General features: G+C 39.2%; 3 protein-coding genes and 1 long non-coding RNA gene across 8 annotated transcripts in view; 3 read left to right on the forward strand and 1 right to left on the reverse strand.

Annotated features, from left to right (window-relative positions):
- Window positions 1-9,986, reverse strand: part of LOC102230409 (carbonic anhydrase-like) — an 11,279-nt gene extending 1,293 nt beyond the window's left edge. Inside the window, exons 1-7 of one of the 3 annotated variants that reach the window (XM_005809214.2) lie at window positions 9,879-9,986; window positions 8,616-8,813; window positions 7,291-7,409; window positions 5,148-5,240; window positions 4,970-5,032; window positions 4,699-4,854; window positions 1-1,024 (exon numbers count right to left, since the gene is read on the reverse strand). The exon at window positions 1-1,024 is cut by the window's left edge and continues 1,293 nt beyond it. In XM_005809214.2, coding sequence (XP_005809271.1) covers window positions 905-1,024; window positions 4,699-4,854; window positions 4,970-5,032; window positions 5,148-5,240; window positions 7,291-7,409; window positions 8,616-8,813; window positions 9,879-9,912 — 783 coding nt within the window. In that variant the 5' untranslated portion in view covers window positions 9,913-9,986 and the 3' untranslated portion in view covers window positions 1-904. Of the gene's footprint in view, window positions 1,025-4,698; window positions 4,855-4,969; window positions 5,033-5,147; window positions 5,241-7,290; window positions 7,410-7,591; window positions 7,748-8,615; window positions 8,814-9,298; window positions 9,419-9,878 lie in introns of those variants that run through there. The other 2 variants (XM_023335676.1, XM_023335677.1) reach the window with 2 other exon arrangements.
- Window positions 9,987-13,146: 3,160 nt separating this feature from the next.
- Window positions 13,147-21,660, forward strand: LOC111608976. Its single transcript, XR_002752942.1, has 3 exons — window positions 13,147-13,400; window positions 21,024-21,358; window positions 21,433-21,660. It is a non-coding gene; the product is annotated as an uncharacterized LOC111608976 (long non-coding RNA).
- Window positions 21,661-23,033: 1,373 nt separating this feature from the next.
- LOC102232746 (disks large-associated protein 1-like) lies at window positions 23,034-118,114 on the forward strand. 3 transcript variants are annotated; one of them, XM_023335520.1, is made up of 16 exons: window positions 23,034-23,226; window positions 39,017-39,105; window positions 54,702-56,217; window positions 66,954-67,168; window positions 69,548-69,743; window positions 71,522-71,804; window positions 74,224-74,348; window positions 77,262-77,387; window positions 80,918-81,076; window positions 81,205-81,287; window positions 86,547-86,592; window positions 87,239-87,520; window positions 88,292-88,424; window positions 93,663-93,754; window positions 95,416-95,568; window positions 113,549-118,114. In XM_023335520.1, exons 3-16 carry the CDS (start codon window positions 54,808-54,810, stop codon window positions 113,774-113,776), a joined length of 3,531 nt encoding a protein of 1,176 aa, XP_023191288.1. In that variant the 5' UTR covers window positions 23,034-23,226; window positions 39,017-39,105; window positions 54,702-54,807; the 3' UTR covers window positions 113,777-118,114. The 3 variants fall into 3 exon arrangements, with proteins under 3 accessions (XP_023191288.1, XP_023191289.1, XP_023191290.1); XM_023335521.1 differs by having other exon boundaries at window positions 54,702-56,070; XM_023335522.1 differs by lacking the exon at window positions 113,549-118,114 and adding an exon at window positions 112,758-113,005.
- A 22,946-nt stretch (window positions 118,115-141,060) lies between these two features.
- Window positions 141,061-142,518, forward strand: ptf1a (pancreas specific transcription factor, 1a). Its single transcript, XM_005796341.2, has 2 exons — window positions 141,061-141,748; window positions 141,845-142,518. Exons 1-2 carry the CDS (start codon window positions 141,145-141,147, stop codon window positions 142,042-142,044), a joined length of 804 nt encoding a protein of 267 aa, XP_005796398.1. The 5' UTR covers window positions 141,061-141,144; the 3' UTR covers window positions 142,045-142,518.
- The last annotated feature ends 1,661 nt before the right edge of the window (window positions 142,519-144,179 follow it).

A 144,179-nucleotide genomic window follows, 5' to 3' on the forward strand; every position in this document is an offset into this window, starting at 1 on the left:
CTCTGTTACTACAATTATAAATTACACACATGGCAAAAAAAAAAAAGACATCATGACGTATTCTGCAGTGGGAGGGAAGCTCGCCTCAATTTGTTTTGTGGATTATAAAAGGTCTTTGCAAAAATGAAAATCTGAAAACCACATGACTGTACATTGTCAGTCCGACTTTGGTCAAACTACGCTGGGCCCTTCAGAAAGATATAGAGTTGGCAAGTAGAATTGTTTCAGAAAACGATAAGCAATGTACTCTGTAGCCATGGCCTGTATGCAGGCTCACCACGCAAAGCTCCATTTCTGGAGTTGAAGCAAGTTTAAGCTCGTTTAATATTTGCTGAACAACATTTGGACAAGCCTGTAAAACACTGGGAGAACACAGACTAGTCAGATAAGAGCAATATTGAACTCTTTGGATGCCATAACAAACACCATATTTAAAGGACAAAATGAACTGCCCCAAAAACACCAGGCAGACAGTGAAGTTGGAGGTGGGAACATCAATATGTGGGTCTGTTTTTCTGCATATGGTACTGGCAGAATTCATGTAATTGATGGAAAGATAAATGGTAAAGTGTACACACATTATAGAGAAAAGTCTGCTGCCAGATGAAAAAAGGGTGGACATTTCAGCAGGACAATGATCCCAAACATAGAAACAAGGAAGCTCTCAACCAGCTGCAGAGACAGAACATAAAACTGCTAGAATAGCCCAATTCGTTTTATATAATTACTCATAATTTAATTTCTGAACTGATTTGTTTTATTTTTTCTATGTATGGATTGCATGGGTTGTTACCAACACCTAGCATTAGTAACACCAGGTGTTCCATGTCAATAGCTAAAATATGTTTACTATGAAAAATTGTGATGTGTTCAATAATTTTCATACCTGCTGTATAACTAAGATTTACTTAAAGGAAGCACGGACTTGACGGCCCTTGAGGAGCTGTGGAGGACGGAAGTTGTCCACCATGCAGCACGCTGCCTCTCCCTCTCCAGTGAACAGGAGGTTTCGAAACTTTGCCATCTAATAGAATACAGGAACACAGAAACAGTTATGACGTTCCTTCGACACAATATATGTTGCTTTATGTCACATCACAATAATTCCCAACAATAACCATTTTCACCCTCCCAGCATGATTCACCTACTTTGAATAATAGTCTCAAGTTCTCATAAATTTTAATAGAAGCAAGTCCTTGCATGTATTGGGCTGATGAACCCATAACATATAATTTTAATAAAACATTATTTAACAGGCTGAGTATTTTGTAATGGTAAAAATTGCTTTATCAAGTCCACAGGACCCCAAAGTGCTTCACACTACATTCAGTCATTCACTGATTCACCATACATTCACACCCTGATGGTGACACACTACTGGATAGCAGCCACAGCTGCCCTGGGCAGTCTGACAAAACCGAAGCTGCCATGCACTGGGCCATCGGCCCTGACCTCCACCAGCAGGCAAGGTGGGTGAAGTGTCTTGCCCAAATACACAACAACAGAGTGGGGATCAAACCAGCAACCCATCAATAAAGTTATGAACTTAAAAAAAATAAAAATAAAAATAAAGTTATGAACTCCTACCACCGTTGATGGCGTGTTAATGTCTTCTTTTGCTACTTAAGCCTTTTTTAAACAACATTAGAAATACATTGTGTTTATTTTGTAAGCCCTTAACTGTCACAGCAAAAACACTTACATGCAGGCCTAATTTGCAATAACAACATTATTATTATAGGGACAATCTATGTGACACTCTCAAAGCGCCACCTGGATGTCGATAAAAACCAACCATAAGTCCAATAATCCAGAGAATCAGGAAGAAAAGTTCTTGGATGAAAGTTAAAGAAAGTTGTCTGCTTTCCCTATAGTAGCAAAGGATGCTAAAAAACAATGACCTTTTCTCTAGTCTGTATACTACAGTTAATGATTGATTACTCAGTTATCGACAGTGATGGTGGAGTTACTTTGAAAAAGTAACTTTAATCAGATCACTGATTACTCCTTGAAAAAGTAACTTAGTTAGATTACTGATTACTTGATTTGGAAAGTAACGAAGTTACATTAAAAGTAACTTTTTCAGTTGCTTTTAGCAGCTGCTAACAACGTTGTGCCGCCTGTGAAAATAACATTGAGCTTTGCCAATACTTAATTGCCAGTTATTTTATAATTGTTGGGTTCTGCAGGGGAGTGGTTTCTCTACATTTACAGGGTGGCAGGCTGACAGGATCCAGCTGGTGCTCATCAAGACCAATCAGCGAAGGCCTTAAATAGGAGCGACTTCCCTGAGGCAGACGCCAGATGATTTTGCTTCAGTAGTGGTACACTCTGGCTCTCTGTTACTGTGTTTAACTGTTCTGATTCCTCTCTCATCTATTCCCTCCTCAGAGAACCAGCTCTGATCACCCCCTGGTGCTCAGACTACCTAATTACCCGATCCTCGCTGCTCCGCTAAACCTAGCTCCAGGATACCTCCACGACCACCAGCCAGCTGCTGCCTGTCCACCCTCAGTCTCATGCTGGAACTCCTCCACCTGGAAATCCCACACTGCACTGACTGCTGGAAAACCCAGGTACTCACCTCTGCTCATCCTAACCCTCAGACAGTAAGCCATCACCAGGTTACACCATCATTCCCTTCATTTGGTTCCCTGTTTAACCATTCACCTTTCCTCAGTTCCTCCTCTGGCCTGGTTCCTCCCTGCTGCTGCAGATCAACGCCTCTCTATTCTCTCCCCATTTGCACTCATTATTCAATAAATCTGTTAAACTGCGCTTGGTGTCCGTAGTTGTTGCTTGCCTTCGAGTCCTGGTAACCTCTCACCATGACAATAATAGTAATGTGAACAATATATCTCCACTTGGGTGTGCTGTGGTGGTGCAGGGGTTGAGCACAACGCACATATAGAGGCCTTAGTCCTCGACGCGGCTGTCGCAGGTTTTATTCCCCTGCCTGGCAACCTTTGCCGCATGTCTTCCCCTTCTCTCATTACCCACTTTCCTGACAATTAACTATCAAATAAAGGCCACTAGAGCCATTATACATATATATATATATATATATACATATATATATATGTTTGATGGTTATAACAGTACAAAAGAAAACTTTTGTAATTTGTCCGTGTTTTTGTGTGTTCCAGTATTGTCTGGAAAACTATAAATAGAATGTTTTACCCCCTCACCCCCCTCATCCAGGTTCTGTATAATGGCCCTGTGTTTGCTGTCAGAGCGCAGCGCACAACTTATATGTCCCGCTAAACAAATTTGTGACATTTATCTTAATATTAAGAATTATAATGACGTTTAATTGCATAACTTTACAGACTCGTTCATTCGTGGCTGTTTTCACGTTTATTGTGCTGTTCATATTAGTCTTCCTACGTAATTCACAGGTAATATATTAAGTTGACATTAACAAAGACACAGCGGAACGGATCATCCGGGAAATGATGGACGAGGACAGTCTGATTAAAACTAACTGGATTTCAGAGAAATTCTGGGGTTTATGTCTGCTTATTTCCAAGCCCAAAAATCGTAACCCGCAACTCATTAAATCTGCAAGCGACTTTAGAAAAAAACAAGCCCAAAGCTGCTTATAATTATTGGACTTGGCGAGCCAAACTCAAAATAGTTCCTGTTTTTCCAGCAACAAAATGCGCATCTTCCTCTTCCCTCCATTGTTTATGTTTCTGTCGCTGCTGATACTGTTGCATAGAAACAGCGGTCACTCCCGAAGACGTCTAGAGGAAATAAAATTAAATTACAAAAGAGAATAGTAACGCACAGTGATTTTGATAAGTAACTGTAGTCTGACTACTGGATTTGAAATAGCAACACGTTAGATTACTTGTTGCTGAAAAAAGTGGTCCGTTATGACATCACTGGTTATCGATTGATCCAGTTAATTGTTTCAGTCCTAGTTTATAGTTTTCTGTTCAATTCCAACATTAATGATCTCAGTAATGTAGTGAACAGTCATTCCTGAATAAGTTTGAAATCCATTCACCCATTATCCCACATGTTTATCCCCAGTGGGGTCATGAGGGAATCAACAGCAGTCAACGGGCGAGAGGCGGGGTCACCCTGTACAGGTCGCCAGTCCATCGCAGGGCAAAACAGAGACAAACAGGACAATCATACACATACACCCACACACACACACCCATGCACACAAACACACCTAAGCAGGTTTTATACAAACTAATTAATCTATCACTCACTTTTCTTGGACTGTGGTAGGAAGCCAGAGTACCCAGAGAGAACCCATGCATGCAGAGGGAAACATGCAAACTCCAGGAAGAAAGACCTTCTTGCTGCCAGGCAACAGTGCTACCAATTGCGCTACAGTGCAGTTTGAAATAAATCCCAGCAAATCCAGTGTTGATTTCACTGACTTGTGGACTATACTTATCCAGTAACAACATCAAGCTGAGAATATAACAGAGACAAACTATATGTTGACCATGCTTTTCCCCACCTGCCAGCCCAGTACATACATAATATAGATGTCTAATAAATGTTACATGAACATCACATGAATGAGAACTTTTTTTCCTCTCAAAAGAGAGCTTCAAAGTTTCAGTTTTAGATCTACAATAAGCATAATTTAAAATTGAAAATAAAAATCACTCTTAAGTGATTATTTTAGCTTTTCTGTCCTTCCAGTGTTTTAAGTGGACCAAGCTACCCACCTGAGCAGGGCTGACACTTATAGGCTCCCTCAGGACAATCCAGGTGACGCTCTCCAAAAGGGGTGGGGTTGTCAAAGATCCATCATAAGTCCAATAATCCAGAGAACCAGGAAGAAGAGTTCTTGCATCAAAGTTAGAGAAAGTTGTCTGCTTCCCCTATATGTTTCACAGAGAAGAGATGGAAATGTAAAGCTGGAAAAACAAAGCTATCAGTATGAGCACATTTGAACAAAGCAAGTTCAGTTCCACGTCAGATGATTTTTGTTTGTACCTTTGTCTTAATAGAGTCCAAAGCATCCAGAACTTTCTGAAGCCGGGGGTTGGCTGCACCAATCTGAATGAAAACATCACCTTTAATGTAGTTTTCTTCAAATACAAAGTTATTGGTAGACATTTTCTCCAACACATCTCTATTGGAGATGCTGGTGGAAAGAGCACTGATTAGTTACTTTGAGGAAGATTCCAACCACAGCCAGTCCATCAGGCTTGTCAGCAGACTCCCCAAAGCTGGGATATTTAGTATTCCAGTGCACCAGGTGAAGCTAACGAGAAAAGACACATGCTGTTATCTGTAGTAGCAGGAACCTTTAAAAGTCAAGTAAACTGTGTCCACTTCATCAAGTTATTGGGTTGACATGCAGTACAACTCCACACACACCTATATATATATATATATATGTATATATATATATACACATACAGTACATACATATATATTACATATATATATAAAATAAATAAAAATAATTAAGATTAATAGGGGTGCCCAAACTTTTTCATATGACTGTATATATATATATATATATATATATATATATATATATATATATATATATCATTTTTATTTCTAAATATTTGGGAGTTTGCAACAGCTATTTCAGTTTGATATATCTAATAACTGATGGACACGGTAATATTTCAGTATTGAATTGAGGTTTATCGTACTAACAGAAAATGTATGCATCAAAACAAAATTTGACAGGTGCAAAAATGTGGGTACCCTTATCATTTTATTGATTTGAATACTCCTAACTACTTTTCACTGACTTACTGAAACACAAAATTGGTTTGGTAACCTCATTAAGCCTTGAACGTCATAGACAAGTGTATCCAATCATGAGAAAATGTACTTAAGGTGGATAGTTGCAAGTTGTTCTCCTATTTGAATCTTCTCTGAAGAGTGGCATCATGGGCACCTCAAAACAACTCTCAAATGATCTTAAAACAAAGATTGTTCAACATAGTTGTTTAGGGGAAGGATACAAAAAGTTGTCTCAGAGATTTAAACTGTCAGTTTCCACTGTGAGGAACATAGTAAGGAAATGAAAAACCACAGGGACAGTTCTTGTTAAGCCCAGAAATGGCAAGACAAGAAAAATATCAGAAAGGCAGAGAAGAAGAATGGTGAGAACAGTCAAGGACAACACACAGACCACCTCCAGAGACCTGCAGCATCATCTTGCTGCAGATGGTGTCACTGTGTATCGTTCAACAATTCAGCGCACTTTGCACAAGGAGAAGCTGTTTGGGAGAGTGATGCGACAGAAGCCTTTTCTGCAAGCATGCCACAAACAGAGTCGCTTGAGGTAAGCAAAAGCACATTTGGAGAAGCCAGCTTCATTTTGGAATAAGGTCCTGTGGACTGATGAAACAAAGATTGAGTTGTTTGGTCATTAAAAAAGGCGTTATGCATGCCAGCAAAAAAACATAGCGTTCCAAGAAAAACACTTGCTACCCACTGTAAAATCTGGTGGAGGTTCCATCATGCTTTGGGGCTGCGTGGCCAATTCTGGCACTGAAAATCTTGTTAAAGTTGAGGGTTGCATGAATTCCAGTCAATATCAACAGATTCTTGAGAATAATGTTCAAGAATCAGCTACAAAGTTGAAGTTATGCCAGGGATGGATATTTCAGCAAGACAATGATCCAAAACACCGCTCCAAATCTACTCAGGCATTCATGCAGAGGAACAATTACAATGTTCTGGAATGGCCATCCCAGTCCCCAGACATGAATATCATTGAACATCTGTGGGATGATTTGAAGCAGGCTGTCCATGCTCGGCGACCATCAAATTTAACTGAACTGGAATTGTTTTGCAAAGAAGAATGGTCAAAAATCCCTTCATCCAGGATCCAGAAACTCATTAAAAGCTACAGGAAACAACTAGAGGCTGTTATTTTTGCAAAATCAGGATTTACTAAATATTAATGCCACTTTTCTGTTGAGGTGCCCATATTTTTGCACCTGTCAAATTTTGTGTTAATGCATACTGCACATTTTCTTTTAGTCCAATAAACCTAATTTCAATACTGAAATATTACTGTGTCTATATGTTATCGGTCGTATCAAACTGAAATAGCTATTGCAAACATGCAAATATTTAGAGATAAAAATAATTAAGATTAATAGAGGTGCCCAAACTTTTTCATATGACTGTATATAGCAACACCTGAGCCTTTAAACTAAGGGGACAAAGTTGCCTTGTATTTGATGTGAGGAGTTTAAGGTTATAGCAAATCTTCATATTATTAGTTTTCTATGCATGTGTTACAATACAAACATAACTCAGCAAGCTGTTGAATTCATTACCTCACAAGGGAACTTGACGCTGTTTATAGTGTGCTCTGAGCCTCTATCATCACTGCCTCCCCAGTGGAAATGAAATTGCTTCAGTCGGTATGTTCCAGAGATGGGACCTCCAGTCAGGGCTGAGAAATACAAACAATAGACTCATTAAGACAGAGAAAAAAACAACAAATAAATCATTTTCCTATTTTCATCAGCCAATGACAAAGCTCTTTCAATAGATCATGCTAAAATGCTCCTGCTAGCTATGACTTTTGTAAGCTACTGTTGATCAGCTTTAAGAGGAAATAGTTGAACAATATACCATGAAAAACTGGAAATGATACATTTAGACTTCCATCCATCACCCTTGTCCCTAGCGGGGTTGGGAGGGGTGCTGTTGCCTATCTCCAGCAAGACATTTTGGGCAAGAGGCGGGATCACCTGGACAGGTCACCAGTCTGTCGCAGGGCAACACAGAGACAGAAAAGGACAAACAACCATGCAAGCACACGCCCCCCACACACACACCTAGGAGAATTTAGAGAGACCAATTAACCTGACAGTCATGTTTTTGGACTGTGGGAGGAAGCCGGAGTACCAGGAGAGAACCAGGTGCACAGGGAAAACATGTCCATGCAGAAAGACCCCAGGCCAGGAATCGAACCCAGGACCTTCTTGTTGCAACACAGCAATGCTACCAACTGCGCCACTGTGCAGTCCAGTTAGACTTTATCTGAGCCAGTGTCATCTGTGTCTACCAGTGTCTCCTTTATAAATAAACTGAAATAAATAGAATTATTAACTACACATTAAGGGTAAATTCTTGGATATTTTTTCATATTTTTCTCATCTGTTTATGTTGATCATTTGATATTTGAAGTTGCCTGCATGTTCAAAACTAAATTTCTTTATGGCTTTTATGACAGATTATAGCTGTTTATCTGTGACAACTACTGGAGCACAGAGTAAAACTGAAGAGTCACGGTGATGGGCTGAACATGCATGTTGACCTTCAGATAAAGAACCAGGGCTGTTAGGAGATAACTGAGCACTTACATCATCAGACATGCTTATCTATGTGTACATACAGCATGGGTGGAGGAAACAAACAGGAGAGATAAAATTCAAAGGTAAAATAATAATATATCTTGCAAGTACTTAAAATAAAAGTCAGAAACCAAGTTTTAGGAGTTTAGGATGTCATGTTTGTTATACCAACAATACGTCTGAGTGATACAGGACTTGAAACAAAACTAAAACCATTTCCAGAATGAGTATAAAATGATGAAGTGTGTTTGTAGTCATTCATAACTTTAGTCTCAAACTTAGAGGTTAGCTTTGCTTACTGGAGCTGTCTGTGTCGTCCACAAAGTCCACCTGGAAGGAGTGTCCATTGTTAAGAATGCCCCTGGCATTGGAGGGGTCATACTGGAGTTTCAGACGCTTCAGAGACGGATCATATTGGGCCTCCTTGGTAACGATGTTGATGGGAGACTGTCTGGGTCCATTAGCAAGCGGGAAGTTTTCTGCCCACTTGTCAGGTCCTGTAAATGTAAAAATGAGGAGCTATTCAAGTCCTTTATTTAAAGGCAAAGTTTTTACAGTGACCATTATGATGTTCTAGTACATCTTGAAGAAAAGCAGCATTGCTCCCATAGAAACAAACAATGGGATCATTCATAATGAATACTTAGAGTAGGTAGTTGCAGAAAGGTTCATTTAACAAGGCATCACTAATTTATTCCTTATGCAACATCTCTATTAAGTTTTGAAAAAATAGAAAGTTATGAGTGAACTAGAAATACAGGTCAAAATGTATTGCCAGCATCAATATGAACAGAACAAAATGTAAAATCTAGTACAAAGTTATGACTTTTATTGTGCTTACTGAGCGCACAATAAGATATTTCAGATATTTCCAACATATTTTTCAGCTGTAAAAGTCAATGCATTCAGAAAACGTAGCTGACAGGAAACAGACTGCGTGAAACGATCAACCATCACTTTAGTTGATCCTCCTCATCATGACCTTCAGTGTCCAGAGTTGGGAACGTCGAGCAGCGCATCATAAAGCTGATGATCTATTTTAACCGCAGTTGTTGCCACAAAGCAGCTGTCCTCAGGCTGTCCTACATTCGTTACTGCAGAAAAGTGTGATAATTGTTTACTTTAAATGACAACAAAGTGACAAGTAAAACAGTTGAATAGATTTTACACCCTTCAACTTTAAGTGAAAACTACTGATTTATTAATTATGTTGGTGTAGCGCAATTCCTGGGGCGGAAGTGTACGGCAATTAAAACCAAAGGTTCCCATTGGGTAGAATTTATTTGATTATTCAATATTGTTTACATTAATGTTAAACTATAATTCAATTCTACTTAATGATTTTAATCTGCTAGTGTTTAGACAGAAATAAGTAAAATGTAATTTAAATCATTTTATAAAAGTGTAATTAAACGCGCACTCATTTTTATTTTCATTTTTTTTAATCAATAGGCTGCTGGTATTTCTTTTGTAAATATTAATGTCACCCAGTCACACTCTTTTCAGTGTAATAAGGAATGAGACTTGCCGGTGGGCAGTGCTGCAGGCTGCAGGGTTCTTACCGTCGCTCGGTCCGTATCCCCATCCGTGAGACATGGCTGCTGCTGAAAGCTGCAACGGCAATGATCAGTCCGAGGCAGCGGCTGCTCGGGTGACCAATATTGGGGCGCTTTATGAAGGACCTGGTATTGCTCGCTGTGAGGGGTTTGGCTTGCATGGTTACGTCATTTCTCCCCTCCTATTTGGTTGTTGAGTGTGCAAAGCTGTGAGTGATGAGATGTGTCGGGAAGACGAACTGCTGGTCCCGATCCGAACAGGTCAGGATCCAAGCCCTTAGCACTGATTTCAACTTTTGAAGGTACTTCCAATTGCCCTGAAGAGTTGATGGCAACATGTTGGTGTGTGTTGCCCAGGGATGAAAGTAGTTTTAAATTATTGCCAGTACTATAACGAAAATAGTCAGGCTCATCGTGAAAACCAAAACAAATAAAAACATAAACATTTTACTGTCCTATAGGCTACCTGTATGGATAACGCAGAAGAACCACTTCAGAATGTGAAAAAATATGTATTTTGGCTCTGCCATATATAAGTTACAATTACATTTATTGCTATAATTACAATTTGTCTAAATTGTCTTTTAAGTTCTTTACAAAACCTGACCTTTCATCTTTCCTTGAATTGTTTTGAATAAAGTTACTCAGTTACATTTGAAATATCCATTTCAAACCAAACACCAGCATAACAGCATTTATCTTTCGACTGTGTTTGTATTAAGATCTCATGGTGTTGCATCAGTTGGAAGACAGAGTAAGAAGAAACTATAAAATTTAGTTCAAGTTAACTTCTGAGAAAAAGAAAACCCCTCACTGAATTGAATGCATCAAGTTAACTGTAAGTATCATACATAGCAACTTTTAATATTTTAACAACAAATGTAAATGTCAGTTTTATCAGGTATTTATATTGACTAAACAGAAAATCAGATGTTTTTGGAGTCATTTATTTAACTATTATATAGGACGGACAAACAGCTGATATAAGATATTGGAAATTATCTTGCCATTAAAAATACACATAATAATTGTTTGTTATTGATAAATGCTCCTTAAAAACAGTTATAGGCCAATGTGTTCTCATTTCCTTTGTGACGAGCAGAACTTTTGCTCATCAAAAGTAACTAAAGTAAAATTGTAATGAGGCTGTTACTTTTAATATCAGTAACTATTTGTATTTAAGTGCGTTTTCATAAATAACTTCGGCATCACTGCCTTTTCTTTTGAACAAATTAGTAATTGTCTTCTGCACTTTTGTCAAATTCTGATTTTGCTTGAATTAATAATTCACTGTCCCGAGGTGTTTTCTCAATTTTTATTTTAAAGTCTATGAATGATAAGTGATTTATTGTTCGTCCTGTTCCAGTGCGAGAGGCATGGATGTTCCAGTCCATAAATCAAACGCAACAATCCGACCGTCTTTTAGAGGAAGACCCGCGTGCCATGCGCTATCGTTTAATACCAGTGAAATCTCCGGTCAGTTATTTTAGAGCAGTGGCTCTAAAGCTCCCCCTGGAGAAGTCATAGCGCCCCCTTAGCACCGCTAGAAAATATTAGATTTAGTTGTTTTTTTCATCTAATTTAACATTTCTTATATTCTTAGCTGTTTGGGCATTTTCATCAAAAGACACAAAATAAAAATAAATTATATACTTAGTTTTAAAAAAATAGGATTTGAACTTTGTCTATGGGTATTATCACTTCTGGGAAACGATTGACATGATGGCGGCTCCGCACCAATGCAGACGTGGAGCAATTCTCCCTCAATCATTCCAGGGCACATGTCAGCAACTGACCAATCGGTGGTCACAATTTGTCAGAAAGTGCATATACCTTATCTAGATGAACTGACTTCAACAATATTGACAGTGTTTATCATAGCAGCTACCAAATGTTAGTCAGTACGAAAGTAACAGGTAGTAAGCACAATATGTTTTATCATACAGACACTTAGTCAAATCAAGCCCTGTAGCAGTTAATTAGGCAATTAAATAAACACAAGTTAATTTATATATATATATATATATATATATATATATATATATATATATATATATATATATATATATATATATATATATATATATATATATATATATCCAAATTGGACCAATGGCTACAACAGATCCCAGGAACAACATCAGACATCTCAGTCCAAAAATGCGCAGTCCTTGGCACAGCCAAGATACTGCGCAGGACCCTCAAGCTCCCAGGCCTCTGGTAGAGGACCCGAGCTCAGAGGATAAGAACCACCCGCGGTGGGTGAGAAGGGAATTTTTTATATACAGTATATATAGCACATGATGTTACTCTCTTCACCACGATGGATGTCAAAACCTATGTGCTCCTATAAAGCCTGTCAAAACACGTACATGTGGTATCCTAATGTCGCTTTTATTTAGTCGATTTCACAGTAAAAATGATCACAAGCATAGGCGCCGGAACAGGGGGTCCAGGGGGCCACTTTACAGCCCTGCCTTGCCCGTCCGCTGGTCCCGCCAGACGTTTACACGTTACACTGACAATCCGTCACTGACATCTCTCTGTGTTTGTATGCAGACAGAGGTACAGAGAAAACCTACATCACTGAGATCTGGACCAAATCTAAGGCTCCAGATCATAACAGTCACCCAACGGTTTATGCTCATGCGGCAGCTTTGGGTCGGGTTGGGATTGTGAACCGGTCTGACATCTGTAAAAAGGCTTTGACTGATCCGGTCCAGGTCTGAACCAATTCTGCCTAAAAATTAAATGAGATTTCTGTATTTGTCACCATTTATAGAACTGTGACGATGTTTTCTTTCTAATGGGGTTGGGATGAAAAAAAAAGAAGACATCGGGCCCATGTCCGTTAACGGGTCCGGACCAAATGCTCACCACACTTTGCCCAGAACAGATCATTTTGGCTCAGGTCGAAAACTAATTGCGTGAATTTTTTTTAATATCCTCTTTGATCTTCCAAAAACCAGTCAGCCATCAGTAGCCATAAATATAAATAGATACTGATGGTTTTCAAGTCTTTGTTGGCTGTTGAAATTCATTTTTGTCTGCTAAATAACAAGCGCATAAAAGTTTATTCATGGTGTTTTTCATTTTGTTTTAATGCAAAAATATTGTCAGCAGTCTGGCTGGTTATGTGTCCCACTCAGACATCTCTTTCCCGCACAATTTGTGGAACATGCAGCAAATATAATCTGCGCCGCCTTTTGGTTTTATACCCACAGCATCCAGATAGCGCTGCTGCTGCTGCGCCGTAACGTTATGATGCGCTGGAACCATTAGGTTGTCCTGCTGCTCTAAATTGGCATTGCTGCAGGATATTTGACATCAATGGAAGTACTTGGTCTCACTTGTGGTTATCCCACGGAGATGGAACTGGGCTTGCACATGCTGGAACCATGGTTCTGGATCGTACTGCCAGAACTCTGGAAGCTTGACAAGGACAGCAAAAACAGTTTGGAGTAACGGCCGCCTGGCAAGAAACTGGGTCCGAAACCACAGCTGGTGGAGAAGCAGCGGCAGCCTCTGGTGAGCTCTTGTTAAAATAGCTACATGTTCAGATGTTCGGGGTCACCAATGTGGAAGTCAGCAGAAAAAGACGTAAAAGTAATTTGAGTCTTGATTTATCCTCAATGTCTTCCAACCAAAGCCAAAAATAGAATGAAGTACAATCGTGAATGCCTTCTCCTCTCACCTTCTCCCCTTCACAATGAAGGTATACATTCGGGTGTGAAATATATACATTGCATCCGCTACAATATATTTGAAATTTTAAACTGACATTTGTGACAAAATGACCAGCAAATATTGCAGTAAGCATATTGTGAGGGAACTCAAAACTTATTGGTAACGCAAAAAGTTTGCAAGGTAAAGCAAAAGAAAAAAAATCCCCATGGCCCTTTGAGGGCTCCATAAGACCTGGCATGTCGCCTACCAAATAGAAATAATTTTGTTAATTCTAACTGACCTAAAGCAATTGAAATTTGGTCCGATTTTACTTCAGACAACAAAAAATGTGTATGCGTCGTTTTTATACAAAGCTGAAGTTGGTTTCCGATTGCAGCTTTCAATTCGGGAAATGGCTAAAGGGCGATTCCACCTAGTTTTTTACTTAAGCATCTTTAATCTACTCTGGTTAAAGAAACTACAACACATAGACTCTTCAAACCTGGACTGGACTATTATCAACTAATAGCAGAATATTTACAACCAAATTTGTGATCTGTGAAACCTTTATCTGATTTGTAAAACTTCAATAAAGGGTGATTTCAGCCATTTTTTGTGTCTGGACCACTTTAGAATTGCTCCAATTCCAAAAATACAACACCTAAACTTTTCAAACCTGGACTAAATTATTCTTCTCTAATAGCAAAATATTTTAAAGCAATTTTGCGATTTGTGAAACCTATATCTGATTTGTGAAACTTGAATAAAGGGCTATTTCAGCTATTTTTTCACTATCTTCAGCATTTTTTATGAAAGAAAACAAAAAGCTACAACGAGATATAACAGCAAAATAATGGAAATTTCAGAAAAGGAGGAGTTCAATACTTATGAAGTCCAGATGCAAAAAGAGACATGAAGTCACCCCTTATTGAGGTTTCACAAATCACATAAAGGTCTCACAAATCCCACATTTGGTTTTAAATATTCGGTTCTTAGAGCAGAATAATCCAGTCCATGTTTTAAGAGTCTAGGTGTTGTAGTTTTGGAATTAGAGCAATTCTATTATGGTCCAGATGCAAAAATGAGCTGAAATCGCCCTTTATTGAAGTTTCACAAATCAGACAAAGGTTTCACAAATCTCAAACTTAGTTTTAGATATTCTGCTATTAATCCAGTCTAGTTTTGAAGAATCTAGGTGTTGTAGTGTTTTAGTAGAGTAGATTAAAGATGCTGACTGTAGTGAAAAACTAGTTGGAATCGCCCTTTAGCCATTTCCAGAAAAAAGCCGCAATCAGAAACCAACTTCAGCTTTGTTCGTTTATTTCAGTGTATGTGGCTTCAAATGTTTCTATGGTTTCAACTCATCTACAAACACTGGTTGTAATTCAAGGTGAAACATGATATTTATTGATTTATTTATTTATTTATTTTACCGTTAACATTAACATTATACTACTAGCATCAAACAACACATTAACTCATTGTGCCTTTTTAAGAAGAAACCAAATAAAGGCACCATTTCTAAGCTTCTTCAGCAGAAAAAAAAATCTGTTACAAAAGTCATTTGCTGCCACCATGTGGCACAATAAGGAATGTGCCCCAAATTACACTTTCTGCATTTATCCATTAAAACATTAGACATATACTTTGATCAGACCACCTTTGCATCATAAAACATATTTTAAGCATATACTCTTTATTAATCTAATTTTATCAACTCTGGGGTTTCCCAGTTAAATCTAGAATAGCTCTTGCTTTATCTTTGCTTTCATTAGAAAAGTAGAACGGGTTGCATAACTTTCTGTTTTCAGGTTCCTCTCCTATGGAACCAGCTCTTAGTTTTCCTGTTGTTAGTCTCACACTTGCCAATATTTAAGACAAGATATAAAAATTTAATTTTTTCATCATGATACTCAGTGTAATTTCAGTATTCTTTGTATGACATGAAAAGTAGTTAACTCAACCACAAGAAATATGATCTCTTTACAATTACCCAAATAACCAGGAATAAAAAGCTACTTTCTGAACAAACTGAGGTGAGAATGTTCCAGCTTCAGTACTATGTGGAGAGGACAGCAGATTTTTTTATTATCTTAGATTGACAAGAAACTAAAAGGATCAGATTGCTTCCCCATCTTAAAAAAGATAACCTGAAAATGTAGCTTCTATCAGAGTTTGATGAACTTATTGAATCTGTTTACTGATTCCGTGGGATTTTTTAGTTTTCCATCCATCCATCCATCCATCCATCCATCCATCCATCCATCCATCCATCCATCCATCCATCCATCCATCCATCCATCCATTTTCTTCCGCTTATCAGGGGTGGAGTCGCGGGGTCAGCAGCTTAAGAAGGGAGGCCCAGACTTCCCTCTCCCCAGTCACTTGTTCCAGCTCTTCCAGGGGAATCCTGAGGCGTTCCTAGGCCAGCCGAAAAACATCGTCCCTCTAGCTTGTCCTGGGTCTTCCCCGGGGCCTCCTCCTGGTGGGACGTGCCTGGAACGCCTCACCAGGGAGGTATCCAGGAGGCATCCTGACCCTAAGATGTCTGAGCCACCTCAACTGGCTCCTCTCTATGTGAGAAGCTCCCGGATGACCGACCTTCTCACCCTATCTCTAAGGGAGAGCCCAGACACCCTACAAAGCAAACCCATTTCGGCCTCTTGTATCCGTGACCTCGATCTTTCGGTCATGACCCAAAACTCATAACTATAGATGAGGGTAGGAATGTAGATCGACCGGTCAATCGAGAGCTTCGCTTTTTGACTCAGCTCTCTCTTCACTACAACTGACCGGCACAGCGCCCGCTTCACTACAGACGCTGTGCCTGTTTGTCTGTCAATCTCCCGCTCCCTTCTTCCCTTATTTGTTAACAAGATTCCAAGATACTTAAACTCCTCCACTTAGGGCAGGACACTCCCCCTGACCCAGAAAAGGCACTTTACCCTTTTCAGGCTCAAGACCATGGACTCAGATTTGGAGGCACTGATCTTCATCCTGGCCGCTGCACACTTTGCTGAAAATCACTCCAGTGAAAGCTGCAGATCACAACCTGATGACGCTAATAAGACCACATCATCCCCAAAAAGCAGAGACATGATCCTAAGGCCACCAAAACGGATCCCCTCAACACTCTAGCTGCACCTAGAAATTCTGTCCATGAAAGTAATGAACGGAATCAGTGACAAAGGGCAGCCCTTGCGGAGTCCAACTCTCACCAGAAATGAGCCCGACTTACTGCAGGCAATGCGGACCAGACTCTGACACCAGTCATACAGGGACCTGACAGCCCGATACCCCATACTCTCGGAGAATCCCCCACTGGGTTCCCCAAGGGACATGGTCAAATGCCTTCTCCAAGTCCACAAAACACATGTAGACCGATTGGGCAAACTCCCCTGCACCCTCCAGGACCCTGCTGAGGGTGTAGAGCTGGTCCAGTGTTCCACAACCAGGACAAAAACCACACTGCTCTTCCTGTTTTTAGCAGTAAAAATAAGTGTTGCCCCTCCCAGACCAAAAGACCTGAACCCCCACGGATCTGCATGAAATGGTTCGTTCCTGATTGGAGCTCTTGAGGGGGACAGTGTTCAGCAGCAGCCAGTAGAAGATACGAACAACTGTGGCAGTTACTATGCTGCTAAAAAAAAAATAAAGTTAGGTTTTAAAAAATTAGAGAGACTGAGAGAGAAAAAGGTAAAAGTGTTAATTTGTTACCCAGTTTTTCTCCGAGAGTTGGGTGAGATTATCAACCTTTCAGCATAGTTAGCTTAGCTACAGACTCTTTACCTCCATTTCACTAACAATTAATGAATGAAGGAAATAAATTACCAACATATTGATATACACTGCTCAAATAAATAAAGGGAACACTCAAATAACACATCCTAGGTCTGAATGAAAGAAATATTCTCATTGAATACTTTGTTCTGTACAAAGTTCCATTTGCACAACACCAGGTGAAATTGATTGTCAATCAGTGTTGCTTCTTAAGTGGACAGTTTGATTTCACAGAAGTTTGATTTACTTGGAGTTATATTGTGTTGTGTTCCCTTAATTTTTTTGAGCAGTATATTTAACTCGTCCCTTGAACCTTTTACCACTTAACAGATGAGTCAGTCAGCAGCAGACTGACCATCCCTCCTGACCAGCCTGTCCTATGTGAAATTAAAGCTGCAGTATGTAACTTTTTATAAAAATATTTTTTTCCATATTTGTTATAACTCTCATTATGTTGTGACAATATAGTATGAGAGTTAATCTGTGAAAAATCTATTTCCTCTGCTTTCTCAAAGTGCTAGAAACAACCAGTCAGTGGCAGGAGAGTTTTAGTGCTGTCAATCACAATCTCATGTGGCTGCTCATCCTTCCTCCCCCTCACTCTGTGCTATGCTGCAGCTAGCATAGCCTGTTGTAAGTGCTCAATCTAGTTAGCATAGCCACCAATGACGGCAGATAAATGGTTTCCTGTAATGATATGTTGTTTCTTCACCATTAGCACATTTAGCAGTGAGTGAATGAGGTTGATTGGCAGCACTAAGAACCTCCTCCTGGTTCTGATTGGTTGTTTTGGCTGGAATGTTGCAATACTTTAGCCAGTAATGGTGATTCAGGGACGAGGTGGAGGAGATTGATTGTTTTCTCAGATTATCTGTCTCATAACAAACTGTCACGACATGGTGACAGCTTTAACAAATATGGAGAAAACATATTTTTTTATTAGTTATATACTGCAGCTTGAATAAAATGCAACTACATAGCATTTTTTGAGAAGTCTGGATTGCTTCATGTACATTTTGCACGTTGCCTATGACTGTTGCTCGTGGGGAGAGACATTTCAGTAAGTGACCTCACCTTTCCTTTATAAATCCTAATTTTCAGGAAATAGAGCGCAGCTGCTGGTCCGCCCTGTCGCCACCCATAAATACATATAAATTAGTATAAATACTCGGAAATCTGCCACCACGTGATACAATAACCCAGTGGTGTCCAAAGTGGGTCCTGGAGGGCCGGCATCCTGCACGTTTTAGTTCTCTCCCTGGTGGTACCAACAACCTTTAGGTCTTCTAACGAGCCATCATTTGGGGCAGGTGCGTTAACCCAGGGAGATAACTAAAACATGCAGGCTGCCGGCCCTCCAGGACCGACTTTGGACACCCCTGCAATAACCACTCCAGTGAAAGCTGCAGATCACACTTGTTCGAATCAGTATAATAATTTATAATAATAATAATTATGTATTTTATTTAAAAGGTGCTTTGAGGACACATAATGTCACCTCACAAAAATAATAATACATTTTAAAGAAAAAAAATCCAAATAAAAAATAAAGAGATCCTGCAAATGCCTGTTTGAACAGTAGAGCGTTCAGCCAGGATTTAAAGACAGACAGCGTGTCAGAGAGTCATTGAGTGGGAATGTGGAAATTTATTCTAAATACTAGAATGTGTATGTCCATAAGGCGTATTCACAAAGCGGGCGACTCGAATGAAGGTTGACTGCAGCTGGACCGGTACCAGTACCGCACGGCTCTTTAAGTTTTGCGCAGAGCTCCAGGATGATCAGTCTGATCAATCTAAATGCTCATAAACCGTCATCAACATTTCCCAGCAGATCAATGTGATCTCTGAACAATCGCTCCCTCTGAATCCTTCCCTTGGCGATGTTCTCCATCAGAGACAAAGCGCTCCACAATTGCGTGGCTCACCTTTAGCAGCTACTTATATACGTGTGATTGTATACACACCTTGATCATCTTAAAAATAATCAAACCTGTTGATTATTTTTAATCAGCAGGTTTGAGTTAATCTGCTGATCCAACCCTGTTTTCTTCTTTTAGTGAGAATGAAATTACCCCATAGATGCATTTCATGCACTTCGGCGCACAGACCAATGCGTTATATCTTTATGAGACAAAAACTGAGAAAAAATACTATTTACATTTGAGCGAGGTTTTACATACTTTTATTTTTATTTTGTTTATATTGTGTGCGTGTTAGCTTATTGTCTGAGGATAAATGCGGTTCAGTTTCATTGTTTACGTTTAAACAATAAAATATTCAAACCATGAAAAACATCGGGTTTGATGCTTCTTGGTCTAAATAACACCGAATGTAGTAAGATTTCAGTGTATTTAGGTGAGTTTTGACGCTTTGTAGTTTGATATTGTTCACAGAAAAAGTTTGCGTGGCTGCCGCACATTTTCACGCCAGCAAAAAAGTGTGCGTATATTTAGGCAAACTTTGACGCAAAGTTAATTTTTATACCTGCCGACTTGTGCGTAAAATATGGCGCCTCACATTTTTTGTGCATGCACGCTTTATACATGAGGCCCTTGGAAACTATCAATCAGGCCCGAATTTTAGGTGTAGTGATGGACTCTGACCTGAACTTTCAGAGCCACATAAAAACAGTTACAAAGTCAGTCTTCTATCACCTGAAGAACATTTCCGGGATTAAAGGACTAATGTCTAAGAAAGATCTAGAGAAATGCATCCATTTATCTTTAGTTGCATTGATTACTGCAGCAGTGTCCTCACAGGTCTGCCTAACAGATCAATCCTCCAGCAGCTGATACAGAACGTTGCTGCTGGCGTTCTCACTATACCAGGAGGATAGAGCACATCATCAAGTTTTAAAACCCTTCACTGAGAATAGGCTATAAAATATTGTTTTTAATTTCTAAATCCCTGACCAGCTTAGCACCACAATACATTAAAATCATGGGCCTCATACATAAAAGACTGCGTAGATTTCACACTAAAACTTGGCGTACAGACAAATTTAGAAAAGTGCGGGCATGTGGCTGCGCACCCCAATTTGCGGGAAATAGAGTGCAACTGCTGGTTCGCCTTGTCGCCACCCATAAATACATATGTAAGTTAGTATAAATACCAGAAGTTTGTCACCACGTGAAGCAATAACCATTAAAAAAATCAAGAGGTTGTGCAGAGAGTTCAGCCTGAATTTAAAGACTGGCAGAGAGTTAGAGTCCTTTGAATGGGGAATGTGGACGTTTAATTTAAATAGAGAGATCATGTGCATAAGTTATACATTTACAGAATAGAGATGTTTTCTGTCTGTTTATCTTTTGATCAGGGCTACAGTTCGGGAAATCTAAATGATAATAAACCGTCATCAACATTTTCCAGAAGATCAATATGATCTCTGATCAATCGCTCCCTCTGAATCCTTCCACTGTTGATGTTCTAAATCAGAGCCAAAGGGCTCCACAATTACGCGGCTCACCTTTATGCAGCTACTTAAATACGTGTGATTGTATACACACCTTTATCACCTTGAAAACAATCAAACTTGTTTGGAGTTAATCTGCTGATCCAATAATAATTTTCTGTTTTCTTTTTTTAGTGAAAATGAAATTACCCCATAGATGCATTTCATGTACTTCGGCGCACAAACAGATGCGTTACATCTTTATGGTCCTAATTTAGGACATGTTGATAGGCTTTCTTCTCCGTTTCACAGGAGAGAATGAGGGGCCCCTAGATGCCTGTCAGTGTGGTCCCTGGGAGGAGCTGGCTACAGGGTGCCTAGCTGGAGGCTTGGGCAGAGCTTGTTCAAAGTTCCAGGCCAAGTCCACAGTTTCGGAAAAGTTACATACTGCAGCTTTAAGTTCACACTTAAACCAACTTCATAGTTAATGCCAGCATCAACTGATTCTATGATATTACTGACTATTTTTTCTACTTCTAACATAAACAGGCAATTAAGTCACTCAGAAATGTTTTTTCACTCCGGTCCCAATCATCATCAGTTCTGATGATGTCACATACATAGCGAGTCCACAACATCCTGAAATTGTAAGTTTGACTTTTTCCTTTGCCATTTTTCTGTACTCTGATTAATTTCTCTATTGTTTTATCCTTTTTTGTAGGTTTCTGTAAAGTGCAGTGAATGGGAATGTTCTGTTGTTGATCCTCACTGTTCATAGGAAGGAGAAATGTCAGTTTGTCTGCAGTAACACTGGAATACTGTGACGTTGTATTAAAACAATATTCTGTCCTTGGTGAAACATTTTTCACATTTCCTCTAAAATGTGTCTATTGTACTAATTTTCATAAGCATTTTGTCTGTAAACTTTGAGTATATTTGTCAGTTTGTACAATTCTCTGGCAATTATACAAACTGTCAATTGCCAAACTGGCAATTGACAGTTTGTATCCAATATTTTCACATTGGTAAATGTGAATATATTGAATGCACAATATAATAAAAGTGTGTTGTAATTGATCATTCTGTGTTCTGGTAGCCTGATGTGTTTGCAGTACTGTAGTGTGTATGAAGCATTAATGTACAAAGTGACAAAGCAGAACAAGTAACATTAAGTAATTAACAAGTGTACTTTTTACACTTCATTAACAGGTGTACTTCATTAGCAGTTATAATAAACCAGAAGGAGCATACTGTGATCACACTTCTAATATATAAAATATATATAATGCTTATTTATTTAAAATACATTCTAAATATATTTTAAATGTAATTCTTACACAAAAATGGTACAATTAAGATATACTAATCAAGCACGTTTATATTACATATAAAGCCATTTACTTAAAGTATACACAGTATAACTTTAGTTATTTATAAATGCATGTGATAGTACACTTGGTACATTTTAAATTGTGATTTTCTACAATTTAATTACTATTTAAATACATTAAGCACTGGATTAGTTGTTTCAACATAGCATGCTTCAAGTTAAATAATCCTTAAAAAACCCAAAGTATATTGATGATTAGTCTGGCTTCAAGTATATTTATTTTTCTCAGGGCCTGCCTCCCTCCAGTCCACAGTCCTAATTTTTTTTGCAAACAATTGATTTATCTAACTTTTAATTTATTATTTCTTTTCTACCAGAAACTATTTCATTTGATCATTTCATTGTGTGTCTGTAGTGGTTAAATGTCTGATTTCCTGTTTTGAACCTTCATTGGATGAAAAGTGTTATATAGTTTTCCGCCAGCTAAGTCATTTTTGGATGCTATCTTGTAAAACTCACATCCTCGCTAAATGAATTAATTTTCATTATCAGATCTTACAAGGAATGTTCTTTCCTCTGAATTTGAGTAAATCTTATGACGTTAGCAAGACACTGCTTCTGTTTTTCTTCCACAATAAAAGTGAAATATTAATCAAAACATCACTTAACGACAGGTTTAATTAGTTCGAGATCTCTGGGGTTTTGGACGTTAGTGCTTTTCAGCAGAGGGTTAGGGTTTGGTGTGGAGTCTTGTAAATAAAGTTCCGTTTTAAAAACAAGCTATGTAGAATTTTGACTAATGCATTACTAAAAAAAATCCTTAAATATTTTTCTGATGCAAAGCCAAAGGTACCATTAGCTGACTACAGCTGAGTGACGGTATGACGTATGCTTAAATTTTCTTTCTTTCTCTCCTCCTGCCCCTTGTCGGTCTTTTATTTTTGGAGCCCATCCTTCTGTTTTCCGGTGCAGTTCTGGCTGTATGCGCTTGATATGCTGCCGCAGATGGCGGACCGCAGGCTTGCGCCTCCTGTGCCCGCACATTCCCGCTCACTCTGACACACACGCACGCACACGAACCGACAGTGGCTGTTCTCGCTTCCTGGTCTCCGGAATCAGAGAAGCTTTTGGATTTATCAGCCGGTGTTCTCTCGTTCAGGCGGCGGTGTGTGAGGAGCTGCGGAGGTAAGCTGGAAGCTCTCTTCTCAGACACATGCGGTGCGGTGCGGTTCTCCAGCCTGTCTCGGCGCCCCCTGACTCGCATTGCCCACACGGAGCTCCGCTGATGGAATGTGACAGCCATCATTAACGGCCTTATGCTTCCGATTCACCTGCGCTGGCGTTCATGAAAGCTCCGGCCGGTGCTCTGCTGTGCGCCTCCACAGCTGTCTGTTTCTGCGCCTCTCTCTCTCATCTGCTCACTAATGCTTCACACTAAAATGACGAGAAAGATCCTCAAGCGAATCCTCGAGAATAATAAAAAAAAAAATCTATGTTTAGCTGTGCGCCCACGCAGTGCGCCGTTCCTCATGATGGGAGGGAAAGTTTAATGGCTCATCTGCAGACTGATTTTTCGGTGGAGGTGATGGTGATCACAGATGTGGTGAGGGGGCTGGTTAGGATCCGGAGGATTTTTCAAGAATCTCTGTAGATATGACTCCTGGGTTATTGTTTTCATCTTCTTGGATTGAAATGTGTGGGTGACGTGACAGATTTCCACTGGAGGGGTTTCCTCCAGTGGAAATCATGGCACCTGAAACAGAGTGCACCTGCGCAGCTGGATGGAGAGGTGGAACCTGGTCCTGCTCCTGATGCTGCTGCTGCCTCCTCCAGCTGACAGGCTGCTGTGATGTCATCAGAGCTGCCTGCATGTACAGAGGAACAAGCATCTTCTGCTCCACTGACAAGTTGTGAGCTCATAGAGGAGAGCATGGCTCAGAGGGAAGTGTGAGCGTAATCTCTTTCTCATTTCCCACTCTGATATGAGCAGACATGTGCTATGAGTAGTTTCCTGTGAAGATTTTTATTCATATGTTCACTCCTTCCTCCTTATCCTGTTCACTAATTGTTAACTGCTCACCTCTAACCACCTCTACTCATTGAAGATGGTTGCATTTACTCAGTTACATTTACTTGAGTAACATTTTGGAAAAATAATGAGTGATCATTTAAATAATTCAACTTATTCAGTAATTGATTAATAGTTAACTGGAGTACACAGAGTCAAAAAGGTCATTTGCAGAAAAAAGTTCTTCTTACTCCCCAGAATTCCTCAAGTGACAGTTAAAGCTTCACTTGTTTCACATTCTGTGAAAAAAATAAAATAAAAAAATCTATAAAGCACCTGCTAATTACTATTCAATTATTAATCAGTTAATTTAAAAAATAATCCTCAGATCAAACCTATACTGTATTGATGTTAGTTCAACAGAAAGGACTGAATTTTTCACATGCTGATGTTAGAAGTAGACTGATGAGAGTGAAGCAGAGATGAGAGTTGATAAAAATCAACGTTTGAAAAAAAAATATTTGACAGATATTAAGTACACATAAGCAACTGAGAAGTGTCAATTACAAGTACAGCACCTTCAAATTAATTATTTGAAGTTTTTATTATTGATTATAAAAATCTTATTAATATTAAAAATAGTAATTTACCACCTCATATTACTTTTTCTGATTGTTACCAGTAAAATCATGATAGTCTAATATTTGCCCCCTTTGTCACACTATATTTACTGTCTGAACTGACAAATAATAATAGGTAGGAAAAGTTAAGACCATTATTTCATATTTAAGTTATTAAAAACCTGCATTTGGTCAGAGTTGTTGCTACATAATTGAATGATTATTTTACAATAACTGCTAAACACTGATTAACAAACTAATTTTATTTTATCACTATCATCAGGTAACATCAGATATCTACAACATAGAAACAGACATGTTTTTTTGTAAAAATGAATTTTTAGAATAACAAAAAACTACAGAGCCCGTAAGGGGACAAGGAGGGAAAAAAGCCATCCCAACTTGCTTTCTGGAGATCCCGAGAAACTTTTAGAAAATCTTGCATTCCTTTGGGGGGAAAAGGCTTTTTATACACGTTCTGAAAAGCCAGTAGCAGTGGTGGAGTCTAAACGAGAGACACAAAGGATGATTTGCACCATTTCTTACGGTCCACAGATGTCCCAGATGAGGATGTTATGCTAAGAGACACAAAGCTGAAGTTGGTTTATGATTGCAGCTTCCAATTGGGGAAAACTATTTTCACCAACTTCAGTGTCTTTCATCTACTCTAGTTAAAAAACTGCAACATCTAGACTTTTCAAACCTGGAATAGATTTAAAACCAAGTTTGTGATTTGTGAGACTTCAAGATAAGGTGATTTAAGTACTGTATTTGCATCTGGACCACATGAGAACTGAACTCCACCTTCTCAGCATTATTTTCCTGTTTTCCACTTTTAACTTTCTATTTTCTCTCATTTTTTTAATATTCAGTGTAGCAAGATTTGTTAGTTATCAAACAGTATAGCTAGGTTAATTATTCAAAGTAGTTTAAATAGTGTATTTCCAAGGAAACCCAGCAGATTGCATTGAGTCATTGACTTGCAGCATTCACTCCTCTTAGACCAGCAGGTAGTGACAGTAGAAAATGGCAGCATGCATTCAGGGACGGAAAAAATATTCAGAAAGGTAGCTTAGATGTAGAGTATATGCACCATATGAGAAGTCTACAGTCAGTCAGTTGTGGATGTAACGCAGGCGTCCATAAATGCACTGGAAAACACTAAAGCCCTAGCTGGGGCCGAGGCAGTGGAACAAACTGAGCATGAGGTAAGAGAATTAAAGTGACTGGAGCAATATGAGAATCCAAAAATAATCATGTATAAAAAGCAGAAAAATATTTCAAGTGATTCATAGCTGTCTTTTCTGCAGTAAGAGAGAAGAGCTTCTCATTGAAAAAAATCAAGTAAAAATAAAACCTAAATTCAAATAAGAGCTGTAAAATAAAAATGTTGAATTTTTATTATATTCAAAAGTTTGCCAACTTTTATAAGTCCTGCCCTTATTGGCTATGGCATCCTGTGAGGTACAAAACAAAACATTGAAAACTGCATATACCATTATATCAAAACTAAATATAAACAACCAACAGTGTTAATCGAAACAGACAGACATCTAAAAAGAATATGCACAATCTGGAAATTCATTTTACATAATTTACAGTCAGTTATACCATAATTATTTTTTTTAAAAGAAGATGAGGAAGAGAATGGAAGGACATGAAGTTGAAGAGAATCTCTAGGAGCTTTTGGAAAGCTCTTTTCCTGCTCTGCAGACCTCCCTGAATAAAGCAATAAAAAATAATACAACTCACACTCATACATGAAAAGACAATCTTATAGAATTGCGTAATTTTTCTATTCAAGGAAAAGTGAAAGTTCTCTGATCATGAAGGGGAGCCGTTTTAAAATATTTTTACTAGTATAAATTTACTTGCTCAAAAATTGCTAAATAGCAAATTAAAGTAACAAAATATTTAACTAAAAATATCTAAATTTACTGAGAAAAATGTTATATCTTGTTGTCTGGTGCAGTCTGTAGCTGCCTCACCCTGTCAGTGGAGCTTTGCTGCTCCAAAAACTCCAAATCACATTTTAAAGAATGAACATTCTGGATGAACTGAGTGGATACATGAAGCCATGAAGTCTACTTTCTTCCCTAAAGACATCTTAAAACTTCTTTTTGTGTGACAAATTAATAGTGTAAAAGAGCGCTGCATTTCCTACTTACTCTTACCGCTGCTGGTGGTGCAATGCATTGTGGGATATCTTGCTGGGTCAAGTCCACAGAAAGATGCATTGGTGCTTCATCGCTAAAATGGGCAGAGGAATAACACATGCAGGCTTTGCCTACTTAAACAGTACTTGGGCCACCATTGATGAGGTTTCACAAATACACAAGCATGGACATGTACGCATATTGAGAAACGACCAATGCAGTCATATTTAGCAACTTTTCAGACTCCTCTAGCGACTGTTTTCCAAAAATAACTAATGACAAATCTTTCTTCTGCTATTCAGAACTTTGGCAACACCAATGTGAAAGCAGCAATCACTCTGCAGCAACTGTCTGCAGGCAGTGAGCCCTAACCCCATTCCAAAGCACTAGAAAAGGTCTCACAGTCATCGTTTAGTAATCCCCCCCTGCAGCCAGAGCAGAGAGGAGACATTGAGAAACATTGATCGATATGGATTTTCAGCTCTGCACATATGTGCAATGTGGATACAGAGAGGAGACACAATCTACTCTGTGTCCACATTGTAAATAAACCATGCATGTGCAGAGCTGAAAATCCATATAAATCAGTGCTCACCATGCAACATAGACATCAACCAACTATAGTAGGAAAATTCAGCTGCAGTAGCAGAGGGCAGCACAAAGACTGTTTTAGGCCAAATATTGTAGAATTAAACAAATTCACATAAAAATGTCACAATTTACACACTAGCAAAAGATAGCACCCTTAAGGTCCAATTTACAGAGCTTACTTGCAAAAAAAGATTATTCAGATTTTAGTAAAGAGTAACTAGATGAACTAACAGATCTTTAAGAGCCGGACTTCTTGTCGGATTCTAGGTGATGAAATATTTATTTCTGTCAGGACTCTGGGTTTTGGGTTGGTTTTGCTTCTCATTTTATTTAGCTTCATGTTTTAGTTCACTTTAGTTTAGCCTTTCATGGTTCTTTTGATATTATTATTTGAGGTATTTAGTGAAATAAGAATTGTCTTATTGCTTTCCTTATTTTCAGTCCTTTATAGTGTTTCTAGGTTTATTTTTTAGTTACCTTAGGTTTTGTCCTTGTTTGTCTGAGTCCATGTCAAACCTTCTTTAATGACTATAGTTTAATTCTATTTTATCCTTCTAGTTATTATATTTCAGCCTCCCTGCAGTGTTTCTAGTAATGTTTATTTCTTAATTTCATCACCCTAGGTTCAGTTATTCTTCCATGTCCTAGTCTACGTATGTATATCTTCCTTTAGTAATTCAAGTTAGGTTTTTTCTTAAGTCATTCTAGCTTCCCCCGTAGTGAACTAATTCTTATTTTGTCTCTTTAGGTTTGGTTAGGCTTTCTTTAATAATTCTAGTTAGGTTATTTCTTTGTTTAGATCTCTTAGTTTCTCTAGATCTATGTTCCTTAGTTCTTATTGTTGTTAGATCAGCCTTGTTTCAATTTATGTTTGGTTTTGGTTTCCCTCATATCTTTCTCTCCTAGTTCATCAGGTTTTCCTTACTCTTAGTGTCTTTTGTATTAGTAGTATTTTTTAGTTCCCTGTTTTCTTCCATTTGTGTTCCCAGCAGATCTCCTTAGTTTCTCTGCGCCACCTTCTCCCCGCCCCTCAGCCAGCTCCTGTGCCAATTACTCACACCTGCAATCACTTTTCTCCTCTAGCTAGGCCAGGGGTCCCAAAGTCAGTCCTTGAGGGCCGGCATCCTGCATGTTTTAGTTCTCTCCCTGGTTTAACGCACCTGGGTCAAGTGATGGCTCATTGGAAGACCTAAGAAGAACACTAACATGCTGAAAATGTTGTTAGTACTACTAGTGAGAGAACTATAAAATGCAGGATGGCCCTGCAAGGACCGACTTTGGACACCCCTGAGTTAGGCCATTGTTCCATTTACTCCCAGTATTTAAGCTCTTTATCCCAGTCACAACTCGCCAGTCCGTCTTGTCACCCTGATTGTCACTACCCATGGTTCCCTCCCTGGATGACCTGTTGTTCCCTCGTGTTTCCAGTTTGTTTTGTTTTTGGATTTTCTTGTACCCTTGAATTTTGGATTTTTTGTTGGTTAATTTTCTTCATTAAAACATCCATTTATTTCTACGTCTACTGCCTGCTGCATTTGGGTCCACCGCCACACCACATCATGACAATTTCATGCAATAAAATGCAAGTCAAGTATTTAAAAATTGTATAATGTGGTTTTCTGGATTATTTTTTACATTGTGTCTCTCACAGTTGAAGTGTACCCACAATAAAAATTGCAAACCTCTCCATTCTTTGTAAGTGGGATAACTTGAAAAATCAGTGATACATCAAATACTTATTTCCCAATATTTTATAAGTTTGTTTGGTTTAAGTGTTATCTGTGGAGATACTAAAATTATCTTCACTGTTCAATTGGTTGAGTTAAAACAAGTAGTAAAACTGACACAAGGAGCTGTTTGAAGTCTGCTCAATTAACACAAACAGGCAAAGTACTAATGCCTGTTCTTTGGGCCCAGATTCTAGTCTAAATGTTTCTTTCAACATTTATTCAGAAGAAATTTCAGCAGAAGGAGGATGTGTGTGCAGAACTCGTACACTTTGTTTTGTCTACTCATGATTAGCCTTTGATTCTCATGCAACGTGCTATGCTTCTGTGTAAAACCAACAAAGCCTAGAGCATCCCTCTGTTTCTCAACATCTGACTTAAAGTCTATTCAGTTTTATCTTTTCCATAGATGACAAAACTGATAAAATCACCCTTGTGGCTTTGCCACCGAGGAGCTCTTTAATCACCTTGGCGACTTTATCACCAGAGATTGGAAAGCTTGACCCAGAGTACCCAGTCTCCACTTCCTTGATGGAAGGCATGTTGGTGGGATTGCAGTATCCCAAAGACGCATGCCGCTTGGACTGCCAGTACCCATTAGCTGCTTCTGAGGTCCCACAGGCCAAAAAGGTCCAATAGGTCTCCATCTTCAGTCTGACAGCGTCCCTCACTGGAGGTGTCCACCATCGGGTTCGAGGGTTGCCGCTGTGACAGGCACCGACAACCTACTGGCCACAGCTCCGATAAGCCACCTTGACAATGGAGGGCTGGAACATGGTCCACTCAATGCCCCACTTAATGTATTCAAAGTTCTCCCAGAGGTGAGAATTAAAGCCCTGTCTCATGGTAGACTCTGCCATTTCAGCAACAGCAGATCCTCACAATACATTTGGACCAACCAGGTCTGACCCGCAGCCTTCACCACCACCGGAGCCAACTCACCAACAGGCAGTGGTCAGTGGACAACTGTTCACCTCTCTTTGTCCAAGACATGCAGTCCCAAATCCGACGTGATGACAACAAAGTTTATAATCGAACTACAGCCTAGGGTGTCCTGGTACCAAGTGCACATATGGACTCCCTTATGCCTGAACATGGTGTTCGTTATGGACAATCTATGACAAGCACAGAAGTCCATTAATAGAACACCACTAAGGTTCAGCTCATGGGGGCCATTACTCCAAACCACGCCCCTCCAGATCTCACTGTCATTGCCCATGTGAGCATTGAAGCCCCCCAACATAATAAGGCTGTCCACTGGAGAGAGAAGGGTCTACTGGAGAGAGAAGGGGCACTCTCCAGTACCCCCTCCAAGGACTCTAAAAAGGGTGGGTAATTTAAACTGCTGCTTGGGCGGAAGCACAAGCAACAGTCAGAACCCGTCCCCCCACTTATAGGTGGAGGGAGGCTACCCTCTTGTTCACCTGGGTGAACGCCAATGTACAGGCACTAAAATCGGGGACAACAAGTATGCCCACTCCTGCCTAGCGCCACTCACCAGAGGCAACTCCAGAGTGTAAGAGTGTCCAACCTCTCTGAAGGAGACTGGTTCCAGACCAGAGCCCTGTGTTGCGCTGATACAGACTATTTCTAGCTGAGAATATTAAACAGCTGAAAATCATAAAGCAATCTCTAAATTAACTCAAATTATTTAGTGAAAAAAAAAAGTTTCACAGATGTAAAACAGCTCAGAACAGTGGACCTCCAGTATCTGCAGGGCAGGGGGCCACAACCATCTGTAAATAGCTATTCAACTTCCTTCTGGAGTTTGGCATGCTGCAGATGCCTGTTTGGTGCTCAGGTGGTGAGTTCTCCAAAAGCACCCGAGGAGAGTAATTAGCCAGGCTTAGGTTGGTTTCTAATCCGTCTTCCGGCCTATAAATTTTGTTAGGTGCCGAGACTGAACACTGTTAAAGGATTCCGAAGGATTGTGGTCTGCCTGACCTCACATATTGTCTCATGATACTTTCTGTGAAAACAAGGAAATGTATTGCTGATTAATGAATTCTCTTTTTAAGAAACAGAAGTTTTATTTGCGTAGCAATTTTTCAGCAACAAAGCAGTTCAAACTGCTTTTTTTTAATATTAAGAAATAGATCAAGTAGCTCTAAATATTCTGCATTAACTTACATTGATTAAAATACATCTCTTACTATGAAATGCTGTTAAAAACTTAATAAACTGACCAAGTATTCCACTAAAGTCACATTTTTCATGACAGTTAAATTAATATTACTTTTTTCTTCACTGTTTGAACAGCTTTCTGATACTCTGTTGTGAACTCTTCATACATCTTAATACAGCAATGTAAAACAACACAAGAACAAATATATCATTTAACTCCCATTTACACAAAATATCATATCCGCCTTAGTATATACCATGATGCATTGTATTCACAGTAACATGCCATGAAAACAAATAAAGGTGGTTTTGGGGTATTATTTAATAGCAAGGGTTAGCAGTATGGAAAAAAACCCTCAATAAGAAGAACAATCAAAATTTAAAAGAATAAACAAGGAGGGGAGTTGTATTGCTATAAAATGTAAAGGTCTATATTCAGCAATGTTTAATTAAAATATGTGCAGTTATGTGTGAGACACACAGAACACACTTTCCTGATGAATATGTCCAAATAGATTCAGATAATATCTTTCTAATCTTGGTGAGTCGTATATACATGGTGATTCCTACTAAAACAAATTATTTGAGCATTATTACGACCGGTTGCGTCGTGAACAGTTCGCAATATAGGTAATTCTTGTTATACCCTGCCTTGCATAACATTTACATTTCAGTGCATTTGTGAAACAACAACTTGAAATATCTCACTTCTGGCTTTATGTATTTGTAAAGTAGCCTTTGAAGCTTTCTTACCTTTTAAGGGTGTTTTTTTAGATAGGGCCATCTGATTCCTGAAATATCATAGCTCATCTTATAGCTGACTCTGTGGATGCTGTTGCTACTGGGTGCAGAAAATGCTTCGTCTGCAACTCATTTTAGGCATATTTAGGCATCAGAGGGTGTATATATTACTCTCCATCATTTTAGCTGGGCAGTGACAGAAGTTAGCTCTGATACAACAGGTAAAAAAGTTGGATGGTGGTATGCTGTTATCTGGGAACTTCAGACTGCCGGTTCTGGACCTCATGTGTGACAGAATGTAACACATTCTTTCTGTAAAGAAATCAAGGTTTTAAGCACAGGTAGTTTTTGGTCTTTTCTATTTTGAACTAACCATGGACAGAAGTTGGAAACTTACAGAAATCTTGTTTTAACACAAGCTATTGGCTTCAATGTAATGATTCTAAAACTAAGTAACCTGAACACCTTGATGCTCCAAAGCAGACTTCGGAAGTGAGGGGAGGGTGAACTGATCAGAGCGACCGCACTTGTTTTCCAGAGGTATTTCTGCCAGCACTTGGCTTCTACTTGTTCAAGTCAAGCTAGTTTGTATGTGAAAGTAGCACACCTGGTCAGGCCTCATAGTCAGCTGAGTTTGCAAAACTTGAAAATAGTTGGCTCAGAAGCAGACCATCTCTTCTCTCTCCTGCTGTATTTGTTGATTTGATCAAATTGCTGACTTCAATTCATGCCACATAATTTATATCAGAATGTCATAAACTTTGTTTCCTCTTAGGAGCAGACTTAAAGTGTGCAAAAGTCTAAATGCGTACCAGTTTTCTCTGTACATGGAAGGCTACCTGATGATGGATCAATTTCTCCATGCCTACTAATGATTGCATCTTATTAATCTCACTTAAGAAATATGAACATTAACCTTCTTACCTTGTAAAAGGTGTTTGCTGCAAATCCGTGTATAAGCTGAGGGCTGCCAGTCTGTATGATTGATGGCTGCTATTCATCGCCATCCTCTTTATTTTTCAAAAGGTTTATGATAAAATTACAAGTTCTTTTGCATCTTTGCTTGTTTGTGCAGCTGACCACTCAGCAACCTATGATCATTTTTACAATGAAACCATCTAAATAAATACAATATTAGGCTTTAGAAGTGTCTTTTTTTTTTTTTTTTTGCAATCTTCACAGGAGTTAACAGGTGCATAGGTTGCACGTCATAGCGGTGTGGGCCACTTTATGAAGTGTTTGACATCATGTGCCAACGATCAATATGGCAACAATTTAAGGTAGGCTGCTATAAAGTTAGGATGGAATGGAAATAGTTGACACTGTCTTTCCAGTATTCCTGTACAAGTTATATGCCCAAAGTATTACACAGAACCCATAATTTCTGGAACACTCTAGTCCGGACTAGGGCATTGTACAGGGCCTCTGGGGCCTTTGTAGCCTCCAACATCATTGAGGACCACTGTTCTAATGACATTTAGAACATAAGATGGCAGAGGCTTGGGGATGTGTTAACTGATGATGCCATTTTCCTCATGATTATCTTCATTTAGGACTCAAATTAAAGGCAGCATATGTGCTGTTATTTTGGTTGTATAATGGTCTGAGAAAGAGAGCAGTTAGAAATGACAGTATACATTAAGGTTCGTTCCTCTGCTTGTCTGTGCTGCAAAGCCTCAGCTGGTCTCACCCCCCATGTGGGAACCAGGTTGTTGCCGGCAGCACAACAACAGAAGTAGGGTGCAGGTTTTAGAGTTTTATAGCTAGGTGATGAGCTTTCAGTTTCTATTGCTACATTTAAAGTAAGGAGAAAGGTATACATTACCAGTCAAGGCTGAACTGAGACAGATGGCATATTTTGCCTTGAAATGTTTGGACACTGATTGCAGTTATAAAATTATGCTGTTTTGAAGGAAAATGTTACGTCTCTTTTCTGCACAGTGAGAGGAAAGTTCATCCTAAGAGATTTTCCATGTCCCTCTTTCATTTACTGCCACCCCAGGAAAAGACCTGCTATATTAGAGAAATTGTGAGATCAACTGAAGTGTGTCATTTAAAAAAAGTACCAGTCTATTCTCCAAAACTTACAGTTATTAACATACTCATTTTTTTATTATTTAATGACTGGTTTCAAATCAAGCTTTACAGATATTGTAAGTAAATATTCCAAGCAATTTAAGCATTTTTTAAATACTGATTCCTAACTTTACCAAAACTAGGGTGTTCCCTGAGCCACTTTTTTCACTTCATATCCCGATACAGACATCTGCATTGGGATAGCACGTCTTCTTTAGAGTACTTTGTTCCCCCACCATGTGTTGTTAGGTCAGTTAAGTTTCTCAATAAAACACACAAAGGGTAAATTAGACTAATAAAGTATCTTATAATTTGCTGGATTAAAATTGGAGGGAAAAAAAATCTATTTTCCTGTCTTTAAAATACAGGCAAGACTAAGGGCTAATCTTATTTTTTTTTAATACACGAGGGATAATCAGGGGAACAGGACACAGCTGGGCTCAATCAGGGGTGTGCACGACAACACAGGGACTAAATTAACAGAAAAACATACACAATATCCAAATGCTCACAACGACTCTATTAGCATAAAATTAACTCTGCTTTTGCACAAAGTATATTAACACAGAAACATTTAGCACTTTTGAATTTGCTAATTTGCTGTGTATTGTTTCCAAAAAATACAAAAGCCCAAATAGTGTACATTTAAAAAATCCTTCTAACTCTAATTTATGTCTCATATTTCACAACTGAACCCAGATCCAAAGAGTTCCAACATGTTTTTATATGTTTACTGAGTCATTGAAAGAGAAAGGCCTACAAACTGGGCTAGTCTTGTAAATTTAATCTAAACAACTTTACATTAGCGCAACCAGCTAATGTAGCCTCTCAAAATGCTCACTACTGGGCGTGCTGTGGTAGCGTGACCCACGTTTGGAGGCCTCGAGTTCTCACCGTGGCCGTCGTGAGTTCGATTCACAGACCCGGCGACATTTATCGCATGTCTTCCCCCCTTTCCTTCTCCCTTTCCTGTCAGCCTACTTTCATAAAAGGGACACTAGAGCCCACAAAAACACCCCCTGGAGGGGAGAAAAAATAAATAAAAAATGCTCACTACTGTTATATGCAATAATGATGAATATTATTAAAAGTCAACGTATTTCAATAACATAATTTACTAACGAAGACACATTTTATTGATTAATTACAAAATGTAATTATCAATTCTGCTTAGGTTAATGAAAACATAAAAGTTTTATTTTTTCTTACTTTACTTGGACAGTAGAGGTCTGTCATCACAAATATGCCATTTTAGACTTACATCAAATCCTTCCTGCTGGAACAAATTATCCTGCAGAATGTAAAAAGCAGTTCAGCAAAGAAACAAAATATTTTCTTGTATGTGAAACATACAGAGAAGTTTTACACCAAAGTCAGAAAACTGTACAGACTCAACATCCTGGAGCACATATTATGTTACTTAAAGCATATCTAAGAGAAAATGTTTGATTATCTCTCTGTTATATTTTAAGTCTCTATAGAGAATTGTTGTTCAAAAAGACAATTTATCTGCATAGATCTTATTGTTTGTTTATTATGAGAACAGAAGTTTTTAAATAGCTACTTGAATTTAAGAGTTTAATTTCTACAATAAAACAGGTCCACGAGGCGGCTCTAAAGATGGCTCATGTAGCATTTCATGAATAATTAGTTTATGTCCTGAAACAATGTGTGTTCATGTTTATGTAGCTCAGCAGTGCTGAAGTGGAGTTCTAGGAACAAACTGCTCTTCTGACTGAATTATGTTCCATTTAAAAGAGCAATGGCAGGTAAATTAATGAGATGACCTATTTGGCCATGCCAATTTTTTTCACGTTCCTCCATACCAAGATTAAACCAAAGCATTTCTATGAAGATGAGAAGTTCTTTTTGATATCATAAACATTGCATTTCATGACAGTCATATTTTGTCTATGTAACTCTGGGGTGTATAATATAAGTAGTTAAAATCGAGTGTTAAAACAAAGTGTTTCTGTATCAAATCTGGAGGTGCTAAAATGGAATTAATAACTCTTGAATTCTTAACTCTTAAAGCGGCTATAATACTAAAAGAGTTAATTCACTGACTCCGCCCCCAGAATCTCAGGTTCCCACCAAAGCAAAGCAACAGAAGCCAAGTCATTTCAGAACTATTTGCTTTCCACATGTCTGGGTTGTTCACCATGCTTGGTAAGTATTTATTTATTTTTTTTGTATATTTTTTTCTGAGATGGTTTATACTGCTGTTATTTGGAGTTGAGACCAACCTGTTTGATAGACGTCACGTTCGCCACATTGCTCGGTGATAGGATATTTAATTTAGCATGCCGAAATTCATTGTTTGTGGGGTATACCTTTAGTGTTGGAAAAAAAATTGAGCAGGTGAACAATGAGTCAAACTGTTACGCCCCCTTAGGTCTAGGGGTCCAGGGGCGGTAACATAAAATGTGTCCAGAGATAAAAGTGGAATGAAAGAATGATTTATTACAAAAGATGGTTTTCACAAAACCAAAACACAATACAACTTAAGCCAATTAAACAAAAGTAAAGAACCAACAAACGCAGAAAACACTGAGTGCAAATTAAATAACAAGATGTGCAAACACATCAGTCTAAAGTAACTCAAAACAACCAAAAAGAAAGAACAAAGGGGAGCACCAAAAACCTCCCAAACACAAGCCTCTAGCTTGTTCAAAGTGTATCTAAAGCAGATTCACTACATAACAAAAGAAACAAGAACAAAATTGCTCAAACTGTCCACAAACAGTCACAAAACACGAAAGGTGGGGGTCAGCTGTACACAACCTTTTCCTGCTAGCTGCCCCACTGGAGGAATGAACTCGGACGTCTTTTATATGATGCAGGCGGGTCTCATCAACGTCTGATTGGCTTTGCTGCTCCAATGGGGTGGCTGCTCTCCTGCAGCTTCTAGGCAGCCAATCAGAAAGCTGTGCCCGCACAGCTGATCCTGCATAATAGAAAAAAAAAGAGCCTGCACAGCCTCAAGAGGCCAGGGGCCGTAACACAAACTCTTGACTAACTTAAACAGATCTGTAATAACTTGGATTATGTTTTTTCAAGATCTTGAATATTTACATGAACATTGGTCAGATTTATCAACCTTTCTGATCCTGAGTTTTTTCTTTGAAAAACTGCAAAATGCTTTTTCATGTTGAAAGCATATTCTGCACTGATACCACAAATAATTTATGCTATTTGTCATTATTCCAGTTGTTGTACTTTCTCATATGGATTTTGCATTAAGTTTTTATTCTTAATTGCCTTTTTTCTAGATATTAAGGCCAGTTTGGTTGAGGATGAATCGCCAGTCGTTAATCCACTCAACGCTTCTCCCACGATTCATGCTCAGAAAATGGTTATGTAAGTCTTAACATCTCTGAAATTCAACATCTCTGTAATGGAGGCTTGTTGTTACTTAGAGTTGTGATAAAAATGTATTCCTTTATTAAATTTTTCATTATGTTTTTTTGTTTATGATCCAGAGACCAACACTGGCTGTCTTACTTGGAGACTCAAGATTGTCCAACACAGTACCTATGAGGAGCACGTTGATGTCCCCGCCCGACAACCCGAAGACAATCTGTTAGTGAATGAACAGCTCTTTGAAGAAGTGCAGAGAGGCCCTGTCTCTTATTAGATATTCAACAGAAACACAAACTGGGTAAGAAATCATGGTACTGAATACCAGGTTGGCCTGTTCTGTACTGTAATATCCAGTGATCTACTTGTGCTAAAAAAATAAATAAATAAATACAATATCTTATTACATGAACAGCATGCATTACTTTCTCCACCTTGTACTTTGAACAACTTCATGCATATTGTATTTAAGAAAAATGTATTATGCGAACTGTTTTTTGCATTGACCAGCTGACATGTCAAACCTTTTGATGAGCAATATTTGAATGAAAGCAACATGTAAAACATGAAAGTGTACATTATTAAATGTTACATGTTTTCTAATTATGGTGCATGTTTTGAAATAAATGCATTTCAGAAAATTGTTGTCTCTTTATTAAATGTTTATTTTCCAAATAATTTCTAAAAGTTCAAAACAAAAAAATGTTTATCTATTTAGTATTATTTAAAAAAAACTCTTATGAAGTAGAGTTCATATTATATACCCATATAGACACATTAAAAGTGTGAAAGTCAATCAAATCTGACAGAGTTAAGTTGGGCTTGCTGGATTTGCTGTGTATATTTGCAGTATTTTGGTTATCATGCTGTACTCACTTATGACTTTGTTTTGTTTATTTAAATTAAAAATAGATCCAGACTTTATTTCTAATTGTACCCAATAAAAAGTCTAATGATGAAGATGCTGCCTTATTGAACAAAACTGGTCTTGTCTAACACTTCCACCTCTTGTGAAACAGCAGTGGAAAGTAAATCATAAGAATTTGATAACTGCTAATGGCATATTAATAAAAGTAATGAATTCTTTACTAGATTAAATTTGATCATGATTGATCCAAAATCAAGACCCTATTTCTTTTTCACCGATGTTACAAATGGATTAGTAAGTAATAAACATGAAATATCTTATAGCTACAATAAGCTACAAGATTTTTTAACTTTTATTCAAAAATCTGTGTTTTTACATATTTGTTAACTGTCACTATGTTGTGAAAGTATGTTATGAGACAGATAATCTACCTTATACTTCCTCCCTGAGCTACTAAAGCAATAGGCAAAAATGCACCACTCACGGTCAAAAATAACCAATCAGAGACAAAAGAAGGTCTTAGTGTTGTTAATCATTCTTGTACTCGGTGTACTAATGGTGAAGAAACAGGAAAACTGGCTGGCTTGATAGATGAATGGATGGATGGATGCAGTCAAGAATCTCCCTAGAAAAATCATTTAATGATATGACTTCTAATTCAATCTAATGCCAGTTTCTTTTCTATCTTGTTTGTGTTTTCCTAGATAACTGGTGGTAATATGAGACCTGTTAGAGGGAGATGTCAGTCCCTTCCAACTTGCACCCAATCTATAATGATGGGGATTTAAACACGGTGAGTGAACATGGACTACATTTACTCATACATTGACATGAAACAACCTCGTCAGGATGTCTTCAGTTGCTTATAGTCAACCGATTTTCAGCAAGCATTAATATTTACTTTAGTCACACATTTTATGATGTTGTGCTTAACTGAAGAATGAAAGTAATAAAGCTTGTTTTCAAGTATGGTAAAATTCTCCCCTAAAAAGGTGCATGTATTTGTTGTGAAATAAATGGCAACAAACATATAAACCGTCTTTTGTGTAGTATGTACACCTCTCTGTGTGCTTCAGTTTTCATGGATTTACGGATTCAGAGACTTTTTATGTGGAACATTACTCCAAAGCATTTGTCGACAGTATAAAAGAAAATTTCAGCTTGGGAAGTTGAAATACATAGATGCAATGCTACTTGACACTATTGGCTGCCGCTTTGAGTCTGCATGGACCTCTGAGGAGCATGCCTGAATATGTTGGAGGCAGAGATTTCCCTAGACTCTACCCTCTGCCTACATCCCCCAAAATGAAGTGCGGTTCGGGATCAGAGTTCAGTGAAATTATTAAACTAACATAGGATGAATATAGTTTCATAATTTTGATCAAACGTCTATTATGATAGAGTTCATTATTGTTTTTCACCCGGCTCTAATCTGCGGGGCATAAATGGAATCTGTATCTGACTGGATACCAAACTGCATCAGTAGATCTTTTCCTGTCTGCTACGCGATCTAATAACCCACTGGGATTCTGCTGTTTGATCACCACTAAGAGTTGGTTTGATTTATCGTTTCAAACATAATGTACAATGCATGTTGTTCCAATCAATGTCGTTTTACAGACTGATTAATGAGCAAACACACCAGATGAGTACACCACTCCCCCATCTTCAGCCTATAGAATAATGAAGGATCTCTTTCATCCATCCATCCATGCATGTATAATTACGTTATCAGTGGTGAAGCCACAGGGCAACATTCCAAGGGGAAACTTCAGACATCCCTCTCCATAACCACACTCCCCAGCTCATTATCAGAGATTATAAACAAAAAACCTGACAATAATCTTAGCATTCATAAGCAACATTAGCTGGTATTGACATTGCTTTAGCAATCCTGTCTCCTGTGGGGTGTTTTACCAACCTGAGACTGCTGAACACATGACTCATAGCAAGATTGTGCCTATAAAAAGGAGCAGTAATAACTGCCTGTGGTTGAACCACAAACTAGAGAAATGACATTTACAGTGGGCATTTCTGGCCTTTCTCCTGATTAAAATAAAAACCTCTGTGCTGTCTCTATGCCTGATGTCTCCTCCTCAATGATTGTACACAAATGTTTTTTTTTTGTGTTAAGAAAGCCTTGTGAGGCATCAGAGCATTTAGAAAATTAAAAGAAAAAAAATATATAGGCAATAAAAGGGGAAAATAGACCTGCATAACCTGTATTGAAACAATATGAATCATGAATTTATTTCTTATAGGCAGCAACAAGAAAGCATTGAAACTCCACCTCTTAATGGCGGAAAGTTGACATCTTCAAGTTGAGATAAGAAAACTAGTTATTATAGATTGGCTCTACCAGCAGAAATTGACAGATCAATTATACCACTGCAACATAACACTTATGGCATTATCACCATTATATTAGCCATATCTAAATTCATTTTGTAGTGTATTTTTTCTCAATTTTACACAAACTGATACATGCATATCCATTCACTTACAGTAAGCAGGTTTACACCTCGATTCTTTCTCGCCCTTATACACAGAAGTGCATGAGAGAGTGTTTTATTGTCTAAGACATTCAGTGTAAAATAATCAGGCTACACAATTTGTGGGGACCATGACAAGAGGAGATGAGTGCTGAAAATATGATTCATCCTTCTTTCACAGTCAGCTGGTTGTTTCCGTCCCCACCTCCTTCACACATCCCACTACTGAGCTGTTCCTTTCTGTCTGTCTATTGTAGGCTTTACAGGCATGCACAAACCCTGGGTCTTTTTTTCAAGGAAAGGAGAACTGCAGAGCTGATCTCTCCTCAGATACGAAGACAGGGAGGTTAAGCCTACGCTCTGCTCCTCTCGTCTCAGTTTTTCCTCCTCATCTCTTTTCTTACTGGCTCCAAGGGCTGTGTTGAATCATAATAGTCAGTGGGCGAACAGTCAGAAGCAAAAAAATCCTTTCCACATAGTTTGTGACGTACATCTTTGACGGAATTGGGGTCTTATTGGGTGGAGTGATGAGAGAGAAAGAGAGAGGGACTGTGACATCCATCAGTATTTTCTCAGCTCTCCATTTTACTCTGAGATTCTGTTTTGTCTTTTTGCTCAGATGAAATCATCTCCACTGTCTTCAGAGCATGAGTTACATAATGACAAAAATCAGAGCTGTTCATAGTGGATGGTTTAATCTTGACACTAAATTTTTTATTTTAATTTAATTGGTTTATTTGGTAGGGACAGACATACAGCGACATAGACAAACTGAACAAACTGCAGTCCCATGTTTACGTCATAGTGCAATAGCAACAGCTAATTCGCAGTACTTGTCCCTAGATGGGCTTTAAAAAAAAAACCCTCTAAAAGTTAAAGTAATAATCGAACAAACAGTGAAACATGAAACATCAAAAGTGGGTACAGTTCTGTTTTTGACATAACCAGAGTTTTGTTTGCTTCTTAAACATACTAAAACTGGTTACAGACTTTAAATCAACAGGAAGTGAAGTGCAGGTGGCAATACATGAAAATAATCATGCATTACCACCATACATTACAGGTGGTAAGAGGAAGAAATGTATCCCAAGATATTCTAAAAGAAGTAAAAATTAAAAAGGGGAGATATTGTAGATGGGTACATTTTGTGATTTCCATATGGTTTCTGCAATATGCCAAGAAACTTTGTTTGTTGCATCCTTCATCAAACATAAAGATATTGAGACTGAATTCAATTTAATAAATGTAAAAAGTTTAATAACGAACTAGACAGGCTGAAGTCAATTTACCATTGACCAAGAGTCAATAGATATAATAACAAGCCAAAGGTTCACACCCAGGAAATAAGTCAGGAATGGAAGAGGTATCCAAATCACAAGGCAGAGGTAAAGTCAAAAGGAAAAAAGGTGTCAAAGCGACACTAGAGGCAAAAATACCAAGGAAAAGCAGACAGAAACTAAGGCTGCGGTCACACAGCAGGCAAATGCTTCCTAAATTTGACATTTTCACTGCACTCTCAACTACTCAATTCTGATCTTTTCACCAAAAAAAAGAAAAAGAAATCTGATTTGTGCCACTTCCATTTTTGGAACTAGTGATGGGAAGTTCAGCTCTTTTCTGTTTGTGTTCAATGCTCCCTATGGGAAGTTGTTCTTTCGCAAAAGCAGGAATTCTTACTTTTGTGTAATATTTTAATCAAACTTTTAATTTTTATTCAACACAAAAACAGATGAACAAAACACTGCAAGCAAATCTACCAAACAAACCCTTAATGATAATAATAATATATTATTGCCTTATACAGTAAGTTGTATAATATCTTTAAAAACTGGAGCAAAAACTACAAGTGTCAGTTATATTTATGTATTTATGAGTTTTTGCAACTCACTGTCCTCCCTACCTTTATATAGTGTGCTCACTGTTTGTGGGGTTTGTGAAGACAGAGCAGAATTCACAAGAAAAAACAGATTCACTGATCTAGGATTATTTTTGATGTTCATGAAAGTGAAAAGTTAATAGCAGGAGAAAGAGAATGATTAGTCGATGGCAGCATCATCTCAGGTCCTCCAGGAAGGAATCACAGTCAAACTGAATGACAGACCAGTTGTAGCTTCTATGGAAAGACAAATAACTGAGACAAGACAAAAATTTAACAGTGTAACTGCAAATAATGTAAATTGGAGAGTAGAAGAAGAAAGTGAGGAAAATGGGGTTAGTTTGCCTTCCAGAGTAGCCTAAGCCTATAGCATTGTAACAACAGAAATAACTCAGGATAACCTAATTTCTAATGTTGACAATATTCCAGAGATGAAAAAAGAAAATCCTAAATACTTGTTTAATATGGGATTTAGATGACATATCCTGATCTAAACTAACACAAAGACTATTGACTTTATCATTGGAGACCAATTTAAGTCAAGTGATTGATGAAGCAGTTTCTATTTCAGAGGTTCAGATCCAAAAACAATATCTCAGAATTTAAAATAGCTGAGTATCACCAGCATTACTGGAAGTTTATCATGTGCTGCCTATTGATTTTTCCAATTGGAAGTATAGTAAAAAGAATAGGACTAATCACTGAGCCCTTTGGTACCAGTGTCCGAGGAAATATGCATTTTAAAGCTTTCTACTCAATCAGTTTTGTAGGCAATCTCACTTCCACACTTTAGATCTGCATACAACTTCATAGATTTGTAGTGGCCACTCCTAAACATTGACTGTTGTCCTTAAGCCACATTGACTGGATGCTTAGAGTTACACCAATCTGTATCCTCACTATTACTTCCTGGTTGATGGCCTTAGATGTTGCTTCAATATTTCCATATCATGTTCTTTCCTTATGACCTAGGTTATTTTATGAAGTGCACCAGTTCCTCCTGCAGCAAAACCCCACCCCACAGCACTTCCATTCTTCACAGTTAGGATGGCACAAGCATCCCCGTTTTTCCTCCAAATGTAACAATGGTCATTATGCCCAAAAGGTTCTGCTTTAGTTTCATCAGACCACAGGACATGTCTCCATAAAGGAAGATCTGTATCATTGCATTTGCAAACTACAATCTGTCTTTTTATGTTTCTAGTGAAGTAAAGGTTTCTTCCTTCACAGAGTGGCCTATGTTGCTACAGGACAGTTTGTGAATAATGACACAATGTCTTACCAGCTTCAGCAGCATCTGGGGTCAATCTGCACATTTTGGACCAAAACACATTCATATTTGGGACACAAAACTCATCTCCTCCCTGAGTAGTTTGATGACTAGACAGTCTCATCAGGTTTCTACAGTTGTTTCAACAAATGAACGCAGCATCTTGAAGCATCAGTAAATTGTCCCCAAGGATGAACCAGACCTGTTCAGCTGCACAGTTCTCTTCCTCATGTCTTGACTGATTTCTTTTGACTTCCCCATCATGTCAAACCAGAAAACAGTGTGGCCTTAAAATTTGGGCTGTTGCAAACAATTATTTTAGTAAACGAGTATTTTATTGATTATCTTATAATTGAGTAATTGAATAAAAAATAAAGTAAAATATTGGCAAATTCTATCATAACTGCAGTATAAATATTGAACATCATTGGCCCAATTTTTCATATTTGTGCATCCCAAACAATGAACTTTCTGCAATATAGAAACTTAACCTGTATCAATAACCACTTTATAAGCTTGCATGGACAAAAATATGAAATGATATTCAATTAAATAATAAAGCAGCAGGCTGACAAAGACACTTATAAAAAATTTCTATAGACCAGTTTTTTTTTACCCCTCCAGGGTTTTTTTTGTGGGCTCTAGTGTCCCTTATATGACAGTGGGCTGACAGGAAACGGGGAAGGAGAGGGGGGAAGACATGCGGCAAATGTCGTCGGGTCCGGGAGTCGAACCCGCGACGGCCGTGTCGAGGACTCAAGGTCTCCAAATACGGGTCGCGCTAACCACTATGCCACCACGGCACGCCCCTATAGACCAGTTTTTAGTTTATGTATTAATCTTCAGGCAATTGTAAGGACACTGGATGGGGACCCGGAAATTTAACCACACACAGGAGTTGCAAAGGAAAAAAAGTTTAATTAAATTTTCAGATACTGGTGCGGCTCAGGATGTGGTCATCCAACACAGCACTGAGAAGAGAGGAGAGAAGGCTGGTGATGCACTGATAGAGGGGTAACTTAGAAATGTTCAGCTTAACTGACCTGTAGTGCAATGGATGGGTGGGGCAGAGAACCCAGGAAGAGACTAAGACGATAATCCGGCAGAGGTCATACACAGGAGAGCGGAGAGGGCAAACTTAGCTTGAGGGGCAGGCAACAGTCGATGGTCGTGAGGCAAAGCTTGGGTCAAGGTCCAGAAATCCAGAACAGTTGGGATCCGTGAAGGGCTTGGCAGGGGGGGGGGGGGGGGGGGGGGGGGTCAATCCGTGGACAGAAAAGGGTCGAAGAAACACTGAAGGCTTTCAAAGAAACGTTGGATCTCTACTGGCTCGTGGCTGTCCATAATCTGGCAAGGAGGCAGAGGCTGAGAGGAGTTTAAGTAGGGCAGGGACCAGGTGGAACAGGTAAGCAATCAGCAGGCGTGGCAGGTGAACTGAATGAGTGTTAACGCACAGCATGGACAGGACAGAACATGGATCATGACATCAATAGATGAACTCTCACTTTGTCCAGCTATTTATAGCTTCTTTGTCCATGTTAGCGACTGGATTAGATTTTTTCTTCATAATAACACAAAGGACAAATCAGTGGTTGTCACAAAGCCCTGACAACCACTGATTGTCAGAGCAATCAGACGAACCTGAAAGGTGCAAGACATACAAACCTGACTCAGAACTCCAGTTCAGTCAGGAGGAACAAGCCAAAATTCTAGCAAGTTAATGTTAAAAATTTATAAAATCAGCTCAAACTGTTTGACCCAAGTCAGACAGTTTAAAATGCAATTCTACTCATGGCACTTATGTAAACATTTATTTTAAAGATATGAAGAATTTTTTTCTTCTGGTACTTAGCAAATTGAAATAATTCTCATAATACTAACTGACCTAATCTAGAAAGTTTTAGTCTGATTAGCAATCTGGCAATGAAAAATATGGAATGAGACTCCAAGCTGACTGGCATTAATATGCCCCTGAGTCAGCAGCAGTAGTCACATAGCAAAATTAGTGTGTAAGTGAGGCACACTGGTCTTAGGAACAATGCTGTTGTCACTCTGCTGATTAAGCAAAAGAAACTTGCTGTATGCAGACAGTGACATGATGCTGAGTAGGCTTTGTTGTGTCTGAGTGAATTATTAAAAGAGAAAAGCAATGACTGAAAACTGATTTAGAGCTAAACAAAGAAAAATCAAAGAAAAGGACAGGAAAGGACAACTTATACAGATCCCCCGTTCAGGTAGGAGAATCTGTTGAAATTGAATGGAAAGGAACACTGAATGTGTGTTTGTTGATAGATCCAAATGCAACAGGCTGAGACATAAAATAGTATAGAATATTTAATGAAAGAAAGATAGGCAAAAATACATACAAAAATTACTGGGAAATAAGAAAGCCAGAGAAGAACAAAAAATACAAATCAAAGGAAAAAGGACAGGATTTAACAGGAGGAACCAGCTAGGAAGAATGAGAGAGAAGTGAACAAATACTGGTTGTGTGAGTGCTGGAACAATGGACCAGGCTAATTGACTAACAAGTTGCAGATGTGATGGGAGAGAGCAGATAGCAGGTTGAGAGTCAGAGAGAAGAAAGTGGCACAGAGAGGGAAATGAAGTACAACATAAAAGAATAACGAGACACAAAAAAATAGAGAAAATAGAGTCACTAAGAACTGAAATAAAGTTAAACAGAAACAAGTTTGATCTGATCAAAAGAAGCAAGGGAATACAGAATAAAACAAACCTAAAAACAACTAAAGAAAACCCAGGATCCTAGCAGGATCTTTTTTCCTACTACTGTAGTAATTAGGGTTGTCACCTTTCAGAAATGAAAACAAGGGACGCCCACCACGGTAGGGTGCCTGCAGAAATGGTACACATTATTTTATGGCTGTTTTTAGTAAAAACATAAAAACAGTAGTGCAATTATTTATACACAGTTGTGGGTAAGAGTACCAAAAACCTGTACTTCAGTCAAGTAGGATAACTTCAACATGTTAAATAGAAGTAGATTAAGCTTTAAATAAGCAAGTGTAAAATGTAATTGGTAAAAAAATCTACTCAGGTATGGAGTAACTGATTGTAACACATTATTCAATATTTTAAATTCTGTGCAAATTCCGGTATTAGACTAATACCAAAATATTTATACAAATGAGTTAGGTTCAGAGGCTGGTTCTAGACCAAATTTAACATGGGGGTGAGGGTAGTCAGTGTTTTTTCATGGGGGCAATTAGGAAAAGATGAAACAAAAAACAGGGCAATATTTCATCATTTAATAAATGAGCCAAAGGTCCATTTGCATCAGCCTGTGTCTAGAACCACCGCAGGTCTGTGTCTGAGGCATTGGTCACCATGTTTTCCCTTAATTCTTAATAAAATAATAGTGACATAATATTGACCACTGAACAATGTATTTATAAAAGATATCAACATTATTCCTACTCGGATATCCCCAACAAAATTTTGTAATATAGGACAAATAACAGTTTCTCTTCACAATATTTTCTTATTTAAATAGTCATTTATATTATTTTGGCTGATACTATCATATGAAAAAGCATATCATCCAAACTCAACATCCTAAGCAAATAATGAAACCATAGTAGCTTACTAAAAGCACAATAGGAAATTGAATCAATTATAAAATGTTGTGTACCATATGAGGAATGGAGAGACACTGATGTCTGGTAGTCTCTGTCTCCAGGCAACCGTGACAGCAGTGTCAGTCCGTAGAGTCAAATAAGGGACAATTCTGTATTTTATGGGATGGATAGTGAGCCCAGTAATAACACAAAGACAAAATGAGAAGCATAACACATATTAGTATTCAGAGTGGCCTTAGGTTGAACATCACTGGAAGAAGCTACACTGATCTCTCCCAAACATCCTGTATGGAAGCTTGTCAAATGTTGATGGATCTGTTGTGAAATCTGAAGGTTCTTGAGATCTAAAGTAACATTGCTAGTCTGAAAATATTTCTACCAAACTATGTGTTAGAGGCTTTCAGTGGCCTCATTACTGTATAATTCGACTAGAAGAAGAACACCCATTTAGACAGTCAAGTCTCCTTCATAAAAGTCAGACCATTTATATGTCAGGTATTTTGGTACTTCTAGGTTTTTTATCGTGATTCTAACATTTTTAGTGACAATGGCATGAAACAAATTAAAACATGTCTTGATGTCTCTCAGTGACCACAGCTCCTTCCCCAGACAGCAAATTGTGAGTGAATCAACATTGAAACAACATTAGGCAGAAACACTGAATCCACTTTGAAGCTTGACATTGAAATAATATTGAAAGTGGTCAGTGACTTAAATGTTGAATCAATGTTAGGGTTTCAACCATAACTGACAATATATCAATAATGATTCAACTGTCATCTGAATGTGGATGTACATGCACATTTGTGTTGATTTAATTTGGAATCAAAGTTAAGGAATCAATATTGATTCATGTACATTTTTTGGTCTGATAGTTCTACATCATAACATACCATTAAAAGTTTAAACACTGGTGTTAAACACACAATTTTGTTGGCAGATGATGGGTATTATGTTGTTCAAAATGGTCTTACATTACCATATTTCCAAAATTGTGTGTACACAAACTTAAAAATGATAATATGCCATTAGTACTACATTTTATTTAGGAAAACAGACATAGATCTGTAAACATTTTTGACTCCTTTTTGACTGTCAGAACAACAGTCTATTGTCCATGGAAGAACAGAGTCCATGAGGTTAAATCAGAATCAGAATGTGTCCCTTGGTGTGTGTGGAGTTGGAAACCTCTGTTTAAACATCGCTCTAAGTCAGTGTTTTTCAATTCTGGTCCTCAAGGCACACTGCCCTACATGTTTTAGATGGCTCCCTAGTTTATTCTCCTGATTCAGATGATTGCAGTTCAAACAATCATCCATTGTTTTGATGAATGATTAATGGCCGTTAATCATCCATCAATTGAAATCAGCTGGGATGAGGACCAGGGTTGGGAAACACTAAGTTATGTTTGTCCTTAACTACCTTGAGCAGCTGAGATAAGCCACGCAACTATGGCTTTAAGCCCTCTTGTTTCTGTTTGTGGGACCTGCTAAGACATAGAAAATGATCAGATGTAGAAAATATAGAAAACACAGAACAGCTTTGCAATTTTACACTGTGGATCATTGTGGATCATGTTCTACATGATACACATGTAGAACATGATCCACACTTCCATGATGCACACTGAGTATTCTGTCTGCGTCTAGTTCTGGTATCCTCGGAGACTGACTCAAAGGCTTTTGTTTGACAGCTTCCATTTAGCCTAAAATAACTTGATCTCAACCCTATTTTCATTTCTCCTTCTGCCTACACACACAGCATCAACTCAGCATGCCTGGCACATATGGCTCTGAAAATGCACAAGGGGGTGGTGGAAAAACACTGGTGGGGGGATTCAGCTGTCAGTCTCCATTCTCTTTTTTACTCCTATATAATCTTCTGCAGCTTGTTTCCATCCACTGCTTGACAGTGGTTTCTCTTTTACTTTTCTTAGAGCATTTTTATGTTATTCAACTTTTTTGAAATTATCTAGTTGTTGCTAAAAAACTATCAGAAATGACATTAGCATCTACTGAACAACTTTCCAAACTGTATCAACCGTGTTTTGTAGGACTCAGTTATGTGTGGGTGTGTGTGCGTGTGTATGTATTTTCAGCACACTGGCTGTTACTTGAGGATGTTAGAAGCATTTCTACCAGTGGTGCTGTCACAATGTGTTATGCAGTTGTATCTTGGCCCAAGTAGGAATACGAAAGGACACACTCATACCACAACATGCAAGGCAAACATTGATAGTCTTGTATGGAGCATACACAATGACGCACTTGATGTCTAAAAATGTCCTCCATTAAAAGTTATATATATATTAAAGTTTTATATATTTTTTATATATATAAAACCACTGAACAATGTATTTATATATATGTTATATATATATATATATATATATATATAATTGCAGTTTATCCATCTATCTATCTATCTATATATACAGTATATACACACACACATGCAGGGCTGACCCAAGCCTCCATGGGGCCCTAAGGAAAATGTCCTTTCATTAGATCATTCACACACTTGCTATAAACTTATTGCATCTCTGGCAGTGCTGTTTACATTATATACATGTATAATAGGATACTTTTACTGGCCAACTGATTTATTGACCAGTTGATTTCTGGGCACCAATTTCCTTAATTTTGGTGGATCTTGATTGGCTGATACTTACATGTGAAGCCCATCTTATCCACTGATCTTAATTTTGTCAGCAAAGGTTTAAAAATCATCTCTGTCCTCTTCTGCTCTGCAGTGAGATGTTTGACTGACAGACAAACCCACCAGGTCAGGTCTGCACATTTACAGTTAACAATATTCACCCCACTGTTGACAACTCAGTAACTTTCTTGCTATATTTAGCGACATTTTAGACAAAAAAATTCATATCAGCCAAATTCAAAATCTGCAGGTCAGGTGTTTTTAAAGATCAGTAACCAGGGATCGGCCAAAAAACTGCAATCAGTGCAGCTCTACACACACATTCATGACATTAATTGATTAAATAAATTTCTTTTAAGCATAACTCCAATAGCTAAAACTTTAATTTATACCAGGTGAGTCTTTCTCCCCTGAGAATGTGGACCGGTATCAGTACTGGGCTGATTCTGAGCCTTCAAATGATTTTAACAGAAGTTTCACATAACTTAGAAGTTAATGTAAAAATAATGTTTGTTTTGGCCACAAAATGATTTTGCTCAGCAGCAAACAACATATCCCCAACTACAGTATAGAGCAGCTCATTGATGTAGCAGCTATGTAGCCTGACATAAAAACATTTTGCTAGATAATGTCAAACATTAAGAAGTTTTAATTATTGTTATCAAACATGGTGTTTTGAAGCCAAAAATACCTCAGAAATATCTAGAGCCACCATGAGAATCAATTCATTTAAAGTTTAAACACAGCTCACATGAATACAAATGGTATAGCATGAAAGGTTTGGCTGTTGAACTGGACTGTTTCAGGTCGCTATGAAGTTAATTTTCCATTAGCAGCTTTACAAATCTTTTACATTATATTACCAAGACACATTCAAACAAACCTTTATCTTGTTTTTTTTTTTTCTATTCTTCCTCTTTCTTTTCTCCCTCCCTGAAGAATAAGTCATTTTTTGAGACATTGTTTTGCTAACTAAACTTCTAACCAGAACTTTGGACCTTTGGATGTGCTCTGCTCATTGCACGGCAGCTCATGATACTTGAGAAGCATGTGGTACCAACCGCGGCCACCAGGTGGCCCCAAGAGCAATTTATTTATTTTTTTTATCAATGAAATAATAATTTCTACACACATTATAAAATATATATTATTGTAGCAACAAATCACTTCATGATGAAATTGTGTGTTTTTAATATTATAATGACAGAAATTATTACTAAAAAAAACCCCATCAGTTCCACTCAGGGGGCCTCTTAGTGGCCTTAGGGCCCTAGCGGCTGCTTAATTTGCTTATGCCTTGGGCCGGCCCTGCACACATGCACTAAATTTACATGTGGTATACATCAAGCAAGCACAGCTTCCCATTAGGGATGTGTGATATGGCATAAAATTCATATCATGATATACAGTACATTGTGATGGGTGGCGATAATGATATATATCGTGATATGATTGGTGTAAATCTTACATAGAAACAAAAAAAATCATATAGTAATTGAATGGAATATATATAAGACCGTGGGAGGACTAAGAAACTGGGACTCAGTGAGCTTTACTCCGCAAGTCCAGGCCCAAGGTCACACAGGCTAAAGTGCGAGTAGTAAAAGCCGTACACTTTTACTACTCGCTTTCTTGCTGTCTGACCATGACATCTACCTCGCTCTTCCTGAGCATCACACTACGTTGTCAATAAGCATTACCGCGGAGAGAAGCAAATACATTGTGATGAAGAAACTGAAATGATTTTTCCACCAAAGCTGTATCAGTGCTAAACTCTTGTCAGTGCGTAGAGGTCAGCTACTAATCAAACTGTTATGACCTTCTTGTATAAAACACCACAGTTAGTTTAGTTTTTTCTTCTGCCTTTTAACACTAAATCCTTGGCCTTCAGGTGTATTTTAAAAGTCATTTTAGCAGTGAAGTAACACAAACTCACTCTTTGTTATCCACCTGCTGTCATGTCTCCTGTATAAAACTGAAGTATGTCAATGTGCTGCATAACACTATTGTAGTCAATATTTTTGCATCAATCTAGAAATGCTAATTGTTACTCAGTTCTTAAAAAACTAAAAACAATGCTAAATGTGACAGGTTCCTGCTACCTGACAGACTGAATACTTCCAGGTAGCAGGGCTTCTGTACTCACACCAATCACAGATCAACTGGGGGGTGGAGGGCGTTTATTCATGCACATGTAGCACCAATCAAGGACAAGGCAATTAGAAGGGCATTACACAAACAAGGAGCCTATTAAAATAACAAATGCTTTATGAAATGAAACAAAAAAAATATTTTTTAAAATTCACAAACTTTCAAACAATCATCAGTGATTGGGCAAACCATGATATTTTCAGTCCAGAAACATTTATAGGAATGGATGACATGAACTTTAATTTTATCACAATATGCTTGCTATTTATAGAGATGTATAAAATTGATGCTCCTGAATTTTCCTGCTGAGGGATAATAAATTTATATTATCCCATAGAAATATGTATATTTCTAAAAACATTTAAAACTGTGTCAGCCTTATCTGTCCTGGCATGAAGTCAGAGGCTCAAAAGACCAGCACTCCACAAAAACCCAACTCACTCATTGAAATAGAGAAAGTGCACAAAATACATTGAAGAGACAGTATCATGTATTTTTCAGGCACATAGTGCCATTTTAAAGCACCATCGAGGAACTACGTTACACTCTATTGTAAAAATGCTATTTATATCAAACATGACTTAAAAATGTTACTCTAATGTTATTTGACATGTTGGCCTCTGTCTCTTTAAAGTTAACTACCCCCCTCCCCTCTGAAAGCTAAACCCCACCCCTGGCAAATTTTTAAAATATCCAGGAAATGGATAGAGTGGAGTGAGGAGATGAGCAGAGGAGAGGAGGAGGAGAGGACCATGGAAGTCCTGTCAACTTATCCACTTTGTCACTATGTTTATTGATTTTTCAGACTCCTCTAGTGACTTTTTTCAAAACAACAATTAGTGATAAATCTAGCAACTCTTTTTCTGTTTTGTTGGAGACTTTTATTGGGACAACTCTCTACAGCTCAGCGGCAAACTGTCTGTACTGAGCGAGCAGCAGTGCAGTCAGTCTTCTGTTCAAAACCATACCTTCACCAATAGTCAGAGCAGAACAGACCCATTCACACAAGTCATAATGTTCACAATAAGCTGAATAAACTCTACAGTTTAAGCTAATAAACAAGGTACAGTCTGTGTAAATGAAAAAAGAGACAACCATCTTGCAGTGAACATGTTCTGCTGGATAGACAAGAGCAGAAATAAATTGTTTGCTTTTATGGATCTTTTGTACTGGGCTTAATTTTGTCCTCACTTAAATCCTTTATTAAAAAAAAGGAACAACAATAGAGGTTAAGGTTGACATTGCAGTTTTGGGAGAGTCACAGTGCAGAAGGAGGAATGGAAATGTGGCTTTTTTTGAAGGAATATAATGTTCTTTTAGAGTCCTATCAGAGTATAGCCATTAAGTCTATATCAGGACTTTGGGCCATTTCACGTCTTTTCCTTTTCAAACATTTCAACATGTCTGCTGGTATGATTGGTTGTTCTATTGAATAACCCATTTTAGCTTTATTTGAGCACCAAATAACTTCATATTTGACCCAAGAATCCCTTAGAATACAGAAGAGTTCATGCTTGACTTTTAGGTGCCTGTTCAGAAAAATCCTAAACCTTTGGTTGAGCTTGACAGAAGGCACAAGGGGATTGTGATAATTTATCTTTTAAATTGAAATGTTGCTTGGTGTAGTTTTGCACCCACCATGCATTCCTTATTGCATGTTATTCTAATTGCATTATCATAAAGTAATGGATTTGACATGGTAGCCAAAGTCTGACGTGTGATGGAGAGCATTGCTCAGTCTAACCTTTCAAGAAACCTTCTTTCAAATTCTAATTTGTCAGCCTACCAGATTGAAGCCTGTCTTCAGTGTTCTGGATTATTTCAAAGTAATTTTGCTCAGAATGAGGGTGTTCAGTGTGTTTAAAATACCCTAAAACCAGTCTTCTATATGAGATGTTCTTAGTTTCCTTAGTGCTGATTAAGGAAAGCTTGAAGTCTGAGTTGCAGACTAAATCTTGTGGGTTTGACTGGTTTTGCTTTCATTAAATTCTTAGAAATGTCAGAAAATGCCTGAAAAGTGAAAATAACTTCTGGCATTCTTTAATTATAACAAATATATTGCTCTTCTACAGAATGCCTTGATACAAGAGCATTTCCCTTTGTCAAAATGAAAAGTTCTGATTGCAAAAACTTGTGCCCTACTAAATCTGGTTCTTAGCACGGTAAAAGCTCAAAGTGTCAGGATTTTAAAGATCATATTTAAAACACGAATATAAATTTCTTTCAACACAAAGATGAATATTGTTTGTAATTAACTGGCTCTTTAAATAGAAACTAAACAAACATTATGAATGTACAGCCATTAACTGATGCTGTATTTTTCTTCTTCTTCTTGTTTTCTAGAGTCTTCACCTCTCCTCCCAGGGACAGTCCTCTGCAGCCATTCTCTGATCACAGGCCTGGCATCTTTCATCCATTCATCCCTCTCTCCATTCATTTTTGCCCTGTCATGAAAGGCCTGTCCAGTAGTCGGAGTCACCATCATATGGTCTCCTATGAGCCGTCATACAATCCATTGGGTCACCATGTTGACCGTAAGCCATATTTGTTCGGCCAGATGGATATGCCGTTGCCTATTCCTATGCCACACCCATCTGAGTTGCCCTATTACAATGCTCAGCGTGTTTCATATCCTTCTGAAAGCAACAGCATTGTCCCATATGGAACCTTCCCACGGAGGTGTCACTCCACCTCCTCAGCTCACCATCCTGAGGTAAAGGATGAGTGTATGGCCATGGTGCCATATGTAGGTGGAGGAGGAAGAGGAGGAGGAGGGGGAGGAGGCTATGGGGGTAAATCTCAGTCTTGGGTACCAGTAAATTTTACGGACCCGTATGAGCAACAGCCGATATTTTCCAGAGATGGCTACCACACACTGCAGTACAAACGAGGAGTGTTGTCCCACGCTGGGGGCATAGGAGCCAATGACAACAATGACAGTCCTGGGCGAATTCGCCATCTGGTCCACTCAGTCCAGAAACTCTTTACAAAGTCACATTCATTGGAAGGGCCCCAACACACTCAGTCATCAAAAGGGCCAACTAATGGGAGTGTGTATGGTGGTGGTGGAGGAGGTAGCTGTGGTGGTGGTGCAAGGGCCAGCCCAGAAGGTGCAGCTCCTCCTGGGGCAGTACGCCACCGGAAGCGCAGCAAGAGCCGTGAGCGCTGTCGATCAGCAGAGCCCAAACATCGAAGCTACCACCACCACCACCATCCCCAGCTTCATGGCTCAGCATCTGCTCCGGGGTCTGGATACTGGAGCTCAGATGACAACCTGGAACGGGAGCTGTGTCTTTACCACCCTCATCATCACCAACCTCCACCCTCACCCTCCCTCTCTATTTCCCCCTCACCTATTGCTATGACAACAGGCCAGTGCCCTGGCAACAACCCTGATAAGTATCCCCAGACTCCCCTCCCAAATCTCTCCTCCTCGCAGTCCCAACACTACTTCATCATGGACCCCTATGGGACAGTTAACGAGCATGCACACACCCATGCACGCCACGGCCACACTCACCACCACTCTGCACTCAAAGCCTCTCGGAGCAACAGCGATGTGAAATATACAGCTTCATCTGCATGTATGCCAGTTAGTGGTAACAGCAATAAGAGCGATGGCTGTATCGGTGGAGGAAGTGGCCCCTTGCTGCCACTGGGTCTTGTGGACGGGCCTATTGAGAAGAAAGGGGCATGGTCATCAAGCCTAACGGTGAGCAGGGCCCAAGAGGTCTACACCAACACCAGCAGCCACAACCAGCTACGAACCAGCGCAGGATCCGGTAACCTAAACCTAGATAGAGCTCTAGTCAAATCTAAGGGCAGTCAGCAGCAGGACCCTTCTTGCCAATTCTTACAGGTAAATAATTGCTCCCTGATTTCAGCCAAAAATAGTTCAATCACTCCCCTCCCTCCCCTGATGCCACTTTTTCTCCACCACCTACTTCTCTTAGCAATGTTACCTCTAAGTCAGTGCTGTCCAGTCCTGTAAAGCTTTGGTTTTTCTGACTTTTCAAATAAAGTCATCTTTGAAATGACTCATGCAATGTTCTCAGTCTGAGGGGAAAAACATTCAGAAAGTTCCTTAGCTGGGCGTAAGCAACTGGCCTATCTAAAATTTGGCCAACTTTTATGCTTTGATCAGTCAGTTATTGCCTATTTTATGTTACCCTGATGCCAAACCCAACTGAGTTAAATTTTGTTTGTATACATGCCAATTAAGTAAATTGAAATATTACTGAAAAGTTTGTTTATTTCAGTAGAAGCAGAAATGTGGGCTTAGTGGAGCATATGTTTAGTAGTTGCTTAAAGATTATTTTAAGAAGGTACTAATCTGGCAAACGAGATTCAGTTGGGTGAATTTTCAAATTTATTGAATATGACTGTTATGTGGTGAAATGGTTCTCCAAGAGTTATGACATAAACTCAATTGTAATTTGTCTTTAGAATGATCATATTGACAATTAGAGAGAATCTTTATCATTTGAAACAGTAACAAATACTTTATAATTGCAGAATTCATAAAACACACACACGCACACCCCCACACACACACCAAAACACCTGAACACTTACTCCTTAACTGCATTGAGGTATTATCTTATGGTTAATTCTTTTAATTAAGGGGGACAGAGGAGACCAGTTGAATCTCAGGTATTTTGACACCTGTCATTTAGACAAAGCAGGCAGCTCTGAGAGGATCATACTCTTTGATTTCTCCAATGCATTTAACACAATTAAGCCTGATTTGATTCAGAAGACACAGGAGGAGGCCTCAACAATCAGTTGGATCTATGGCTACCTCACAAACAGACCACAAACTGTGGTCTGTTTCCCATAGAATAGCACCTGGGCCATTCTACGGGTGTATTCACACCAAGCCTGTTTAGTCCACTATAATCGAACTCTAGTTAGTTTGCTTAGAAAGTCTGCTTTGACTTAGACTTAGACTGACTTTATTGTCATTTTGCATGCACAGGGTGTATACAGAACAAAATTTCATTGCATACGGCTCAGAACAATGTTTTGAGGTTCCAATGTTATGAGGTTACTCCAGAATAAAATAAAATACAATATTAAATATAAATATAAAATATAAAGTGCAGGAATGACAGTAAAATAGAAGTTATTTAGCTATGTACATGTGCAAGGTATGAAGTGGAGACCAGTTTTTGAGTGCAGTCCAGTTAAGAAGAAGAAGAAGAAGAATTACTTTATTCATCCCAGCAGGGAAATTATTTCGCAGTTACAGCAAGAATTTTTTATACACAGATTAACACACACACAACGGGAGCTGCGTCTGCAGGCAGCCAGCTGAGCTGGTGCCATTTTTGAAGGAGGACATGCGGCAAAGGTCGTCGGGACCGGGAGTCGAACCCGCGACGTCCACGGATCTAAGGCCTCCAAATGTGGGGCGCGCTAACCCCCCTGTGCCACCACAGCACGCCCCAAGAGTTAAGAGTTCAGCAGTCTGATGGCAAGTGGGAAAAAGCTGTTTCGGAACCTGGTGGACCTGCACCGGATGCTGCGGAACCTTTTTCCAGAGGGCAGCAGGGAGAACAGTCCATGGTGGGGATGTGAGGGGTCACTGACGATGTTTCGGCCTCGGGACACGCAGCGCTGGGATGAAATGTCCTGAATGGAGGGAAGGGGGGCCCCGATGATCCTCTCTGCTGTCCGCACCACTCTCCTCACGTTCTTCCAGTCGGAGGCGCTGCAGCCTCCACACCACACAGAGAGGCAGCTGGTCAGAATGCTCTCTATGGTGCTTCTGTAGAACGTCTTGAGGATGGGCGGGGGCAGGTGTGCTCTTCTCATCCTCCGCAGGAAATACAAGCGTTTCTGTGCCCTCTTGACCAGAGACGTGGTGTTCACAGTCCAGGTGAGGTCGTTAGTGATGTGCACCCCCAGGAATTTGGTGCTGCTAACCACCTCCACAGCTGAGCTGTTGATGAGCAGTGGAGCGTGGCTGGGCCGGTTCTTCCTGAAGTCGACGATCATCTCCTTCGTCTTGTCAACGTTCAGGATCAGGCTGTTGTCTCTGCACCAGTCCACCAGCTGCTCCACCTCCTCTCTGTTGCTGGTGTCGTGGAAGAACTCCTGTATATTCTGACTGTGGGTTCGCTTTGCTAACCTGATAGCACGGTTCAAGTTGGCTCTCGCTGTCCTCAGTGCCTCCTTGTCGCCAGACTTGAAGGCTGAGTTCCGTGCTTTTAGCATTTCCCGTACCTCCTTAGTCATCCATGGTTTTTGGTTGGCCCGGGTGATAATGTTCTTAGTGATGCTGACGTCCTCTGTGCACTTGTTGATGTAGGCTGACACAGTCATGGCGTACTCATCGATGTTGATCTGGTCGTTGTAAGTGGCTGCTGCCTTGAACATCTCCCAGTCAGAGCACTCAAAACAGTCCTCGAGTGCCTCCATGGCCCCCTCAGTCCACACCCTCACCTGCTTCACTGTAGGTTTTGTTCTGATCAGCAGGGGCTTGTATGCAGGAATTAGCATGACAGATAGGTGGTCTGAAGAGCCAAGGTAGGGGCGGGGGGCTGCTCTGAATGCTTCTTTGATGTTGGTGTAGGCCAAGTCTAGAGTATTCACTCCCCTGGTTGGAAAATCCACATACTGGTTGAAGTGAGGGAGAACAGTCTTCATGTTGGCCTGGTTAAAATCCCCAGCAATGATGAAAACGCCTTCTGTGTGTGAGGATTGCAACTCACTGATGGTCCGGTAGAGAACAGTCCGGTAGTTTGGTGAAGTGTGAATCAAACTTCAAATGGACCTAGAAAGGAAACTCCGGTCTGCCTAAAAACCTTGGTCTTGGTTTAGTTAAAGCGAACTCGTGAGGTTTGAATGCTTATGTGGATGCCAAGCAGACCAAAGCAGAAAGCATACTATAGTGCAGGACATTCTGATTAAATACAAGCAAGACAAACACACGTGATCTTTTGGCTTGTGATCGTTTGCCAAACACAAAAGAGAAATCCTAAAACCTCTAAAATCTCACACCACTTCATTTTTGTTTTCTTTTGTGAAGGAGGAAGTTGCATCAGTGTCTTCTTCAGAGAGTTTTGATGTCATTTCCTTCAGTGTTTCTTGGGACAGCACTACAATATTTTGCTTGGCACAGGGCAGTGTGTAAGAGAACCTCTACAGCTGAAAATAGAACAAATATTGCAACGTTGGTCAATCGAACTGAGACTATCGGATTATCAGGTGTGAAAACACCCTAAGCCTCAGATTAGCTCAGTGTCACACCTCAGTGCTGCTGCTGCCATGATTGCTACTCAGGATTTTGATACAATTAAGGTTCCTATATAGGTAAAGCTTGATAAATACTTCTTTGCCAATGCAGGCTCCTATCACAGTCTGCTGATGTCTTCATTCAAGTTCCTTGGGCCTTTAGGTATGACCTGTTTTAAGCTCCAGCTTTGAAGGATTCCTGCTGCATGCAATTTCCACCTGTCTTCAAAGGGTCTCACTGTACATTTCTCTTTATCTCATCTCATCTTTATCTCTTTATCTCATCAAACAGACCAGAGTCCTCTGTTGTCTGTTGGTAGTGCTGGTCAAACCTCCATCTAAATAGCGTGGCGCTTCCAACACCTGAAGAACCACTTTACTTAATGTTTCAGATGTTTCCTTGGCTCAAAGCACCTAAATTACATGAATGGCTCATTAGCAGACCTCAACAAAGCTTGATAACATACTGAGGAGGTGATTCAGCCAATATGTGTTTGCCTTTCCACTTTGATGTTTCCATATATCTGAATGAGATCTAGGATCTTAATCTTTTTTTTTTTTTTTACCCCTCCAGGGGGTCTTTTTGTAGGCTCTAGTGTGCCTTTTACAAAAGTAGGTTGACAGGAAATGGGGAAGGAGAGGAGGGAAGACATGCGGCAAATATCGTCGGGTCCGGGAGTCGAACCCGCGACGGCCGCGTCGAGGACTCAAGGCCTCCAAATATGGGCGCGCTAACCCCTACGCCACCACGGCATGCCCCGGATCTTAATCTTTTAATCTCATCAAACCAAATACCTTTCATGAACTTATTGGACACATATAAAAGTCCTTCAGTCTGACCACCAGAGCGATATGGCCTTCCTGGACAGGCAACTCCAGGCCTCAAGGGCTCACATCCTGCTACTTTTAGAAGCGTCTCTGCTTCAAAACACCTCAGTCAAATAATAAGGTCCTTCTCAGGATTCTGGAGAACTTGACTGCACTGATTCAGATATTTGATTGAAATATACTGAACCAGGGAGACATCTAAGCGTTGCAAAACACCAACCCTTGAAGACTGGAGTTCCCACCCTTGCTCTAAACTATTAACTTGCTCTTTTTATTTTTTATTTATACTTTTTATTATTATAATTATTATTTACCTTGTCAAAAAGCAATATATTCCTGTGTAAGTAAAAGATGCAATCATTTAACTTTATTTTATATTGCAAATTTCACAAATGACCTGTCAAAATAGGAACGTTTGTGTTGCTTCTCCTGCTGTTTATCACCCTGGTTTGATATTAATTTGTTTATTTGCAAAACCACTATAAAATCTGAAGTGTGACCTTTTTGCTGAGATGACATGAAAATGTTGAGGTGTTCTCTGAAATGGTGCTCACATATGTAAATTGCCATTTATTAAATTTGAATGTGACTGAAAAGTTTAATGACTGGATATCACTGACTCAGACTGGGGACACACTAAAACTTAAATTAATCAGATCACAAACAATATTCTTCAACCAATTAAAAATACAGTCATATGTTCAGTTGTTTACAATAGTATCTACAGAACTAGGGATTTTTAGTAAATTAATAATTGATCATGGGTATTGACTGTATCTACCCAAACTTTTCGATGCTGGAAATTATTCTCAGGACCATTTAGCATCTTAGTAGTTTGGGAGTAATATGGTGAAATTTAATACTAACACAGATCAAAATCGTACAGCAAGGCACAAGGGGAACAGAAAGCAGAAGGAAGGCTGAGTGTAAAGAGAACCAGTGGGGAATAAAAAAAATCAAGAAGCTTAAATTCTGAGAAAAGGCTGGAGAATGACATTGGGACTGGGTCAGCATAATCAGAGATAATACTGAGCAAGGAGGCTGAGGGAAGGTAAAACAATGAAGAGGAAGCTGATCTAGACACTAAAGGATCTACAAACCAGGGAGAAATAGTCTAATGCTGATGTAAGAGAATAAATCCTAATGCACAAACAATAAATGACTAAGAAACTAAACATGATGAATAAACTGATATGAAAATACCCTGGAGGCACAGATAGACAAAGAACTTAGTAATGATAATAAACAACAAAGAAAAGATGAGAAAAACTCAAACACATGGATCATAACAGCCAAGACTCTCCAGGGATTGAAAGTATTGCACGAAACACAAAGATTGCAAATAAAGATTTACCATGACCTACAATTTTAGGAAAAAAGATCTGCTGTAATTTACTTTTAATGTCAAAATTAATCATAACTGGCAGCATTAATTTAAACATTTATCCCATTTTTTTCCTTTTCGTTGAGTTGACAAACCAGGATATTATAACCCCATACAAGGCTGTAGGTAGAACTGCACATGGTTGGAATGCTGTTGAACAGCTGAGCCAAAATTAATATCAATAAAGATACATTCTTAAAAATGAGGTCTGATCAGCTTGTATTCACAAGCATAGTGAAGTATGCTTAGACCAGTACTTCTCAAATAGTGGGATGCACCCCCGCTGGGGGGCACGGTGAGGTATCGAGAGAAGCAGGAGGATTTAAATATGTATTGACTTCATTTATGCTTCACTGATAAACAAGAACATTATTTGAGACTTAAAACAATAAATTTCTTGTCACAAAGACATGCAGCTGTAGATCGGACAAGATGACAACACAGTCAACCATTGAACTGTGTCATGATTAATAGCCGTCTTATCAATAGATCTGAGCTGTTGGTCTCTGCAGCTCCTCCAGAGCTACCATGGGTCTCTTGGATCTTCTCTAACTCAATGTTTCTCAATTCTGGTCCTCAGGGACCCCTGCCCTGCATTTTTTAGGTATTTCCATTCTGTCACACACCTGACTTGAATAAGTGAATGATTAACAGGCTTCTGTAGTACTTAATGACATGCAGAGGATGTCATGCAAATATTAGAATCAGGTGTTCTGGAACAGAGACAGATCTGAAGCATACAGGACAGTGATCCCATAGGACTGAAATAAACACTGATCCAAATAATACTCTCTCCCCTTTCCTGGTCAGCTTAGGTGAATGTTCATGTTTTGGTCAGTCTGCAGTAGTTTCATCCATGTTCAGATGATGGATAGAACATAAGGGACTGCCTGGAAGCATTGAAGGCTCAGGGAAGATGAACATCTGCCAATACAAATGATTGCAATGAAACTGTTTTGGCAGAACTAAAAAAAAATTCAAACATTTGGTATAAACACATTTTGTAAAAACAAAAAATAAATAAATAAATCTGACTCAATCAGTGTGCAGATAAAAGTGTATTTAAATGCAATCAATTTCTTAGCATTTTGGGATAAAGTTCTAGTGTGTCCACAACACTGTAAGGTACATTGGTCCATTGTTCTCCAGAACTAGTCTTGATCACTCCTCTTTTCCTGCACTTACCCAACTCACCCTCAAACTTTTTATCCACCCAGCATCCTATCACCCACCAACCCAACCCTTTACTTTCCTTTTGGTTTGAAGAGCCATCCTCTTTCTTCTCCTCTTCCTCCTCTTCCCTTTTTTGAGTTGAAAAGAGAAGTAAGTGCAGAGCCAGTAGTAGCCTTACTCTCTAAATACTAGGTAATGACATTACCTCACAAAGAACAGCATTAACTGTTTGTAGAGCTCATTTTCGATTTAGAAGGCCTCTCTTCTTGACTTTGTGTCAGTTATTTTGTGTTTCTTTCACAGTTTCTATCTTTAACAGCTTTTTTCTTGTACAGAATTCTGGAATGCATAATGTTGAATTTAGTGTTTAAAGTCAAATTGAATTTCAGAATTATTTGCTGTCTCAAGTGACTTTAGTTAGGCAAGTTGTGCTTTAATAGCTGAAAACTTTATTCTTTCTATACCTCATAGACATGAGGTAAAGAAAAAATAAGTTATTGTTTATTTCACTCCAGCAGGCTTATGTCTTAAAGCAATGGTTCAATTTGTTTGGGTGTGTACACTTGTATAGTGAGGTGAAAAAGTATTTGCCTCCCTAGAGATTTCTTCTGTTTTTGAACTTTTGTCCCACTTCGGTTTTCAATTTATAAAGCTACTTTTAATATTGGATAAGGATCACCTGGGTGAAAATAGAATGATTTCAAATGATTTCATTCCTTAAATAAAAAAGGTATCAAAACCTAGTTGTCAATATCTGAAAAAAAGCCCTCATGACTGACCACTGAGCAAAACTTGACAGCTTGGAACCTCTCTTCAGGCCATCCTCTTTTCAGCCCCCACACCACTGTCATAATGTAAAGGAGACCTTGATCTTCTTTAACTCAGAAAAAAATATGGTTGTACATTTGTAATTTTTGCAAGTTTCCAAAAGCTTTAGTGCATGCTCCCTTTTTCTTTCTTCATTTACAGATGCAGTTTTTAGGGAATGGAGTTAGAGGGGAATTGTGTCTCTAAAAGACCTATACATTAATAACCATCTGTGTTCATTTGAACAATTACAGCTAAAATATGCATTACTGAACTCATTTATAGGTACCTGCAGGCTGCAGTTGAGGAATTATATAAGACAAAATACTCTCAAGTTTGAATGTCCTGTTTAAGATCTAAAGGTTTAATTTTGTTACTGGTTGACATTGTTTCATATAAACACTCTCAACAGAGTACCATAATTAAACATATGTGGGAGGAAACTCTCAATATCTTTATTAAAGACAACACTTGGAAGCACAGTGTCCACTGTTGTTCTATTACTGCTAGACTACAGGTGCTCCAATGTAAAATCATAAATAGATTACATTATTTGAAGGCCAAACTAATATTTTTTCCCCAAAAATTTCTCCCTCATGTGCAAGGTCACCTATCACAGGCAACACAAGGAGAACACAGGGTAGACCAGGGAATTACATAGAACATACAGGAGGAAGCAGCAAGGAGTGACTGAGAATGAGGTACATAAGTACTGGGAGGTTGAATGTTAAACAAAAGACTTGAGCTAACAGGTTGCAGGGGTGAGGAGAGCGCATAAAGCAGACTGGGGAGAAAGAGAAAGACAGAAAGTGGCACCTAGGGTGAGAGTATACACAGGGGATTAGAAAATAAACATACTAAGAAATAATTAGACATAAAAAAACTAGAATCACTAAGAAAGGACTGAACTAAAGAAAAACTGGAACAAGACTAATCTGATGAAATAAGAAATCAGCACAAAATAATAATGAAACTAAAATCAAATAAAACTTCAAAACAACTCAACAGCCTGGGATCCTAACATTATCATTATTCATTTTAATGTCTTTTTTATTTATTGTTTTATGTATTAGTTATTTTTCTTGCTTTCTCTTTTTCTTCATGATGGTCATGTGGTCTCCTAAGTCACTGTCTGTTGTGTTGGTTAAAATTAAAAGTTTTTCAATAAAGTTGGATTAAAAAAAGAACATCTAGCGAACTGCAGATCTGCTGCCCCAGTAAGTATTGAACATTCCAGAAACCAAGACCTGGAGCCCAGTGACACTTTGGTTCAGCTGCAGGACAATGATGCACTGTAGCAAACCACTCAATAAATGAAGTTTTTGAGTGGCCTCGCTAAAGTGTGGACTTAATCAATTCAGATATGGCATGACCTTAACCACGTTAATAATAGAAATCATTCAACATGACTGAATTAAAACATTAACCATTAAAACATCTGTCATGATTCAGTAATGACTTAGGAAACTTATCAGTTATTCACTAATTCTCAGTTGAAACTGGTGTCACAACCAGCTATATAATTAATTTAGGGGGCAATTACTTTTTCACATACTATTTTTTGTAAGTACTCATGTTATACTTATCCGATACTAACATTTGTGTTACGATCTGAAACATTAAATTAGGACAAAACAACAACAACAAAAGAAATTCTTAAGGGGGCAAACACTTTTTTTTACCACTGTCTTCAAGAATCACTGTGTTAGTTTAACTTTTCCATGTGTTCGACTCTCTTGCTTTACTGACCATCATTATAGTAATATAGAATATGTTTTGAGACTTGCATTAAGTGAGGCATAAAGAAACTAAAATGAGAGTTTAGAAGAGTGGCTGAAAGAACAGCGAGAACTTTCTCTTCTGCCCTCACAAAATAGGGTAGAATAGGGATACTGACAGACCATAGTGCAGGACATTTAGCTGTCATTACATTTTAATGTATATATTCTATTTTAACTGGGTGATCATAGTGCAGGTTGTTTTTCTTGACTTACTTTGAACTCCATTATAGTCAATATGATTTCAATTTTTTGTACCTGCAGGCTTAACACACTTTACTGCTCTCCCATGTTATTTATTATGTCGTCTACAAATTCTCTTCTGCATCTCAGCTGCGGAGCTCCCAGCTTCACCTTCATTTACTTTAAATGTTGCTACTTTAGACCATAAAAACAGGGTTGCCAAGGGAACATCAACATTCTGTAGCTTATATCACACAGCTGATGGTTAGAACAACACACCAACTCAGTGGTAACATTGTGTGTTTAAGTCATTATTTATAGAAATGCAGATAATTGTACATGGAAAAGATAACCAGAATCTCACATGCAGCAGTAGAGAGTTACTAACAGCAGCCCTGTTTCTCAGCAATACAGTAGACTGAGTGTCAAGCTACTGTGGATGTAAAGCCAGTGCGTGGGTGAGAGGCACTGCTGATAATACTGCAGCTGGTCCTTTCTCTTTTTATAGCCAAACTGCTCATTTGTGTCTCTTTGACGTCACACACATGCACAGAGAAAGAGATAGATATTTAACTCAACAGATCTGTTCAGCCTTTCTGTCAATGAATCAAACCCATTTTCTCTAATTCATCAGAATAACAGTTAGTCTTCATTCATATACAACATAAAAGAAAATAGAAACAATTATATATTGTTGTAAGGAAATACTACAACAATAATAAAGATAAAATGAAAGATTTTCATCTTCTCAACAATATGCAAAGCTATCAGAGATAGAGAAGAATTATAGTAAACTTTTGAGTTCAAATACATACACTACACACTTAGTAGTGCTTATAAGGCTTTCTTAGACAACAAAATTAACTTCAGTGAAGCAGATGTTTGAATTAGCCAGAGAGAAATTTCCAAACGACCTCTGCACATACTGTTCTACGTTAATTAGCCAGCAATTTCACTGAGGTACAGACAATCTGTCAAGCCATGTCTGTGAGAGAATCAAGAATGCAGGAGAATGTGATTAGTTCAGGGTTTTTTGGATGCTGGATCATTCTCTTATTTTTTTTTGCCTTTAATACTAAATGCATGGTTGTGTTTCAATGTACAACAAGGACAGCTTAGTATGCCAGTTTGGTGGCTGGAAGTCAGAGAGCAGAGGATAACACCTTCCTGACAACACTTATGTATTTTCTTTCTTGCTATCAGGTACCTCAAGATGAGTGGAGTGGTTTTTCTCCTCTGGGGAAAGAGGATGACATTCCCTGTCGAAGGATGAGGAGTGGCAGCTATGTGAAAGCCATGGCTGAGGATGATAGCGGAGACTCTGATGGAAGTCCCAAACCTTCACCGAAGATGCAGGCACGTCGCGCCAGCTACCTTAAAGCTACACAGCCATCACTTACTGAGATGACCACACTACAGTAAGATTTCTACATTTCCTTTTTTTCCAAGTAGATCATTTGAAATAAATGAGGCATTAAAGTGTTCCAAATATTAAATTTGAAATATTAACTTATGCTTAAATGGAATTACTTCTTCTCTGCATCCTATATTTTGTTTTTTAGACAGTGCCATCTTTCTGCAGACAGCCTCCTCCGTGGACAATGGTGTTGTAATTTCCATTCAGGAGTTTTTGTCATCTGGCAGTCTTTGTAGTTTATTTGTTTGGTGAACAGTCTTAAAAAATTTACATAATTCCTCATTACTTTGGGTAAATGCTTCACATTCATGTCGCTTGTAGTGGAAACAGACTAGCTGAAGAAAGATTTCAATATCGCATTTCTACTTAAAAAACAGCCATAAGCTCCTGACCAATCACAAAACAACTCACAGAGTTCTGTATTGGAAGGTACATTGTACCTAGGCTCAGCAGTAGATTGGCTCCACACATTTGTGGTGTTCCCCGAAACGTTCAATCTTCATTTTATGAACATTCATCACAGTGAAGTTCATGTTAAGCTTGATTTTCTCAAAAATTCAGTAAAACAAATAAGTCCAAATGTTTGCCTTCAATGAAGAACGGTTGAATCCCTCTCTCTTTCATGTTTGTAGTTTCCTATTTTGTGGAGGTTCTGCTCTGGAACCTCTCCAGATGACTGTAAAGAGAAGAATACTTCATAAAATGAAGAACATTATCTAAAACCCTGAACATCTTCTTCATCAGACCGCCATACAACAACAAATCTCTTCGGTCAAAACCATAATACTGATTGCTACAGAAGATCCTTCCAGCTCACAGCCATCAGCATCTACAATAACTATTTCAACAAACTTTGATAATATGAGTGCTAACAACATATAACTTTCCTTTTGGATTAAGTATGTATTTTTGAAATTTGACTTTTGTGGACAGGTTAAAACTGTCTTTCTGAATGTTGGTGAGTGAAATCTGTCCATGTATAATTTGTCGCTCCTGCAGTTTTATTGAACACCACACACTGTGTGACTAGCATGTTCTTTGATTTGATGGACCTAAAGTTAAAGTGTAAAAGAACATCACAAAATACAGAACGTTACATTTCAAACATCTCCATGACATCTTCTGGTGAAGGGAGGTGAAAAAAAACAGAAACTAGTCTGCTACCTGGTCATCTTCAGTTTCATAAGTGTTTGATGATGAACTTTGTTTGTTAAACTAATATAAAGCTTTTAAGAGAATTCCTCTTTTAGTCTTTTAATGCTGTATTAACACACAGCTTAGTGAATTTCAGTTGAAGCCTTTCATTAAGGGACAGAATGTTAAAACAAAAAAGTAATGTCATGAATTACGGTGCGGTGTTGGTGAGGCAGACGCAGCAGACCCAGGTAAGGTGAATGGTTGAATTTAATGAAGAAAACACAGTCCAAACAACAGGCAGCACGCACATAGACACATTGACAAGGAATTGACAAGCGACATTGACAAAACCCGACGAGGAACAAGGAACACAGGTGGAGTTAAATACACGGAAGGGTAATCACAGAAACGAGACACACCTGGGAACAATCAAGGGGAGGACAGGACAACGAAGAGACTCAAGGACACAGAAAACTCTAAATAAACACAGAAAAACACAGATCCTGACAAGTAATAACAGTACAGAAGAAAGACATTGCATTTTTTGGCCTAGGTAAATGGCTATGTTAAACATATTGGTTATATTAAAGAAATATAAATATGTAAAATATTATCATTTGAATAAAACACACTTGAGCAAAATAGGATGTTTTGATTAAATAACACATAAAGTATGTAAGTAATCATCTTACATCTCAGAGGTGCAGATCAATATTCCCCTCTTCCAGGCACTCAAGTTCCTCAAGTTGCCTCTGATCAATGTTTGAGTATGCTTGGGTAATTGTGGCTCTAGTACACAATATAAATTGAGCTTGTTCATCATTTACTTTATTTTAATGATTAGCAGTAGTTTTGAATAACGACAAAGCAATACATGAAAGCCTTCAGGGTTAATATGAAGGGGTTATTTTAATGTGATAATCACTTTCTCTGTAACCAAAATCAATAGAAAGTTAGCCCAGCTGGTAATGAAGCAGGACATTGAACTCAACCCCATTCGTCATCACATCAAGTGTGGACTGACTGTCAGGCCCTTCCTTTCTAAATAGTCAAAATATTCATATTATAAACTGAAGTGCTTTTCCTCCCCTACTTATCTAACATGTTTGTGCACAAAAAATTAATTTTTAGCATACATTTAAGAAGGTAATAAATGACTTGTCTAGTCTGTGAAGCAATTATGTTGGTAGGTGAAGATGAATTGGACAGTTTCTGAGATAATCTGATGTTGTCCCTCTGTCAGAATTTCCACAGAGCACTCCCCCAAACTGCAGATCAGGAGTCACAGTTATTTGCGTGCTGTGAGTGAGGTTTCAATCAACAGAAGCCTGGATACACTGGATCCTAAAACTCTCCTTGACCCCAAATCACTGCTGTCTTCGCCCCAATACCGGTCACGCAATGAAAGCTACATGAGAGCCATGAGCACCATCAGTCAGGTTGGTTTCCAAGCATCTGTTACTTTGACTCTTTCAATCCAGTTATGCTACTGTGTACACACAAACTTGAGGGAAGCTAACATTTTTGATTTAATTTTCATAATCTCTGATTTGAAAAATGTTAGTTGTGGATTTCTGACTGATGTTATTTTATCACATCTTTTTAATCTGTCCTGTAAATAAAGATGATGTGAGAATTTTTTTGTTTACAACAAATTGTTACCTTTATGTTAGGCTAAAAAAGCCACTATACTGTTCTGACAATGTGTCACTTAAAATGCGGATAGCTGTGGCATTAGTTTCTAAAGATATATCTTGACTGTACAAACATCTTCAGTCTTCAATAAGCTAGCTCAGGTATGCTAACATTAGTAACTTACCACTTTGCGACCTAACGGAAGTTAACCCATCATACTCCACTGATCATTTAGGTAGATAGCTCATATAGATAACTGTGTGTGGACAAAGTTTCTTTAAAAGGGAATTATTCTCCCTCTTCAGGAGGACCAGCAAAGGCAAATGAGGCAGACTAGCAGTGCTTGCTAACAACTGATGGTATCGCCTAGGATGTGTTACTGTGAAGTAATATCTCTGCCACCTGGAAACTGTGCTAATAGCATGTAATTGCAATCATGAGGATGTCATACAGCCATGGTCTTCAGAAGAGGCCTTTTAAGATTTTTTACAGGACTAACTGTAAATGGAGATCCTTCCTGCCTACAGCGTCAACCCCCACAACAACTCTTTGGATGATATCACAATGCTTAATTTACCCATGGGATCAATAAAATATTTTTTGCATTTAAATTAATTCAACTGAGTGCACAGTGGTTGCACTGTTACCTTGCAGTAAGAAACTCCTGGGTTCAAGTCCCGGCCGGGGGTCTTTCTGCATGGAGTTGGCAGAGAATATGCCAACTCCAGGGACTTTCTAGGTCACTTAACATGACTATTAATTTGTCTCTCTAAATTCTAGGTGTGAGTGTGTGTATACATGGTTGTTTTTCCTGTCTGTTGTCCTGCGATGGACTGGCGACCTGTCCCGTATGTACTCGTCCATTGACTTCTGGAAAAAAGGCACCAGCCCTCCTCACTATCATAGAAGGATAAAAGTTTAGATAATGGATGGATGATTGAAATGAATGCTTTGTTCTGGGTTCAATAGGATTTGAGCTGCATCAGTCAGAAAGCTATCTGTGTGAGGTCAGTGACCCTGACTCAGCCAAAAAGCCAGATTTGATCAATAAGACAAAAAGGAGGAACTATATTACAATTTTGTAAGGTCTTAACATTGTTGTTGTAATGAGTTTCTGGGCATGCAAGATGTGATGTCACACCTTAAAGGAGGTTGTGGCTGATATGATCACAGACAGCAGACCTACAGCAGGTACCAGGATCTGGGGTTAGCATGGACTTCCTATATTAATCTTTTAAAATCAGTGTGACAGATGACTCAGATGACACCTGGGATGCAATCGAGAGATCCCTATCTTTAATGTGTGGACTATTGAAAGTAAAGACATAGCACAGAGTATTGCTATGCAGGGATTCCATTTATTGAGAAGATTTCATTTTAGTATGGTTTATTAAACAGAAAATCTCTGATCTGTTAGTTCCGACATCATTTTATAGAAATGTTTCTGTGTGGGAGTAATTAAAAAAAAAAAGTCACATGGATATTGCCATGTAAGACATATTGGCTGGAGTTTTACTGGTCCAACTCTCCACACTCACCCTAAGTGCCCACCCCCCCTGTCCTCTTTCTTTCTTTTCTATAGCTGAGTGAGGTTGAAGTGAATGGGCAGATTGAGCAAGTATGTGAGCAAGTCTATAGCGAGATGCAATCTCAAGCTATGGATGCAGGCATGGATAGCTTGGAAACTATGGACACCCTGCCTATGCCAGGTTGCTTCCGTATGCGTAGCCCCAGTTATGTGAGGGCAATCGACCAAGGGTGTGCCTCAGAGGATGAAGGACCAGGAGGAAGACCTCTGCTGCTACTTCCATCCTCACCACCACGCACAACTGCCACAACTGTCAGGACCATCCAAAGCAGCACAGGTGAGTGGCGATATAATAATAATAAAATAAACCTTAGCTTGAAATGTTGATACCAGTTTCCAAAAGAAAATAATATGGTTCTTGTCCTCATGAACCCATTGACTTACATGTAATCATTTTGAGGGTGACAGTTAAGGGAAGAGACATGAGAAGGAAAAGACACAAGATGTATTGGCCGTCGCAACTGAAACAGAAGATCTGTGATTCCATCCATCACAATGGGAAACATGAGATCTCTTCCCATCAAAGTGGATGAGCTGGAAGTAACAACATTCCATCAAAGGAGCTACCAGAAGTTCTGCCTCATCTGCTTGACTGAGATACATGCAACTCTGGACTCACATATAAATATGGACAGCTTTCAGACAGAACCAGGGAGAGCAGTAAGAAGAAAGGAGGGGATATGGTTGTGTTTGGGAATGACAGGTGGTGTAATGCTCTGAAATAAGGACACTGAAATGCTAGCTGTTAGTATGAGGCCGCATTATCTTCCTCTGGAATTTTCACGTTATCATGATAACTGTGTATGTCCCACCCTCTGCTAACTCTGCATCGGCCTGGGATGTTCTGCACACTTCCACCAGCAGACTCCAAAAACATCACCCACAGGTCCCCTTCCTGATCACTGGGAACACCAGAAATACCATATCCACTTCAAGTGAACACCGACAGGGCATCCAGTTCATCGCCTCCATCTCCCCTGGGGAGCTCAGAAGCTCTAACTTATGTAGTCTCCACACAGTAGGAAGAGCAATGAGCTCTTCTATGTGGGAAGAGCTCTGTCCTCCTCTTAGGGAGAACATCAACAGCATCATGGACTGCATCAACTTCTGTGTTGACAACATTGTCCCCATCAGGAAGGTATGGTGTTTCTCCAATTACAAGCCCTGGATCAACAGAGGCTCATGCTCAATCATCTATGCCTCATGGTGAGGTCTTTAGTGGATCCACTGCAACAACATCTAGCCAGGACTTCTGAGTGACAAGCTGGAGATGTCAGGAGTAGACCACTACATGTGCCAGTGGATACCAGACTACCTCACTGGCCTCCCACAGTATGCAAGCACACAGGGCCGTGTCCTTGTGTCTGCAGTATGGGGGCCAGACAGGGAACTGTGCTGGCACCACTCCTCTTCATCATCTACACTGCAGACTTCTCCATCAAATCTCCACACTGCCATCTACAAAACCTCTCTGATGACTGCCATAGTCAACCTCATCACAGGTGAGGATGACTCAGAGTACAGACAATGGACTGGTGCCAGCAGAACCACCTCTTGATCATCATGGATAAAACCAAGGAGCTGGTGGTGGATTTCTGTAGGCGCACCCCCCTTACTGATGCCGGTGAACATCCAGGGAGTGGACACTGAGATAATGAACTCTTGTAATACCTGGGTGTTCACCTGAACAATAACCTAGACTGGACTCGTACCACTGAGGCTCTTTACAGGAATCCGACTATGCAAGTTGTGCACTTTGTTATTCATGAGGCCCAAGCTGTCTGAAGAACTTTTTAAATTTCTGTACTATTTTCTGTCATAATCAGTCGGGTTGAATTTCATAAGAAGAAGACCCCAAAAAGCAAAACACTGAAATGTTTTTTTTCTCTGTTAGATTTAATGACTTCTCGGTATGGAACATGGCCTTGTGAAGAGAGCATCTGCCACTTATTGACTTCAGACACATTCATCCACATCTTGGCCATAAGCCATGAGCTGCATGTCAGTGTCAGATCAATGTCAGCTTCCCATGCAGCTCACAAGAAAACACAAGAAAAATGTATTTAAAGCACAACTCACTTCAACTACAACATATTGTAGCCACTCACAACTCACTTCATATAAATGTTGTATAGTTGAAGTGAGCTGTTTCTAATATGAGATTAGAAATGGACATATTCATTATTCCTGCTATAATAATAATAATAATACCCTTATTATTATTGTTATTATTATTAGGATTGTTGTTGTTGATGGATGAGAGGTGAAGTGCGAATAAGTTAAGAGAAGCTAAAATGAACATAAATAAGGTACAAGAGGAAAAACAATACCACGATAGGTCCTATGACCTATCGTGGTATTGTTTGTGCCAGTGTCTCTGGTAGATGGGAAGTGCTCCCATCTTCCCCGGGAAGATGCAGAAACTTTGTGGATTTTGTTCACTGAGTGTGCTTGCTGTATTTACTCCAATATCTTTGCTTTTTGACATACAATATTTATTATTCACACTTTTAGATACAGTGTGACAGAATATCTTTTTTAGTTGGTGAAAAAAAGATAATCTGCTGGTTAAGTGGAAAAAATGGGTTGTTGGGAATTAGAACATTATGGAGAAAATTAATTTTTTGGTCACAACATACAATTTATATAACTAATTTCTTCTCTTTTTGTTCTCTCCCACCTTCTGTTTTTTATAGTATCGTCTTGCATTACTACCTATAAGAAAACCCCTCCACCAGTGCCACCACGAACCTCCACCTGCTCTACAGCGTCCAAGCCATATATCTCTATCACAGCCCAAAGCAGCACAGAGTCCGCACAGGTACTGAGCACCGCATCAGTAGTGGTGTACAACACAGAGACTGATTTCAGACAATCACCTTCTTCCATCTTGCTTTGTGTTAATGTGGGGCGAGATGGGGAGTATTGTTTACCATCAACAGAACGTCACTTTGTGTTGTGGTACAAAACATTTTCACAAATGAAAACAAGAACCCAATATCTGCCACATTTATCATATATTTATGTTTTCTCTTTAGATTTTTGCGCTGTTATTCATTACTTCCCTGTGTTGTTGCGCAACACTCCCCCCCCCCTCTTTTCTCTACTCTCTCACTCTCGTACTTCCTCTTCTGAGAGGGGAGATGTGCTACCAGCTCTCCTTCTAACGGGTTAATTGAGTTTCCTAAATCTGCTGGGATTTACCCTGTCCAGAACTGAAGTAAACTCTGTTTAAGCTGGTTTCGAGAAACGATTCGTCTGGTTTCTGACGGCCTACATCCAGGTGTCCCACCCTTCTTCCCCCTGTGAATTAGCCAGACTGAGCAGCCTACAGCCAACTAGTTTCACAGAGCACACCTGTTAACGGTCGCTCGTTCTCTATTTTACAACTTGCATTTGTTATTGAACCAGGTAGGTTTTAGTGACTCGGGCGAGTCCCAAGGATGATGTTTTACATTTGGGCTACCAGCAACCTAAAAACATTTTCCACTTCTTCCTCTCCAGAATCAAACATCACAGCTATTTTACAACCATCAAAGTGACTCATTAACTGAATGTCCACAACATCTTTTAGATTTTCTTTAGGCTAAATATTTTATTAGTAAGGCATTTTTGCAAGGGTCAGTACAGCTTAATTCAGTATCAGAAATAATCAAATAAGTAAAATCAATCATCTAGTCTATCTTTCCCTACTGCTGACACTGAGAACTAAAAAAGGGAACCTTTGAGAGAGACGGACGGAGTTTGGTGTTTCGAACCCCAGACCTGGCCTGATGATGAAGAAGGTGTTGCAGCAGGAGGAGGAAGTTGATCGGCGAAGGCAGGGATCTCTGTAGGTCTGATGAGCTTCTTCTCCGCATAGATGGTGAGGTCACACAGGACTTGGTGCTGGCAGGAAAAAAGGCACCAGTTCTTCTTCTTTGTCTTTGCCTTTGTCTTCATCTTTGTCTTTGGGGTCTGAACCCAGCCGATGAGAGAAGTGCGATTTGAAGCCACAGGCTGTGGGGCTGATGGGTTGGTCCCCATGAGCAGGACAGTCTTCGGCTCTGTGGCCCCGGCTCTTCTTCAGCTGCAGAGTTCTTTGTCCATCTCGATCTTGGCTTGAAGCTGCCCGGAGGATCCAACCAAAGGTTCCTCTGTTGCACCCACCTTTTATAGGGTTTATCCAGCCTTTTGGTGCGTTTGCATTGGCTAGCACTGATGCTGTGCTTGTTTCATTGGTTGACTGCTTACACAGATGATCTCATATCCATCACTGTCTTACAGACATTATGTCCTGATATCTGTGCTAATATCTCAGGGTTGCTCAGCCTCCTATGTCCCTTGCCTGCACAACCTTTTCTCTGAAAAATTTACATTGTTCAACAACCTGTTTCCAAATAAGGCATTGGTCATCTCTGCTCTCCTGTTAGTTCCCCTTTTTCCCTTAACCTTTCACCTTTCACCTACCATCTACCTCCAACATATCAGTGATGTTTAATTGCAGTTACACCTTTTACACCATTTCAAGTTCAATGTCAAAATCACATTTATATCACATTTATTTTCTTTAGCTTCTCTGATTTAGCATTCATTTATAATTTTATAACCATAACTTATTAATTATTCTTATTATAATCTTAATGTGAGTTATTACAGATGTTTTCTAAAATGAAACCAAGAATAATCCATGATTCTAATTATTTGATACCAAAGTTACAGTTACTTGTTTTTCTTGTAAGTGTTCCCACAAATGTAAGTGTAAGTATTATTACAAGTAAATCAATATTAATATAAGTATTTTACTTTGACTCTTATCAAATTACTCAAAATGTTTAGATTTCATTCTTTAAAACTTTCATGCTTTAAAATAAGGAATAGTCTCAGCTATTTTTATAAATCTGCAGGCTGGAAACTTAATTCCTCTTTTTCCAGGAAACCTGCTTTTCCTGTTTCATGACTCTCTCTGACTGACTATGATTTCTTATGATTAGATAGAAAAAAGTAGAATTAAAGCAAAGTTTGCAGGAGACAAAAACAACACACACAACCAGATTTATTTTATTGACACTTAAGTCTACTGTTGGGCCTTGATGTCACTTGAATGATTCATTTTAAAGATAACTTTATTTATTATTACTGTTAAACTAAAATCTCCAGCATGGGGAAGTGGGATGAGCTCGGATTTTCTTGACACCTGTTTTTTTTCTTTTTATCCTTCACTTTTCCCTCCCACTCTGAATAAGTGGGAGATTCAGGAATCCCTGAGATTCCTGAAGTACTGAGGGATCTACACAATTCAAACCTGACCAGTGATTTAGAAATTATTTTGGGCCAAGACCTTTTGGTACTTTACAGAACAATATCAGAATTCCAAAATGTGAAAAAAAATCTGTCATTTAACAAACAGAACCAGAGCAGTGATCTAAGACCTTGTGTAATGTGATTCAAGTCCCTGTTGGTGAAACGAGCTGGAGCTACCTTATTGTTTTTTTAAGAGACCAGTAAAGACACCATTGCAATATGACTTCTTTTAAACCTTCATGATTATGAAAACCTGAATTCCGGTACATCATGGTAAAAATCTGCTCCCGCACATAAAGGCATTCGCTTCTTCTATCAAAATTTGTTCAAATCTGCATAGTGTACATTAGTTCACTTTTGATAAGCCAGTGGTAAAAACAGAATGCTATTCTATATCCAAGGTAATACTTGCCAGTGACAGAAATTGTCTTTTTGTTCTAAAATCAACCAGGATGCCTATATGGAAGATGAAGGGCCCAGAGGAGACATGACAATCCAGTCAGGGCTCAGCAACTCAACAGAGAGTATTGACAGCATGAAGGCCTTGACAGCTGCCATAGAAGCTGCTAACGCTCAGGTTTGTGATTGTATGTTATGACTGTAAAGTAAGATGTGAGAATGATTTCACAGCCAATTTATGAGTTTTGGAAATAACTACTTGTATCATAATTTAATGTCTTGAAAATGTGTACTACTTGCAAAAAGAAGAAACAGGGGTTTGGAGAGATTATGAATACTGTGTATTCTTAAACCTGCGACTGGTTGGTTCTGCGACTTATACTCAGGTGTGACTTATATGCACTATATTGCCAAAAGTATTTGCTCACCCATCTAAATGGTCAGAATTAGGTGTTCTAATCACTTCCATGGCCACAGGTGTATAAAGTGAAGGGCCTCGGCATGCAGACTGGTTTTACAAACACTTTGAAAGAATAGCTCACTCTCATGAGCTTCATGTATGCCAGTGTGGAACTGCGATAGGATGCCACCTGTGCAACAAATCCAGTCTTGAAATTTCCACGCTCCTAAATATTTCCCATTCAACTGTCAGCTGTATTATAAGAAAATGAACGTTTTTGGGAATGACAGCAACTCAGCCACAAAGTGGTAGGCCACGTAAACTGACGGAACGGGGTCAGCAATTGCTGAAGGTCATAGTGAGAAGAGGTCACCAACTTTCTGCACAGTCCATCACTACAGACCTCCAAACTTCATGCTGCCTTCAGATTAGTTCAAGAACAATGTGCAGGGAGCTTCATGAAATTGATTTCCATGGTGGAGCAGCTGCATCCATGCCATACATCACCAAGTGCAATACAAAGGATTCTATGTGGTGGTGTAAAGCACGCCACCACTGGACTCTAGAGCAGTGGAGGTGCATTCTCTATAGTGACAAATCGTGCTTCTCTATCTGGTGGAGTGAAAGGAACTCTGAATGCTTCAACATACCAAGACATCTTATACAATTCCATGCTCCCAACTTTGTCCCACAAAGTTTGGAGCTGGCACCTTCCTCTTCCAACATGACTATGGACCTTGCTTTGTGCACGAGTGCACAAAGACATAGATGGCAGAGTCTGGTGTGGATGAACTTGACTGGCCTGCACAGAGTCCTGACCTCAACCTGACAGAACACCTATGGGATGAATTAGAGCGGAGACTGTGAGCCAGGCCTTCTTGTCCAACATCAGTATGTGACCTCACAAATGTGCTTCTAGAAGAATGGTCAAAAATCCCCATAAACATTCTCCTAAACCTTGTGGACATCCTTACCAGAAGAGTTGAAGCTGTTCTAGCTGCAAAGGGTGAATCAATGTCATATTGAACCCTATGGATTAGGAATAGGATAATATCAATTAGGCTCATACTGTATGTGTCGTGTTGGTTTTGAAGATATGTTTAACCCACATGCAAAACACTCATAGAAGAAGAAAAATATAATGATGTTTAATAAATTGAGAATTGTGAAGAGATGCGCTCCAGAAGAACAGTCCCTAGGCGGGAACCGGTACCAGCATCCATGCGATTGTATTGTGGGAGGGCAGACAGGGCTTGGGAAAGCAGATGGATTGGGGAAGGCCAGCTGTTGAGTCTTGAAAAGAATGGGAGAGTGGAAATGTAACCAGGGGACATCCAGATCCAGGGATCAGTTCAGGTAACCTGCACGAGGAAGTAACGTGGGTGAGAAAGGCAAGAAGCTACACTCAGAGACACTTAGAAATCAGAGGGCTTGGAGTTTTACCACTACTGGTTAGCACTCTGGCACCGACATGCTGGCTTCCAGGTCCTTAAGTAGTCCACCTGATGAAGTGGAAACAAGCAATAGGTGTGCAAAAATGCCTGCAGCGGAACAGAACTGCTGCTACCTGACGTGAACTGGATCACACAAACTGCAGAAAAGGACTAAAGGAATAAGTGAACACACCTCCTGCAACCCGGCAATATGTGAGTCAAGGCAGGTGAGCAAAGACTTTTATCAATATAGTGTATTTCCACATCGAGAGGAGCCAGTTGAGGTGGCTCGGGCATCTGGTCAGGATGCCTCCTGGACGCCTCCCTGGTGAGGTGTTCCGGGCACGTCCCACCGGGAGGAGGCCCCGGGGAAGACCCAGGACACGCTGGAGGGACTATGTCTCTCGGCTGGCCTGGGAACGCCTCGGGATTCCCCCGGAGGAGCTAGAAGAAGTGGCTGGGGAGAGGGAAGTCTGGGCCTCCCTTCTGAAGCTGCTACCCCCGCGACCCGACCTCGGATAAGCGGAAGAAGATGGATGGATGGATGGATGGTGTATTTGTTTTGTCTCTTCATGATGTAATTTTGACTGATACATTAAATGTTAAATCATTTTGATGGGCATGAGCCAAGGACCTTTACCCAGAAAAGCTAAACACTGTCTGACAGCAAGATGACCAGAGCAGGAACAGGAACAAGTTCACTGTTGGATGCCGAACATGCTGCTGGCAAGGAAAGAGTTGTGTCTCCATGCCCTGGTATTTGCCAATGAAAGTCATTAATAAAAATGACTTTGCAAGTGGGCCTTTCCACTGCAATGTAGTGTAAATATAGTTTTACACTACATACGTTTCCGCTCTGGAAGTGCACAGCACCCGATCGTACCGTAAGTTCTTGACCACCCTGATTCAGAACACTGATATCAATGCGTTAGAAACTTCCAAGGTCAGTTTGTTGAAAAACAGGTAACTGAACACCACGTCACTCTCACATCTAACAATTTCTATTTTTTTCTAAATAAATACATCCTACTTAAGTTATTTTTCCTTCATGATGCATTTTTGACTGATGCAACTTATACTCTTGAGTGACTTGTGCTCCTTTTCCACTGACTGTAATGGACCCAGCTCCACTCTACTCAGTCTGCTTGGCAAGCATTTTCACCTGCCTTTTTTCAGCCTTGTATCTGCTTTGTCGGACCCTGCTAGGGTCTGCCAGGGCCCAACGTACATAGGCAGTGATGTTTAAACTCGCTTTAGTGACTGAGGTGTTTCATAGTCTCAATTTAAGAAAGACTTGAGTCTTGGTCATTGCAGAAGAATCCAACTAAAATACTTACGCTTGAGATTGACAGTTTGGGTTTTGCTGTGAAACTTTGACACAGTGTTCCAGTGGGTTTAGTGATCCCAAACACATGGGATATGGGTATGTAATGGATAAAATAGGCTGACTTTAGACCTATTCAAACACCTTTAAAAAAGTTCCAACCTTAATCCTGTTAATAATTTGTGAACTAGGGTTAAAAGTCAAGAAGTCAAATAATTGAAACAAACTATGCTAATATTCCAAACATTTGTCAGATGTCCATAGCTGTCTCAAACGGCAGGCCTTTTTATTTGTGTCCTTAGTCCTACTCACATTAATTAAATGTCTAAACTGCTAATGAGCTAATATTGGAGCCAGGTGTGCTAAAGCACAGAGATATAGAAAAGACTGAGGAAAGGAGTTTTAGACCCTTGATCTAGAATTATGACAGAAGTTTATTGATGACTACAAATAGAGGTCAAGGTTCACTTGCCTCGAAAGTTCAAAGTGATTATGACCTTCTTTCCCATAAACATTACATTTAAACTCTGACTGGAGCTGTCTCTACTTAGGTGCATGGACCAGCCAGTCAACATGTCAGCAACAGCACGATGACAGTCAGCACTGCCAGTTCCCCACATCTCAGCAGGGGGCAAGTTGTAGAAGAACATCGGGATGAATACAGAAAAGAAGCACTCAGGAAGGGGAAATGTCTCTCCATAGGCATCCAGGTACAGGATTTGTAGCTAATTTACTTTACACAACAGAAAAATCAAAGCTACATTTAAAGGGGAAGGTAGAGGAAGGTATGCTGAAGTATGGAAGAATTGTGTAGTTTGGAATTCTTTGTATCCTATAGGTTGATGGACCAGAAGAGATTCCAGATCCAGAAGACCCCTCCAAGTTCACATCTGTGGGGGTGCAAGTGGAGGATGATCGAGGGTGAGGGTGATCATTGCAGTGAAAAAAATCAAAATATTTTTCGATTTTGATTTCTATTATATTCTTTCATAGAATAGAATAGAATATACTTTATTGATCCCCAAGGGGAAATTGCTTATTAGTTGACAAGCTACTTCATCCAAGGTGTTAAATATTAATAAAACAAATATAGGCATAAGAAAGAAACTTTTTAAAATATATATACACCTTAGAGTGATGTACAGAATTCAATATGATGGAATATAAATAAATAAAAAGCATGCACATGCAAATATGTTAATCTATAAATAATCTACATATGAGTACAAAGAAAATTCAGTTTAAGTTACTCAGAGTTGGGCATTGTATTGTCTAATGGCTGCAGGCAGAAATGATTTCCTGTGTCATTCTGTGGTACACTTTGGTAAAATGAGTCTCTGGCTGAATGTGCTCCTGTATCCAGTCAGTACATCATGAAGAGGATGAGACTAGTTGTCCAAGATAACCTGTACCTTGGACAGGATCCTTCTCTCTGCCACCACTGTCAGAGAATCCAGCTCCGCTCCCATGACATTGCTGGCCTTGTGGATCAGTCTGTTCAATCTGTTGGTGTCCTCCACCTTCAGCCTACTGCCCCAGCACACCACAGCATACAGGATGGCACTGGCAACCACAGAGTCATAAAACATCCTGAACAAAGTCCAAGAGATGTTGAATTTTATTTTTATTTAATTTTAATTTTATTTATTTGGGCCTTCCTGTACACAGCATCAGTGTTCTTAACCCAGTCCAGTTTCTTTATTATTGTGGACACCTAGATATTTATAGTTCTCCACAATGTCCACACTGACCCCCTGGATAGTAACAGGGGTCACCAGCGTCCTGGTCCTCCTCCTCAGATCCACCACCTGTTCTTTGGTCTTTGTCACATTGAGCTGCAGGTGGTTCAGCCCACACCATGTGACAAAGTTGTCCACAGCAGCCCAGTATGCAACCTCATCGCCCTCACTGATGCAACCAACCACAGCTGAGTCATCTGAGAATTTCTGGAGATGACAGGTCTTAGTGCAATAGCTGAAGTCAGTTGTATAGAGGGTGAAGAGGAAGGGAGAGAGGACAGTCCCTTGTGGAGCTCCTGTGTTGCTGACAACACTGTCTGATACATAGTGTCACAGGTGCACAAACTATGGTCTGCCATTTAGATAGTCCACAATCCAGGGAACAAGGGGAGATCCAACTGCATTGCCATCAGTTTCTAACCCAGTAGAGACGGATGGATGGTGTTGAATGCACTCGAGAAGTCAAAGAACATAAATCTCACAGTGCTCAACAGCTGGTCCAGGTGAGCATATACATGGTTAAGCAGGAAGATGATGGTGTCCTCAAGTCCAAGTCTGGGCAGTTAGGCAAACTGTAAGGGATCCAAGAGTGGTTGGACCAAAAGCCAGAGATGCTACAGTCCAGTAGCATCCTGGTGACAAGATGAATCTCTCCAGGGTCTTCATAATGTGGGAGGTCAGTGCCACAGTCCTTGTAATCATTTACAATGCATTCTGTTTTCCACATCACAGGGACCCGCTGTAGATTCTGGATCATGTTGAAGATATGCTGAAGGACTCCACAGAGCTGGATAGCACAGGCTTTGAGCACCCTCGGACTCACACCATCAGGGCCTGCAGTCTTGCACGGTGGAGTCTCACCAGCTGTCTTCTAATATCTTCAGCGCTAGTGTTTACTATATAGGTGACAAGCTGAGAGGTGGGGGATGGTCACTGAGTACAAGAGGAGGGAAGGAGATGTGAAGGTGAAACTCACATGGGTGGTCAGCAGCAGGATGTTGCTGGGAGTGAGAGGTACAGGAGCCGCAGTATCAAATCTGTTAAAAAACAGGTTGAGTTCATTGGCTCTGTCAACGTCCCCTCAACCGCTCCACAGCCTGCTGATCTGAACCCAGTGATAGTCCTAATCCCTCTCCAGACCTCTCTGATGTTTTTCTGCTGGAGTTTCCTCTCCAGCTTCCTCTTGTAATCCTCTTTAGCTCTTCTGATCTTCACCTTCAAGCACCTCTGAATTAGTCTCACATCATCCGTTGCCATCTCTGCTTCTCATTCAGGATGGTTTTGAGCTCCTTTGTTCAAACCAAAGGAGATCAAATAACACCGTTTATTGTTATTTGGGTAACAATAAACAGTCTCAGTAGGGATAATGGAGTCAACACAGAAGAAGTTAGTTATGCACTCATTGAGCTCACTAATGTTCTCCATATTTGAGATCCTGACATATTGAGATCCTCAAAACATCCCTGTAGCGTCTCAGTGACCTCCTGTGACCCCCTCCTCACTGTCCTCGTGGTTGCAGGCTGGCTCTTCACCAAGGACTGAGGCACACCAGGTTATGATCGAACTTTGAATGGAGGGAGGGGAGAGGAACTGTAAGCATCTTTTATATTAGTCCAGAGTCCTATCTTCTCTGGTGGGACATCTCACATACTGGGTGAAGTTGGGCAGGGTTTTGTCCATGGTGACATGAATAAAATCACCCAAGATAATCATGAATGCAGTTGAACGTCTTGTCTGCAAGCAACCTACAATGGAGTGGATGATATCACAGACCATGTAGGTTTGCCACCCATCCCATAAAATACAAAATCATCTCTTATTTAGCTGTTAAATGCTGCGTCCTGTATTAAACCAATATGTGGCATGTATTGGTCCATATTTCTATAATTGTCCAATAGACAAGCCTATCACACACATATCAACACTAAGTGTAACAATAATGACCAAAATAAAACACAGGAAATATTAAGGTCTGCTAAATTGTAGTGACAGGATCTACATGACCCCCTGCCCACCAGAACACTACGGTTTGATGCTGTTATCATGGTTACCTAGAGACAGACAATATGCAGCTGAGGTGAGCTGCTATCAACCTGGGTCTTTTTAAAATGTCCACCCAATACTCCACCATGTCCTTAGAAGCAAAACCTCTTGCAAAAATACAATGGGAAGAAATAAATCTCAGGCTGAACCATCTTAGTGAGGATGAATACAGACATTTTAAATAATGTGCCCATTGTGGCACAGTGTGCTATATGATATCAGACAGAATGCATCAGTAGAAGAACACTGCAGATCCGCCAGAACCTAGAAGAACCAGACATCAGTGTCTTTTCCACCCTCAATCATCTCCTGAGGCTGATATGGTACAGAACATTTTGCTATGATTAAGTTTCTTGTTGTGCTTTTAGTAGACTATTATGGTTTGATTATTTGCTTAGGATGTTGAGTTTGGATGACACTTTATTTAATCTATCTAAATAGTATCAGCTAAAATAATAGAATTGATCATTTAAAGAACAAATCATGCTAATAGATTACCAGTACATACATAAATATTTCCTGCTTTAAAACTGTTTGTTAGGACTTTCTGTGTGTTTTCTTTAGAAATATTGATATTTTTTATGAATACATTGCTCAGTGTTCATTTAATGTATTATTTCACTATTATTTCATTAATGTGGTTTACCAGTTTGGATAACCTGACTTCCCATTAATGGAAAAAAAAAAACCATGCTAACCAAAAATGCATTTGGTTAGCTAGCGGTTCTAGACAATGGTCAACACTGTAAATGTAATTTGTTAATACTCAGTGGTGGATTTTTTTTTAACCTTCACAAGTTTACTTTAACAATGAATTCAAAATTATAGTGCTGCACTTTTAGCTGTTGAATTTAGATAGGATCATACTTTCCAGCTGCTAGATCAGGGTTCTGTAAGCTGTATCTGTGGATATACAAGTGGCTCTTTGGCTCACTTAATATATCAAATGATGAAATATTGCTGTTCTTTTTGTTGTTGTTTCATTCTTTTTAAGAGTCACCATGAAAAAATACTGACTCCACTGGCCCCCATGGTAAATTTGGACTAGAATCAACCAGACCTAACTCCTTATTTGTATAAATATTTTGGTAAAACTCTTTAAAATACCAGAATTTGCACCTTTATATTTTTGGCTGTCTGGTGACTTAAATGTTAAATCAGGTATTATGATCAGTTACTCAGTACTTGAGTAGACCTTTCACAAATATTTTTTATACTTGCTTAATTAAAGCTTAAGTAATTTATGGTTCCATTCTATTTCTATTTAAGTAAAAACCCGTTGAACGTATGCTATTCTGATTGGAGTACAATTTTGGGATCCTCCAACCAACCTGTATGTATGAATAATTGCTCTATGAATCCTTTTTGTTGTTTTTACAAAAAAACATTGCCATAAAACAATGTCTATCACTGCAGCAGCCATCCCACCCCATGAGAGTAGGGCGACACAGGCCTCCCTTATTTTATTTCTGAAAGGTGGCAACCCTGTCAGAGGGAGGAATGTAAACAGTCACCACAATAACATGGGAATATTCACAGTTCAAGTAAAATGGACGAAGACGTCCAGGCTATAGGTTCGCTCCTTGACCGTTATATGAACAGGATTGCATGACCAGTTGTTTATTAGAGCGGCAAGCCACCCTCCTTCAGGTGTGCTATTCTCTCTGTGAAATTCCGGTCAGGCTGAACAGTCTGGTAATCCTTCATGGAGGCATTGGTGTCAGGAATGCAAATGTCTCCATCAGGTGTGGGTGCAGTCATGTCTCCGTAAAACACATTAAACTACATTCCCGGTATTCCCTCTGGCTCCTGGACAGATATGTTAATTCATCCATCTTGTTAGCCATCGATCTAACGTTGCCCATGGTAATGGTGGGAGAAACAACTTATAACTTCTCTTCTCCATAAGCCTTTGTTGTTTCTTCCTTATTGCGCTCCTCCACTGTTTGTTTTCTCTTCGGCAACCCCGATGTGTCCTTCTCCACATCTCTTTGGAGATTTCTGTGGATCTGGACACCATGTCATTCAGCTTCAGCACAATGAGCTGATCCCTGGTGTAAACAATTTGGCCAAGTTGTTGTGCCTAGCAGAGTAAAAAAAAGTATCTCTACATCAAAGAAAAAAATTATAACTCTCTTAATAAACAGTACTGAAAATTATGACTAGTAAAGTGCAAAAATAAATTGAAACTGCAAAATAATCAATCCAAAAAAATAAACAAAGCAAAAAGGTGAGGAGTAAACACAACAGGCTGCATACATGTTGGGACATGCGCACTAAATCACAAATTTACTGATTTGTATTAAGTATATTTAGAAAGACATTGCAAAATGTAAAAGTGTTGACTGAATTGTGTCTTGACAGTAGATATTGATTCTTTGGTTTCTTGGATGTCTAGATATCGAAGGCTCCAGCGCTCCAACAGTGTGACAGCAGCTGTACAGGTAAGCAGCAAGCTTGCATTGACAGGTTGTGATTAACAATTTTTATTGGGACAAGTTCTCTATGCTGTTCCAAGCTATATCCAACAGCTCTGTTGGATAAAGTTTACCAACAGAGCTGTTTTCCTTCTTCATAAACAAAGCCCTCTGCTCTACACATCGGAATTAATGAATGACTATACTTTATTAATTAATTATTAATAAACAGAGTCCTGGTGCTGACCAGAGTTCTGAGTGGCTCATAGGACAAAGAAATGGAGAAATAGCAGCACACATGACTGGTTCTGTTACTGATCTTTCACTGTGAAAGTCTGTATATCTACACACTTGTGTGATATCTTGCTCTTTGGAGATCTGTTTGCAGAAAAGTTATCAAATTTCTACATGTATATGTCAAATTTTAGATTCAGACCACTTTTTCCAGACCATGGAAAATGTGACTCAGGTAGAGGAATAAATCTGACTTCCATTGCAAAGCCTTTTTTGGCTAAAATATATAATATCAAGTTGATCTTGACAGAAGACATGAGGAATGAGAAATCATTTGGAAATATGCTGTATTAATGTAGGCTATTTACAAAACTAAATATAAATTTCACACAACTAAATATTAAGTTAATTCTTGGATCCTCTTTATTTTCCAATCCAGGCAGATCTAGACCTGCCAGACCTCCTAGACACTCCCCTAGACTCTCCACACCCTCACAGAGGACGTCTGGCCTCCTGTGGCATGTCTCGGAAGTATTCCCGCGATGCAGCCACCTCCACTGTCAGCATTCAAGGCTCAGGGAACCATTACCATGCCTGCGCCTCAGATGATTATGATGATGTTGGTTTTGACCCGTCCATCCTCCCCCCGCCTGACCCCTGGATAGATACTGTTACTGATGACTCACTTGATGCAGACTTCAACAGCTCTGCTATTCTGGAGGTATGTAGACTTGTTTTACTCATTTTGGTTTGTTTTTAATGCATATCAATCATTTCAATCATTTTTTATACATCCTTGATATCGGTGACCAAAGTCCTTCACAAAATATATATAGAAAAGTAAGGACGCACCAATATAAACATTTGGGTTGGAACTGATATCCAATATTATTACTGCTGTTATGACAGATATCTGATATTAGTCATAGACAGTTTTCAAGTCTGTGGGATGAAAGAGCACATAGAGTCAAAGCTCAGTGGGGTTTAACACTGAAAGACAGGGACAAGTGTATCACTATACTTTCTATCTTTTGAAATAACTGAGATTTTTAATCATAATTTTTTATTTTAAAGTATGTACTTGCATGTACAGTTTCTAAGAAAATGCATTCCTCATGACACACTTCATTTTAAAAAGTTCTCCATGTGTGTTTTATATATTAGAATACACATTCCCCAATATGTGTTTTAATATTTAGAACACACATAAATATTACATTTAATTTCAAGATTTCATCTTCTTTAGATTGTGTTATTGCTGTGCAAGTGTGGAAAATGTTAGCTTTAGGAGAATGAATGTTCACATTTCCTTCTGATTAACCGTATTTTAAGATATTTATTTATCAGAAGCTGAAAATGTTCACATTGCCCTTTAGTGAAAGATAAACAAGCAGTTACTTTCAGCCTCATTCAGGGGTTTCTTGTAGTTTTAATGAATATTTCATGTTCACTATTTTGACAGTATGTGCAAATTTGAATATTATGATGTAAGGTGGTACAACGGTCGGTCTGTCAGAGAGATGGACGCTGGTTCCTGAAGCTTCTTCAAGCTGAGACCGACCGCATGGAGGGATGGTGTCGGCAGATGGAGCTCGACCAGCGGGAGAACGAGTTGCCTGAAGACAGTAGGTTTTATATGTGTTTGTTCATCGTTCAGCTTTTTAGCAAACATTTCAGGATAAATAGTGCAACACACATTTTAAATATTAAATCTGAATAATATCAAATTCAGTTTTTTATTGCAAAGTCCATACAAAGGGTCTCAACCATAAGAAATTTAGGAGGTCCACAATTATGGAAAATTTCCGTTTTGCATTTTTCTGTCCTTCCACTTGGGTATTTATGGTTTCTACAAATATTCCAAGAGCAAAAGAAACCGAACACCCAGCTAGTTTTTGGAATAAGTATATGTATTGCTGGTGTTTGCAAGACAGTTTGTTTCAAAAACTTCTAAATTGTTGCATCACAACTTTTTACAAACCAACCTCAAGTGGACCTCCACCTATTTCATTACAGGTTTGTTCTGCTGGTTTTACACTTGCACAATGACTGCTTGAAAAGGAAAATGTTTTGTTGTCCACTGTAACACAGAGCTTGAGCATGTGTTCATGCATTTTCTCCCAGTCATGGAGAACAGAGCTGCATGGCTTCATAATATTTCTGCTTGCAATGTCCTTGCAATATTGCCAAAGTAAGTTGTAGTTTGTACAGAGAATTTTAAGCAGAAATCCTCTGAAAACTACCAACAGTTCATGACAGAATTTACCAAAATGCTTCAACGGAAGGAAGAATCAGTTTCTATATTCTCACAAATATGCAGATGGCGATGTAAGTACATAATGATGTGTTGCATGTTTCGTGTTGTTTGGCAGAAACGTGGTTTGTCATTTAGCACAAGCTAACACTAAACAATAGCCTCTGCTAGTCCTGTGTCTCACTTTATGTTACTCACAATCAGTGTGTCCGAATTCAGGGTCTGCATCTTTCGGAGTCTATGAATGTCTTTGCGTCAAAGGATCTGGTCTATGTAGGACGGGTGCTTCGAAGGCCGCAAATATTCGACGACTGGAATAGAAAAGCTGTGACTTTGGACAGGTCTAGTCAAAATAAAGAATAGACGCTATATAACATTGGGGTTAAATAAAGCTATTATGTTTGATTGCTTCACTTTAATCAGTCAAACTGATTTGCTAAGGAATAAATTAAATACTTTGGATAACCAAACATTATGCTGAACAATGTTGCCATTTAACTTCCTCTCATTGGAGAAAGCTATTGGAAGTTTGAAAACAATGTTCCGGGAGTCAGGCGTTCTCTCCCTGTAAACCAAATCTGGATCGTCCGGGGAGCTGGCTGTTAATGCAACGGGAGTAGACATCTCCGAAAATATTGTCAGAGCAATATTGCAATTAGGTGGCATATTAATAAATCAAGCAGATATTTGAGATTTACAAAGCTACATTCTCACTTAAAAAACATTGTAAAATGTAATGTTGTGTCACTTAGAGTGTAATATAGCAAAGATAATTTGCTGCTCTTCACCACCGTTGCTGCTTTTCCCGAACACCCAGTTTGGACCCTCAATGAATCGTAGGATATGGTGGGTCATGAAGGATACACTGGACCTGTCCAGTACACAAGGGTGTATCAGCATGGATGATGTACCCACAATGCATCACAGAGACATCACACTAATCTGAATATTGCCTCAGTATTTCAGGTTCCAGATTCAACCCCCTTTTCTTAGTGCCTGTTGGGGGAGTTTCTCTCAGAATCCGTGTTGCCTGCGCACATGGCATATTTCACGGAACTTGCTGGCTGTAGGTCAGGGTTTGTGTACCTGGGTCCAAAGCTGGCATTCTGATTGCTGTCTGGTTTCTGCTTCAATAGCAGCACAGATCTCATGTGATAACTTAAAGCCTCTCTTAAGTGGCAGTGTTGCTTTTAGTTAGTCTCATCTAGAGGGAACCTAAAGTTGTAACCAACAACAGTTAACTGAGGAACATTTAATTATGTCTCTGCTTATTTCAGCAGGGCACTGATAAGAAAGCACAAACCCAAATGGCACAGGACCAAATTTAGAGTCCACCAAAGTAAGGTTTTCAAGTCCATGCAGTAAGTTGAATACCCCTGGTTGCAGGCATGTGTCTTTCAGTCTCTCCTCGCCATGATGTGAGGATCTGGATGAGGACCTTCCAAATGAGACACATCAATTTTAATATAGATTTTATTATGTCATGTGACCTTTCAAGCTATAACAGTGACACTAATCACCTCCCTGTACTTGACTGTAATGCAGAAATCGAGTTTGTAATGCAAAAACACTCTCCCAAACTTTTAATAGTAAAATGGTATTATAAATTGTGTAAGATAATATCAGGAAGCATATACAAAAAGCAATACATACTATTCACTTTTATGTTTATGTTAAACACATTACCATCTTTGAATATTTAAGGACTCATTCACTCACCTGCACATGCCCTGTGTGCACTTCACACCAGTCCTAACCCTGTTTTTATCTCTTGCCACTGGTTTACATGATGCCATTTCATTTGTAGTCTCTGGGGCATTTTCCTATAATCACAAATGATTAATTAACAAATAGGTGGATACAAACTGTTAGTCTAAGATCACCAAGTTTAAAAAATATATTAATTTCTGACCTTTGTTGTTGCCCGGTGCCAGATCTGCAGTGAACTGGTGCATGACAAAGGCAATGGTACTTTCTTATAGCCCATAGTATTGTAGTGAGTAGTTTGAAACAGAAGTCCCACCATGTGATTACACAGGGTTTTCCCAGCTGAGCAAGAACATGACATGCACTTCAGTTCCACCACACCCCCACACCACAGCAGAATGAAGTGAAACCTGCTAATAGAGACATAAAAAATGTTATTCCTATGTTATGTTGACGTCAGCTTTCTACTGCCAAGTCTGAGCTACAGCAAAACAAAGTAGAAAAAAACGTAACACTCTAAATATAACATTTGATAAATATTCAACTGAGAGGGTAATCAACTTCCTTCATTTTCTAAATTGACCCGTGACATCTTTGTCTCACTAACACCTTTCCCTCAACTGCAATCGAGACTGTTCCAATACAGTGTTTGGGGAAACATTTCACTAACATTACAGATTTCTATCTTACTCAAAATTATGTAGTCAACAACAGAAATGTGGTTGCAAAAATAACTTCTATCCTTTACTTGAGTTGCCACCTTTCAGAAATCAAAATAAGGGACACGCACTACAACCCAAGTCATTCGACTCTCGTGGTATGAGGTGCCCACAACCACCTCATACCATACATTTGTCTATGTCTGCATATATATGTATAGTTATGGCCCGGCTCAGATGACCACAACAAAAACTGGGGGGACACAACTCCAGAAACCATTTTAAGCCCTTCAGAGGCATTCATTAAAATGAAGTCTAGGGGTAGTGGGTGGCAGCCTGGAAACCGCTGCACCGGCGTGCGTGCCCCTCGGTCCAGTTCTCCATCAAGCACTTTTCCTCTTCAGACTTGCTGGCCCCCACAGGTTCCAGCATGTGTGGACCATCTGAACCTCTGAACTGGTTCCCACACTGTGTCAAGAAACCAACGTTCCCCGTCTGGTTCTGGCTCCGACTCCACCTCTGGTTACGGCTATGCCTCCGCCTGGTTCTGGATCTCCATGAATGAACAAGTGTTCCTCACAGTATATAAGTGATCTGGGTAGACACGTGACCATAAGGACCTTCCATATCGAAGACCTTAATTGAAGCAGTTAACTACCCACAATGCAACACATCAGGGGTCACTCTATAATTTATTTTTATCTTTCTTTTTGTCTGAATTGCTTACCTCCTGATATAATTCATGTCAGGAGATATGACTGGCATTCGTTGTGCGCCTTTTGTCCTCACCGGAGCTGTTCTGCCTGGGATGAGTGTCTTCCTTCTCACACAGTGCAGGACGCTCAGGCATCACAAGGAAACATTTAAGTGTCATATAACAAATGATTCTGTATTTTACGTGATAGGTGGTAACCCCATTCTATACTATAAGAATCCAATCAAGATTAGAGCCTAACAATGTTCTATTTCCAAAACAGAAAGGTCACATAATGTTAGCTAGCTAACAACAAAAACACGTCCCTTCATAGTCAAACAGGTATCGTTCAGTGAACAATTTGCAGCCTTTGTCCAGTTTAGATTGTGTTGTCAAAGAACATTTGTTTTCAAATCATAATATAGCTTTAAATTGTATTTGTGGCAGTTTTAAAGGCTGCGTAAACTCCAGAAGTAAAGATACAGTACTTCGAGGCCAGCAGCAGCTCATTTGTATAATCGTGACATAGCGCTAAAACAACACATTCCTTAATGAGCTCAAAACCAGCAGAACTGATGGGTGAAATCTCAATATGTGAGAATAATTTTGTGTATTAAATGTAATGACCATGTTTTGCATATTCCACAGACCTATCCTAGCGTTTTCAAGAAACTATAATAGTGGACCATTAGTGGATTAATGGAACATTTAGTAGAACATGACAATCTTGTTGATGAGTGAAAAAATTGCAACAATCCATGTACTGCTTATAGGCAATAGACAAAGTCTACACAGCCCTCCAATAAGTTTTGCAATGTAAACCGCTTAGACCATGACAAATAATCTTAAAACTTTTTCCACCTTGACTGTGATACGCATCCTGTACAATTCAACCAGAAAACAAACTAATAAACTCTAAAATAATGCTCTGTTGAAATATCCTTGGACGGAATTGCAAAATTCAGTCTTGCTTGGTGGGAGTCAGACATCATCCACCAGCTTGACTTAGTAGTGTCTGTCCTCTCTATGCATTAGACCCCACTTCCCCACCTACTGGTGGTTAAATAATCATAGATTCATAGATTTTTCTGTGGAACCTGACTCCAAATTATTTGCTAAAATTTCACTTATTTGTCCATTTTGTTTGTAGAGAATGTCTAAAATAGTCAAAAGAAAATAATTTCAGCTATTTGCAGGCAGTTGCAGTCTCTGTGGGGATCTTTGCGAGTTTGAGAAGACAGAACAGAATAAAGAAACAGATGAACTGATGTAGGATTAACTTTGATGTTTAGAAAAGTTAACAACAGAAGAGGGAGGACAATTAGTTGATGGCAGCATTATCTCAGCCAATGCCCTCCTGCAGGAAGGTATCACAAACTATCATTTTTGACTTGGATAATATGTGTTTTACTTTGAAAAACTGGCATTTTAAGCAAGGTGTGTAGACTTTTTATATCCATTTTTGTATCATTTTCAAAGGTGAAAATACATTAGATCCTTTTGTTTATCCTAAAGTTTATTTTACCATAACTTGTGTTTGTGTTCTCAGTCCTGGAAAAGATGAGAACTGCTGTTGGAAGTGCTCAGCTTTTGATCTCCCAGAAGTTTCAGCAGTTCAGGGAGTTATGTGAAGAGAACCTGGTGAGTGCAAAAACCATTATCAATAATTCTACTGGAAAACATGCATCTTCACGCCTACTGGACACTTTACAAGTGCTCTGAATTCCAAGCTTTCTTTACAATCTTTTGTTCGATATCTCAGAAAATGCATTCAGTTGTAGCATTTGTATACATAGTTATTTAGAAGGTATTGATTATGCAATTGATGTTGTAACTTTTCTCTTCTATTGTTATTATGTAATAAGCTAATAACAACAGATAACAAAATTATTAATAGTCTCATGAAAACATCACTTTGCTAGTTTTGTGTGTATAATAGGGTTCAGTTTGGTTCAATTAAATCTCCTTATTTTAATTCAATCTACTTTCTAAAAAAAGATTCTAGTTGAGAGCAGTGACTGACGTCGGACCACTTTTTTCAGCAACAAGTAATCTAACGTGTTGCTATGTCAAATCCAGGAGTCAGACTACAGTTATTTATCGAAACCACTTTGTGCTACTATTTTCTTTTGGAATTTAATTGTATTTCCTCTACGTGTCTTGTCCAGTGATAGCCGTTTCTATTCGACAGTATCAGCAGCGACAGAAACATATACAATGGAGGGAAGAGGGAGATGCGCATTTTGTTGCTGGAACAACAGGAACTATTTTGAGTTTTGCTCGCCAAGTCTAATTATTATAGGCAGCTTAGGGCTTGTTTTTCTTTTTTTTTGTTTCTTTGTTTGTTTATAATCGCTTGCAAATTTAATGAGTGGCGGGTTGCGCCTTTTTGGGTTCGTTTTTGAATGTGAAGTTTGAATGTGAAGTTGCTCTTTTGGGCTTGGAAATAAGCAGAGACTCATAATAAATCCCAGAATTTGTCTGACATCCAGTTAATTTTAGTCTGACTCTCCCTGTCCATCATTTCCCGGATGATCCATCCAGCTGTGTTTTTGTTCATGCTAAGTTAATATATTTGCTCTGAATGACGTCGAGCCCCGCGTTGTGCTCCAGAAAACTGCAAATATTGAGACTAATATGAACAGCGCAATAAAGGTGAAAACAGCCACGAATGAACGAGTCCATAAAGTTGTGCAACTAAACACCATTATAATCATTAATATTAAGATAAATGTCACAAATCTGTGCAGCGGGACATCTGAGTGGGAGAGCTGCAGGAGGAGTTCTGTGTGCTGCGCTCTGACAGCAAGCAGGGCCTAATGCAGAACCTGGAGGCTGGGGGTGTTAAAATCCTTCTTAGAGTTTTCCAGACAGTGGAACACACAAAAACACACACAAGTTACTAAAGTTTTTTTGTACTGTTGTAACCATTAAACAATCTCCCCTTCAGTTCAACCTTATAAGTGGAGACACATTGTTGATGTTACCATTATAAAATAACTTGCATATTAAGTTTTGGCAAAGCTTAATGTAATTTTCACAGGCAGCAGAGCATTGTTGAGAGTGGTTGAGAGTTATTCTTAAAATTTTGTTTTTTTTACATTATATATAGCCTTGGACAACCCAATTATCATTTGGGTTGTCCATAATACATAAATATAACAAGTATAACCTATAATGCGATATACTTCTCAGTTCGACCATGCTTGGACTTAGAGCCAATTAAAAATTAATAAGCATTTTCTCTTAGATTAGTTATGTTTATTTTTTCTTATTTTATTTTGCTTTTTGCACCATTACAGAACCTCAGCATTCATCCTCGTCCTGTGGCCTCAGACCTGGCTGGCTTTTGGGATATGCTTCAGCTGTCTATTGAGAACATCAGCCTCAAGTTTGATGAGCTTCACCAGCTGAGGGCCAACAACTGGAGACCGCTGGACCCTCCCGATAGAAAGGTACTCTCATTTCTTAGGTGAAGGAAAAGGGATACCCTTTCCTTTGTTGTTTTTCTCTATCTATTATTTTATAGCCATTTGCATGAACATGATATTTAAAATTGAATATCACAAAGTGTTAAGGTTATTCACCTTTTCACAAATGTAATAACACGTTTCCTTTTATTTAAACATTTATTATGGTGAAAACTGGATGCTTTTCCAGTTGAAATAAATATTTTTATTTTTGTTTGTTTTTTTCTATTGATCCTGAATTTTAAGAAATGCCAGGCTTCATTAAGACCCATCGTTATTAACACATCTTTAAATGCAAACATGTCTAACCCTTTCATGCATCAGGGTCACTACAGTGGACAGCTATCTAAAAGCCATTTTCTTGTGTTTCTTGTGGATTTTTATGTTATAAATGCATACAGACCACTAAAATGGACACTAGTGTGTCAGGCAATACACTGCTAACTACTGTCCATCCAGTGCAAGTGTAAGAATTCTTTTGTTAAATCCAATATGTCGGACAGCTTATCAGACTGACTCAGGAACATCCAGTCTCTCCTTCTACTGTAGAAAACTCTTGCAGGTAAAAAAAATATTGTGACATCAAAAACCCCTAAAGACTAATACTACTGATGTATTTTCTAAATAACAACTTTATATTTGGAGAAAGTTACAACTGATCACCTGTCCACTAAAGTGGACATCATGCATCAATGACAATATTTTGACAGGTATTTATATCAATACTCTGACTATATATCTACAATATGCAACATTTCCAGCAAATATTTTGACTGTAAATAAACTGACATATTGTCAATCAATTAATCAAATTTTATTTGTATAGCACATTTCAGCAGCAAGGCATTTCAAAGTGCTTTACATCATATCAAACACAGAAACACAATGCAATATAGAATCAACAATCAAAACACAACATTAAGTCAAGTTACATCAATAAATTTGTAATTGATTACGTTTCAAATACAATCCTAAACAGGAGGGTTTTTAATCGAGTTTGCATCCATAAAAGGTTTACCTGTTACACTCCTACTGTGTTATATGGAACAAAATACCTGTTGCTATTTTTATTCCCACTCACTCTCACAATCACACAGTTTAAAACGATGTAGACAGCATTTTAATGGGCTTCTGGCACAAGGCTCCGTACACCTCTTTCATGGAATTTCGAGCAGGGACTCGGCCGTCCCTCACGGATTTTTTGCAATTCTATGGTACCTGTTAGTGTCTAGAATTTACAGGGTTTGTGTTACGCGCAATGACCCTGAGTCACTCGTCGTTTTTCTTCCGGCACCAGGCTCCCTACACCTCTTTTATGGAATTTCGCTCTGGGAATCCGTCGTCCCTCACGGATTTTTGTGCAATTTCAACATAGAATCAACAATCAAAACATGACATGAAGTCAAGTTTCATCATTAAATGTGTAATTGATTAGGTTTCAAATACAATCCTAAACAGGTGGGTTTTTAGTCTAGATTTAAAGGAAGTCAGTGTTTCAGCTGTTTTACAGATTTCTGGAAGTTTGTTCCAAATTTGTGGTGCATAGATGCTGAAAGCTGCTTCTCCTCGTTTGGTTCTGGTTCTGGGGATGCAGAGCAGACCAGAACCAGAACCTGAGAGGTCTGGAAAGTTGATACAACAACAGCAGATCTTTAATGTATTGTGGTGCTAAGCCGTTCAGTGACTTATAAACTAACAACAGTATTTTAAAGTCTGTTCTTTGAGCTACAGGGAGCCAGTGGAGGGACTTTAAAACTGGTGTTATGTGCTCTACCTTCCTGGTTTTAGTGAGAACACCAGCAGCAGCGTTCTGGATCAGCTGCTGCTGTTTAATTGATTTGTTGGACAGACCTGTGAAGACGCTGTTGCAATAATCAATAAACGCATGAATGAAGATAAACGCATGGATGAGTTTCTCTAGATCTGGCTGAGACATTAGTCCTTTAATCCTGGAAATGTTCTTCAGGTGATAGAAGGTCGACTTTGTAACTGTCTTTATGTGGCTCTGGAGATTCAGGTCAGAGTCCATCACTACTCCTAGGTTTCGGGCCTGATCGCTAGGTTTTTAGTTGTAATAACTGAAGTTGTGCATTGACTCTAGATCTATAACTCTAGATTTATAACTCTAGATCTATAACTCTAGATCTATAACTCTAGATTGTTCCTCTTTAGGTTCAAAAATAATAACTTCAGTTTTGTTTCTGTTCAGCTGGAGAAAGTTTTGGCATATCCACACATTTATCTGTTCGAAGCATCTGTTCAGTGATTGGATGGGGTCAAAGGTCACCTGGTGACATCGTAATGTAGAGCTGTGTGTCATCTGCATAGTTATGGTAGCTAATATTATTTCCTGTTATAACCTGAGCTAGTGGGAGCATATAAATATTGAATAAGAGGTGTCCTAGGATTGAACCTTAGGGTACTCCACATGTGACCTTTGACCTCTTTGATGAGAAGTTTCCAGTTGAAACAAAGTAATCCCTGTTCTTTATGTAAGACTCAAACCAGTTAAGCACTGGACCGGAGAGTCTGACCCAACTCTCCAGTCGATTCAGTAATATGTCATGGTCAACACTGAGGTCCAACAGAACCAGCACTGTGGTTCTCCCACAGTCTGTATTTATATGGATGTCATTGAACACTTTTACGAGGGCGGTCTCTGTGCTGTGGTGAGACTGGAAACCAGACTGGAAGGAGTCAAAGAGGTCGGTTATTGTTAGGAAGCTAGTTAATTGTTTACACACAGCTTTTTCAATAACTTTGCTGATGAATGGGAGGTCAGAGGTCGGCCTGTAATTCTGCATTAGTGATTTGTCCAGATTGTTCTTTTTTTATCAGTGGTTTGATTACTGCTGTTTTTAAAGCCTGGGGGAAAACGCCTGATGAGAGCGATGAGTTTACTATTTGGATCAGATCAGTAGCAATAACAGGCAGGACTTTCTTAAAGAAATGTGTGGGTAAAACATCCAGACAACTAGAGCTTAGTTGACTTGTAATTTCCTGTAGGGTTTCATAATTAAGTAGTTGAAATTGGGTCATTTTTCCTGTATTTGTTTTGTGTGAGCACAACATTGGTACTGACTTTATAGTGGATGTGCAGATTAATCCTCTGATTTTTTGAATTTTCTCTGAAACGAAGCTGGAAAACTGGTTGCAGGCGGCAATACATTGGAATTCAGGCGGTAACGTCATAGGAGGGTTTGTGATTCTGTCAACTGTTGCAAATAAAGCTCGAGCATTGTTAATGTTTTTGTTTATGACATCTGCAAAGAAAGCCTCTCTTGCATGTTTTAGTGTTAAATGATAGTTACGTAGTCTTTCTTTATAGATGTCACAATGAACGTGAAGGTGAGTTTGACGCGATTTTCTTTTGGCCCTACAGCAGAGTTGTCTTGCAGATCTACTGTAACTGTTTGTGCATTTCTCCATGGAGATTTCTTCCTGCCAGACACAACCTTCATTTTAATTGGGGCAACGGAATCAATGATATCTGAAACTTTAGACTGAAAATCATTTACCAACTTATCTACATCATTACAGCTTAAGGGTGAGGAAGAAGAGTAGATTTGATTAAATGTTTCTGCTGTGTTTTCTGTGAGAGAACGTTTTGTGATGGTTGCTGTTTGTCCAAGTGGGTTAAAAGATAAAGAATTTTCAAAGATAACAGCGAAGTGATCTGACAGGGCGACATCAGTTACAGAGACATAGGAAATATTCACACCCTTACTGACAACCAGGTCCAGGGTGTGTCCTTGAGTGTGTGTTGCTTGTTTGACATGTTGTGTTAGATCAAAATTCTCTAATATATTAAAGAGCTTTTTTGCCCCTCTGTCTTGGGAGTTGTCAACATGAATGTTGAAATCACCGACAATTATTAAACAATCATAATCAATACATATGAGAGATAGAAGCTCATTCAAGTCAGTAAAGAAATTTTCCACGTATGTTGGGGTTTTGTATAAAGTTAGTGTCAAAGTTCATTTGTGGCCTTTTACCTCAATTCCAAGGTACTCAAAAGAGATGAATTGACCCAAGGAAATGTTACTAGTATTTATGGTATTCTTAAATATTGAAGCCATGCCTCCTCCTTTTTTATGTTTTCTATTCTCACTTAAGAAATTGTTGTTAGGAGGCGCAGATTCAATTAGTACGATCGGTTCATTATTATCATTCAACCATGTTTCTGTCAGAAACATAACCTCAATATTATGCTCAGTGAGTAAATCATTAATTAATAGAGCTTTAGCACAGAGAGATCTGGTATTTAAAAGACCTAGTTTAAGTGACTTGGAGGCCAAGAGTTCTACAGTCTGAGGTTCCTTTAGGCAGGGGATCAGTCTGAGGTTTGAATTAGGGCTGCTGTATTTTATGCTTCTGTTTTTTGTAAATTTTCTTGTAGTGATCTGGACAGGTAATGTCCTGTTTTGCAGTGCCAGGGGCCAGACACATTCTGGAGGAAGACATGTGTAAATATAATATCTGGACCCTGGTCTCAGACCTCAGAAACGCAGTGATGGATCCACTGGGCAGGTGGCTTAAATGAAGTGAGGTCTGCTACGTGAACGCTAAGGAGAGACGTCCCGAGGAGAACCTGTTGATTCATTCCATCTGTAAATTTAAGAAACTCCGGTCCAGAAGACATTTCTTCATAGGTATCTTGTGAATGAGTGGGTGAGCAGAGAGGGAGGGGGAAGGAGGAAGGGAACCAGTCGCTCTGTCTGCGGTCGATGTTGTATCAGCTTGTTTTGGAACGGTTTGATCCTGATATGCAGAGGGTTCCATCCTAGTCAGAACTCCTTGAGCTTGTTCTTCTGAAGCGATGATCAAATTGTTGTCCTGGTAGATAAAATGAAAAAGGTTTGCAGTGAGTAGCTTTATCCCATGTTTATTAAGATTGTGTCCACCTCTTCCAAAGAGGTGAAAGCGCTGCCAATAGATCCAGAGGTTATCAATGAAGGTCACTGAGTTGGCAGAGCAGGTTTTAATCAGACATTTATTTATCATGTCCAGCCTGGAGTGTTTTTCGTCTTCCCATTGAGGTAATGGAATTGGACCACTGAGAAATAACTTCATTTTTAATTTTCCCATAGTTTTTAGAAGAATATTAAAGTTCTTTTTCAGAATCTCAGATTTCTACTTTGCCATATCGTTGGCTCCAACATGCACAACTAAAGACTCAATATCTGGCTGATCAGTGGTTAGAAAGAGAACTTTGCAAGTTAAATCAGACAGTGTCACCAGGAAAAGAAATCACTCTCGTTTTCTTGGCATTGCAAATGTGACTGATTCCATTTACTGCCTCATCTCCAACAATAAGCACTCTTGGCATACCTTTCGTTTTCCTGGTAGTCGCTTTGTCCTTTGGAGCTTTAGGGGGTGGATGTGTTGGTCTTGCCTCATTGTTGATATTTGAAGGCGAGGTTTCACTCAGAGGCTCAGGCTGGAGTACAGAAAATCTGTTTTTCAGTGGGATTCCCACGGAGTCAGAATGTTTTGAGGCTTGGGCTGGTCGCTTTGTCCTTGGACAAGCGTCCTTGGGAGCGGGGTCGGTGGAGCCATTTTGGTTGCAGCTGCTTGTTTGTTTTTCTTTGGTGGAGCAGGTGTTGAAGTTGAAGGTGGGTTTCGGCTCAGAGCCAGCCACGCTGATTTGTCCAGGTGAGGTGTTCTCCCTGTCAGTCACCTCATCAGATCTGCAGTTTGAGACTTTTGCTTCGGCTTGGCACCCAGAGCGTTCCAGGGTGAGCTGCTTGATGCGAGGTGCATGGCCTCTCCATTGATTTGAGGAAGAGTTGTCTCATTTCCACAGGTAGCATTTATCTCAAAGTTCACTTCCAGCAATTTAATCTTCATTTCTATAGATTGAAGTTATTGTATAATACTGCTTATGTCCCTGGGGTTGGCCGGATGCATTTTTCCCTGGTTCAACTTAGAGATAAAGAAAAGTAAGGTAAAAATAAAAGTAAGAAAAAATCCCCCAGTCCTTAGGTTTGACGTAATCCAGTTATGATGTCGAAAATGTAACTATAACAACTGTCACTTTAAAAATAACTCACAGGCAAAGTTATCAGTAAGGACGAGAGAGAGCAGGATAAGCTGTTCCTCCTTCAGCTGCCACAGCAATCAACCAATCACAGTCAATACTAGACCATATTAGTTCTTAACTTGAAGTCCGTTGTTGCCATTAAGAAGTAAAGTTTTATACGTTACTGGCCAATGGAGATGAGGATGATGAAGAACCTTTGATCACGGAGGTAAATGAAGATATTGAGGGACATTGTTATGTTCTGTTATTGCATGAAAAAGACAGAACGGGGAGCTCTGGATATGTATGTGACAAAATATGCTGTATGTGGAGCAGAAGAAGGGAACGAAAGAGAGAAAGAGAGAACTGAAGCTGAACTATGTCTGATGCTGTTTATTTTCCACCATTTCAATATAGCAACACCACAACAGACATGAAATAATTGGAGATGCAGAACCTACATAATGCAAACCTGTATGCATTCCAAAAAAGAAAATAAATTCTGGCCTTAACAGATCAGGAAGTGAAGACATTTCCAGTAATAAATATGTAATCAAGTCATACCTCAGATACCCAAGGTCAAGAATGTATTTATCATTATAGCCAGGTCTTCATCTTGACATGATACTAAGTGTTTTTTAAATTCTTGGAAAAGTGAATCTTTTACATTTCAAGGAACCTGTAGCTTGTTTGCTAATAAATGAGGGTTCCATCCAGACAAGCTCAAGAGTGCCAGTGCCATCCCATCACCGTTAAAACACAGCAGGTGTCTAAGGCAGTGGTGTCCAAAGTTGGCCCTTGAGGGCCGGCATCCTGCATATTCTAGTTCTCTGCCTGGTGGTAACTTCCTCCTCAGCATTTCTCCTGAGGTCTTCCAATGAGCCACCATTTGATTCAGGTGTGTTGAACCAGGGAGAAAACTAACATATGCAGGATCCAAGTTCTCAAAAAAAATAAGACTTTGGACACCATTTGTCTAAGACACCCCATGAGATCAGGCTGAGATCTGGAGAACACTGGCCCTGCCTCACTTGTCAAGAATCGGTGCGGTGGATGTGGTGAGGCAGACGCAGCAGACCCAGGATGAGGTAAAGATGGTAATTTTAATACTGAATAATGTTCAAAAATAGTCCACAAGGATTCTGGCGGCACGGCTGAGCGGAAACCAGGGCTCACACCGGTAGCAACAGAATGAAGGCGTGGCAAATGAACAGGCAGACAGAAATCACACAACAAGCAACGAGGACCCAACAAAGACGCAGACACACAGGTGGCATTAAATACACTGGGGGTAATCAGGGAATAAAAAACACCTGGGAGTAATCTAAGGGAGACAGGACAACACGGAGACTCAGAGAACACAGAAAACTCGAAATTAACACACAGAAAACACAGAACACGACAGTACCCCCCCCCCCCCCCTCAAGGGCGGTGTAAAGGAAGGAAAGTTATTTGGTTAGCTTAAGTTTTGGAAACAGCATGGCTCTGCTTTCCTCCTGTTACCCCGGGTCGCGAGCAGATGTCGTCACGGCCGGCAAGAAACGGCGAAGCTCAATGACGTCACAGAAATGCAGAGTTTAATTCCATAGAAAACACCGTATGAATTTAACAAGAAAACTTCAAAGTACACAGAAGTACATTCTTTACCTGAGACAAAAGAATTAAAAGAAAAAGAACAAAGGCGCCTTTGGAGACAGCTGATGCTTAAAAGCAAAACAGGGCAGTTGTCTGAATTCTTATTATTGAGCATTCCCTTTTCTAGTGAAGGCGTTTCTCTTTGTTAATATATGCAAATAGGGCGTACCTCTGTTTTGACCAACCAAGAGCTACCTTGGAAAAAACTTAGACCTTCCCCTGAGTTTTAATGACAAATATCAAGAGTCATTTTAGTTATTAAAATTATAAGTTATTTTCACAAAACCTATCTTGCTCCTCTGCAGTCAGCTTCTCCAAAGATTTGAATCTTTACCTTATCACAAACAATAATGAGATAGAAGTCTTTTTCAACCTGTAAAACATAACATTCAAACCATTCCCTTTTGGGTTCCGATATTGTCATAGTTAGTACATTTTCAAATACATTCCATTTACTAGATTAGTACTTGTAACTTGGGTAATATATTTTAATCTAACACACTATTGCTATTAATATTAAGAGGTGTATTAGAAATTAAACCTCAGTGTTTCCAAGATTCCTAAGTTGTGATCAACTCCAGATGCAACTCTGAGCTCCTGAGAAACCCCCGACCTCTGACCTGCGAGCCGGGGAAGATATTCTTTATGGCCTCCTAATTTAAAACCTTTCAAGAGCTTTGTGTTTTATGGCTGATCTAAGTTACAGCCTTGCCAGAAGAATGTTTATCTGTGAACTCCTGCTTGCATCTGCTTTTGTCCAAAGGAATGTTGGTCTACTTAAACACACATGGCATTAGCTTAACTATATTAAACCATCAAAAATAGCCATGATTCCTTAACAGCGGCTACCAGACGCCCAAAAAACAACAAAAAAAAAACACAACAAGGGTGGGCGGAGGGGCGCTGGACGGGGGGCCAGAATCCAGAAACAAACAACAAAAAACAACCCAACGGAGTGGGCGGAGGCACAGGAAGGGCCAAGAGTTCAAAAACAACAAAAAACTACCCACAGGGTGGGCGGAGGCAAAGGAGGCGGGAACCACGGAGGTGGTCCGGCGGTGGTCCGCGGCGCTGGAGGCAGGAACCACGGAGGTGGTCTGGCGGCCGTCCGCGGTGCTGGAGGCAATGACAAGGAGTCTCTGGGGCCGCCCAGAGGCGGCGGCGATGACAAGGTGTCCCAGGGGCCGCCCAGCAGCGGCGACGAGCACAGAGAGTCGGGGTCTCGGGAGGAACACAGAGAGTCGGGGTCTCGGGAGGAACGCAGAGGGTCTCGGTCTCTGGAGGAACGCAGAGGGTCTCGGTCTCTGGAGGAACGCAGAGGGTCTCGGTCTCTGGAGGAACGCAGAGGGTCTCGGTCTCAGGTGGAACGCAGAGGGTCTCGGTCTCGGGAGGAACGCAGAGGGTCTCGGTCTCGGGAGGAATGCCGGAGCGAAGCCTCGGAGTCGGCAGCGGGGGAATGCCGGCACGAAGCCTCGGAGCCAGCGGCGGAGGTGAGCCGGGGCGGAGCCTCGGGGCCGGTGGCGGAAGTGAGCCGGGGCGAAGCCTCGGGACCGGCGGCGGAGGATCGCCGGCAGGAGCGCCGGCAGGAGCGGACGCTGGATCGGAGGCGGGATCCAGCATCTATATGACCGGAATGAACCGGTCATATAGTTCAAATACTATCTCCAACATAACTGAGTCTCTTTTGAACAGATTGAACAGGTAAGTAAAGTCCTCCTCTGAATTGGGCTCAAAATGGTTTGCCGGTAGCGACGGGGTAGCAAGGGTGGTGGATGTCGGGGTGTGCATCTGGTTAATCGCCAGGGTGTAGTCCGAGTCCAGTCCCATTTCTTCCAGCAGCAGCGGAGATGGCAGGATCTCTACGTCCCTGTAGAGATCCTGCTGAGCCAGCTCCAACTGCTGCTGGATCCATACCTCTTGGTACTGCTGAGCCATGAGCTGCTTTCTCACCTCGGTTTGGTTGGGTCCTTCTGTCAAGAATCGGTGTGGTGGATGTGGTGAGGCAGACGCAGCAGACCCAGGATGAGGTAAAGATGGTAATTTTAATACTGAATAATGTTCAAAAACAGTCCACAAGGATTCTGGCGGCACGGCTGAGCGGAAACCAGGGCTCACACCGGTAGCAACAGAATGAAGGCGTGGCAAATGAACAGGCAGACAGAAATCACACAACAAGCAACGAGGACCCGACAAAGATGCAGACACAGGTGGCATTAAATACACTGGGGGTAATCAGGGAATAAAAAACACCTGGGAGTAATCAAAGGGAGACAGGACAACACGGAGACTCAGAGAACACAGAAAACTCGAAATTAACACACAGAAAACACAGAACACGACATCACTTCAACCAAATATCATGCAATGATCCAGCCTGCAGACAAAACTAAATACTTCTGCTTCCAATGTGTTGTTTGCAACCTGGGTGCTTTGTGCGTTTTCATACAAGATAGCCTTTATTTTTTAGAAGTCTGAAACTGAAGAGACAGTACTGTAATGTTACAAAAACAAACAAAAGAATGGCTGACGTGTCATATTCAATGTTGTTAGTTTTATAAAATTCTAAATGTCCATAATAAAATCATACTGCTAGAGAAGGAGCCAAAATAAGACTAAAATGAGACCAAGCAGTTGAATGAGAGTGACTGAATAAAGGGATCAGATAGTAGTGAACATTAGACTAGGATGAGAGTTTAATACAATGTTATATATTTATGCATTCTGTTAACTAATGTCAAAATATATTCACATTATAATATACAGCATTTCATTAGTTGAAAAGATGTAAGGTGTCCACTTAGGTGTCCAAGTGACAAATCCTAGAAAAAAAAATACAAAATTTTTCCCACCTTATTTTTATGCCCTGAGAAAATCAACAACACTTTGGAAAAAAATCCTGACTTACAGAATTATAATTCATGTATGAAAGGGCTAAAGAAAGAGAGAAAAACTTTGATTTAACCCTGATGTTTCAACATAGTACTTGTCTGGCTGTATGTCTATGTTAAATTCAATCTGGAGAGACTCAGACGGAGATAAGAAGACAATTAGAAGAGTTTATTGACAAACAGAATTTAAAGTCTTTGGCGCTCGGGCCCCGGCTGGGGATAACGGTTATCGCAGCGTTAGCGATAGGCTTCAGATGAGCATCCCCGATGCTGTTAGGAACGTCATCCCCCGGGGCCCGGCACTGGTGGTGGAGGTTGAAGAAGGGTGCGGGCCTCAGGACCAGGTGAATGGAGGAGAAGGGGTGGTGGTGGGTTGAGCTCGGCTGGAGAGCGAAGGACACCATGAATGAAGGTCCTTATCAGCTGGGACTTGGTCGATGATTGGACGTGACGTAGCTTGGTCCGGCGTTGATAGGTCGACGATTGTGGGCAGGTCGCTTCAATTAACGGGTCCCGGTGGGGATAAAAGAGTCTTCCAGTTTGAATTTGCGCCTAGGCTTCATATGACATTAATATCAGGTTTAGAAATTTCTATTATTATTTTGACGTAAATTACTGAGAAGTTATGAATGCATTTAGATTGATTGTAGAATTTTAGGTGTGGACCAAATGCTTTAGGTCTCCTTGTGTAATACTGTAGCATAAAGAAGATATCAGGTGCAAAGACAATGCTGAATGTATGTGATGCTAATATTTTGCTGGCCTAATTGACTGGATGCATTGTCATTAGTGCTATTTTTGAAAGATTTGCTTTGCATTCCAGTTTGTTTCAACTGGGGGATATTTGCATTTCACACAGTTTTAGTTCTTTAAATCAGTTTAAGCTAGGGGTGCACCGATTGATCAATGATCTTCCAAAATAAAGGACAGCACCGAAAGATTGGCCGGCTGATAAATTGGTACACTCCTTATATAAAGTTCAAACACACATTAGCAAGTATGTTTGGACATACAGTATGTAGTCCATGCTGCTGAGTAGCATTGATTATAGGACCCAGCATCATTGTGCCAAGGTACCAAAATAAGTTCTCACTGTTGCACTTGCATGACAAAAATAGTGTCATTTTCTTCTCAACATCTTGATGTTTGCCTTTTTTTGTTACAACACTGCTGACAAACTTTTTGAATCCCTGTGCCTATGAAACTGTTGTGTGATGGGTCAGAATTTTGTGAGTGTGTTTAGTCTCTGCCATGATTACTCTTGTAATCCACACATATGACAACAAACCACGACGTACACTGCAGCACCAGGAGCTTTACAGGAGCTCTGCTTGATGTGTCTTGTTGACCTTGAAGGATGTGTGCGAAAACAAACCTCCCTCAATGACATGACCTCACATCAACTGTTCCACTGTGGCCCACAGTGGAACAGTTGACTTTTCTGGTCAAACATGCTAATTTACTCTTAAGTTGCTTCTGGTCAAACTGTTTTAGATAGCTTTGAGTTTTTGAAATGACCAAAAAAGAAGCTTCATTCTAGTGAGTTTGCAGAAAAAGAAAGAAATTCTTGTGTTGGAAACATGGGAATTTCTGGTTTGACTGGGACTCTAACAGAGCACAATGAGGGCTTTTAAAACAACTTAAACTATTAAATATTGGCAGTAGTGCTTGCAAATCAGCAACAGTGCTGTGCATGTTGCTGAGTTCAACACCTAAGTATTCTGAACTAAAGTCATAGTCTTAAGCTGAACCAGTTTTCATTCTTTAAATTGTTTTTCAAATGAAAAAAATTATAAAAATATGGATTATAACATCAGACTCCAATTAGCATTTTTTATCATTGCAAGCTAGTTAATGAACATCTGTTTAATTTTTACCAGTTTATTTTGCTCACATCAGTTGTACTTGAATGTAGCTAAGCTAAAATAAATGCTCTCATTCCCTTACTTGTTTCAATTGTCTAAGCTTCTATCTCAGTGTAAAATGAGGTGGGGAATGTTCCTTTCTCAGAAAATTCTGAGGTAAATCAAAGAGAACATTACTTCAGTTATACCTACACTGCACAAAGGCCAGAAAACAAAGTTAGAAAAGTTAGAAAGTTAGAAGAATCATGTGCTAATTCTTCATTCCTGTTTTTGTCTTTTTCTATTGATTGCAAACCCAACCAGAGACTCCCTGCCTGCTGCAAACTCCTGCATAACCACACGACAACTGTGCTGAAACAATATATCATAAAGAAATGTGTTTTCTGTGTCAGCCTGAAGCACTCCTTTGCATAAGGACACACAGCCGCCATTAAAACCTTACCTTTGAAGCAGTCTATGACTGCATTTCTCAGTTTGCATCTTTCTTTAGACCACAAGACAGGGGTGCCCTCTTCAAGCATGGCATATAAAACCCTCATTGATAAATTTATGCCCTCATAAATATAGTGTTTTCTCAGATGATCTGCCAGGTGTCACTGTTGTTAGTACTGTTGTCTGACAGCAAAAGTGTCCTGAGTTAAAGGTCTGGTTTGGGGGTTTGGCTGGATGGAGTTAGCATGTTGTCATAGTGTATAGCTGAATTAGCTTATAACAGAAGCTAATTCACATCAGGGACAGGAGATGAATTAGCGTATGCTACAAACCTTTTAGAGCACGTCAAATGGTGACATTTATGATTGATATGTACACTGAGCCTTTTAAAATGAAGAATATCATTATTATACGTGGGTTCTCTTTAGGTTTCTTCCCACTATCCAAAAACAAGAGTAGAAGGTTATTTGGCCTTAGCAAGAGACTGAATTGTGTTGCTGTGTTCCACTGTGAGAGACAGATGACCTGTTTAGTAAGTACTGGGCCCCTTGCTCAGTGACCCCTGAGTTGTTTTATGAGGTTTAAATTCAGTCAATCTGACGTCCAGCCCTTTTTCAGGATGTTGACTTTCCTTCAACCCTACGTAATGCAACTTCTGTCTTCAGCAGCTGTAAATGTAATTTCTGTGACATTTGCATTCTGCAAAACTTGACAAACCTGTTACATGTAAGTTTTCCTTGTTCCATGGATATATTGCCTTTGAGATACCAAGTATATAAATCAGTGTGCATCACTTTGCCAAACAGACTAACAAAATTCACATGGTGGATGTTTTGATATTTTATTACAGGAATATCAGATAATTTGACTCATGCATGGTTTTGTGTCCATGTAATGCACAGATATTTATGAGGGGCCGTTTAGGACAAAATTTACGTTTTGTCTCTCACACACTACCAAAAAGTCTCGCATACTCCAAAAAAGTAGCCACGCACACTCCAAAAAATTACGTTTTGTCTCTCACACACTACCACAAACTCTCGCATACTCCAAAAAAGTAGCCACGCACACTCCAAAAAATTACGTTTTGTCTCTCACACACTACCAAAAAGTCTCGCATACTCCAAAAAAATAGCCTCGCACACTCCAAAAAATTACGTTTTGTCCCTCACACACTACCAAAAACTCACGCATACTCCAAAAAAATAGCCTCGCACACTCCAAAAAATTACGTTTTGTCTCTCACACACTACCAAAAAGTCTCGCATACTCCAAAAAAATAGCCACGCACACTCCAAAAAATTACGTTTTGTCTCTCACACACTACCAAAAAGTCTCGCATACTCCAAAAAAGTAGCCACGCACACTCCAAAAAATTACGTTTTGTCTCTCACACACTACCACAACTCGCATACTCAAGTAGCCACGCACACTCCAAAAAATTACGTTTTGTCTCTCACACACTACCAAAAACTCTCGCATACTCCAAAAAAATAGCCTCGCACACTCCAAAAAATTACGTTTTGTCCCTCACACACTACCAAAAACTCACGCATACTCAAAAAAATAGCCTCGCATACTCAAAAAATTACGTTTTGTCTCTCACACACTACCAAAAACTCTCGCATACTCAAAAAAATTACATTTTGTCTCTCACACACTACCAAAAACTCACGCATACTCAAAAAAATAGCCACGCACACTCAAAAATTACTCACGCACATTCAAAAAATACTCAAATTGCGTATACACACACTACTAAAATGTCACACACATACACACAAACGTTAACTTTCTCGCTCACATACACTACTACCAGCTCGCTCACATACACACAAACGTTAACTTTCTCGCACACATACACTGCTAACAGCTCGCACACACACAGACGTTTATCTCTCACATACACAAGACTAAAGTTGAACACACACACAGTACTAAGACTCGTTTTATGTATGTGTGAGAGCGAGACGTTTTATGAATGTGTGAGAGCGAAACTCTTTTTGAATGTGTGAGAGTTGTCACGGAAGAGGCGGGGCATAATTTTTGGATCAAACTGCGCATGCGTAGATCCTAAACTATAAGTTTCGATTGTTGACTCACTGTATGTTCTATTACTTAGTATATTTGTGCTTTTAAATATATATAGAACGTTTAACTTTCTTGTAGATTAAATGTGCTATAGAAATAAATGAATCTGATTGATTGATTAAAAAGAGCAAAATTGCTGTAGTACAATCTGTCCACTGGGTGCCAGTATTACAGGAATTATTAACCGGCGCCAACTAGTGCCGAAGAAGAAAGAGTTTGCTATACCGAACATGGCTAACTCTAATTCGAAACGAGAGAAAATTGGTTAGGCAGCTGCCATTTTAAACACCGCTCCGGAACGGAACAGAGATGAGAGTTCTGAATCTACTGTAGCACTGCGGGCAGTCGTTGAATCGTTTAATGCGCCTGTCAAAGTGCTGGTTGCCTCCGGAGAAGATAGAATGGTGTTTCAAATGGCAGCTGCCTGACCAATTCTCTCTCGTTTCGAATTAGAGTTAGCCATGTTCGGTATAGCAAACTCTTTCTTCTTCGGCACTAGTTGGCGCCGGTTAATAATTCCTGTAATACTGGCACCCAGTGGACAGATTGTACTACAGCAATTTTGCTCTTTTTAATCAATCAATCAGATTCATTTATTTCTATAGCACATTTAATCTACAAGAAAGTTAAACGTTCTATATATATTTAAAAGCACAAATATACTAAGTAATAGAACATACAGTGAGTCAACAATCGAAACTTATAGTTTAGGATCTACGCATGCGCAGTTTGATCCAAAAATTATGCCCCGCCTCTTCCGTGACAACTCTCACACATTCAAAGAGTCTGACTCTCACACATTCATAAAAAGTCTCGCTCTCACACATACATAAAACGAGTCTTAGTACTGTGTGTGTGTTCAACTTTAGTCTTGTGTATGTGAGAGATAAACGTCTGTGTGTGTGCGAGCTGTTAGCAGTGTATGTGTGCGAGAAAATTAACGTTTGTGTGTATGTGCGCGAGCTGGTAGTAGTGTATGTGAGCGAGCTGATAGTAGTGTATGTGAGCGAGAAAGTTAACGTTTGTGTGTGTGTGTGTGACATTTTAGTAGTGTGTGTATACGCAATTTGAGTATTTTTTGAATGTGCGTGAGTAATTTTTGAGTGTGCGTGGCTATTTTTTTGAGTATGCGTGAGTTTTTGGTAGTGTGTGAGAGACAAAATGTAATTTTTTTGAGTATGCGTGAGTTTTTGGTAGTGTGTGAGGGACAAAACGTAATTTTTTGGAGTGTGCGAGGCTATTTTTTTGGAGTATGCGAGACTTTTTGGTAGTGTGTGAGAGACAAAACGTAATTTTTTGGAGTGTGCGTGGCTACTTTTTTGGAGTATGCGAGACTTTTTGGTAGTGTGTGAGAGACAAAATGTAATTTTTTTGAGTATGCGTGAGTTTTTGGTAGTGTGTGAGGGACAAAACGTAATTTTTTGGAGTGTGCGAGGCTATTTTTTTGGAGTATGCAAGACTTTTTGGTAGTGTGTGAGAGACAAAACGTAATTTTTTGAGTATGCGAGGCTATTTTTTTGAGTATGCGTGAGTTTTTGGTAGTGTGTGAGGGACAAAACGTAATTTTTTGGAGTGTGCGAGGCTATTTTTTTGGAGTATGCAAGACTTTTTGGTAGTGTGTGAGAGACAAAACGTAATTTTTTGAGTATGCGAGGCTATTTTTTTGAGTATGCGTGAGTTTTTGGTAGTGTGTGAGGGACAAAACGTAATTTTTTGGAGTGTGCGAGGCTATTTTTTTGGAGTATGCGAGACTTTTTGGTAGTGTGTGAGAGACAAAACGTAATTTTTTGAGTATGCGAGGCTATTTTTTTGAGTATGCGTGAGTTTTTGGTAGTGTGTGAGGGACAAAACGTAATTTTTTGGAGTGTGCGAGGCTATTTTTTTGGAGTATGCGAGACTTTTTGGTAGTGTGTGAGAGACAAAACGTAATTTTTTGGAGTGTGCGTGGCTACTTTTTTGGAGTATGCGAGACTTTTTGGTAGTGTGTGAGAGACAAAACGTAATTTTTTGGAGTGTGCGTGGCTACTTTTTTGGAGTATGCGAGACTTTTTGGTAGTGTGTGAGAGACAAAACGTAAATTTTGTCCTAAACGGCCCCTCATAGATATTCTTTACTTAGTATATCTGCTGTATAAGTTTATCTTTTGTTTTTTCTAAGCACTGTCTTCTCTGACATTATATCATTTGCTCTCATTGTTATCTGCTTCTTTCTTTTTTTTTTTCTTCTTTTGTGTGTTAACAGTGAAGGCGCTTGCAAACAGCCACACATCAATCAGCATAACCAACAACACCACAGGGCCTTGACCAATCTGGGCCTCCATGGATCCATCATGTCTGTCTTTTCATCCACCTCTTCATGCTTCCTTCTGCCACCTGCAGCCATCTTACATGTGTGGCTTTATGTGTTGTGTCTTGCTTCTGCAAATGGCAAGATAAATGAACAGATGAGTATGTCACTGATAGTGTTATACTTCTAAGATATCTTCAGCGTAAAGTACACTATTTCAAAACATGTCAAAATAAAAAGCAGAAAATATACTTAAACCATAGCCAACAGTGACATCAGCATAAAAATTCACTATAGGACAAGAACTAAAAATATTTTACAGATTTTTGGTTTTAAAAAAATTGGATGTTACAGTTAAAGAAAATAAACATTTTAATTGTTCCAAACACTGGATTTTATTATGTTTGGTCAAGTTTTATTATTTTGTAATAACATAAAGGACTATGTAAAATGCATGAATATCCTTTTGGTTTGTCTGAACTTGGTACCTTCTAGCTCTTGTCTTAGTGAGTTTGAAAGTAAGAATTTAAAAAGTTTATTTGAGATCAAAACAGCAAGGAATTGATGGACAGGGTTAAAGATCAGCAATCACTCAGTTGTAAAAATGAATCGGGAGAGCTGATGTTTATAAGTATTTACAGTCAGACATGCACAAAAAATAAAACTGCATTACAGCTTGATATATGTAATTATCCAGAAATCCCCACTTCCTTACTTTCTTATCCACTTCTGATTTCCTCTACCAGGAGAGGCGACTTCCACCTCCTGTGTCCAAAAAACCACACAAGGTTGTCCCCCACCACCACCCACCACTTGCCAGAGACCGTTCACTGGAGAGCTCAGAGAAGCAGCGGCAGGAGGCGAGAAAGAGGCTGATGGCTGCCAAGAGAGCAGCGTCTGTTCGCCAGAACTCAGCAACAGAGAGCGCTGACAGCATTGAGATTTACATTCCTGAAGCTCAGACAAGGTTATGAAGACATTAACATGGACATATTATGGTTGGCAAAAAGTACCCAGGTACACACACCCGACATAAAACAAAACATGTATGATTGTCCACACCAAGTTACAGTGGGACAAACTAATGTGAATATTTTAGTTATTGATTTTTTTCTGTAATTTTTCCATCTTCAGTTTTGATCTCATCAGTTATGTGTGTTGAAGTAGCAACAGAAGTTCTACAGGTCCGTTCTTTAACGAGCAATTTCTCTGTTGTGTGAATTGTAATAAAAAGGAACTTTTTTATAACAATCTTTTAGAAGTTTACAATAGGTGTAAACTTCTATAAGTTCATTTCCATTTCCAAAACTTCTATTTTAAAATCCAATACAGGGATGGGGCTAAATCAAATCACCTGTTTTTCTTTACATGCTGGATTACGTTGTTGGAACACTTTCCCGTCTGACCTCACATACCAAACTGCTGACATAATTGGCTGCAACCTGCTGTTAGTAAGAAGTGCACAACCTTCCTTAACCCCACTGAAAATAAATTACCAGCTTCTGCAGCTCATGCTGTGAAACACCTACTTCAACAGTTTAATATTGTAATTTGGTAATATTTAAATAAGAACAGTTTGACTTGTTTGGAAAAATAATATTTAAGCACCCTTAAGCTGTTATCTTAAAAGTTCTATTCATGTGGCCCTCTAGGATCTAGAGGCAGGCTAGATTTGGCCCCCAGGCCTTGAGTTTGACACATATGATCTAGAATAATTTTTTTAAATGGTATTAAGTGTTTAATAAAACAAATTAGAAGTTTTGCAATCAAGTAATGTTGTAATGTTGCTGAACTTTGACATGACCAGCAGCAACCTCAGATCTTAGGGCTGCCCCACAGAGTGCCTGAGTCATGATGGGAGCATCACTTCTTCTGCTTCTCTTCTTACCCTGATGCGCCCGTCACTCTGGAAAAGGGCAAATCTGGACTCATCAGACCTCATGAACTTCTTCCATCGCTCTAGAGTCCAATCTTTATGCTCCCTTTCAGATTAAAGGCATTTTTTCCAGTTTGCCACTGATCACTGATAAGTGGTTTTCTTATGGTTGCTGCTGTTCATTCTCAATCACTGGAGTTCTCTTCACATTGTGTGGAAATGCCAATACTTATCCCAGAGTTTTGCTGTTGTTTTCCTCGATTTCATGTCACCAAGCGTTTTGCTGATCACCAATTCTGATCATTCAGGATTTTTTTTTTGACTACATTTGTTCCCCACGTTCCCTACAATTGTTGATAATACCTTGGACAGTTCTCAACTTAATGGTTTCTGCATCACTTAGATGTTTTCTCTGCTTAATACCAAACAAACTAACACCTTTTCCATTAACACAAGATATGTTTTTTCACATGGTTTAAGAAATGAGAGACTAAGCATTACATCAGCTGATAATTACCCAATCAGTAATTGCCCAGTAGGAGGTTTGTACCTATTTACAGGTTCCCACTTTTTTGGAGCATTGATTGAGTTGCTCAGATTGTGATACCACATCTGTGAGAATAGTGGCAGGATTGTTCAATATGGCAAACTGTATTGTCTCATAAAAATATTCTAATAAAAATGGTAGAGTAGAGTAACTAACCCACTTGAGCTGTCAACAGTCCATTCTCACAAAAATACAAAATAGTTCACAAGGATTAATATTATGAGTCACTTAATAGACAACTGGTCTAATTTTTAAGATGTAACACACCTCTAGTTAAAGACCTGTAAAATGCACTCTTAAAGTTGAGTAGTAAATAGGCAAGGAAACAACTGGCTGTGGGTGATAATATTGCAGACAGCTGCACAAGGTCTCTGATGTCATCTAATGCTCAGTCAGTAGAATAGCACACTAATCTTGGGTTTATGGCCTAACTCACTTTTTTTCTAAGGCTACCTGACCTAACTAAGCAGGACAAATAAACACCCCCCCACCCCCCGAAAAAGAAGCAAATGCCGTAATCTTTAGCCCTTGTCCTTCCCCATCCATTTTCTTCTTACATTTGGGAAGCTAAAACACCTAGGTTCAATGCTACTTGACACTCGTCTGGCATTTGCAATGCAACCAATTCACGAGCACCATTCATTTTCCTTGTTGCTGATTGACCCAAGGACGGTGATGATGAAGACTTTGACTATTATTTCCTCCAGTAATGCCAAGTCGGCTCCGCTGTGTTTATAAATACATGTTAAGACATAAGGGTTTCTTCTGGTTATTAATACAGTCCAATCCAAAACAACTTTTACTTTTCTGACTGTATGAACCTCATCCTCTGTGAAGAGAGCCCAGTCATGCTGTCTGCTCACTAGCAGACAGACATTGGAAGCATTTAGAAAAAATAGGATGGAATCTAATTGCTTAATCCAATAATTATTATGTTACCAAATCATAAAAGATTATGAATGGACCAATTCTATAAACTAACTGTTTTGGTTTCTCCATATTTTTATGCTATTTTATTGTTGCAGCATATATCATACAATTCTTCCTTAATAAGACATAAACTTTGTCTTTTTTTCCATCAAACAAGTTCAAGTATTTTGTTCCAAAGAAACTAGTCCCAGTTGGGTCTAGAAAACCACTGTCAAGAAGCAGTTTGGTTATATCCAGCTCACAGCTACGTTATCATGTCAGTAAAACATGTTTGATGATAATCTGTGAGAAACATGGTACAGACTGACTCCCTGCCCGCCTGTATAATGGAGGTAAACTTTCTTTTTAGCAACTTTTAACTCTCCTGCTTCCTAAGCATCAAAGTGTTATGTTGCGACACTACTTTGCCAAAGTATTCATACCCATTCCACATATTTTCAATTTTAAAGTCTTGCCACAAAGTTTCCATTGAGTTTACAGGTCTGGACTTTGTGCCATTTCAGCACAAACATATTCTTGGATCTAACGATTCAGTTCTGTTCAGGTTGTATGTGTAAGACTGATTCTACTCGAAAGTGAAACTCTGCCCCATTCTTTCTTTTTTTGCCAACTTCATCCATCTTTGCAACAACTCTGAGCATTTATCAGGATTAACAAAAGCAACTCAACAAAGTGATGCTGTGACCATGTTTCTTTGTGGGGATGGACCACATCTTTGTGGTACCATGTTGGTGAAAGATTTTTGTCTGATCTGACCAGGACACCTTCTTCCAAATGATTACTGTGTTCCTTGCATGGCTTGTGACATATGGATTTTTTAAGCAATAGCTGTCTTCTTGCCACTCTCCTGTAGATGTCACATTAGCAGAATCCACATCAAATTGTTTTTCCCTGTACAGATTCTTTTACCTAAGAAGCTGGAACTCCTCCAGAATCAGTTACACACATGTCCACACTCTGGTTACTCATTAGGAAACTTCTGAAGGCAATTTGCACTGAATTTTATTTTTGAGGCGTCCATGTAGAGGGAAAATATAAAATTATTAGAGTATGTTCAAATTGGATAGGTCACAATGTAATAAAAAAAATGTGCTTATAACTAAATCTGAAAATGTTCAAGAGGTCTGAGTGTGCTTGCAAGGTGCTTTATGTCAGCCTAGAGTTATTTTCGCATTTTAGCATCATCATAACCATATTTTTATTCTAGACACATGAAAAGGTCCCTAATAAAGACATAACACAAACACATACAACAGATAAAAAATATAGTAGGTTCTATTCAGTGAACAACACATAATATTGTTCACTGAATCACAAATAAATAATGCCAGTGGTTCCACAATCTTGAGGCAAATCTAACTGTACACAGTGAAGGGTTTACTAAAATTCAAATTATATTACGTTCATATATAAAATTTTTATAATGTAAGTTGTAATTCCCCTGTGAACCAGTTTACACTGTGTGATAATAATAATAATAATAATAATAATAATAGTAATAATAATAATAATAATAATAATAATAATAATAATAATAATAATAATAATAATATATAAGCCTCTTGAATTACTTTTACTTTGTAAGAGTATTTCAAATACTACTAGGAACAATTGTAATAACTTTGAGGTAACTGTGGAATTATAAATGTTTAAACTGCCTCTAAATGTGAATTTCATTTATTTGTCAAGGGACAGTGTAATCCATATTATATAATGTAAATGTGCCGGAGTGAGAAAATGAGAATATTGTGAAAATGTTGAACATATCTTCCAATGTTGAACTTTTGACAGTATTTTTCATTTCTGAGACACTTTATATATATGCAGTATTCATCAAAATTGCAAAAAAATATCTTGAAATACTTCACTCTGTGTAATAAATCTATGAAACAGATAGATTTCACTTTCTGAAAGGAGTGGAAAAAGTAACTTATTTCACTATATCCTAGTATTTTTTTTAAAAAAAACGTATTTATCCAAAATCTGCAAAATAAAAAATACTGCAAACCAAGTACCATAAGTCAGAATGTCCTGTTCAAGAGTGGATAAGCACTGGATCAGTTCTAATGTCTATTTTTCAGTCTTCTACTAACATTCTTAAGGAGGTGACAATCTTACAAACATTAGACAAATATATTTGCACACAATCAAAAAGCTAGGTCAAATTATAGCATCATACATATGATGAGTTCGAGGACTCAGGTTAGCTCTCTCATGTCTTTAGATTTTAGCAATCTAAAGACAGATTCTGGAGAAAGCAACTTTGATCATTTCCTTTGCTGCCCATATGAACAGTTCTTCAGAACTTAATGAATCAACCAACTTCAACCCAGTTTTTAAATTAGTTTCTAGTTACTTGGCAAACTGAGATGTATTTTTATGGTCCTGAGCATTACTCTTCTTTTACAACCCATTTCAGTTTTAAAGCTTCCCATGTCCAACATTGCACAAATAGTTTCATTGAAGTAAAAAAATATTTATAACTTCCTTGTACAGAACAGAAAGCCATCAGTTAAGGAGCAAGGTGCTAATAGAATCCTAATGGTGAATGGGGGAACATAGAAAAGCTGAATTCTCGTATCACCACCAGCTTTAATATTTTTTAACAGATTTTCTCTTTTGAAACCTGCTGACTTGTACCATACAGAATCATTTGGACTGAACACAAACCATTGTTAATCCCATGGTATTGCCAAAATGTTGCACACATCTTTCTGATAATCTCTTTGTTCGCTAGACAGATCAAGATTAAAACAAGTCTTGTGATGGCTGAAATGGGAGAGAGTAATCTACTCTTAAACCTGGCAGATCTTAAACAGATAAGATCTGCCTGGGATTTTGGCAGCAGTACTACCTTTTGTTTCTTCTCACACCAGAAGAACAGTGTGGCAATTTATTATGAATAAACACTAGATGTTAACTACAGAACCTGCAGATAACTCTCACGAAAGACGCAGGTCAGAAGAAGCACTTTGACTTCAACCTTGTGCTGTTAAACTTATCAATATTAACAAGACAACAATACAAAACTAGAGATCAGTTTTATCTTTTGATAATTGCTAAATCCTGTCCTCATAGTTATTATTTTTAGCAGAAGCAGATTCAGTGAAAAATATCCCATTTCAAATAATCATTACTTTTTCATCTACTCTGGTTTTTCAGGGTTACATTTCTTTATTCTATTTGAGGTTCTTTGTCTAAAAAGAGAAGAAAGCAAACTTTTTTATTTTGATTCAGGTTTCTTTCTCTTCAAGGACAAAAGAGTACAGCAGCAGTTCTAGGTAGAGATTCCATACTGAACCATAAAAAAAAAACATTTTTATAGGAATGTATTTTTATTATAACTAGTGCTTGTGGGATCTTGCTTATGGAAAAGAATAAGATCATATATCAACTTATCCTTTCATTTTCCAAAGTCTTGGAGTTCAGAATGATGCCATCAGGAATCATGACACTGAGGGAGAGGTGTGTAATGAACTGTGTAGAGTTGGAAAAGAATGTTAATTAATGCAGATACTAATTATTTAAAGTAAAATACGGAAATATTGAGATGATTGGATGAGCATTTAGAATGAAGAGGATTTTTGCCCCTTCTGCAGCTATAGCTTCAAAGCCCCAACAGCCCTTTCACATTGATTTAGAGGAAATATGCAACATACTATTGACCTTGTCATAAGGCTACTCTGACATGTTTGTGGAACTCATCTGCGGATGTTCTCATCAGAGAGCTGAAGTATGATTAACAGACGTTCTAAATCCATCTGAGCTCATCCATGTTGTGGAGGTTTATGAACCGAGCAAAGAACAACCAGTTTCAGCGGAAACAATCACTCCTCTCACCGCCGACTTAATCACTAATGAAAACTGCTTGGAACTGACCAACAGCTGTTCGACATGCAACAGAACGCCTGTGTGCCGTTTTTCCATTGTATTTTCCGCGGGTGAGGATTAAAGGGTCTAAGGGACGTCAAATAAAACTTCTGAATCTCTAACAGAGGTGAAAATAACATGTCGGTGATGGTAGGAATTTACATTTATTTTTTTGTGAAGAATATTCATATCTGTATGTGTGGGAGGGGGTGGGAGACTTTTGTACAACATCTTATTACCTCTGTGTTTAAACAATGGTAACAGTAACCATGTTTTGAGCCATATTCAATAAGAAATACTCTTCTTATCAAGAAGAAAGGGCCACACCTTGGAAATAACTATGTTAATACATTGTACCCCTTGTAGCAAGACTTCTTTGGAGTTTGTAAAATTAGGAATTTTAAAAACACCAACCTGATTTGCACTGTTTCAGTCTGTGAAAGCTGATCAGATCATATTTAAATGAAATAATGGCCTCCTAATTGGAGTCATTAGATACATTATGAGGCAAGATGTCAGACCCTGAAAGTAAAAACTGTTAATTATTAAAAATATGTAAAACAAAATCAGTGCTACAAATTTGAAAGGAAAAAAAATTAGCAGTTTGCATCTAAAATAGAAACACCTCATTGCAACATGTGACACCATTCAGGATGACATCACACTAGAGTTAGAATTTTGTTTTCCAGATGTAGTTGTATCTAAAATGGGTTTTAGTACTCAAAAACCATCCATCCATCCATCAATTGATCCATCCATCCATCCATCCATCCATCCATCCATCCAGGAAAGAACAAGCTAGCTCCAATTGGAAAGGGGCCAGCTGGAACTCAAATCCAGGACGTTCTTGCTATGATTCAATCAGAAATGTAGTTAATTTTTAAATTAAAAACTCAATATTCCTAAAAGCAGACATATTGGAATAAATCCTATAAATAAAAAATGTTTCCAATCACCCTTCCTTCATGAAAAAATTCTCAGTGGGCTGCTTCTGTCTCCGTGTATGCAAACCGGCTCCACAGACATGGCTACTCCAGAGCAGATCATAAGCTGAGAAAGTGTTGCCATGGTGATACAGCTGAGTTCAGATAGAGCCAAATAAACGAAGGCAAAAGAAAGTAGAAACTGTGTGAAACCTGCACATACAAAGAAAAACACAAGCAAAAAGTGAATCAGTCTGACCAGATCAACTGAAATGAACTGAGCAGAGATCAGAACCTCACAGGTGGAAACTGCACAAAAACAAACAGAACCAAAATCCACAGCTGTTTGGAAACATGCAAGACTTCTATGTGTTTGCACAGGGGCGTGCTCTCTTTTCTTATGAATATGGGGGAATTTTACTGCCATATTGAGAGCACACATTTTCAGTTTGAAAGCAGGACTTATGTCTTTCTTCTCAAAACTTGTAATGCTTGTAGAGTTGTAGTACTCCAGACCACTTTTTGATTGTCTCAGTCTTGGGCGTTGAGGACTCTGGATTTTATTTCAAGATCGGTCAAGATCACAACTGCAGAAATTTCACTAAAAGGCATATTGTCGGTATGCAAAACATACAGATTAAAATCCAAGCAATAAGTTGACTTACATATTATGTGTTTCTACTACTGCTGTCACACATTGCCTTCTCTTTTCACTCGCATGCGACACTCCAAGACATGCGCAATGTTTGTCTCTGAGTGGCAGATGTCTGTCTAATCGTCAGTAATAGAATCCCGGTTTATAAATCATAAGATATGGTGGCATGTAAATTCAGCAGCGCGCCGCTTTCATAGACGGTGGGGACTACGTTCAACTTTTGAATTATTGTGTGGAAGTGTTGACTGACGTGTCACTTATATGTGACAACGCTGAGACCAAAGTCTGCAATATAGTGATGTGACATTCACGAATAATCTGATTGTTCTGAACGGCTCTTTACAGAAAGATAGGACTGGAACCTCACTGAGAGCTGTTCTTTGTTCTTGTAGTGTTCTGTGTACACTGCAGTAGCTATTATTATCTTATTTAATTATATACACTGATATTTATTTAATTAGTGAATAAATAAAACACAAGAATGGAAGAGAATGCAGAACATGCTCTTTGATTGTTTTCGTCACCTGTCATGGTGGCAGACATTACAACACTGTGCTGCCTGGCAGCGGGAGGGAGGGTGCACGCCTTCTGCTTGGTTACTTCTTGCTTATCGCTCCTTGGACAGTGTTCATAGTTGAGTTCATACTTTACCGTTAGGGCATTGACTTAATATAATGGAGCAGACAGTGGTGGTTTCTGACATGGACAATATGAGCAAACAGATTGTGGATTGTGGCACAGAGATGGAAGCAAAGCAGAATGAAGAGTTTGAATTGATAATGATATTGGCAGCTAAATTGTCGTTGCAGGACCTTAATAGGATCCCTCCCACCCCCACGAACTGACGCTGTTGTCATGGTTGCTTAGTGATGGTTGCTACGCAGCCGCAGTGAGCTGCTATCAACCCGCGTCTTTTTAAAATGTCCACCCGATACTACACCATCCTTAGAAATAAAACCTCTGGCAAAAATACAGACGTGAGTGGGAAGATGCAGGCTAAACAATTACAGTGAAGTTTAATAGGGGCATTTAAAAAAATGTGTCGGCGATATTCAGGGCACACAGTGGGTTGTTTGATATCAGACAGAATGGATCAGGAGAGGAACCGCAGACCTGTCAGAACCTAAAGAACTAGACATCAGCCTCTACATCCCTCAGTCATTTCCTGAGACCAAAAAATAATATAAATGGCGATTAAAAGAACAAATCATACAAATAGATTATAGATAAATAAATATTGTGAAGAGAAAATAACATATTTGTTCAACATTAAAAACGTTTGTTAGGATTCTGTAGGAAAAATGTTGATATTTTTTTATAAATGCAGTGTTTTGTGGTCAATATTATTTCACCATTTTATTAATGTGGGTTGCCAGTTTGGATTAGGCTTCCTATCAAGCTATAAGAATGATAGAAAACATGCTAACAAAAAGCCTCAGACCTGGAGCCCATAGGCGGTTCTAGACACAGGCTAACAGAAGCTGCTCTTTGGCTCACTTATATATTAAATTATGAAATACTGCCCTGTTTATTGTTTCATTCTTTTTAATTAATTTATTCGCATATATGTATATTTATTATTATTGATACTTTAATTAAAGATGATTGTACAAGTTTATGTTATTGGGGCAGGGGCGGAGGTGTGGGGGGTGGGGGGTGCCGATGACATGTTCGTATACACCTCAGAAAGTATACAGTTGCGCCCTTGGTCTCGGGTTAGGTGCTCTTGACTACAACACTAAATGCTTGTACTCAAAACTTCTGCTCTCTTTCAAATATTCACTGTGCTTTCTCAAACCTTTCTCCTCACTCTCAAAACTTGTCTCTGCTCGAATCAAATCTCTGTTCGCTTGCCAATGATTTTCTACTCATGCTTGGAACAAAAAAGTACAGTCGCCTGCAAACTCTCAGTCAATAGAATGAAAGTGTTATACTTGGTGCGTTTGTTTCCTTCCATTGGGTTAGCCTGTGTGGCTACTAAATATCCACCAGTAGTGAGCTACTGTTCAATTGCTAACAGCCTACTGATGTTAGGCAGGAGTTTTGAGATGAAAAACATGAAATCCTACTTCCAGCATGAAAATGTGTGCTCTTGACTTGTGGCAGTAAAATTCCTCCAAATTTGAACTCCAACCAATGTGTAATTGAGCTCTTTGGCCATGTGTGGCTCTTTTTTCCTCAGGAAGAGATGGGAAATATAGTCTATAAAACCAGGATAAACAAATCCATATATGAAACTGTGTGTATGTGTATGTGAGAAAGAGAGTAAAGAGTTAGAGATTTTGTAACAATTATTATTATACAAATTTGTATATATGACTGTTTGTGTGTGTGTGCATTGTGTGTGTGAGGTCTCTATGAAGTGCTTCCTGGGTTTCCTGTTTTCTATGTTGGGCCTTTCTTTAATTTAATCCTGTAGCCAGATACAGTCATTTTGTATACGAACTTGTACCTGCGAGACATTTCTTGTGTTTGTACAGAAAAATGAGGGTGTTTCATGATGCATGCAGACCCCATATTAGTACCTATACAGCTACAGTATATCTAATTTGAAAACTTGTATTTGCTTTATTTATGCTCTTATTGATTGATTGATTTTCTAAACAATGAGATTCTGTTAAAGTGATTTGTCCAGATCTTCTTATCTTACAATGTAGTGAAAAGAGATGATTATATGTCCTTAACTATTACTGGCCCTATAATAATAAACTTTAAATTCCTTCTCTATGACTCGTTTCTATGCAAGTGGTAAATGTTGTCGTTGCTGTGGGGGAAAAGTGTGTTTTTCGGAAGTATTGTAAATGTTCAGATCATTTTTTGATCATGAGATCAAACAGGCCTGTTTCTGGGAGAAATACTCAGAGCACATGAGGACCATATCCTACTATTTGGTGAGATTGTTTTTATTAGCTTAGCCTCAGTACCACCCATCCTCATCCTCATACTATGAAATAAATTAGCTAGAAATGACTGGATGGAATATACTCGGCTAGCAGAAAAAAAACAAAAAACGTTATCTTTTTTATTCTATTCATTTGATTTATAGCAAATACCATATCAAAAGAAAAGCTGATCCCATCTGTGATGGTTTCTGATTTATGCGAAATAAGCATGAGATTTTGAAGAGGATTTAGTTATTAAGATCATTATTTTAATTAGATTAATAATCCTTCATTTATTCTTTGTTTAGATTTTGATGTTTAGTTTGACCTGTTTTATCATGATATGGTCTAATGAAGTGTTGCCAATTTGGTATAAAACCAGTAAGATTTAAGATCATCGAGACAAATGTCAGAAAACTAAGATTTTAAACAATAAAATCACCAAAAGGACTTGGAACCGGCTGCTGCTGCTGTTTTCTTTTCACCTGTTTTGACCCTTTGACCACACCACCTCACAGATCCTTGAGTGTAGTAGCTCCAACATTCCCTCCTTGTGAAGCTCATTCAAATTCTGAAAAGATTATTCTTGACAATCCTCTGAAGACTGTGGTATTTCCTTGCTGCTGTGTCTTTTCATTCCACACTTTCCCCTGTCACTTTCTATGACTATGCTTGGATGCAACACTCTGAACAACCAGCTTCTTCAGCATTGACCTGCTGTGTCTTCCCGTCCTTGTGGACAGTGCCCATGTCTTCTGGCCGTCTGTCCAGTCATTGTGTAGCCAACTGACCCAGAGTAAGAGTGTTCAGACGCAATCTCACACAGATCATAAGTGGCTATCATGAACTGTGCACGATCACAACCAAAATCACAAGAAATAAAGGTTTGAAATATTGCACTGTGTGTAATGAATCTCTATAGTATGAGTTTCACTATCTGAAAGGAGGAACAAATGTACTTTTTCACAATATTCTAACGTGTTGAGGTGTACAATCAGGCTGAAAACCAAGGGCGTAAATCCCATCTCATTATTGGAGGGGACCATAAACAGAAAAATTTCTTAAGACCAATTTTGGGGGGTCAGCGAAGTTTCAATGAAATTTAACGTATAATGAAGCCTAGGCGCAAATTCAAACTGGAAGACTCTTTTATCCCCACCGGGACCCGTTAATTGAAGCGACCTGCCCACAATCGTCGACCTATCAACGCCGGACCAAGCTACGTCACGTCCAATCATCGACCAAGTCCCAGCTGATAAGGACCTTCATTCATGGTGTCCTTCGCTCTCCAGCCGAGCTCAACCCACCACCACCCCTTCTCCTCCATTCACCTGGTCCTGAGGCCCGCACCCTTCTTCAACCTCCACCACCAGTGCCGGGCCCCGGGGGATGACGTTCCTAACAGCTTCGGGGATGCTCATCTGAAGCCTATCGCTAACGCTGCGATAACCGTTATCCCCAGCCGGGGCCCGAGCGCCAAAGACTTTAAATTCTGTTTGTCAATAAACTCTTCTAATTGTCTTCTCATCTCCGTCTGAGTCTCTCCAGATTGAAATGTGGTTTCAAAGTTTTCAAACCACATTCAAGCTGCAGGACCAAAAGTGACTAGTAATCCACATCAAACATGTTTTATTCTCAGTAAGCAACCTGCAGAGAAGTAAACCTAAAATTCAAATTTTGCTTCTATATGAGTTTTGTTCAGTCTGACTGATCTAATCTCTGCTACACCTTTATAAAAATGTAAGGTTCTAAATAAAAAAAGCTTTAATGAGTAACTGCTCTTAATAAAATTCCTCATAAACATTGATTTATTGTAATGGCTCCCAATAGAAGTTATGGACTGTTTAAATTATAACTTGTTAAGTTGCTTTATTTTTAAGCCTTTTTTAATTTTGTCATGTCCTGGATGACTGAGAGCCAACAAGTAGGTAGAAATGACTATCTGGGGGGCATTATAACTTAAAAGTAACATTTGAAGCACCAGGGTTTATATAGAAAAGTATTCAGATTTTATTTTGTGGTTTTAGAGGCTCTACATTGAAGACAGTGATAAATAAAAGCACAGCTTTCTTTTTTTTCTATCTGTTCTCGGCTCCCACACACAGAGCTGGGCCCACTTGCTCAGCCCGTCCTTCCCGCTTCAAACTCTTGTAATTAACTAAAAGTTAAAGAGTTAAATATGAATGAGATGTTTCTACCTTTGACCAAAAAGCTTAGGTCTATGAAAGCAGCGTAGCAGTTTTGCTAATGAGGCAGCTTATCAAGATTCAGCCAAAGTAAGAAAATAACGGACTGCAGTCTGATCTTTATTGTTAATGTGTTTCTTCTTATTGAGCAGTGAACGTAAATAAAAGGTGTTACATGTCTTTTGCTTTAAGTATTTACTTACTGGAGGGTTTTATGTTTGTGCTAACAGCTAACAGCTAGCTCTTCTCTTCAGCGGCTCCGCCGAGCCTGTACTATTCAGTGTTGCTGTTGTTCCTCCTACACTTTGGACTGAACCATTGTTCTGACAATGGTAGGGGGGACCTAAACATTAATTCTTATTTTTTTCTGAGATAAATGGCAGATTTATTTCGTTCTTTCTTTCTTTTGCCTTTTTCTGTTGATATTATAAATGATATATAAATGCAAATGTTTCTTCAATTATTTTTTTTTTGGGGGGGGGGGACAATTCTAGACTTTTCCAAGATTGGGGGGGTCCGGACCCCCTTGGCCCTCCTGGGATTTATAACTATAGTTATAATTATTACGTTTTTTTTTTGGAGCCAGATCTTGGTCGCAGTTAGTCACAGCAAAAACATTTTTTTTACGGTTTGAAAATTTTCTGTTTTTTTAATAGATTTTTGGATAGACAGAAAAGCAGGAAAGGTATAGGCTTCATCCATAACTTCTCTCTGACATGTGGTCGCTTGCTAAAGGCATTCAGAGGACAAAGGGCTGTACATTTGGTTGACAGCCAGTTTTTCTTTATTCTTGTGTTTGCAGATGACAGCTGACTTTTTTTGCTGTTGATGCAGAAGTTTCATATATCTGTGATATCATCAATTTCACTACACATTTCAGCAGACAGTCTTTAGACTGATCAGATCTGGGAGTTATATTTTCAACTCACTTGTGTCAGAGAAGAAGAAAACATTTTATGTCTGATGGTTAGAAAAAGGCTGATATCTCTTGTTAAGAAAAAGGATTAATTTTAGTGTTTAATACAGCTAATCTACGACATGTGTAACAGTTATATACAATACTCTTATTTGGAACAGGTCTCGTCTGAGATGCGGTAAGCAGACAAAGCAGGGCCCTTTTTCCTCCCCCGCTGACACCACAGCAATAAAATTTACATTCCGAAGGGGCAAGAGACTTTTTGGCGTCAGAGATCTCCCCGTACCAGACACAGATGAACACGAAGTGGTCCGCCCTTTTACTTAGACAAAAACCAGACACCTTTGCCATAATGAGGGGAGTTTCCAAGTTTTTCTGAGTCCCTGAGGGAGTTTCTAATTGGTCAAAGAACGGAACGCCTTGGCTGCATAAATTAAATAGGGAAACACCTATTTGGTATAAAATTACGTACACGGAGCACGCCAAGAGAGGGAGCGGCCGCTATTTTTGCTTTTTTGTCTTTGTATTATGTTTGTCTGTCTTCCCCTTGTGTGTGTTTTTTATTTTTATGAGAAAATGCATATCTCTGTTCCTCTGCAGCTTTGTTGTCGATTGCTTTGTATGAGATTAAACTCTGTGATCTGTGACGTCAACACGCTTTGTTGTTGTTTCGTTTTAGCAGCACACGGTCGCTGCACGTCGCCCACGGAGAACGTCACTCGCCAGGGACTCGGAAGAGAAAAGAGGAAAGAGCCAAAACTTTTTGTCCAAAGCTAGCATTAAATGATCCTCTTTTTAATACTCTCTAATGACCAGGATGCACCTTTGCCTCATTTTGCTATCCTTCTCTATAAACCAAGTTTTTTTAAATGTCTGCATCAGATCCTAGCGTTCTTATCACATCACAGAATCACAAACATTATCCAAGAATGACCTTAGTAGTTATGTTCTGTTGAAGAACAGGTGCAAGCTGCAGAATAAGTGCTCAAGAAATAGGATGGCAGCAGCACCATGTGCACTGAACATCCTATCATGATTCCCCAAAGAGGACATGGGCCAATCAGTTTAAAGATGATCTAAAGTCTGAGCATCTAGGCCAGTTCTAGAGGTTTTGAAATGATGAAAAACATGACAGACAGCTTGATGAGTGTTGAACATCCAGCAGCATCCTCCGCAAAGTATTGGTTGTGAAGATGACCTCCACTTCCTTTTACCAGGTGGGGACCCAAGAAGAAAGAAAATATGCTACCCAGGTAGCACAACATGTTAATTCAATGTTGAATTATGATCAAAAAGGTTGAGTTTTGGTTAAGGTATATGACTAATGATGGATGAACCATCAAACAATCCTCCAATCCGCCAATTACCTAATGTTGAAAAGATGTCATTGAATGAATGTAGATGAGTGATTGAGTTCTGTTTTTCAACACTGGTCCCCAAGGTATACAGCCCTGGTGGTTTTAGGCATTCCCTCCTTCAGCACACATGATTTTTAACTGATGCAATCATCTGAAAGGGGTGTGTTGAGGCAGAGGAGCATCTAAAACCTGCAGGTCAGTGTGCCTTGAGTACCAGACACCAGTTTTTCATCACTGGGAAAAACTGGTAATCAATGCTGAATCAATGTATGCTGTTTGATGCACTCCTCTCCCCTCTCCTAATCCTCTTTGAGCTCTGGGTGGGAGCATTTTATTTTTGAACGGAGGTTAATCACGTTTTAAATTAAGCACTATATGTTGAGGACAGCATGCTTATAAAAGTTACATGCTACAACTTTAACATTTTTGTAACCTTTTTAAGAGCAGTACTTCCCTTGATATCAGTAACCATGGTAAATAGGTGAATGTCTGAAGGTAATGTGAAGAGCTTTCAGGTCCTACAAGTCACTTCAAGCAGTGGAGCGGTCCGCCTCCCCCTTTTTACACTGGTGGCATGTTCCAACCACACAGCCACTTTGCTGCTGGCTTGTTTGCAACCGACTTCTGAACTGAATTACACTCTGAGCCCTTTTGCAGTAAGTTTGGTGATATTACTTTTATCTTAACTGTGTTTATGGAAAAATTATGTATTTTTTGTGCTTATGCTGCAGCTTGATTGGTTAATTTGTGATTATATATGTCAACTAATGTTAAGATAAATAATTCATGAATATTCATTAGCGTGTCCTTATTAATTTAGCTGGGAGTGTACAAGTGGAGCCATACAGTTTCTGTTTGTTCTCACATCTATAACCAGCACCCTATTTAATTATTTAATTTCAAATGTTGTTTATCATCTTTCTAACTGGCGCCTTCCTCACTTTTGTTTTGATGTTTTTCAGCTGCTGCTCAGCAGTTTAACTCAAAGCTGACTGACAAGAACTGCAGTGAAACTGTCAAGAAGTGGCTTCATTACGCTTCAGAGGGGGAGGAGGGCATCAAGGAACCAAAGTCACACCAACCAGAGTCAAACGTGGGTTACCCCAACACATACTGTTTCCCTGGTTCATACAGTACAAGGCTTAACCTCATGGACTCTGTTCTTCCATGGACAATAGACTGTTGTTCTGACAGTCAAAAAGGAGTCAAAAATGTTTACAGATTTATATCTGTTTTCCTAGATAAAATCTAATATTAATGCTTGCTGTCATTTTTAAGTTTGTTTTTCCAAATATGCAAGTAAGACAATTTTGAACAACATAATACCCATCATCTGCCAACAAAACTGTGTGTTTAACACCAGTAAAGAAACTTTTAATGGTATGTTATGATGTAGAACTATCAGACCAAAAAATGTACATGAATCAATGTTGATTCCTTAACTTTGATTCAATATGAAATCAAAGTTAAGAAAAAGTGCATGTACATCCACATTTAGATGACGGTTGAATCAATATTGACATAGTGTCAGTTATGATTGAAACCCTAACGTTGATTCAACATATACAGTAAGTCACTGACCACTTTCAATATCATTTCAATATCAGGCTTCAACATGGATTCAATCTTTCAGCCTAATGTTGATTCAATTGATTCACTCATATTTTATTATCTGAGTGTGGGGGCAACAGTGGTAGAAGTTTATCCTGTTGTAATTGGTGGATTGCTGGTTTGATTCCATCTTTATCTGTCTCTGTCATTGTGCCCTTGGGCAAGACACTTCACCTCCTGCTGCTGGTGGTCTGAGGACCTGGTGTCACCTCACCTCTGTCAGCTGTGGCTGCTATCAATGTGTGAATGTAGTGTGAAACGTTTTGAGGTCCTGTGGACTAGATAAAGTGCTATGCTGGCCATTTACAATTTCACTTAAAGTTTATCCACTTACATTTTTGAGAACTGGAGAGTTTATAGGTGTTGTGATCTTTAGCCCATTAGGAATCCTGTGTCTGTTTCAGACACAGGATATATATTTTTCAAATGTCTATAACTGCACAAAGAATAATTAGTTAAGCTAACTTTGCAGTAGGCTATTATGGTCTATATGTGTACTTGCTTGCAATAGAGGCATCTTCTTTTACTCACTTTGTCCAAAACTCATGCCGAGGCGCCAACATTGTGGAACCTCAACATTGTGGAGGCAACATGATTCTCCTGCAGGACATGGCAGGATCTTGTTGAACTCTTGGATGTCGCCATGCCTTCAGAATGAGTTTGCTAATTTGTTTGAATCATCTGAGCTGAACATTTCCTAAGGATTTGACTTTAGTACTGACATGAGCTTAATTGAAGATTTTATCCCAAAATGCAAATAGGTTTCTATAAACAATATAATTTTTCACCCTTAAAAAACAACAAAGATAAAACAAAAGTCAAGCTAATTCTCTGGCTGCATTCTTGTGACCATGACGCTGCAGTCAAGTGTTTTAATCATATTAATATGGGTTCTAATATCATTGTGAATCATATCTATGTCATAAGGTGCGGTGTAGAGGTGGTGAGGTAGAACGCTGTAGACCCAGGATGCGATCAATAAACGATTTTTAATAATGAATGTCCAGAACAACACAGTCCAACATGGTCCAAAACAACGGGCAGCACAGCCGAGCGGAAGCCAGGGCTTGACGCCGGTAGCAACCGTTAACAAACGGGCGAGACGACGGACTAACAGCCAAATGAGACGAGGACCCGACAAAGACACAGACACACAGGTGACACTAAATACACAGGAGGTAATCAGGGAACGAGACACACCTGGGAGTAATCGAGGGGCGAACAGGACAACGAAGAGACTCAAGGACACAGAAACTCGAAATAAATACACAGAAAAACACAGATCATGATAATCTAGCATTGTACTTTTCAGATAATCTTGGGTTTCTACGGTGTGGATTTCACTCTACTTCTGTCTTTCAGTAAATCCAGCTTTGTGTGTGTTAATATTGTTATGATGTACTATATGTTTATTGTCTTCCATATCTGTGCTGTAGATTTAATTAGTGATTTTTCAGTTTAAGCTGGAGAGAAACCTGATCCAACATTCCACAGTTTTTATACTACAGTGATGCAACATTGTTCTGTTGGACTGAAGATACAGTTGTACTTTGCAGTTCTGTATGGGTTTGATATGAATTTCCATCAACCTTTTAATAACTCTAAAGCATCTGAAATTAATTACGGTCGGGCGTGCTGTGGTGGCGTAGGGGATAGCGCGACCCACGTTTGGAGGCCTTGAGTCCTCGACACGGCCGTCACGGGTTTGATTCCCGGACCCGCGGTATTTGCTGCATGTCTTCCCCCCTTTCCTGTCAGCCTACTTTCATATAAGAGACACTAGAGCCCACAAAAGACCCCTTGTAGGGGAAAAAAAGAGAAGAAATTAATTAAGGTCAATAAAGGTCAAACATTGTGAAGTGAGTTCTCCTAACAATGAGCTGAGAGGATTTTGTTTTTACTGCACCACGCTACTGCTGAATGAAGGGTCAGAAGAGCAAAGAACTGGGTTTTACGGTTGAAAAGATTGCTGGAAATGTGATTTCAGTTCAAAACAGAGTTTACATATATATGCAATATATACATTTGTATCATTTAACAATCCTGGTAATTTCACACTGAGACTGTTTTTGTACACGTTTGGTATGGCTCCCAGTCCTTAAACCTGTGGTTAGTTAGTATTTATCAATCATGAAAATATCTGATTAGTTACTAATTTCGGGAAAAAAAAATCCACTATCTTTTTAAAGATGTTTTCTGCCTCACCAATTGTGAGATCCAACAAAAAGATGTTTTTTCCACTTTGAACCACAAGGTGGCAGCAGTGCGATGCCACAGTGCTCAATGGGTTTTTATCCCTTTGGAACTTTTCTCTAATTCGTGCTTTTGGAAGTGAAATCCTGGTAAAATAATTACAATAATTTCCCATACTTGTCAATATTTTAATAATATTATTATTACTAATAATTTGCTTGAATTAATATTAATTAATAAAAAATATTTGCGGTACAGGAAATGATTGTATAAATGTGCACCCTCTGTAAAGATTCTGACCTCTTCAGTTCAGCTCATGGGTCCCGTTAGTAAAATTAATTTTACCTGTGTCTAGATGACACGTGCTAAGTTATTTTTGTATAAAGCCCATGTGTCTGGGAGGTCCAGTCTGTTGTGTCCTGATACAGACACAACATAAAGCAACTCAAAGAAAGTTGCCTGAAAGTGAGGCTGCTTCCTATTTGTTCTCTAACACCCATCATTGAGAAATGGAAGATGTGTGGCACTGGTTGAAATCTGCCAAGAGCTGCCTATACTCCCAATCTGAGTGACCTGCAACAATTATAGGAGTTACAGTTGTTGAAGGAGTCTGTCCGGGTTCTTCTCCAGTAGCAGTATTAAGGAGGAGCTCATACATAACCACAACAGGAATTTCCCCAAACACATGCGTGTGACTACACAATATGTGTTGATAAATATCAGACACTACAGGTCAGCAGAGAGGGACCGTGTACTCAAAAAAGTATGGTGGTGGAAGCATCATGCTGTGTGGAAGCCTCACAGCAGCAAGTCTAGGAAAGACAGGATAGTGGGCAACATGATGGCAGAGAGATAGTGCCCTGTGATGGAGGACAAGACTAGCTCTTGGAAAGCCAGAAATGTCAACATTGAGGAGATATAAGGATCTTAATGGTTATTTTGTATATTCTTTATTCCATAATTTGTGTTTTTTATCCCTTTTAATATTATGGTGCCTTAACATCAGCCTGCCAATTTAACTAGAGAGGGAAATCAACCACCTGGCTATAATCTGATGTATTTACACGTACATGTTCATTAATATGTATTGTCCCATTTTTAAATATGAACTTAATAACCTAATTCAATCTGACAGACATCAATGAGTTGGAAACAGATTCATTTTCCAGCAAGATAAATGGTAAATGGCTTGTATAGCGCTTTATCAAATCCAGAGAACTCCAAAGCTCTTCACACTACATTCAGCCATTCACACTTTCACGCATGTATTCACACACTGATGGTGGCAAGCTACTGGATAATACTGGATAGCCACAGTTGCCCTGGGGCACGGTTGCTATGCACTGACACCACCTGTTAGGCCCTCTGTGGGTGAAGTGTCTTACCCAAGGACACAACAACTAAGACAGGTCTCAAATTGGCAGCCATGATTTCAATTTAAGTGAAGATCCAAGGATGTGCATACATTTTATGCATATCCTAAATAACATTTGAATTCATCTGATACATTTTCAGTCTTTCTCCTGGGATATTTTATCTATTTCCTTCTTTCTATGTCTTCTACATATGAATAATGCTTCTGGAAACAGAGCAATAATTGGAAGCCCTATAATAAGATGTTTTGCCAAAATTCTCTTTTATCCCACAAGTTCAGTGATGTGGTTTCCATTCCAAAATCTTCTTCCACTAGTCTGGTTGAGACGCCCAGTGACACTGAAAAACTTTCTGTCTTTGTCACTATGTATTGATCTTCATCTCCTTCCTCTCTCTGTCTTGTGGTAAATAATAACACAGCCTATCTTAATCTTCTTTAATTATCTTTTTATACAACAACTGCCCTGAGGCAGAGGATTGAACTCTTCCGGGCCGTCAGATATTAGCCATCGGTCCAGAAGCTGCAGATTAACGCCAAAATCAATTAGAGCCAGAAACTGAGGAGGGAGAAATGCTCCCTTGTCCTGCAAGCTCACCCATGGACTTCTGAGGATTAGAATAGACTTCTGCAGTGTTGATCATCTGTAGGAGAAAGGAAAGGGGGTTGAGGGTAACACTCATTAGAGGGCATGTTTGTTTTTTGACAACAGAATAGTGAATCCGAAACCATCAAGCCCACCCCCACCCCACCTCTAGAAACATGTCGCTGCCATTACTGAGAGTACAATCAGTGAAGTTGATTGCATGCATTGCAAAAACAATCAATTATGTTATCTTTCAACATGAAAAATAACATAATTTTCAATATATTTTTTCTCAGTCATCTTAGTGCATTTCTTCAATCATTTTCAACATTCATGTTTGCATTGTTAGAACAGTTTTCATAAAAATCTGTTTTTATTTCATGTAAAAATTATAGACTTGAACTAAAAGCTGAAAAAGTAAACATTTATTGTGCAGTTTTCACAATTCCACAAGTAATTTAGAATCAGATCAGACAGGTTTTTATCATATATATTCACCATAATCCTGCATAAACCAATAACAGTTTTCAAGGATCATGAACATAAAATTGTTTTAAACAGCTAACTGTCATGTCATCCTGAATGTTAAATATCTTAGCTGTATGTAAAAAGTAGTTCACTCCACAAAATGTTTTTGAAGTAATACTGTTTTGCTCAGAAATAACAAAATTATGTACATTATTTTACATAAATAAATAACAGAATCTTTTGCTGTTTATCTTTCTACCAACATTCATAAAATATAAAAACCATATGCTCAATTTCACCACTGACTTATACCGTAAACTATTGGGAAATACAGTAAAATAATGAAATATGCATAGCACACAGATCATTTACAAAAGCCAACTTTGAATATCAAAGTGTATGAGAAAGAGAGTCAGGTTATTGGAAGCTGAGAGTGGGTGGGCTCACCTTCATGAAAGTTGTGCAACAGATAAAACAAACTGTCTCTAAAGAGATGACATCTAATCTGTAATCTGTAGACCATACCCAACATCACCTGAAAAACTTTTCAGTTTGTGCTGCTGCAGTTACTTATTAATCCAGACAAAATATACATCTAATTTTGTATGATTTGTACTTCAAATACTGCTTATCATCAGTTTTGCCCACTTCTAACTTCATTGCCATTAAACAAAAGAGCTGCACTGTAACAATCTGACTAACATAAAATGACTTTGCTCAGCAGAAATTCATTCAGAAAATGAATTAAATTTTAAATCAATCTTGGAATGGATAAAATCAGAAATATTTGTTACTCACCAGATAAAACAACTTCCAAGGCAATGCTTAAATAAGAGTATGGTTGTCAGTGAAGAGGATATTTACAGACTGAGACGTCCGAAACATATTACCGTAGAAAATGCATGGAACAACCATAACTCATGAAACATACATTTCATGTAATTTTTACTGGTAGAAAATGTTGAAAACACTGAAATTTATTGGCAAAATCTTAGAAATTGTAAAATTCAGAGAAAAACGCTACAAGGCTGCAAGCAGTTAATTGCCCTAAAATTAACAGCATTAACTGGCCATAAGCAAACATAAGCAAACATATTTTGCTTATGTTTATATCTACTGTAAAACCGTGAACCAGACTTTAAACATTATTTTTACAGAGCTTAAAATGCTGGTATGATATTTTTGTTTAATATAATTTTCTTTTTTTCTAATAATTTTATTTACAGTGCCCTTTCTATATCCAATTGAAATCTCAAAGGGCACATTCACACACTGATGATGACAAGCTACTGGATTGTAGACACAGTTTACTGAGTCAGTCTGACAGAAGTGAGAATCGGCTCTTCTGACCACCAGCAGGCGAGGACGGTCAAGTGTCCGGCCTACACAGACAGAGTGAGCTGAACCGGCAATCTACCCACTGCAGCGTGAACTCCTCCTGCTGACACCACCATCATTTATATTATTTTTTTAAATGATGCATTTTGGGTTATATGCAATTTTATGCCAGTCATACATTTGTCATACATGTTAGGCCCTGCTGGTTGCAATATATTGTAGCAACCAAAGAGGCAGTAGGCTTAAGGCGGGGAAGGATACTAACCCTTACCCTAAATCTAACTTAAATATTTTTTAAATTTTACAGTTTTTCTCAGTTGCTTTGATGCATTTCTGAGAACAGAATTGAAATTCTCAAAACTACTTGTTCAATCTTCAAATCGTTATTTGTGCACATCAAAAAAAGGTTTCCTGCTCCTTTGAACAAGTTGCAGATTTTTTTATGTACAATTTATTGCTTTTTCCTACATTTTTATTTGCTTGTCATGTTGATGGGTCTCTGCTGAATTGTCTCAACCTCCACAATATTTAAGCGTATGTTCATCATATAAGTCTTATCATACAAAATCGTTGAACAAGTTTTCATAGTCAGCCATAATTTTATTTATTTTTATCTGATCTTTTTTTCTAAATCTGCCCTGAATTGGTAAATTGTATTATTTGTCTGGTTGCAGAGAGGGTCACCGCAGTCGACAGAAAACAACGGTTTAAGGACTTCTGAATTTTCCATCAAAAATTATGACACCACTTAGTTAAAGTTCTAGTCTCCTGAGCGCTGCACCACGTCTGTATGACATCTGTTGGCCCTGTCTTCATCCTGGACCCAGTGACTCAGACAGTTTTGCCAAGGTAAACAGTTCACAGCTCTGAACTGATAAAGTGATGATTGCTGAAATATTAAGCCATAATGCCTCATACAGTGAGGCTGCATTTACTATGGTAAAATCCTGGCAACCCTGCTGGTAATTTACTGTAAAATGTGTTTACAATAAAATGCTGTAATAGAGTAGTTCTCATATTTCTATCATACAATTCTTCTTTAGACTGTTTACAGAAAATTATCCAAATTCAGATATTATTTCAGATTTCTGAAACTACATCCAAAGATCTTTAGTCAAATTTCCAACAAATTACTTTAAAGACTTGATGGATAAAACTGTACAACTACTTATCCAAACTACTGCCAACAAAGTAAAGTCTGTAGTGCCTGAAGATGTTAATTTACTGCTTAGTAAATCCTTTTAATTTGTTCTAGTCATCCAGATGGATAATCCCCTGCAGCAACAGATTACATGGATTACCACTGAATCCCTCTGAGGAAGGATTAACTTCTAATCCCACACATTTGTGTGCAGGAGTTTACTTTTTGGATTTCCTTTTCTAGCATCTGACAGAAAAACCAAATAATCACACAAGAAGTGACACCAACCAACATATATATATATATATATATATATATATATATATATATATATGTATATATATATATATATATATGGGCGGGGTGCGTGGGGGGTGCATGTGTGTGAACCAGCAAAGTTAGCTTTTACACTAATATACAACTCTGGAAAGAAGGAGGAGATCAGTGAACTTCATCGTTATTCCACCAAATATTGATTTCTGAACACTTCCTGAGTTAAACTTAGAAACAGAGTTAAACTAACTCTGTTTAACTCTGCTTTAGAGTTAAGCAGTGTTTAGAAACAAACACGGTTTCTGTTTCTAAATAATATGAACTTGCTTGCATTTCTTGAGTTCTGAAAACACTGAATGTTTTTCGTTATTTTGACCATTTCTCATTTTCTGCAAATAAATACAAAATATTTGCTTGGAATTTCGGAGACATGTTGTCAATAGTTTATAAAATAAAAGAGCAATGTTTATTTTACTCAAACATGGATCTATAAAAGATAAAATCAGAGAAACTGATCATTATAAGTGATCTCTTAATTTTTTCCAGAGCTGTATATGATTTGGTTGGTTTTTATCTGATTTTTTTCTTGTAAGGTTCTTTTAATATTCCAAGGCTATAATTCCTCTTCATGTTACTCTAATTTAGCGCCATCCCAGTTTTTTGCCTTCTGTTCAATCTGTTTTCTGTTAGTGGGGGTGTCAGTCTGATCTGGAGATCTGGGGGAGTCCAGCCGGCTGCGTTCTATAGAGCGGGAGGCTGCATGGGAACCAAAACACTTGTTCGCTCATGCAGGTCGCCTCCTTCTCGACAACAGTACGTGAAAGAAGCTCCGCAGAGCGCGCTGTCACGGTGCGTTAAAAACCGGCACGGTTCGAATTATCATTGGGTCTGAGGCGAAAGCGCAGGGCAGGAACAAAAACGTGCTTTCAGATGAAGGAGAAATACACAAAAGCTTTCTTTCTAGAATTATTGTTACAATTATTTACAGAACGCCACCAATAAGAACAGAGGGGGGAAACAATTACTCAAATCTATCAACCTGATCCAGCTGCTGGGTAACATCTGCAGAGAGTCTGGAGCAAAATACGAGGCCACCCTGCGTGTCCGCTCATTTGAGCGGCTTGATGTCAACAGAACAGATCTCAGAGTTTCACTCAGTTGATGAAGGAAGCTGTATCAGTCAGGGTGGAGCTGAACCCTCCCGACAGACGTGCTGCCCAACTACAACAGCTTCATCATGTGGACAGCCACGCAGAGCACATTTATTCTACGACATGTTGCATTGACTGGCAAAAGAGCGCAAATGGTCTTCTTCCCACGGCCACGGCCCGTGTTGCAGCTTCCCTTTCCTCGACCTATGGAGACACGCAGGCTGCGCGCACACGCAGCTTGTCTCTGCAAACCTTCCATTCTGTTTGCAGGACAAAGTGAGTCCTTTCATTGATGGCCTTATTAGATGTGTGCTCACAGATCAGGGGGCTGGTTTTTTTTTTCGCTAGGCCTCTACTGTGGGGTTCTTTGATTTGTCGCGTGAGGTATCAATAGAGCGCGCGCCATGGAGCCCTCCACTGAGCCATTATTTGTCAACCAGTTCTTTTGATCAAACCAGCTCTGTCTAGCACAAGTGGCGCATCGACCACTCCACTGGTGTGTGTATTTATAACACTTACCACTAAATAAATGGCGAGGCTGAGAGCTCTTCTAACACTGACTGCTTTGCTGTTAAACATCATGTTGACGCGTGTGACAGGTTACATAAGGAAGGAGGGCTCGATTCAAATCTGAGTTTTTCTCAACACCTATTTGCAAATATTGATGAATATCTTTAGTTAGGAGAATTCAAACAGGGCGAGAACGAGCTTTTGCTTTCTCTAACATGATGTAGCTTCTTTTTGTCATTGTTAAGATGATTTACATCGCATGCTATGTTTATTAAAATTTTTATTAATATCTTCAAAAATAATATTTACTTTATTTATTAGTTTTTCATTTGTGTTAAAGCCAAAAACATTATTAATGGACTGGGTTTTTTTTGTTTGTTTTTGTGGGGTTTTTTTTTGCTTGTTTGTGTGTTTGTGTGTTTGTTTGTTTTTTGTTATTGTTTTTGCAGGCTCAAATTTAAAGCTTAAAATTAAATTTAAAAATTTAATTAGGAAAATTTAACAATTTATTCTCCGAATCTTATTATTATTATTATTATTATTATTATTATTATTATTATTATTATTATTATTATTACTGTTGTTCATATTATGAAAACAAAATTACGTTTATTGGTTTATTAAGAATGCAAAAACAAGGAATTTGACTTAGGCGTCACACGCTCACAGCGCACATATATGAAATATATACTTTAAAATCAATTTAAAGTAAAATAGAATAACAGAAAATAAATAATAATAATAATAATAATAATAATAATAATAATAATAATAATAATAATAATAATAATAATAATTGCGTTTATGTGGAGCCTATGCCAGGGGTGTCCAAAGTGGGTCCTGGAGGGCCGGCATCCTGCACGTTTTAGTTCTCTCTCTGGTACCAACAACCTTTTCAGCAGGTCAATGTTCTTCTTAGGCCTCTAACGAGCCATCATTTGATCCTGGTGCGTTAAACCAGGGAGAGACTAAAACATGCAGGATGCCGGCCCTCCAGGACTGAGTCTGGGCACCCCTGATCTATACGATGTTTTTATGTGGCTTTATTCAAACGCAGCTCTTATTAATATGAAAGCACAGTAAGAAGCCGAAAGGCCATTAAAAATGTCTCATTAAAGGAGCTGAGACTGAGAGGCTTCAGGAACCTTCCTTGATCAAATGAAAGCTGAAGACTCGAACTGCAGCGGCCTGCAGGAAGGAGCTGCTCAGCCCGGAAGGAGCGGCTCTTTAGTCGGATTAGTTAGTGAGTTTTGTTCGAGAGCTCCGCTGCTCTGCCACTTGTCCTGAAAGTAGGAGACTGTGAGTGTGTGGGGGTGGAGGGGAGATGAGGTAGAAGGGGCGTGGCTTCTGGAAATGATCTCGAGGTGCGCCTCACGGACCAAGCTGTGATTGGCTGGCCCTCTCAGCAAGCGGCACGCGACTAGGGATGTTGCTATAAAGAATCCTCGCGTGGCCGATCGTAAAGCAAAACTTTGAACAGCGATCGTTCAGCCCAGATCAACAGGTTGGTGGAGGAGGAAAAGACGCCATTGTTCCCGCAGCAGCAGGAGCCCAACATGGACGCTGTTCTGGACCCCTTCTCTGCGCTCGACTCTCTCTCCTCCCCTCCTTATTTCGACGATGACGATTTCTTCACGGACCAGTCCTCCAGGGACGGCCACCTGGACACCGAGGACTTTCTAGATGAAGATGTGGACTTCCTCAGCTCTCACCTCCAGGACTATTACAGCAAAGACGGCTGCGGCAGAGCGGCGCCCCACGATGGGGACTATGACCTCGGCAGCCTGTCATTCTCTTCCTCCTCCTCCACGTTTTCTTGCACCCCCGACCTGTCCCCGCAGACCGGCCGCCACGTCGGGCCGCTGCTGAAGCGCCGCAGGCGGCTGCGCTCGGAGATGGAGATGCAGCAGCTGCGGCAGGCGGCGAACGTCCGGGAGCGCAGAAGGATGCAGTCCATCAACGACGCCTTCGAAGGGTTGCGCTCCCACATCCCCACCCTGCCCTACGAGAAGCGGCTCTCCAAGGTGGACACGCTGCGCCTGGCCATCGGCTACATCAACTTCCTAGCTGAGCTCGTGCAGTCTGATCTGCCAATCAGAAACTCGAATAGTGAGACACACGCACAGCCAAAGAAGGTCATCATCTGCCATAGAGGAACAAGTGAGTCTGCTTATATTTCTGCACCGTCAGTTGTATGGTTTTCTGATTGAGAATCCAGAATAACCAGTCCGCTGATGTTTCCTCTCTCTCCCTCAGGGTCTCCTTCTCCCAGTGACCCAGACTACGGCCTGCCCCCGCTGGCCGGCCACTCGCTGTCCTGGTTCGATGAGAAGCAGCTCCGGGAGCAGAACATCATCCGTACCGCCAAGGTGTGGACCCCGGAGGACCCCCGGAAACAACACCATACGGCCCTGACGGACATTGAAAACGAGCCTCCTTTCGGCCTGGTGGCCTGATGAGACCCCCCGGAACCTCCTGATGGGCCTCCAGGAGCCATGAAGCCATTATGTAAATGTCGAACTAGCACTGAAATCGCAACCAGCGCACTGTACGGCTTCCCAACCGGAATCAGTGTTACATACCTTTATCATGTTGATAATTATGTTATTTGTAATTTCCCAGCTGGCAATCGTGTATTTATTATATTTTTTCTTACAGATGATAATATATATTTTAAATTAAATGCAGTGAGAGGAAACATGTTTTGTTTTGGTGTAAACCGATTTGAGCACTTATTAAACGATCTGTTATATTTTTGACTGTGAAATATCCAAATGTTCGTCTTCTGCATGTTTTTCAATAAAAACTCAAACTTATCAGGACAATGTTTGGACTTGAAAAGCAAATTTGTTTTTGTAAATGTTTTCGCCAATTTTCCCACAGACTTCTCTCCAGTTTTTCAACTTTTGTTTTATAACGCTCTTATTATTTTTAGAGGTCTTGAAAAAGTGTGAACGTTTTCAAATAAACAAAATGAAGTCAAACTGAACTTATTTATGTTATTTTTAAAATGAGCAGCTCCTCCAGCCCACATGCATGGATGACTGTTGGATTAAACATTCATGCGCAGCTTGTTGGGCTTTATGGAGTTGAACTGTGGCTGAAGATGGAAAACAGGATGCAGGCAAAAAGGTCAAATTGGTAAATATGTCTATGACAGAAATATGCAAATGAAGGGCTAATGAGCAGGCGGCCCAAAGCCCCAACAGCTGAAGGTGTTTAGAGCGCAGAGGCGCAGCAGCGCGGTGGGGATCCGCTGAATGCGGCTCTGTGCTGCCAGGTGCTGCCGGGACATATTTTCCCGTGGTAGCAGTGTCCTCCTGCCCATGGCCGCCCACAGCCGCCCCCGCTGCATCGACTCACTGCAGCATAAATGAAGCAAACGGCTCTGAGCGTCCAGCACAAGCACAACGACGCTTCGCTGCAGAACTGCAGAGCAGCTGAAGGCGGAGAGGGAGCGCAGCCTCCAGTGGTTTCAGGTGCGTTTGGATTCGAAATCAGATGTAATTCTTGGAATTAATTGTTTTTTCTTTTTCTTTTTTTTTACCTGGTGACACCTTTATCTGACGTCTCTCTGTGCCTCTTCACCTCTGTGTTCCCTGTCTTCACCGCCGCGCCTTGCAGGAGCTCGTAATCCCACTAGGGGCCATTACAAAGTCACATGTTAGTGAGTCATTTCAGCTTGACCCTTTCTTGACGCTGTGGTAGTGTGAGAGGATTCAAACTGTGGCTGCATTGTTGCTGTTCGCACCTTTCCTCCTTTGGACAGTTTCATGCTTTTCAGAGCGCCTCCTCATCCTTTGGTCCGGCTGCAGTCAAGTGGAAGGGAGAAGCTGAAACAGCCCCGGCTATCACGTCGCTCTGCCTGTTACGGGCTTGGCAAGTCTTCTAAGAACAGCAGCATTTTACTACGTGACAGGTTTTATTCCCCTCAGAGCCGCTCTGGCCCAGGCTTTATGCGCCGCGCCAAGTGTGCAGAGAAACAGAGAAAAGCCCGGAACAGAGCTGAAAGGAAGGCCGCTGATTCAGCGCAAAGCAGACTGCGGCATTCAGCTCCAAGATCTGCAAAGACGACAACAACGACAACAACAACAACAATAATAATAATAAATTAATAATAATAATTTCCAGTTAAAGCAAAGTTTTATTTTGTTTTCTAACATAACGCAGTAGATTGCGCAGATTTTCCTCTTGTTCCGCCGTTTTTCTGAGCGCCCCAGCTCTCCCCGGCTCGTTTGACTTTTTTTTTTCTTTTTACTTGTTCCGTCTGTTTCAGATGAACTTGGCCTGGTTGAAGCGGCGCTGTGGGAAACCGGAGTTTACGCACCAGGAAACAACACGTGAACTTGGCTTCTCACTGCTTTTCAAAGGACAATGATTGTTATGTTCACTGCCCATCACTGGGGAGATGAAAGAAACTCTACGAACTCCTCTGCTTTCTTCACGCTTCCAGGAGAGCAAAGTTAAACTCCTCATCTGCACTAATTTTGTTAAATCCGCTTTACGGCTGCATGTTGGCGCACGCGGGGGGAGGTGGGGGGGCGCAGAACAAGAGACACAAATCAGCTTGATTTCCAGATCATCTCGCGAC

Source organism: Xiphophorus maculatus, chromosome 6 (genome assembly GCF_002775205.1).
Source record: "Xiphophorus maculatus strain JP 163 A chromosome 6, X_maculatus-5.0-male, whole genome shotgun sequence".
Taxonomy (NCBI): domain Eukaryota; kingdom Metazoa; phylum Chordata; class Actinopteri; order Cyprinodontiformes; family Poeciliidae; genus Xiphophorus; species Xiphophorus maculatus.

Coding starts and splice junctions, on each gene's coding strand:
- LOC102232746 (XM_023335520.1), top strand. CDS start 54,808: ATGAAAGGCCTGTCCAGTAGTCGGAGTCACCATCATATGGTCTCCTAT. Junction 67,169..69,547: donor ACTGAGATGACCACACTACA/GTAAGATTTCTA, acceptor TCCCTCTGTCAG/AATTTCCACAGAGCACTCCC. Junction 93,755..95,415: donor AGTTATGTGAAGAGAACCTG/GTGAGTGCAAAA, acceptor GCACCATTACAG/AACCTCAGCATTCATCCTCG.
- ptf1a (XM_005796341.2), top strand. CDS start 141,145: ATGGACGCTGTTCTGGACCCCTTCTCTGCGCTCGACTCTCTCTCCTCC. Junction 141,749..141,844: donor CATCTGCCATAGAGGAACAA/GTGAGTCTGCTT, acceptor TCTCTCCCTCAG/GGTCTCCTTCTCCCAGTGAC.